The sequence below is a fragment of the Melanerpes formicivorus genome, unplaced genomic scaffold (assembly GCF_026170545.1).
Source record: "Melanerpes formicivorus ecotype bairdi unplaced genomic scaffold, bMelFor1.0.p_v2 SCAF_65, whole genome shotgun sequence".
Classification (NCBI taxonomy): Eukaryota; Metazoa; Chordata; class Aves; order Piciformes; family Picidae; genus Melanerpes; species Melanerpes formicivorus.
This window is the reverse complement of record NW_027142417.1, coordinates 66396-210574: the sequence shown is the minus strand read 5'-3', so window position 1 is coordinate 210574 and position 144179 is coordinate 66396. Positions and strand designations below refer to the sequence as shown.

The window sequence follows — 144179 nt, the reverse complement described above, 5'->3', positions numbered from 1 at the left end:
GAGTTGGAAAGAAAAGCCCTGATTTACCTGAAAACACAGAAGTTAGGAGCCTTCCTGCCCATCCTAGGCAGGTTGTGTGTCACTGTGAGGCCCCAGCTTACAAACTCTCTCTGTGCCAACTCGAAGCTTTGAGTTTCTTTCTGGCTGAATAAGAGTTTAGGTTGTATGTGCATAAAGCAGGCCATGTGGAACAGATAATCTTAAAACCAGAGAGGAGGAAAGTCCTGGGAACAGTGAATGTAAGCTTCTCATGTGAAAACAAATGGCACTTTAGTTTATATTACTATGTTAGGAAGTAATAAAGGAGGGTGAAAACTCAAGGGCTTTGCAAGTAACACAGAAAACAGCAAACCACATCTGCTGGTCTGAGTGCTCCCTCCTTGCAGCTCTTGCTCTCCTCCACACTCTGATATTGGCATCTGTAATTATTTGTGGCCCTCAGCAGTAACAAACATCTCCCAGGCCTACCTTCCTCCCAGGGGTTCCAGTAGCAGTACCCACTTAAGAACCTCAGAGAAGTAATGAAGGACACAGTTATCTTATCACATGGACAGGACCAGTGAGGCACAGAGAGAGGAAGAGAGATCAGAGAAGATTAAAAGGCAAATGCACAACCCTGGAAGAGTAGCCTGGGTCCAGCACCTCCATGAGAAGTGCTGGGAGTACAGAGGGTTGGGTCAAAGACATTCACATAACACCACTGTGCTTCCCATCCAAAGAGCTCCATCCTGTGCTTAATGCCTCATCTCTCCTCATGCAAGATGTGCACTTAATTACCAAGGGGTGAGTAATGAGAACAACTCCCACATGTGCACACCCCCACCCTGGCATGCTTGAAAGGCAGCAGCAGCCCTTCCCCAGAGCTGCCCTGGAGGTGCTGCTCTTTCAAGAGCCTCACCATGGGACATGTGGCAGCTCCAGCTGCTGCTGCACAAGCCCAGGGCCTTTCTAGGAAGAGCTCTTTGAGGAGCAGCTTGTGGCCAAGCATGGACCTGCTCTTAATCCACAGGGATAAGAGGAAATGAAAGGAAGTGATGCCACACAAAAAATGAGTACCTGGAGCTAGGGATTCTTGCTGCATGCTCATCCTGCCTGGCCCAAGCTTTGAGAAGATAGGCATGGGTTAGGGCTGGGCTAGGCATGGCACTAGGAGACTGGTAGATGCTCTCTATGAACCCTCTCCCTTCCCAAAAGGAAGACAAAGGGAATAAGGGAGAGACTGATGGCTTAGGAAAGAAATTAAACCAGCTGGAGTGGAAATAAGAACAATCCAATGACATAGAAACAAAACCCAATATGGAACCCAACCTCTGATGGCAATGATGGCACCACTGGTACCACTAATGCTGGGGAGAGGCACTGTCAAGTCCCAGACTAGGCTTAATGGCAGATGGGATTGGATTCAGGAGCTGGATTCAAGAACACAAATGAGGATAGAAGGGAAAACAATGGTCAGAGTTCTGCTTGGACACCAGCAACTGAACAAGAGGCTTGACCCTGGAGATCCCTCAGCTGGATCACAAAGATGCCCTCCATGGGCTGTAATCCTTTGTTGGGCAGGTTAGGGTCACTTGCCCTGTCCATTTCTCTCCATGGGTACCACCTCTAACTTCCTACACCCCAAGGTGGGGCACAAGATGTGTCTGTGCCCTTGGTGTGCAGAGGAGCAAGTCTCAGGCAGAGCCTTTCTGCAACCCAGCCCTTGGCAGGAACTCTTCCCATCAGCTTCTCCCTGCTAGAAGCAGCCTCTGGCTGAGCAAAGCTGCCCTGAGTTTCAGAAAGTGGCTCACTGAGCTGAGAAGTGACAGCACTGAGTGGAGAATGGGTTCTGTTGTAGATCACACCAGGACAGTCAGACAAAGGCTGAGGGAGCTGCTCTACCTCCACAAATCATCCCCTGACAAAGGCATGGGGAAGGACCTTTGGCAGCCAGCACGTTACCAGCAGCAGTTGCTGGCACAAGCAGCCAGGTCTGCCAGCCTGGGAGACAGAGCTGCTCTGGGAGCTGCCTCTCACTTTGGCAGAGTCACCTGGCACAACTCTCTGGGATATCTGTGGCATCAGACCTTCCCACCTTGCACTCTCCTGGCTTTGGAGAGCACACCAGTGTTCAGAGCTGCCAGGGTTAAAACCACATGGGGTTTAGTGCAATAGACTTGGCTGCTGCCAAACACTAATAGGAAAATAAAACCATACAAACTTCTGGTACTCAGTGAAGAACAGTCTGGGAGTTCCCATTCTAACCAGACAGTAGTCCCTTGGGAATTGTGGCAGATTGGCAGAGGCCTGAGGAGCACTGGGCTCTGCTGCAGCAGCAGATGACTGAGTGCAGTCAGAATCAGCCCCTGCCCCACTTGTGCACAACCATCAGGCAGGCTGGGATGTAATCCTGACCATGCTGTTGTGATCCAGCACCCCCAAAGCAGTGCCATGCACAGGAAAGTGATGGCAGTGAGAGGGAAGTGGGACCATATTTCCTTTGAGGACTCACTCCTTCCCCTAGGAGGGATGTCAGTTTGATGTTACTATTAAGTCCTGTGACTGGTGCACGTCAAAATGTTAGTGCTCACTGTTATCATCTTTGTATTTCCTCAGCAGAAGGCTGCTTATAGAAGTGAGAGTGACTCCAGCTTCTCATATGGGAGACAATCACTGCTGCCTTACTAGAGAGGCTTGCATTTTTTCCATTAGGAGAAAACACAGCAGTGAAAGCAGACCGAGTATTAGAAGGGCATTAGCAGAGCTGTCCCACTCAAGACTGACAGAAAAGCCCTGAGAACACAAAGGACAGCACAAGGCAAACATCTGCTCAAATAAAGGGAGTGAGAGAAGTGCCTTTGCTTGCACTGAAGTAATATTCCACCCATCAAAATTAACCACTCTGTTTCTCCCCACACTTTAGACCCTATTCAGCTCTCCTTAGGATTATGTTTGCTGGGAGGTTGGGCTTGTGTCGTTCCTTTTCATAGCAGGCTAATTTGTGGTTCCATGTAGCTTAATCACATTTTCTTCAGCCCTCTATGGACAATACCAGCCTGGGACAAATCAAAAGGCATCATTCAAAGGAATAACATACCTTCTTAACACAAGCTGACACAGGAAAGCAGGCTGGGGCTCAGACAACCCCAGACCTGCTCCATTAAGAGATGACATCTTTAACAATGGGTCTGTCAGACCCCACTGGCAATAAAGGGTCCCCATCACGGCTGGAATTAGCACACACGACAGGTGATTATGTCCTGGAAACGTTCCAGTGCCAGCTGTGTTGCTGTGCTTTATTTGTAACCTCTGTAATTGCAGCTTTTCAAACCCATGGGTTTTTTTTTCAGTTGGAAAGCCAGTATGGAAGGACAGAAAAGGGAAAAACCCACCGACACAAGAAATCCCAACCCACCCCAGTGCCATTTGTTCAGGGAAGAGGAAAATCAGCATATCAAAGCCTGCACAGTAGTGGCCTGCTTTCTGAATTGCTGGCTTAGATTGCCCGACTCTAACAAACCTCCAAACCCTAACGTCATCATCGTCACATGCTTGCCCCCTTTCCTCGCAGCCCTGCTTCCAAACGGATGGGCCAGCAAGCATCTGCTTGGTGCCTGAGAAGGCAAACCCTGCAATATCAAGATGGGTTCAAACTGGAACACAAAAGGTTTTACTTGCACTCAAGATGAAGATCTTTACTGTGAGGGTGCTGCAGCCCTGGAGCAGGCTGCCCAAGCAGGTTGTGGATTCTCCTTCTCTGGAGAGATTCTAAATCCACCTGGACATTCGAGGCAATCCCAGGCACAAATCCAGGCTGGGCAGGGACTGGCTGGAAAGGAGCCCTGAGGAGAGAGACTTGGGGGTGCTGGTGGACAAAAAGCTCAACATGAGCTCTCAGTGTGCACTTGCAGCCCGCAAAGCCAATCAGATCCTGGGCTGCATCAGGAGAAGTGTGGCCAGCAGGTCGAAGGAGGTGATCCTCCCCCTCTACTCAGCCCTGCTGAGACCCCACCTGGAGTACTGTGTCCAGTTCTGGAGCCCCTATGACAAGAGGGATGTGGAGGTGCTGGAACGTGTCCAGAGAAGGGCCACGAGGATGATCAGAGGGCTGGAGCACCTCTCCTATGAGGACAGACTGAAGGAGTTGGGGCTGTTCAGTCTGCAGAAGAGAAGGCTCCAAGGTGACCTAATTGTGGCCTTCCAGTATCTGAAGGGGGCTACAGGAAGGCTGGGGAGGGACTGCTCAGGATCTCAGGTAGTGATAGGACTAGGGGGAATGGAATGAAGCTGGAGGTGGGGAGATTCAGGCTAGATGTGAGGAGGAGGTTCTTCACCATGAGAGTGGTGAAACCCTGGAATGTGTTGTCCAGGGAGGTGGTTGAGGCCCCGTCCCTGGAGGTGTTTAAGCCCAGGCTGGATGAGGCTCTGTCCAGGCTGATCTAGTGTGGGGTGTCCCTGCCCATGGCAGGGGGGTTGGAACTAGATGATCCTTGTGCTCCCTTCCAACCCTGAATGAAACTATGAAACCATCCTGGGCAACCTGTTGTGGGTGACCCTGCTTCAGCACAGGAGTTGGGCTGGATGGTTTCCAGAGGTCCCTTCCAGCCCAGCCATTAATTTAGTGAAAAGCAGAATTGCTTAAGCAGTACACAGGCAGCCTTCTGTGTCTGGAATCATGAGGTCTGTGGTGACAGGTTGGACTTGATGATCTTTGAGGTCTCTTCCAACCTTAGTGCTACTGAGTACTGAATACTGAACCTGAACCAAGCAGGAGACAGAGACAGCAGCCATCTGAAGTTGCTCCTAGATGAGTTCCATATGTGCTTTCAGCAGCACACTGGCAGCATCAGCCAGGCTGTGCCTAGGACAAGCCTGAGTAACTGCATGAGGCCACTACCACCAGCTCCAGCCCGTGCTGTTCCTCTGGTTAGGTCACTACATTTGTCACCCCTAGTCACCATTTGATCAAAACCACCCATGGAGAAAGGACATTTAATTTCCTTTGCTCTGCACAGAGCAGAGCAAACTTCTGGCTGCTGCATGAATAATAAACTCTTTCACACTGCTCTTCCTGCTTGCCTTGGCACTTCAGGCAAATTCTAGTCCCTGAATTTCATTCCTTAGATCACATCTGAACATAGATTTAGAAAATCAGTGGGAGAGGGTTACTCTGCCCCCCAGCATTACAAAAATGGCCTGCCCATTATGCAAGTGATGGATTAGTAAGGCAGGAATGTGGGTAGTTATATTCCTGGTAGAACAGATAATCTCAGTGTGAATCACCTTTTCCCCACTGCTGTATATTCAGAGCAAGCACTTTTAGATCTGACATCCATGAGTTCTGAAACCACCGGGGGGGGGGAGGGAGGGAGGGGGGGGAAAGAGTATATAAAAAGAAGTCACATGAGGAAGGAAGGAAGTTTTAAGAGCTTTCCTGGGATTTTTTAGTTGCCAGGGTAACCATTTAACTCAGTAATCAATATGTTTGGCATGCTGCTTTTGCTGTGTGGCTACTCCCACAGACAACATTGAAAGGTGTTTGGGGGAAAATACTGGAAGCAAAGACCAGCTACAAACTTTGAAACAAACTGCTTCAGATATGAGAAAAGGAAATAACTTATCTCCCCCCACCCCAAGTAGTCTAAGGCTCTATCAGCTTATCTCAAGAAGTAGTGGAGTAATTTTCTGTAATAGGTTTGCAGGGCTGGAGAGGACCTTTGGAGTAGAAGTCTTGGTGCAAGCTGAGCCAAAACTACAATTTAGTTCTTTCTCTCCCAATAGACACTGCATTGTGTCCATTATTTTGGGGCAATCAGGGGAGTGCTACCTTGAAGTGAACAATAGCTAAGCTTGAAAAGAAACTCAAAGCCCACAGAGCAAGCCCACCACCAACCTACCTTGGTAAAATATCTGAGCAACATCACCTAGTTAGATTTGCTTTTAATGAGAGCTTGGCAGTATCAGGCACTGAGACAAACTACAACTAAGAATCTCTCTATGCAATGCTCATGGAGTGTTCTACACCTGAGCCTTTAAGGGCTCTTTTTCTGGTAACTACAGGAAAGGATTATTCCTAACCAGGAGGTGGTTTAATGGCCATGGTGGTGTGGGGCCAGTGGTTGGACTCCCTCTCAAAGGCCTTTTCAAACAAAAGAATTCCTTGATTATAAGAACAACAACTTTAAAGCAGCCATACACTGGCAAACAGTGACAAAACTCTTTCCTCCAAGCTTTCACAGCAAAGCAGGACACAACTTGTTGCTACAATTATGACTTATACCTCTGTAGACATTTCCATTGTTCCTATGTCTGCAGCTACGCTGAGCACCAGCTCACAACCAAATCCCTCTTACTCATCCTCTCCTACCCTGTCTTTCTTTCTCAGGCTGCTGCATCATGAGAATTGCATCAGACATCTGTGGTGGAGTTGCCCTGGGTTAAGGAGATTGCATGACCCACAGCCCTGTATTTCAGAGGGAAAGCAGCAAGGAAGCTTTAACAGGATCATCATTTTTCCAGCGCCTCATCCTACCCCCGCGTTCGGCACGGCTCTGCTACCCATGAGACATCAAAACATTACAAGAACTATTTATTCAGTTCAGCCTATTTTTTTTCTCCCCCCCTCTTGCAGCCTTTTTTCCAACGAGGGACTCTTCAAAAACTTCACAGCTCCAGATAAAATTAGAAAGCGCTTGAAAAGAGCTCGCTGCAGAGATTGCAAGGGAGGAGACGTGAGGAGAGATGCCAGAGCAGAAAAGGAAGGAGTTCTTATGAAAGGGACTATGGATGGGCATTTCCCAAAGCTGGCTTCTGGAAAAAATGCCAAAGTATTGGCTGCTAATAACTGGAAGAGGCTTTCAATGTTACCTATTGGCATTTACATAGCTCCTAAAGCATCCTCCCAGTGGTTTCTGGGGTAGGAATTGTGCAGATTTTGAGGTGTTTGGACACATCCCACTTGAAAATGTCTCTGTGCAATCAGTTCTTACTGAAGCAATCCAAATATTCTTTCTCTGAAAGAATAATCAGAGGCTTTGGTGGAGAATTTAGTGCTCCTGAAAGGTGACAGAGGCCTCTGCCCTTGCTCTTGCCACTGGTAAGTGGTGGGGTGGTAAAGGCTGTTTCCCTCCTGGGAAGTGCTGCAGGGTGAGATACCCACATGAGGTGTTTGCCTCATCTGTGGCCCTTGGCTTCCTGCATCTTACATTAGCTGTAAATAACAACAACTGTTATTGGCTTTGTTGTCTGTCATAATTAATGACTGCTCCTGTGGCCATACCAGCAGGACTGAGAGCTCAGGTACCACTGCCTGAGGAAGAATAAGCCTGGGGAGCACAAAGCTGTCGTGCAGTATCTGTTCTTTCTGATAAGGGAAGAGGCAAGCATTGTGTGCAGACCAAACTGCAGAAGCTTCTCATCTCTGCCCAGGAAAAAGGACTGTGAAGCCACAGGTGTTCTCCGTTTTCCTCCTCCAGGCATGTCCACACTGCCGCTCCTGGTGCTGCCCTGCATCCAGCACACATCCAGCTACTGAAGTGGTAGCTAATAATGGAGCTTTCACATCTGCTGCTGCAAAATAAGCCACTCAGGACTGCATTGAGACATTGGGCCATTCACCTGGGCTGACCCCTTTGCTGAGGCAGCCAGAGCACCAGCAGTGCAGAGCTAGTTCCAGAGCTGGGCTGTCCACTGCCACCAGCAGTGTAAGGCTTCAAGCCCTCACCAATCTTTCTTTCATTCTGTAGACCTGACACTCGTAATGCCATAACTGTGAGAAGCTCATCTTGCAGAAGGAAAGCAAACCCACTTCTTATCCTCACACCTGCAAACATGAAAAGCTCCTGGCCCTTTCCTCCACTGCAGATCAACCACACAATCCAGCTCCTGATGCAAAGCCTTATCACATTTGTGTCCTTTCAGTGGACAACACAGTGCCAAAGTCTGTTCTACCTGCAGGAAGGAGCCAGAAACGTGGTGGTACCAGTTTTGTGTCAGGTCTTACCCCTCTTGGCCACTCCTACAGGGAAGAGGGGAATGTGAGCAGGGTACATCTTCCCCTCAGAGGCCCTCCTGCTGTCTCATTTCTCTGCTGCACCACATGCTTGTCTATACTGCATATTAATTATTTAAACACACATATTAAACCAAAGTTAGGACTGAGAATGTAGAGCAGTATGTTAAGGTAATAAAACCTTGTGGGGATATCATAATTATCCCATAAAGAAACGTGGCAATCCCAGTGGCTTGAGGCAAAGCCTCAAAGAAATGAAACTGGGTTGGAGAGAGGGGAAAAATGGCTCCATATAACCTTTAGAAGGCTCTCTAGTGAGATCTTGAGAATTAAAAAGAGAGAGAAAGGGGGGAAAAAAAGTCATTTTAAACTAAAATATCTTCTTCATAAGCAAACAGCCACTGCTTGCTGTGCCTGTTTAGCACAGGGTACCTAAACCTGACTAGCTGCTGGTGGGCTGAGCTGAATTAGAATTGCTGATTGCAAAGGCTGGGGCAGCTCTGTCTTGCCTTCCAGTGCTCTTCAGAGCCTGGCTGGAACACACACTGGAAGCTCCAGTGAAGATACAAACACAGCTTTTGTCTGGACAAAGCTTTCCCAGACTTGTTGAGAGTGTGCTGTGCTCACTCTCTTCTCTTAGAGGAGATTTCATTGTTCACACTTGACAGCATCGTGGCTGTCTGCAGATGTTTCTTAATTGGTTTCAGTCCCAATGACACCCATAGGAGAGCTACAAAATCAAGAATAAAATGAAATTTGATTAAATGTTATTAAAAAAAACCCAAACTAAGCATGGAACAGAAAAACTTCCTGAGTAAAGCTAGGAAAACAATAAGTCAGTCACAGTGGGATGTACAATGGCTAAGCTGTTATGGTGCAGCTCCATTTCCATGCTGCTCGTACATTCAGCACTATTGTGATACTGCCCAGCTAACAGCAAACTCCATCAGACTTCATGGCTTCCAACCTGTCCAAAGGCAGCTTGCACAAGTGCCAGATGATGACCTAGTTAGAGCTGGATGTGCACAGAAGGTGTGCAAATATCACCAGGCAGCAGCAGCGAGTGCCTTTGGGTTGGAATTCCAGGCTGGGTGGGCTGCACAAGAACAGCAGCCAGGGAAAGGTGGTGACCAAATGAAAACTTCCTTCTGTGTGTTTCTGCACACAGGTACCTGGGTCTGGCTTAATGAGCAGCAGGCTTGTCTGGAGGAGAAATGGGCTGATGCTAGCCTGGCTTCCACACTGTGTTCAGGTACTGGGTAGCAATGAGCTCAGGCTTAGCTAAGCTCAGAAACCAGCTCAGCTGTAGCCACAGCTCAGGATCCCAAGTGATTTAGTATTAATCCCCCCCTTGTGCACTGATTGCCATCTGTTCTCACTACTCCTTTCCACAGCTATATCCACCCTTTATTACTGCACATTGCACTGCTCTCATTTATTAGTAATGCCAAGATCAGGGTCTTCAGAAGACAAGCAGCAAGCTTCCACCACCACTCTCTGGCAGTGCTCTTCGTCTAGCTCTGCCTCTGCCATGCACACAAGTGCTGGGGAGTGACTTTAGTCATTCTTCAGTTACTTTTGTTCTCAGAAGGATGCATCCAGTGGACTACCTGACTTATGTGACACATCATCTACATTGTTCTTCATGATATGATACTGCAAGATGCAGTACCTTGCAGCAGAAGGGGTGTCACCTTGGGTACCCTTCTGACACTGAGTCCCTGAGTTGGTTTAACTTCCTAGATCAGCTGAAGTGTGGCAAAAGGATGATAGATGTCACTTGTGCTCACCTCTAAGTACTATAAATTTTGCTAGAAGATGAATCTGCTGTATTTAAGGCACACAGAGCCCTGGCAGGGTGGGAGAGGATGTAGAACTCGATAATGATTGCACTTGATGACCTTAAGGGTCTTTTCCAACCAAAACAATTCTATGGTTCTATGAGGTTTTGAGCAAGGCCACTCAGGGGCAGATGCTGCAGCACAGAACCTGCCGTGGCAGTGGAGCTGGAGGCTCCTGAGCAGGGCAGGGAGGGCAGAGATGCAGCCAGCCCTCCGAGGGGAGGGAAAGAAGGGCAGAGACGCAGCCAGCCCTCTGAGGGGAGGGAAAGAAGGGCAGAGACGCAGCCAGCCCTCAGAGGGGAGGGAAAGAAGGGCAGAGACGCAGCCAGCCCTCAGAGGGGAGGGAAAGAAGGGCAGAGACGCAGCCAGCCCTCAGAGGGGAGGGAAAGAAAGAGTTTCCCCCAAGGAAAGATGTTCTGTAGAGTTTCTTGCAGTCAGGAAGCCCCTCAAAAGTGGTGGCTTGTGAACAAGCCTGAGAGGAAGGACCTACCCTGAAGAACAGGGAGCTAAAGGTGTGGGGAGGAAATATTTGTTTACAAGGCTTTTTGTTTCAATCTGTTTCAGATGCAGCTGATTTGGGTTCCCCTGGCTGCAGCAGTAACTTCACCCTAGCTTGTCTCTTGATGAAAAACAGCTGCAGAGTCCAAACCACTTCTCACCTGCTTACCAGAAGGAAAAGGTGCAAGCAAGTCTACCTCAAAGCCTCACATTAGGTCATGTCACAGCAATTTGAGTAGAAATCCTTTTATCCTCTTTTCATACCTAATTCAAAGCCCCTCTATTGTGCTCTGCTTGAGCAAAGCAGATGAAACCCAGGCAAGCTCCCAGCACAAAAGCAACCCACTGCTGCAGAAACCAACATCAGTCCCGACGCTGTCTTCCTCCTTTCTTGGTGGCTCGTGCATGCATGCATGTACTTAAATAACCCTCAGCTCCCTGCTGGGTGCCCTCCAACAGGGAGAAAGTCACTCCAAGAAACCAGTGGTTACTTTATTCTGATGTAGACACAGATGAGCATTCTCTACACATCCAGACTTCTAAGTGCTGTACAGTGCTAGGGATGTCACCCATGAAGTTTGCTTTAGTTGTCGTCAAACCTATTCACTGATCAATAGGCTTCATTTATCCTTACCCCAGAGGCAGCAGCCAGCTCCCACACTACAGCCAGCTGATGATTTCCCTTCCTTCCCTTCACATCAAAGCACTGACTTTGTTTCTTTTCCAGAAGTCCACGTTTAACCCATGCCAGGTCCAAACTACAGCAGTTGCTCTGTCACCTGATGACCCTTCCCCAGCAAAGGAAAGGGGATTGGGAAGAGGAAAGCAGAGCCAGGAGTTGAAGTGAAAGTGGGTTTAACAGAACAGCCAAACTGGTACCAACATCAATACAAAGCACAGAAAGCCATACTCACCCCAACAAAGGAGCAGCAGTCACACTAACCACAAACATAGTCCTCAAGAGCAGAAGCAGGACCAGGAGAAGCCCAAGCAGGAGGCTCTAACAAGCTCCCCTCCCCTCAGCAAACTTCTTTTATACTGGGTGTGATGTTTATGGGATGGGATTCACCTGTAGCCAATTTAGGTCATCTTCTCTGGTTGACTCTAAACCATTAATGGCCTGCGCACCTGGTTTCTGTCTCCCAGCAAACCCAGGACAAAATGGTGGTGTCTCATTCTTTCTCTCTTGCCCCTGCCTGAGGTCGGCTGCAGTCTGGTCAGCAAAACCCACACTGAACCCTCATGGGCTCTGGGCAGCCTGATCTAGTTGAGGATGTCCCTGCTTACTGCAGAGGGGGTTGGACCTTTGGAGGTGCCTTCCAACCCAGCCCATTCCATGATTCTGTGATGGCTTTCAGTCACAAGTGCTAGCATCACAGATGCAGCCTCTCCTCTTGGGCATTTTGGTAATCATCACCTGGAGCAGTAGTTGCATTTTGTTAGGATACCTCTCTCCCCTTCTTGTCACATGTCAATGTCACTGCTGCTTCAGGCATTTGCCTGTCTGTTCTCCTGCTCTTCCCTTGGTTGGTGCTTTTCTTGCTGTGGTGTTTTGGTTGGTTGGTTTGTTTGTGTTTCTTCAATCTGTCTCAGCCTAGCCCAGACTCTTCCTGTTTATGCTCACAGCCACTGTCTTCAGTCTGCTGTGGGCTGTTCCTCAAAGCTCTGATGAAGGCTGAGCTCTAGGTCATGGCTGTTCTTTGCACACCTTCAACTGGGAGGTTATTGGAGCCATCGATCAAAATACACAGTAGATAAAAAGTGTGACTCTCCCTGCTGCTAGATCCAGCAGTCTTGTTCACCACCATCCACTCTGCCCCCAGCCAGCTCCACCTAGCTCCTCGTCTGTGTCCAGCGAGCTGGGGTGGCCCTGTCACATTGACGTGCTAATGAGCTCGGGGCTCAGACAATGCCACATATGTCGCTCATATAAATGCTAAGCACAGGCGTTTGCATGCACAGGAGGGCTTGGAAATCGGGCTGCCTATCCTGGGGAGAATGGGGAGTGTGCAGATGGCAACCCTGTCCCCACCCCACTCTCGGAGGGCTGACCCCTGCTCTGCTGGGCCCCGGGAGCTCATTAGCCCAGCTCCCGGCGCTGATGCAGCCAGAGTCCGTCCGTGCAGATGGAGCATCACGGGGTTTTGCCCTCTGAGTGGATGGATATCCCTGGCTCCTCGCTCTCAGAGCTCAGCCTGGCTCAGATAACAGGATTTTTCTTTACAGGATATGAATGAAATGGGGTGAGTGCTTACCCAGCACCAGCCTCTCGTGGGGCTGAGCGTGGTTTATCTGTGTGTTGCTCCAGAGATCGCCAAGATACTGAGCATGGCATGAGGCTCCTGCCTGCTCACAAGGCACAGCACACCTGAGAGCACACAGACCTCTCTCATTAATGCCACCATGCATTTGCAAGACGTGCCAGTGCTGAACTCTTTCTCCAGCAGAGCTGAGAAGCAGCAAGGCTTGGAGCACCTGATCAAATCCTCAAGTAACAAACGTGGGCTTTTTGATTTCCCACCTTTCCTTCCCACTCTTCTGCAGCTATTGCACCTGCAGCATCCTTGTCTTTCTGGCTGGCCTTTCTGCCACAGGTGGGTACAAGCTCTCTCTCTTTCAGCCCCTCTGCTGTTGCTGGTGTGGCTCAATATCATCAGACAGATGTTTCCATTTTTTTCCTCAAGTTTTTACAGTATTTAAGCCTCACATTCAATTTTTTCCCCCCCATACAATTCTCACCTCTTGTGTCTGTGAGGATGCTAAGTCTGCTTCTCTCACTTGCTGTGTATCATCTTGCTGGAGACACTATCTCAGCTTCCTCTGTCAAAATCCATCTTTCTTCTCATCTTGACAAAGTTACCCTCTCAGGCTCTGAGCCCCCACTTCCTTCAAAGTCCAGTGGCTCCAGTCAGAGATGGAAACAAGAGATGCATCTTCTGCCTCTGGTGTTGCTGCCTTCTCCAGTTAACAGTAGGAGCCAGACAAACACCTCTGTTGCACAGGAGCTTCCCAGGCTGCCCTGCCCTCCTTCAGCCTTCTGTTTAGGCTGGAGGTGAGGAGAAAGTTCTTCACCAAGAGAGAAGAACCATTGGAATGTGCTGCCCGGGGAGGTGGTGGAGTCCCCATCCCTGGAGGTGTTCAAGAGGGGATTGGATGTGGCACTTGGTGCCATGGTCTAGTCATGAGGTCTGTGGTGACAGGTTGGCCTCAATGATCCTCGAGGTCTCTTCCAACCTTGTTGATACTGTGACACTGTGATACTGTGAGCTGAAGCACTCAGGGTACTTGGGCCCCACATCAGAACACTAGGAGACTGCACCATGAGAGCACAGCTCTCATCTTCAAATGCCTTTCTAGGATGCAAGGGCCTGTAGCAGGTAGCCAGATGTACCAGCAGACACTTGGGAAGTTACACTTTGGATGCACTGAAAGAGAGCCACTTCTTTCACCAAGCTTTTATGTTCTGATACCTTGATGTTCTTCTGTCCCAGTAAAACTTCTGAAGCCATGTGGCTTACTGCAGGGGAAGGGTGCTGGCTGGAGAAAGGACTACTTCTGAAGCTCTTAACCCATGCATGCACTCCGAGTTGCTCAGCAGCACTGCCTTGCAGAGCAGAGATGGAAAAAACCCAGAGAACAGACTGACCTGAATTCACAAAGCCTGACAGCAAGCCCAGCTGCTGAAAGACTGCAAGACAGAAAGCTCACAGTGGGATCCCTGAGGCAAGGAGACCTTAGGATCTTGGGAAAGGAGCTTGGACATCCTGACTCATTGTCTGCAGCAATCTCAGGTACTGCTGGGGCTGTAAAACAGTGGTGAGGCCAGCGACTGCCAGCTGCATACAAACCATTTGGAGTTGGATTGAGCAGTTTTGAGTAGTGGCAAAAAAACCCTATCTCTCACCCTTCTAAGCCCTCTGGGAGCTGCTGTGGGGAAACAGCAGAGCTGCTCTTTCAAGGGGTGCTCTCTCCCTGGATTTATGCATTTAATGACCTTGGCAGAGGTACTGAAGAAAGTCTTCACCAGCGCAAGGGATTGTTTTGTGTGTCTCTCCAGGTCAGGCACAAACATACTTGCTCTCATCAGATACACAGATTCTGAAATTCCACTTTCTTCCTCCCTCTTCAATCGAGGTGCAAAGCAAAAAAGCACATACTCCAGCTGTCTGGATTCTGCTGCCCTCCTACAGCATCCCAAGATAGCAGACAGAGAGCTCTTGGTTTGGATCCCCTTTTCTGAGGCCAGTGTTCAAACTGCAGTTGAAGTTGCTGTCTACACTGACATGTTTAGCTCCCTGGTGATGGAAACCAACTGTCCCCAGCTAGACATGTAAAGATGTGGTATGTTTTCCTTCATCTGAGGGTAGGCTGGAACGGTATGAAGACTCAGATGATGGGAATTGGGAGGATTCCCAGCGTAGAGGATCTGCTACGCTGGATCAAACAGGTTTCCTCCCTCGGCCCTCTGCCTCATCCATCACAGTGATGCCTGGGATTCCTGACAAGAGGGAAATGACAAAACCAACCTGCAACTATGTTCCATGCCAAAGGTCATAGAATGCTAGAATGGCTTAGGCTGGAAGGGATCTCAGAGATCATCTACTCCAACCTCCCCACCACAGGCAGGGACACCTCTCAGCTAGACCAGGCTGCTCAAGGCCTCATCCAACCTGGCCTTGAACACCTCCAGGGAGGAGGCATCCACAACCTGCCTGGGCAGCCTATTCCCGAGTCTCACCACCCTCATACTGAAGAACTTCTTCCTCAGCTCCAGTCTAAGCCTGCTCTCCCTCACCTTCAGACCATTCCCCCTTGTCCTGCCTCTAGACACCCGTATGAACATGAGCCAGCAGTGTGCCCAGGTGGCCAAGAAGGCCAGTGGCATCCTGGACTGCATCAGCAATAGTGTGGCCAGCAGGAGCAGGGAAGTCATTCTGCCCCTGTGCTCAGCACTGGTTCAGACACACCTTGAGTCCTGTGTCCAGTTCTGGGCTCCTCTGTTTAAGAAGGACATTGACCCTCTTGAAGGTGTCCAGAGAAGGGCAATGAGGCTGGGGAGGGGTCTGGAGCACAGCCCTGTGAGGAGAGGCTGAGGGAGCTGGGGTTGCTTAGCCTGGAGGAGGCTCAGGGGAGACCTTATTGCTGTCTACAACTACCTGAAGGGAGGTTGTAGCCAGGAGGGGATTGGTCTCTTCTCCCAGGCAACCAGCACCAGAACAAGAGGACACAGTCTCAAGCTGTGCCAGGGGAAGTTTAGGCTGGAGGTGAGGAGGAAGTTCTTCACTGAGAGAGTTGTTAGCCATTGGAATGTGCTGCCCAGGGAGGTGGTGGAGTCAGCATCCCTGGAGGTGTTCAAGAGGGGATTGGATGTGGCACTTGGTGCCATGGTTTAGTTGTGAGGTCTGTGGTGACAGCTTGGACTTGATGATCTTTGAGGTCTCTTCCAACCTTGGTAATTCTGTGAGAAGTCCCTCTGCAGCCTCCCTGTAGGATCCCCTCAGGCGCTGGAAGGCAGCAATGAGGTCTCCCTGGAGTCTTCCCCTCTCCAGGCTGAACACCCCCAGCTCCCTCAGCCTGTCCTCAGAGCAGAAGTGTTCCAGGTCTGGGATCATCTTTGTGGCCTCCTCTGGAGGTACAATCCTGTAGGTGGAGAGCAGGCAGTTTCCTTCTGCCCTTGGAAAAGCACAACCTAAGCAATGAAATTGTCACTGTGCCAGCCAAGAGCTGCTGCAGTTGGGTTTATGAATCCATCTCTTCCAAAGGAGAACAGAAGCTCACACTCCATGTGTAGGCTATAGTACTGTCAGGAGACACAGTATTGGTTCTCAAACAGATTTGGTTTGATTAAATGTTTGGACATTAGCAGCTTGTAGAAGCTTGTGTTATAAAAATGCAGATCTTTTCCAGAGTTGCTTGATCATCATTCCAGCCCACTGCCTCCACACATTTCTGACCAGAATTCCTCCTTCTTGCTGGAAAGCTGCCTGCAGGATGTACCCTTGAGAGCACAATGAGAACCATCTCTGGGTACAAGGAGTCCTTTCTCTAGTAACTTCCACCCTGGAGTTACTCTGAAAAATCCTTGCAGGATTAGCCTGTGGTTATCCAGGAAGAGAGGTTTCAGAGGAGCAGTCATGAGGCTTGCTCTTACCAGGATATTAGTGAAAGCAGGCAGAGTACAAACCATCTGACTCCTGCAGAGGCTGCTGTGGGGAGCAGCCATCTAAATGTAGTCCAGGTAACTGTGTGCCTTCAGCCCCTGAGCCCCACCACTTCTCTCTCTAGTCAAGCACTACCCTTCCACAGCTAGCGATGGGGACACCTGGTGACGCCTTCAGATCAGGAATCAGGTGGCTTGGCCAAGTATTCACTGCCCTGAAAACGATTTAATTCCTTTAGAAAGCTGGAAATACAATTACTGCACTGCCCTGTGAGGGCAAGTTCATCAGCTAGAGAACAAACCAGTGACATTATCCGTTTCATCAGCATCAGTTTTCACTCCTCACCTGCTCTCTTTAGGGACAGTGGCACCAGCAGCCACTTGGAGAAGGTTTGTTGACAGAAACACAAGGCTGATGCCAAATATTTGCCCACTTCCAAAAGATTTCCTTGTTTACCTTGCTGTTAAATGGTGCTAATGTGATTTCCATTAGCCCCTCTTGAAGGGCTAATCAGCACAATTTACCTGTGCAAACATCACACCCAGGGACTTACCAGTGGATTATGGACAGAGCAGAGGTGCCAGAGCTGGCACTACAACACCTCATATTTACAGGGGAGGTCTGGGATGATACACAAACAAGCCAAAGCCTTCCAAATGATTCTACAACTCTCCTGGCTCGCTGGGTTTGCTTCAGGAGGGGTTGCTGTTCCTTGCACAGCAACATGAAGGCACACTTTGCAGAGCATGAAGGTGTTGGATCACAAGACCATCTCATGGTTGGTGAGGGACAGTGAAGCAGCTGGAAGCCCCTGGTGTACCAGTTCACATCTGCTTTGAAGGAAGAGCTTTGTGCTTCCAATGGGCAGGTCTTTGGAGCCTGAAGTATTCATGGTCAGCAAAGCCAGCATGTCCCTTGGTTAGGATGCCTTGGTGGAACATGCTGTGCTCTGAGGCCCTTCAGCACCATGACAGCTGATGGTTTCTGCTCTGTGGCAGCTCTCAGAATTCTTTGGAAACTGAATTTTGAGATCTCAATCTTTTCTGTAGAGGACTCCTTCCTGAGACAGGGTTGCTTTTGTCAGCACAGCTGCCAGCTGTTGCTTCAGGCTAATCTGTAAGCCCAAGCAGGTGTTTACAGCACTTGCAACCCCCCCTTTTTTTCACTTCTCTCCAAGAAAAGATCTGCAAAACCCAGAGACGTGCTCTCTGTACTAAGATGTAAGAATAGAGACACTGGAAAACAATTAGGAAAGGCAACTCTTTACCCTCTCCTTTTCTTGGGCTCTCCAGGAGTGCTCATGCTACCAAAAAATGACTTCATGCTCCTACCATGCAGAACACATCCATTTGTTGGTCACAGGTAAATCACTCTAAACAAAGGGAGGCCATTGGGTTTTTTTCTGTCTCCAGATGAGGTTTTGGACTGCAGAACAGCTCACTGTGTGTTGGCAGCTGCTGGGAGGTGGGGGTGGATGGCTTTGCCTTCTCAAAGAAAGTGCCACCTTGAAATGTGAACGTGAGCAGGGAGATGCTGCAGTTCAGGTTGGCAGCCAGCCCTGGCCAGGATTGGAACAGGAGACTTCTTTGGGGAGCTTGGCTTCTGACTGAAATATCTTTGACAAGCCTGAGATAAGGCAGCCAATGACTCAAGTGCAGCAGCTCTTCTGCTGTTGAGGTCCCAGTAGTTTTCTGCCCACTTCTGCACAGTAAGCAGAGTGTAACTGGGCTATATGGAGACTATTTTGGGCTTTATCCTTTGTCTCTACTTTCTTTTTTGCTATCTCCTCTCTATATATTATTTTATTTAATTTCCTTTCCTCCTTCCTTTTTCCTTTCCTTCCTTCTTTCCTTCCATCCTTTCCTCCTTTCCTTCCATCCTTTCCTCCTTTCCTTCCCTCTCTCCTTCCATCCTTCCCTCCTGCCTTCTTTCCTTCCTTCCCTTCTGCCTTGCATCATTTGCTTGTTCCTTCCTTTCATCCTTTCCTCCTTCTGTCCATCCTTTCATCCTTCTTTCCTTCCCTCTCTCCTTCCATCCTTCTCTCCAACCTTCCTTCCTTCCCTCCTGCCTTGCATCCTTTGCTTGTTCCTTCCTTTCATCCTTTCCTTCTCCTGTCCATCCTTTCCTCCTTCTTTCCTCCCCTCTCTCCTTCCCTCCCTGCATCCTTTCCTTCTTCCTTCCTTCCCTCCTCCTTTCCATCCTTTCCTCCCCTCTCTCCTTTCATCCTTCCCTCCCTGCATCCTTTCCTTCTTCCTTCCTTCCCTCCTTCTTTCCTTCCTTCCCTCCTTCCATCCTTTCTGCCTTCCTTCCTTCCTGTCCTTTCCCCCCCTCTGTTTCTTTCATTTGATTCATCTATTTCTTTCTGGACATTTGCTCCATCCATTTTCTTTCAATGTCTTACCACCTCATGGTATCTCCTTCCACTAGCAGGTAACTTTCTGGGCAGGTAGCAGGGATTCTTTGCATTTTCAATTTGATTTGGAGTCTTTCTCAATTACAGGCTATTAAAAAAAACCCAAACCCAAACCCTAACCAAATTATTCCTGCTGAGGATGCCACCCTGACTGCAGCTGCCACCCTCTGTCGCTGAGAAAATATCACTGACTGTTCCCTGTTCATCTAATCCCTGACTGTGAGGACTCATCAGACCCAAGCCAGCTGCTCAGCCAGTGGCTGCTGGATGTTATTTTATTTTCCCCATTTCCAACAGAAATATCACAACTTGCAAAGCAGAAAATCCCCTGTATCCTTCTGCAAAAGCCTGCAGAATGAGATCTGCTTATGGCTGTGAGAGAAGGGAAAAGCAGATGAAAGTTCTCAGCCCCTCTGCAACAGTGGAGCTCAGGCCATTTCTACCACCAGGGGCTCTGACTTCACTCAAGACCTTACGAGAAACTGCTTCCTTGAAGGAGCTGTTTGCCTTCTTAAAGAGTGGTTTTGAGCACTGTCACCCCAGGTGCACAACTTGCATTGGTGGAAAGTGACATGCCATTGTGAAATGCATCTCAGAAATTAATGCCTCCTGAGTTTTATGTTGGGCATTTTCATTCCACCCCCACCCCCCCCCTGCCCCTTTAAACAGACTCATCGATTTTTAGGCCAGATGAGAGCACTGTAATTGTTTTGTCTGACTTTCTCCATAACATCAATTATAACCAGGCATGAATTAATTCCCCTTCAAATTACAGACTGTTCTTTCAGTCAAGAAATCCTATTTTGATTTGAACAAAGGCAGTGATAGAGAACCCACAACAGCATTTACTAAATCATTTCAGTGCTTAATAACCCCCTGCTTAGACAAATTTTAATCTCCTTTCCAGTCTGAATTGCTTCAGCTCCAAGCAGCGGCCCTGAGGTACTGCTGGATGTTTGTTGGGGAGGCTGAAGAACTTTCTGTCATGGTGTTGCTCACTGTGTAGGTGCAGTGGTCATGCTTGTGTCTGCCCTTAGCTTTTTCTTGGGCAGTCCTCAGATGAAGACTTTTTCAGCCTACCTGCTCCAAGGAGTCCTTGCAGACCTGGTCAGCACAGTCAAAATGAGGAGGTGTATGAGTGCTGTGTCCAGGTCTGGGCTCTCCAGAGCTCTTCACCACAACCTTTCAACTTCTGGGTCTGCTCAGGATTCCTCACCCCCCCCCAGAGCACAGAAATAACATTAACCTTGTCCCCATAAAGCAACAAGACAGCTTTGGGACCCTGCTTGCAAGCCAAACCAGAAAGGCCTCCAGAAACCTCCAGGCTGTGAGTTTAGAGCGAGAAAAGGCTTGGAAATTCACCTCTCACAGGTCCTGCTGCAGTGTCAGCCTTGGGTAAACAGCAAAGAACCTTTGGTTTGCCTTAGTGGGCTTCCTAATGCAGTGGTTTGTGACTTTTTGTTGTTTGGATATTTACTCTGCTGTAACTCAGGAATTGGCTTATGCCTGTAATTACCAGGCAGGCAGGCAGGCAGGCAATGCTTATTAAAAGGCAATTAGGTTGCTCCAAACTCTGGTGAGTTTATGATCATAGAGATCAATATAAATCACAGCTAATTAAGCTCTTTATCACTAAGGGTTTTCCATACAGAGTGTATCACAGCACTGCAGCAGCAAGCAATGCTCCTACCTCTCTGCACCAATTGACCCAGGTTAAACCAGAATTTGGTTCCTAACCACAGAGGCTGAAAAGCAGAACTTGGTTCAGTTGGCCTGCTGCAGTGACAGGATGGTGTAAGGGGACGCTGGTTGGCTGCAGAGGCAACAGAAAATCAGAAGGGTGAGCAGCACCTGGAAAGTGGTTATTAAAAAAATGGCCAAAAAGGGCAGGAAAAGAGGGGGAAAGAAAAGAGGGGGAAAGAAAAGAGGGGGAAAGAAAAGAGGGGGAAAGAAAAGAGGGGGAAAGAAAAGAGGGGGAAAGAAAAGAGGGGGAAAGAAAAGAGGGGGAAAGAAAAGAGGGGGAAAGAAAAGAGGGGGAAAGAAAAGAGGGGGAAAGAAAAGAGGGGGAAAGAAAAGAGGGGGAAAGAAAAGAGGGGGAAAGAAAAGAGGGGGAAAGAAAAGAGGGGGAAAGAAAAGAGGGGGAAAGAAAAGAGGGGGAAAAAAGAAAAAAAGGTTAAAAAAAAAAGTTTTAAAAGGCAGAAAAAAGTCAAACAGAAAGGTAGAAACCCACAATCAAACAAAACCCACACACAAAACCAATAAAAGGCCAGAGAAACCCAAACAAACAAACAAAGTCCAAGAAAGAGACCAAAAAAGGCCAAAAGAGACTAAAACAGGATAAAAAGGATAAAATACCACAATAAATTGAATAAAAAAGGCCAAAATAGTGGGGGGTGGGGGGGTGGGGGGGGTGTGCAAAAAACTAGAGAGAGAAAAAATAAAGAGGGCAACAAACTAGAGAGGAGAAACAAACTAGAGAGGGAAATAAACTAGAGAGGAGAAACAAACTAGAGAGGAGAAACAAACTAGAGAGGGAAATAAACTAGAGAGGAGAAACAAACTAGAGAGGAGAAACAAACTAGAGAGGGAAATAAACTAGAGAGGAGAAACAAACTAGAGAGGAGAAACAAACTAGAGAGGGAAATAAACTAAAGAGGAGAAACAAACTAGAGAGGGAAATAAACTAAAGAGAGAAACAAACTAGAGAGGGAAACAAACTAAAGAGGAGAAAAACTAAAGAGGGAAACAAACTAGCGAGGAGAAAAACTAGCGAGGAGAAAAACTAGCGAGGGAAACAAACTAGCGAGGGAAACAAACTAGAGAGGGAAACAAACTAGAGAGGAGAAACAAACTAGAGAGGGGAAAAACTAAAGAGGAGAAACAAACTAAAGAGGGAAACAAACTAGAGAGGAGAAATAAACTAGAGAGGAGAAACAAACTAGAGAGGAGAAACAAACTAAAGAGGGAAACAAACTAGAGAGGGAAACAAACTAGAGAGGGAAACAAACTAAAGAGAGAAACAAACTAGAGAGGGAAACAATCTAGAGAGAGAAACAAACTAAAGAGGAACAACGAAAGGCCAGCAACCCCACAAGCAACCAACCAAAAAAGGCAATTAAAAAAGCCCCTTTTTTTGCCCTTTTAAAATGCCTGATTCTACTGCAGTGCAGGGTCCCTCAGATCCACCCCAGCTCTTGCTGTGGTCCATTGGGAAGTCATGACTGTTTAGGAAGAGATCAGGAGCTGCGCTCTCTTCTCGTCCATGAACCCAACCTCTTCCTCTTTGCCTTGAGGGAGAGATTAAAGGCAATAGGATGGTGGCTGTTGGACCCAGTTTGCAGAAGTCTTTTGGCAAGCCTTTAATTGAAATGTTACTTCAGCAGGTGGGAGCAGCACACTGACATTGCCCTCCCCCCCCAAAAAAAAGAAGCTAAGAAAGATCATTTAAGAGGGGGAAAAAGTCTTCTCTCAAATGTTACCCAAATGTCAGCTCACATGGCAAGGCTTTTAGAGGGAGAGATGTGTGGTCCTGATGCACCAGTTTCATAATATTGTGACATTTACATTCTGATGATAACTAAACTTTGATCTTTGGGAAATTAGAGAGCAAAGAGCCTGATTTGCTGTGATTCTGCCACCTCCCTGAGAGAAACAGATGCAGCCTGAAAACCTCACAGAAGAGACCTCTCAAATCATCAACTCCAATGCCACCATTGCCCACTAAACCAAGGGACTTGTGGCTAGAAACTCTTGACAGAGAGGGTGGGGAGACGCTGGAACAGGTTGCAGATGCTCCCTCCCCTGGAGGTGTTCAAGGCCAGGCTGGATGAGGCTGTAAGCAACCTGGACTGGTGGAAGGTGTCCCTGCCCACGGCAGGGAGGTTGGAACTGGATGATCTTCAAGATCCCTTCCAGCTCAAACCATTCTATGGATCTGTAAGTCTATTCTATGAGTCCATCACCAGGCAGCCACCATGACCCCTACAACCTGTCTGGGACAGACTTCACAGGGGTTATGGTAATAGAATAAAGACATTAAAATCTTGGGGAAAGTGGCTGTTTGGACAGTAAAATCTTGGGAGAGAAAGAAGGCTGTTTGGGTTATGTGTGCAGAGAGGATTGACCAGGCTGAACCCTGGGATTTGGTTAAGGATAGCCACACAAAACCCATGCAAACACTCTCCTCTGCTGAGGAGGGGAGGGAGCTGAAGACATAAACCTGAACCTATCCATCTTTTACTGACAGGAGGGAAATTGGGAGGCAATAGGCTAAAAGACTTAGTGAGCTTCAGCTCCGTTCCTGCTCCTAGCACAGGGAGGAAAGCCTACAAAACCCTTACTCAGAAGGGAATAAAGGAGCTAATTCTGCACCCAGCTTGGTAGGGCACTGCTGGTGCTGCTGTCTGAGCAAGGTGGAGGATACAGGGTCTGCATACTTCGGCAGGGTGTGCTCTCATGTGTCCCAGTACAAATATCTGCTTTACCAATTACTCTCTGGCTTGACACAAGGTGCAGAAAACATTTGCATTGCTGCTGCAATCCTGGCATTGGGATGCTGCTGGGCAAGCCCTCCTTTACAGCAGAGCAGCTGCTGGTCCTCTCTCCCTTCAGAGCCTAGAAGAAATGACTTCTCCTTCACAATTTTCTCCCTTCAAAAGCCCAGCAGTTCCTGAGTTTTCAAGGATCATTATATTTGCACTGGAGCACTGGGAAACTGGCTGGGCAAGAGGAAACAGCAGCCTCAGAGGAGGTTGTAGTGGGGTGGCTGTTGGTCTCAAGAGTAAATGGCCTCAAGCTGTGCCAGGGGAGGTTGAGGTTGGATGTTAGGAAAAATTTCGTTCCTGCAAGAGTGGTCAGGCATTGGAACAGGCTGCCCATGGAGGTGGTGGAGTCACCATCCCTGGAGGTGTTCAAGAAATGTGTGGCCATGGCACTTCAGGACAAGGTTTAATAGCCCTGGTGGTGTTGGAATGATGGTTGGACTCTTAGAGGTCTTTTCCAACCACATAAATTCTGTGATTCCATGACTGCACCTGGGTTTGTATCTTTGGGTGCTGGATCTGGACAGGCATATCCTATAGCTCAGTGCTGGGTTGCAGTGAACAGCTTCCAGGCAATGGTGGGGACTGAAAGGAAGGGAATAGGTGGTGCACAACAGCATGCACCAAAGATGCTGTTTTGCCTTGATAACCATCTGCTACCAAGAGGCAACTTTGTGCTTCTCCAAGCTGAAGCCCTTAGGTTCAGACAAGCACCTTTGGCCTCAAAGTAATTGTCAGCTGCCCTCCAAAGTGCCATGTGGGACACAAACAATCAACTCTAAAGAAATGAATTCTGAGCAACATTGAACAAACTCCCTCCTGGGTGAAAATGTTGCTGTAAGAAAGAATCTTCTGAGTGGCAAAGTGCTGAGGACGATCATCTCTGGTGTGGCTTTTCAGACCCAGACTGCCAAGTGATGCATTTTCTGTCTGTTCCACGGATTCAATGCTGCTGCTGCTCATCTGCATCATCCTGCTGGAACTGCTGTGTAGAAAAATGTCTGCACTGAGAGGTGGAATTCCTGCAGAGGCTCTTGGTACAGTAATTCTACATGTCAGATAATAAAACAGAAAGGGAAGCAATTCTCTTATCTACACAACTGAAAAACGCCTTTTGTGACAGCCATGGAGCCTTTCAAGGTGAGAAAACAGCTTCCCACAACGCAGGGCAGCTCCTGTGAGAGGAAACAGAAACTTTCCAAACTGCTCTTGGTTTGCTTGGTTAATACCACTCAGTTAATTAATGTTTTATATTTAACTACAATAGCTTGCAATTAATTATTTCAAACCTAACAGGCATCAGACTGCAGAGCAAATACTCCTCCTTTGTGCCCAAACCTGCTTCCAGCTTCTCAACACTGTGTAATGGAAGGGAAGGCAAAAGAAGTGGAAGTGTGTACACAAAGGGAGACACAGCAGAACATTTTGTCTATTCATGGGGTTGGATAGTCAACATGACAAGAAAAATTGAACTGGGGTTTGGAGACATTGGGTTTTTTTTACCTTACAGAATGAAGAGCTTTCAGCATGTTACTTTAATTACCTTCTTGTTCAGGTTTCCCCTTTTGTTGTCTGAAATCATCAAAGAGGCTTTTGTCTTCTATTTTCTGTTGCTATAAATCTCTGGAGTAAAATTGCTGCCTTCAAGTTAAGAGCAGAAGAGAACTGGAGACAACAGCACAGAAGTGTTTAGGCAACAGATTCCATTAAGAAAAGAGAAGATGACAAAGAGGCAAAATTTCTCACTATTGTCATATCTGCCTCCTGCAGCACCTTTCTGGCCTCCTGCAGCACCTTTCTGGCCTCCTGCAGCACCTTTCTGGCCTCCTGCAGCACCTTTCTGGCCTCCTGCATCAAAGCTCCCCAAATGTGCTGTGAAGGCAGCAGGCTAGAAGATGGGCTCAGAGGTTGTGGTTCCAAAGGAGAGAAGATGAAACAGCCAGATGAGACAAGGAAGGAACATGCAGAGAAGAAGAATGGAAGCTAGGAGAGCTCAGAGAAGACAAGGAACCAAGAATCATGGAATCATAGAATTGTTAGGGTTGGAAAGGACCTCAAAGTTCCAACCCTCCTGCCATGGGCAGGGACACCTCACACCACAGCAGGTTGCTCACAGCCACATCCAGCCTGGCCTTAAAAACCCCCAGGGATGAGGCTTCCACCACCTCCCTGGCAACCTGTGCCAGGGCCTCAGCACCCTCAAGAAGCTGGAGAACACTTGCAGTGCCAAAAGCATGAAACAATAATAGCATAGATACCAGCACTCTCTAACTCCTGTCATAAGACCATCATGAAAATGACTTTAAATTTAGAAGAGTGACATTTAAGAGACTCCAGGTTTTGTTACATAAGTGATTGTTTTTCATCAGAACTAACCCAAAAAATAATCTAATGAAGTCATCACTTATTATTCCTGGGGCTTGATGGGCAGCTTCAACCCAAGTCTTAAGTGATACAGACTCAGCTTGAGGGCTCTTCATACCTGCCAGGGCAAGAGAGGTGGTGGGGTGTAGGGATTTCCACTTCAGCTTGGACCAACGCCCCCCTAAACAAGACAACATCTGAGTATGTTAGCAGCAATGTAGCAAACACCAGGGCACAGCTACTGACCACCTCCTGGGCTTCCAGGGAGAACAATAAAGGATGTTTATGAGTGTATGTGCTTATTTAGAGGTTCACCTAAGAGATGCCATCACCAGGAGAGAAAAGTCATTTCTTCCAGACAATTTTAATGGCCTTTTGCATTAAGCTATGGGTGATACATGTCAAAGGGCAGATTGTTGGAGTCTTCCTGCTGACAGCAAGGAACATCAGCTTGGTGTCAGCGAACATCTAAGCCTCGGTGACAAGGCTTTTAACAGAGTTAAATCACAATTAGGGCAAACCACCTTGACCAATTCATCCTCTTGTACAGCACAAAGGGACCTTCCACCACAGCTGCATTTATATTCATTGCCAAAACACGCAGTGGACCCTTACTGTTCACGGGAACAAAGCTCCAGATGTTCTTATATTCCAAGCCTACCCTGCTCAGCTACTGGTGTGCCTCCATTAATCACATAAAACGTGAGATTTATAGCCCTGGAAACCTGGCACCTCCCAGAGTCATTGGTTTGACTACTCTGCTTGATAAAAGTGTTTCTTATGGACAAGTGAGCTCTGAATGTAAGGTACTAAAGATGATCATCTCACAATCAGCAAGTACCAGGAAGGCTGTTTTGAAGGCTTAGCTCCTTCCCCGTTCTCCTGCGGGCTGAAATTGTTCAGCTCTGCTCTGCAGAGCTCCATTAAGCACTTTGTTTTTCGTTGAATGGCTGGAATCAAACGTGGATGGCCTCCATGGCTGACTAGACCGCTGCAAAAAGAGGTAAGTCAGCAATCCTGATTGGCTCTCTTGTCTGAGTGTTGCCTTCTGATTGTTGAACTCCTGCCAAAAGCATCATCCCTCTGTTTACCCTTCAAAAGCCTGCGGTCACTCACTCGCTGCAGACAGAGCTCGCAGCACAGTGCTCTGCCTTGCAGAAAACTGAAGCCATCAACAAGAACCTTTCACTGCTTGCAGTCACTGAATGTAAATTCGTGGCTCAGATCCTGTATCTCATCCTCCACCACATTGTTACAGCACAATACCAAGTGATTAACAGAGCAGCTTTAACTTTGCCGCCCGTCTCTCTCGCCGGCAGAAACGTGTGCCGAGCTGCTCAGAGCTTTCCAAGTGTGCTCTGCCACATGGCTTTCCTCTTCCTTTCCCTCCCTGGCAAGGCACAACAGAACCACCATGAGCTTCTGTGGTGATTTCTTGTCTGCATGGGAACTCACACTGGTTACAGAGAACAGACCTTGGTTTTGCTTCACTTCCAGGGCCAGGACTGTCAGTGCTGAGCTAGAAGAGAACTGACTCTGTTCGGTGCTGTCACTTCTCTGCTCGCTGAGGCACTTCCTGAAGTTCAGGGCAGGTTTGCTCAGCCAGGGGCTGCTTCTAGCATGGAGAAGATGATGGAGAGAGAGTTCCTGCCAAGGGGTGGGCTGAAGAAAGGCTCTGGCCGAGACTTGCTCCTGTGCAGACCAAGGGCACTGATACAGCTGGGAGAGACAGGTGGTGAGAGGTAGCACTTTCAGGGAAGAGCACACAGGGCAGGTAACCCTCCACTGAGCAGCAAGACACTCCATTCCATGGAGATGCAGCATCTTCAGGAGAAAGCTGAGGGACCACCAGGGCTGAGCCTCTTCTTCAATAGCTGATGTCCCATGAGGACTCTGTTCTGCCTTTGATCCTGATTCATGTGTTCCTAAATCCAGCTCCAGAATCCAGCTCCTGGATCTGTTTCCCATCTGCTATTAAGTTCAGTCTGGGACTTTCCCAGTGCCTACCTCCAGCATCAGTGGTGCCAGTGGTGCCATCACTGCCATCAGGGGTTGGGTTCCATATGGGTTTGTGTCTCTCTTTGCCTCCATTTCATAGGATTGTTTTTTCCACCCCAGCTAGGCTAGTTTCTTTCCTAACCTGTCAGTCTTTTTCCCTATTCCCTTTAGGAAGGGAGAAATGGGAGAGCCCCTGGCATTCCTCTAGTGACCAGCCCAGCCCTGACCTATGCCACTTTCAGAGCACACACCGATTTGCATCTCCTCCCAGAGCTGCTGCAGCACCAAGAGCTGTTACCTAACCATGGAAGCTTGCTGTGCACTTTGCACCTGAGCAAACAGCTGCTGGAGGCAGCAGGAACACAAGCAGAACTGGTCCCAGGTGAGGTGTTTGAATTGGTTACAGCTCCCTCCAAAGTCCATGTTCAGCACTCAGGAATCTCCTGAAGCAGACAACAAGAGACCCTCTCAGCAGGATGGACTAGCTGTCTGCAAAGGCAAGAGGGTTACTCCTCTCTGAAAACAAACACAATCAGACAACGACAATCTGGGAATCAATCAATGAACGGTAGCTGCATAAGCTGTAATGCAGTGCCAAGGGGAGGCAGCTCTCACCTGCGTGTTCAAAGCCTTGTGGGTGTTTTGAAGACTCCTTTGCAGTGATTCCTGCTGGTGCAAGCTCACTGGAGCTGCAAGTTCAGCTGCCTGGGAAGGTCCTGGAAAGTCTCATTGCTGCGCACGCCGCGGGAAGCTGGGACGGCAGTCACAGCCTGTGCCGTGTCAAAGGTGCTGCTCAAGACCTCGGGCGAGGAAATGCTCTCTTACAGATAGCTCGCAAGCTTACACCCCTTGGGGCATTAAAAGGAAATGAATTTGATTTCTCAAGAGCCTACAGCTTCCTAAGGAACCTTGGGAAACAAGTTCAGAGCGCTGGCATGTGCTCTGGTCCATTTTTCTCCTTACAAAGGTTTCTTTCTTCCTGCTCTTGGCGGACACCAGACGCGATAGCGTGTTTATCATTGTCCTTCAACCACTTGAGAGAGAACAATGTGAGTGCGCCTCGATTTCGGTTTGAACTTCTTTATTTCATTGCTGTACAGCTGCATTACACTTGGCTTGAATCCCCTCAGCATTATTGTCCTTGGCAAAACCGTCACTGAACTGAGCAGAACTCACTATTGGAGAAAACCATGCTGGAAACCTCAGCGTGATGGCAATGCCAAGGGGAACCCAGGGAGCTGACGATGTCACAGAGGTGCTGGAACACAGCTCCTCACTTGTCTGACCAAACTAGGAGTGGCCTAAGTCTCAGGGTTGTGAAACTCCATGTAAAAGCCATGGAGTAGCCTCCTGGACCTGGATGTGTGCTCCCCGCCCAGCCCCACCTCTGAGCCCATTCAGAAAGCAAGTCTATAAAACTTCATGGAATGGTTTGGGTTGGAAGGGAAATTCAAGATCATCTAGCTCCAACCCCACTGCCTGGGGCAGGGTCACCTTCCACTAGACCAGGTTTCTCCAGGCCTCAAACTTGGTGTAGGATAATTCTACAGGCAATGAGTGACTGCGTGGCTCTGCTCCCAGCCTGCCTGTGTTAACTGTGGCTGTGGGTGAGAATCACAGAATCACCAAGGTTGGAAGAGACCTCAAAGATCATCAAGTCCAACCTGTCACCCAACACCTCATGACTACTAAACCATGGCACCAAGTGCCACGTCCAATCCCCTCTTGAACACCTCCAGGGATGGTGACTCCATCACCTCCCTGGGCAGCACAACCCAATGGCTACCAACTCTCTCAGTGAAGAACTTTCTCCTCACCTCCAGCCTAAACTTCCCCTGGCGCAGCTTGAGTCTGTGTCCTCTTGTTCTGGTGCTGGCTGCCTGGGAGAAGTTGGGCCACAGCCTTCTTAGAGGAAAAAGATAGCACCCAGCTTTGTAAAACATCTTTTAATATTCAAATATATAAATAAGCACTACTGAAGAATAATTCAGAAGACTGTGGTGATTCATTAGGAACAGATGCTATAAATGGGAACAGCAACATTGCTAGGTAAGGAAGGAGCAAGCTATTTTTGAGAGCCTTGAAAAACCTCTTCTAGCTCTTCAGACAGATCATGCTGCTATAGTTACTTCATAAAAAAATTATCTTCTGAAAAGCACTTGAGTAAAAGAAACCTTTTACTGGAACTATTGTTTAACCAAGACCTTCTACAGCACTAAACCACACTGCGATTGAGTTCCTGATAAGAGTTTTAAGAACGGGGGGAGGGGGGTGGGGAAGGGAGAGGCAACAAAAGTAAAAGAAAGGGGGGGAGAAAAAAGAACAATAAACCTACCATACCTGCACCAGGAGCTATTTATTAGCATAACACTCTTCCTTTTAAAGATTTCATAACAACTGAAGTATATACAAAGTCTTACAGCATTTACACAATGATAAAAAAAAGAGAGTTTCCTATCAGCTGATGAAGCAGAAGGCAGTGCTGCAATTCACTTCGAAGCACGGACACAGTAAGAATGAAGCTGTTCTTTTGACTTCTCCCCTAGCACACCCACCACTGTCAGTGGAAATGACAGCTCATGAAGCCACTGGGAAGACACAGATTGTCCAAAGAGCTGTGACAGGTCGAGCTGCAGCACTAACCATCCTATGAGGAGGAGGAGGAAAGAAATAAACAACAATCCCAACAAAACAAAGAAAGGGGGTGGGGGGGGTGGGGGAAAGCTACACACTGCCATGTTTCTACACTTTCCTAGAGCTGGAACAAACTTTCACAGCCTTGGGTATAACATATGCAAGACAACATAATCACAATTTCTCAGATCTAGCTCAGCTACTGAGTGTATTTACCGCTGGAGAGGAGGCGTTCCGTTGGTATGGCTGTGTGCTTCCAGTTCTGTTCCTTAACTGTTCAAATAGGTCTACACAAAAAATAAACCCCAAAAGAAATGTAAAAGACAGCATGGAATTCGTCATCATGATGTGTTGGATTAATAAAGGCATTCAATATCAGCTATAGGATTGAATCATTCCTGTCAAAAGTTTAAGACCAGGAACCTTCTGAGTCACAAACCAACCCCACAGAATCCTGTGCCGCTGACTCCAAACCTCACTGAGCTCTTTCCAGCGGGGGGGGGTGGGGGGTGGGGAAGAACACAGCATCATTACAATGCTTACACTGACCCAAAGACAAGACTTGTTTTGTTGAGGGGGGGTCAAGCAGAGTGACTAGACTGCTTCTGCTGGTAACCTGAGGGAGCTTACCTAGAGAAGAAGGAAACCTTTTACTGAACAGTCCCTTACTAGGAGTAGGGAGGCAGAGTTTACAGCGATACACGACTGCAGGCCGTAGCATCCTTTGCCTTTTGGAAACGGTTTCCATGCCCAATAAAGCACTTTCTAGAAGAGATAAGGCTGCTTTGCCTATCATCAGGTGCCTACACCTCTTATTTTGGCCAGTATCCCTTTGCCACCCCTCAGGGGGATTCTGTTTCAGCTCAGAAACTAGCAATGCCAGTTGACAGTATCGGTATTAAGACACAAAGTGACATTTATAAAATCCACAAGGAACCACATAAATACCAAAGAAGTCAAATAACCTTTTCCATGTAAACAACTTTGATTACACTGAAGCCCTAATTAGATTCTCGTCTTAAACTTTTGGCAGATCATGGGTACGCTCAGCCAGGCTTTTGGAGTTAGTTACTGTTCAAGTGGAAGCCAGGTCAGCTCACATGTTGACAGGCATGCAACTTGGGAACATTGCACAACAAGCAACACAAAGAGATTTGAGAAGTGTACAAGACTTCAAGTAGACTTCACAACCCTTCACAACTGAATATTCACAGACAAAGATACAGTCCTCGCTCTGCTTTGCTTTCTGCTTTTGCCTTCCCTCCACGGTGGGCTCGTTTCCTTCTCACACGTGGGACACTTTCTGTGACTCTCGAGCTTGCTTGATGCTATACAACCACTTGATGATCCTGGCATTCCTCTCGATGGCGGAGATGCCGTATGGCACGCGGTCATTGGCACTGTCATCGTTCCTAAGGTCACTGTTGCTGTCCTGAGACTGTTCACAGTCTGAGCTAATCATGCTTGCGCTGCGAAAGTTGAGGGATATGATATCAGAGTTAGCCCTTGCAAAGTTCTCCATCCCGAGGTTCTCAAGCTCTTCGGGATCCAGTCCGCAGTAGTTAAAGAACCGTTCCACGTCGGCGTCAACGCGGAAGTATCTGTCGCTTAAGTCTGATTTTGAGCGCTGTAGGGAGGGCCTCCTGCTAACTCCACATCCAGACTCCACTGCCTCAATCTCTGGGGACTTCAGGGTGGCGATGGCAGCGATTTTGGGCTTTGGAGGCAGAGGTGGGGCTGAACTGCTGCAGGGTATTGCTTTTAAGGGCTTTGCGCTAGTTACTTTCCTAATGTCTGAGGAGCTGTGAGAGACGTGCAAGAAAGTCTCTGCCGACTGATCTAGGAGCCTTCTGCTGACGTTGGAGCTGCTCTCCTGCGGGCTGCTGCGGCCCTGTGTGGGGTAAACCTTCAGCGACTCGGCAAACGAGTGCCGGTTCAGCTCCGTCGAGTCGGCTCTGTGGGGCGGCCAGTTCCGGGGCCCGTGCTTGTGCCCCGACCCCGAGCTGGAGCCTTCGGAGCTGTTGATGATGTTCTTCAGAATCTCGAGTTTCAGGTTTTCTCTCTGCACGCCGCTCTCGGTCTTGGCATTGTTGCTGAAGACCTTCAAGGTTGGGCTGCCCAGCGCTCGCTTGGCGGCGGGGCAGACCGGCGGCTTGGCCAGCACCGCCGGCTTCACCGGCTCCTGCTTGGCGTTGATGACCTCCTGGCTCTTGACGTACTTGGCCTTGTCGGCTTCCAGCCTCTCCACCGCGCTCAGTCTTTTGGGGTTAGGCTCCGCCTGCCTGCGAAAATAGTCGGGTCCTTTGTTCAGGATGCGGAGAGGAACGGCGGAGGTGAAAGTGACGGCAGGGCTGACCGGCTTCACCATGCTACCTGTCGGTAGTGTTTCTGTAGGCATGTTTGGTGGTCTTTCCCCCGCAGCCGTTTTGGATTCTTCTCTGGGATCTCCCGAATGCACGGTGCAGAAACATGTACATTAAGCACAATGAATAGCCGATGAATCCTGGGATCTGAGCGTTAGCAGCAGCGCCTCATCTCACAGCTCATTAAATAGCACTGCCTTTCTCTTTTAAAGGCAGCCTTTGTAGGGCAAGGCCACCCGACACAAGCCCCTGTTAGTCTGCTCCGCTGACTCCTTTCTTCTCGCTGAGCGATGCGGGAGCCTGGCCGATCCCTTTGTGCTCCGCTGCTGCCGGCAGCGATCTGAAACGCAGCAGAACCAACCACACGTTAGCGAGAGCGCCTGACATCAGAGCGATAGCAACAGCCGCCTCCCGGCCCTCCTCTCCTCTCCTTTCCTCTCCTCTCCCACTCCCAGCCGGCCGGGATGCGGCCGGGATGCAGCCCGGGACGCAGCCGGCAGCGCGGGGGAGGCGGCACTCGGAGCGCCCGGGGCCCTCCTATCGCCCTGCACCCCTCTGTGTCTTACAAGGGAGGTGCCGCTCGTTGCTTACTGCCTGAGCTTGGATTTAACACAATTACACTGGCAAAGAAAAAACAAACCACACAAACCCACCAAGATCCAGCTGTGGATTTCTGGAGGGAGAAAGGGAAGGAAAAGATGTTAGTTCAGGGACTTGGACCCACCTACTACTGAAGATCAATGACAAAGTCCCTGGAATGTTGATAACTGAGTCTTTGATGGGCTGATTTCAGTAAATATTTTATCTCTAAACCCCAAACATGTTTCTTGTTGTAGGCAAAGTACTCTCTCCACCTGAGAAACAAACTGTCATTTCCTTTTCCATGAAGCACTATGTTAAGAGAGGAGATTTAGACTGGAGAGTAGGGAGAAATGGGGAGACACTGGAACAGGTTGCCCAGTGAGGTTGTGGATGCCTCTTCCCTGGAGGCCTTCAGAAAGCTGGTCTAGAGGGAGGTGTCCCTACCCATGGAAGAGGCATTGGAACTGGATGATCTTTAAGTCCCTTCCAGCTCAAACCATTCTGTGATACTCCAGAAAAACAATCAGGTCCGGAAAGCAAACGAGACAAGCAATGTTTCAAGCACAATCATAGAATCACTGAGTCATGGAATGTTTTGGGTTGGAACAGACCTTTAAAAGTCATCTAGTCCATGTCCCCTGCAGTCAGCAGGGACATCTGCAACTAGAGCAGGGTGCTCAGAGCTCCAAACAACCTGACCTGGAATGGTTCCAGGGATGGGGGAGCTACCACCTCTCTGGGCACCCTGGACCAGGGTCTCCCACCCTCAGCACAAAAAAATTCTGTCTGGTCTCAATCTCCCTAGTTGAGTTAAAACCATCACCCCTCCTCCTGTCACAACAGGCCCTGCTTGTAAGTCCATCCCCACCTTTCTTACAAGTCCCCTTTAGATACCCAAAGGCTGCAACCAGGAATTGTTTCTCTAATAGAAAACCAACCATTAAAAAGCAGGAGGACACCCTGCACCCACCAGTCCCAGTTCAAGGTCTGTTTCAACATCAGTCCCCAAAGCGCCGGTGCTCCAGCTCTCCAACTTCTCCTGATCACCCTTATAGGCTTCACAGAAGAACAACAAAAGGCTTTGTTTCCTGATGAAAGGTTTTGGGAGCACACAGAAGCACTTTGCCTGGGTTTGAAAGAAAGGAACTTGTCTTCGCGTTCAGACAGACTCATTCAAGTTTTCTGCCAGTCGCACCAAGTGCAAATGAAGTTTACCTTCATCTAAGCTGTTTTAAGAGCTTATCACTTAGGACTGTCACAACAGCCTAAAATGAAGCTCCGTGGATGATTTTCCAAGTGCTGCAACCATTTTTCCCACACGAGGCACTGAAGGGCACTTATCACAGAATCTACTTTTGAAGCAGTGATTTTGCTAATGGGTCTCATTTGTTTTATTAGTGCCCCATTAATCTACACTGCCCCATTTAATATCCCATTCCTGTTATCACTGTGTTCTTCGGGGAGAGCAAGACAAGCAGCAGCTACATCTTCACTCATCCTGAGGAAGGCAGGGCAGCAGCCATCCCAGGGATGCCTTGCCCTCCTGTGTCCTGCCATCCAACTTACTAACAGAGGGAGTAGCGCCAGTGCATTGTTTAGAGCAAAAACAACCCCCAAAGTTTAAATTCCAGCTATAGATACACTAACACTACAAAGAGAAGAACCTCAAGGACTGATTCATAGAATCACAGAATGTTAAGGTTGGAAGGGACCTCTGGAGATCAAGTCCAAACCCCCTGCCCAAGCAGGATCACCCAGGGATGCATCCTCTAGAGAAGGAGATTCCACAATCTCTCACAGAATCACCAAGGTTGGAAGAGACCTCAAAGATCATCAAGTCCAACCTGTCACCACAGACCTCATGACTAAGCCATGGCTCTCTGGGCAGCCTGCTCCAGGGCTCCATCATCCTCACAGGAAAGAAGCTTTTCCTCACACTGAGGTGGAGCTTCCTGGGTTCCACATTTGTTTTCATTGCCTCTTGTCCTACCACAGGACAGCACTGAAATGAGACTGGCCCCTTCTTGTCAGCCACCCTCCAGATATTTATAAAAATTCATAAGATCTCCTCTCAGACTTCTCTTTTCCACACTAAACAGCCCCAGCACACAACCTCTATACCCATTGAATGCTCTCCCTAAATCATCCAAGGTCAAAGCAAGCAAATATAATACACGAATGCTATAATGAGATTATGGGGAGAAGCTGAGCTTTCTCCTGCAGGCTCAACTGTCAGAAGCATTCTGCAAACACAAACCAACATCTTTAGGTGGGTGATAAAGCAGCCACCCATTCACTGCAGCTGAAAGGGTAGGGACATGTTAATTAAGCTTCCCTTTAAACGCTGCTTGATAAATCCCAGTGCTAACTCCTCAGCACTTTTCCCTTCCTGCATTTCAAACCTGCTGTTCTGAAAGAGGAAAAGCTTGCTTTCCCCATCCACATCAACATATTCATTGGGCCCATTTGGAAATTAAGTGTCAGGTTTCCAAATGTGCTGGAGGCAATTCCAACAGGCATCTGCACACAGCATTTCCCTCCCTCCCTCCCTGCCTCCCGCACAAATCAAAGCCTTCCACGTCACCAGCTCAGAGCCTGATGGCTAAGTGCTTGTAAAAATAACCCCTCGGTGTCTCTGTTTGATACTTGTGTGCAGACACAAAATCTGCAGGAAGAAAAAACCCCCCACAAACAAATACTCTGCACTGAACACTGTGGCCCAAGTTAATACCACTTGAATAAGCGAGACCACAGCTCTCCACAGAATCCCAGTGTGGTAGGGCTTGGAAGAGACCTCTGGAGACCATCTCTGCTAAAGCAGGGACACCCACAGCATGTTGCCCAGGATTGTGTCCAGGCTGGTTTGGAATCTCTCTGGAGAAGGAAACTCCACAACCTCTCTGGGTAGCCTGCTCCAGACCTGTCTCCCTCAAAGCCACTGTCATTAAAGGCCACTATGGTCCTGCCCATAGAGGAGGACAGTTGCCAACTGGAAGTCAGTCTCTCTTTTCTAATATAAGGTAATAGAAGGAGAGGAAATGGCCTCAAGTTGGGCCAGGGGAGGTTTGGGTTGAACATAAGGAAAAGTTTCTTTACTGGAAGAATGGTCAGGCACTGGAACAGGCTGCCTGGAGATGTTCAAGAAACATGTAGACACTTCAGGACATGGTTTAATGGCCATGGTGGTGTGAGGCTGATGGCTGGCCTTGATCATCTTAGAGGTCTTCTCCAACTGAAACAATTCTATTATCCCATTCTCCTCATGGTGAGTAACTCCAAGCACCACTACTGAGCAGAGTTGTGGGAACCAAGTCTCAAGGCTGCTTTTGGAAGTCTTTCCCCAGCACTTAACTTCCTCACTTGGGACAGCGTTGGCCAATGCCAGCAAGCATTGCATAGGAGGCTAAGCATCCAGTTGGCTTCAACATCACATTTAAAAGGGAAAAGAAGAAGAAAAGAATCCCACTGTGCATGCATGTTCATCTGAGAGAACAAGAGCACTTGTTTGCAAGCACATACAGGGTCAAGTGCCCTGCAGTCAATGGAAACAGGCTGAGACTGGCAAGGCACTTCAGGCATGCCTAGAAAGAAAAACAAAGGCCTGGTGAGGAGCCAGGGCAAAAATGTCCACCTGAGCCAGCACTGGGAGCCAGGGGAGAAAGGGCCAGGTGGTTATGTGGCCAGACATGGAGGCTTTGTACTGGTAGGGCTGCTGGCAAGCAGGAAGGCAGTTACAGAGAGAGATCAGCTCTGTTTGTGTGCTGTTTCTCTCTCTCCATTTCACTGAGGTGCTGCATTTAAATATCACCAGAAAGTTTATTCAGCACTCTCACCCCAGAGAGCTCAGATTTATTAACCAGCTACTGCAGGAAAAGCAAGTGGGATGAAAGAGGTGGACAAATGTAACGTGCTAATGAAACAGCTTCTCCTGCCTGCGCTGGTGATGGCTGCAGCTAATCCTGCTGCTGGCTGGGAAAGGCAGAACAATTCCTACCAGGCTCTCTGCTGTCCACAGGCACCTGAAACACAGCAGTGACACCAGAGAGCTTTGCTACTTGCTAATTTAATCAGCAATGGAAAAGGCCATGAAGCAGCAGCAGCAGCATGAGGTAACCTCAGGAAGACAAAACTGTGCCACTTAGTTTCCAGTTGTGAAAATCATCACTGGACCAACAGGAATAGAGGAATGGCTTTCTTCTGGCTCCAACCCCATGCAGAAGCTCACTCCTTAGGTGTCTGAAGTTCCTGTTGTGCACAGCTCTGGCACCAGGTTTGCACTGCAGAAATGCAAAGGCAAATAGGTTTTCCTCCCTCACTCCCAGGAGATGTGTGAAATACACTCAGGGACCTAAGAAATTATTCTTCTACTCTGATTGCATCCAAGTGCCTGCTCTGCAGGTGCAATTCCTCTATGGACTGAACTGTGTTTTTTCAGGGATCTCTCTGGATTTCCATTATTGCTCTTCCATACAAGTGCTAGACTGAAGAGATTATTGAAGGAAAAACAAAGCTAAAAGCTCCTCTGCACATGCAAAGTTCATTTTATCACTGTATGCACAGTATTAAACCCCTTCTTAAAGTTCTTGCCTAACTGAGCTGCTCTAACACCCAGTGACTGCTGCAGAGCTGCTGAGCAGAATCCAAACCAACACAGGGGTAGAGGGTTTGGGGGGGGTTTAAAGCTGTATTTTCAGCCAGACACTTCGACTTAGGATTCCTTTGCAACAGAGGCAGAAGTCCAAACCACTTTCTCATTCTGGGCATCGTGCTCTCATCACTCTAAGGTCTGTAATACAATTGTCAGATATTCACATTTAAATAACAGAAGCACTGTCTGCATGATTTAGGGGGAGAAAACACAGCCTAGAGCAGCAATAGCTCTACAACTAACATTAATGACAGATAAATCCCCTATGAAATATTCTTCCCTTGATTTAAAGCCAAGGCAGCAGGAGAAGATGGACTGCACAGAAACTTTGGAATCACAGTTCCATGTATGCTCAGTTTTTACATTCCAGTGTTTCTTTTTGGGGTTCTATATATTCTACATTTCATTTTAAACTAGAGCAGGGTAGGTTTAGATGAGGCATTGGGAAGAAGTTCTTTACTGTGAGGCTGGTGGGATACTGGTTTGCCCAGAGAAGTTGTGGATGCCTCATCTCTCTGTTTAGGACCAGGCTGGATGAGGCTTCGAGCAGCCTGGTCTAGTGGAAGGTGTCCTTGCCCATGGCAGAGGCACTGGAACCAGATGATCCTTAAGGAATTTATGAACTAGCCCCATTCTGGCAAGTACTTGTTTCTAGTGCTGTTGTTGATGCAATGTTACTGTACAACACTCAAGTTTATTCTTCCCTCTCACACCTAAAGCTGTGTTCTAAACAGAGACCCAATGATGCTACCTGACAGCAAACACCACACTTCCCTCCTCAGTTCCACAGCTCCCACACCACAGCCAGGTTTCAGCCCAGCTCTGCCTAAAACCATCCACAGCAAAGCACCACACTTCTTAAGAACATTTGAGCTGCAACACAGCAGCAAAACCCAACAGTGGTCCAAAGGGAATCAGTGGAACCTGCTGTTGACTTCGGTGAGGACACAGCATCACCTCACAAAGCTACGGTGAAGCTCAGGCTCTTAGTTCCTCCCCCTGGGACAGGAGATGAAAGGCCTGCACAGGAGGTAGGCTGAAGCACAGTGGATAAACCTAATGAAGGCTGACAGCTTTTACTTTGCTTTCCTGGATAGTTAAAGGCCTGTGTCAATTTTATTTTCCAGTTGATCAAATGTAACTGCCACAACCTCAAGATGCACCATAAACATCACATGAATTCCAGCAGAAGCAATCAACAAGTGACCTCAGATGGGACTCAGAGAGTCACAGGTTGCATAAGGTTGGAAGGAACCCTCAAAGGTCATCATCTCCAACATCCTTGCAGTGAGCAGGGACACCTCTGACTAGAAGCTGCCCAGGAAAGCATCAAGTCTGGTCTTGAGGCACCCTGTCTCTATGGATGGGGCCTCAACCACATCCCTGGGCAGCCTGTGCCAGTATTTCACCACTCTCATAGTGCAGAGCTTCCTCCTGATGTCCAGCCTAAATCTGCCCTGCTCCAGCTTTAAACCACTGCCCCTCATCCTCTCACACTAAGCCCTCCTAAACAGTCCCTCCCCAGCCTTCCTACAGGTCTCCTTTAGATATTGAAGTGCAATTATAAGGTCACCCTGGAGCCTTCTCTTCTCCAGGCTGCACAGTCCCAATCCCTTCAGCTGCACAAAACCCAACATCTGCACAGGAACACAGGAAGGACACAGATGGAAAAAGTCAGGCTCTGCTAAGAATGAGGTCCACACAGGTCCCATGATGAAGATGCTGTTTTGCTAACAGTCCCTGCAAAGCCTGTGAATGAGGCTTTCACTGTGAGTGGCTTGCTACAGGTATTCAGTATCACTAAGGTTGGAAGAGACCTCAAAGATCATCGAATCCAACCTGTCACCACAGACCTCATGACTAGGTCTCTTCCAACCTGGTTAATTCTGTTCTATTCTAGAGGCCTGAATTTCAGTGTGGTTTCATTTAACACTAACCACAGAATCACAGAGTAGGAGAGGTTGGAAAGGACCTCCAGAGATCATGGGGGTCCAACCCCTTGGCCAAAGCAGGATCACTAATGTCAACACCAAAATCTGATGCGAGTTCTTCTGTGGCTAATTGTCATTGTAGATAATTGTCATTGGCAACCTCACATATTTATGTTACTGAGTTGAAAAACACAGCCTGAGCAGACTGGGCTGAGAGTGCCATGAGATAAGCCACATCCAGAGTGGCAGCTGCATTTCATTTGTGAAAGCAATTTCAGATAAACATGAATATGGGTTATAGAGTTGGGCTCACGTAATATTAACTGTCAAGATAAAGCATGAGGAGATGGAACAATTTCTGATCTGCTGTGACTCAACACACTAATCAAAGTGCTGATTTCCAACTCCCCTTGAAATGGGAAACAGCAAGGGAGGAGTAATAGCTGATCAAAAGCCTTCAAAAGGTCTTAAAAGTGTGAACCACAGGGACCCAAATCCAGGAATGGCAGAATTAGGCACACATGGGAATTCCTCCAAGGGGGAAGGCATCAACTTTGGCAAAGGCAGCCACTTTTCACTGCTCATGTAGATAAGATAGGATAGGATAGGATAGAATAGGATAGACAAGGTTGTAAAAGACCTTTGAGATCACCAAGTCCAGCCTATCACCCAGCACCATCTAATCCACTAAACCATGGCACCAAGTGCCACATCCAATCCCCTCTTGAACACCTCCAGGGACATTCCAATGGGCAATCACTCTCTCTCTATAGAACTTCTTCCTAACATCCAGCCTAAACCTCTCCTGGCACAGCTTGAGACTGTGTCCTCTTGTTCTGGTGCTGGCTGCCTGGGAGAAGAGACCATCTGGAGTACATCTGGAGTACTGAGCCCAGTTCTGGCCTCCCCAAGTCAGGAGAGGCAGAGAACTACTGGAGAGAGTCCAGTGGAGGCTACAAAAAGTGCTGAGGGGCTGGATCATCTCTGTGAGGAGGGAAGGCTGAGAGGCCTGAGTCTGGAAAAAAGACAACTGAGAGGGGATCCTCTCAGTGCTCATTAACATCTCAAGACAGAGGCCAAGAGGAAGGGGCCAGACTCTTTTCAGTGGTGACCAGTGATGGGACAAGGAACAATGAGCACAAACTGGAGCACAGGAGGTTCCACCTAAACACTGACAAAACACTTTTGTGCTGTGAGAGTCCCACAGCCCTGGAGCAGGCTGCCCAGAGAGGTTGTGGAGTCTCCTTCTCTGAAGAGATTCCAAACCCACCTGGATATTGTGACCCTGTGGGTGCCCTGCTTTAGCAAGGAGGTTTGGAGGGGATGATCTCCAGAGGTCCCTTCCATGCTGGGATTCTGTGATACACAAAAGAGTGTCACCACTTCACACCCTTGATTTCCCTGTGCAGTTAAATGATGAGGGGTGAAGCAGGATGCTGCCATGACCAGGCATGGTATGGGGATACAGCCTCTGGAAATCCATGGATGTACAAATGCCTGGAAAAGCAGCAAAGCCACTTAGCAGCTCCACTGCCCCTGCAATGTATGCTGAGTGCTTGCTGGGAGCTGGGCAGAGATGCTGCCTTGAAAGAAAAATCTTTAGAAAGTATTTTGCTGCTTTTTAGTTGTGAAACCCAGCACTGGTTTACATTTCCTACCCAGCAGCAGCAGCAGCAATCTGCTCTCAGAGATATTTGCTGCTGGCTAAATGCTGCCCTGTGGATGGCTCCCAACCCCGAAACCCTCTGAGCTCTTTCAAAAGGCACAGACAGCAGCCCAAATGCACAAGAAAGCTCAGCACTGAAACCTCCCTTTCTTTTAACTAGATAGTAAGAAAAAAGAATATGAATATATGTTGTCTCACTAGTTGGGAGTGATATTGCATGCTGTGTTTGTACAAGCTGCAATGGAAATCAATTCTGTTTTCTTTGGAGCCCTGTGTTGCTTACACCATACTGCACCCTTTGGAGTAATTTCAGCCTCTTGTTGAAACAAACAAACAAAATACCAGGAAAGGGCCTAGAAAAAAAGGAGTATAGTGAGGAATGTAGCACTCCAGCTTTATGTGGCCCCTTCTACTTCAGAGAGCATTTTATGGGAATGGTTCTCTGAACACTGTGCAGTGCTTTAGGAAACAGCTTTACTGCTCATTCAGCAGCCAGTGGCTGTGGTCCCAAGTTCACAGAAACACAGAAGTGCCAGGGTTGGGAGGGACCTCGAGGATCATCCAGTTCCACCCCTCCTGCCATGGGCAGGGACACCTCACACTAGATCAGGTTGCCCAGAGCCACATCTAGCCTGGCCTTAAAGACTTCCAGGGATGAGGCTTCCACCACCTCTTCAGGCAGAAGTAGGACCCACCTAATATTCTGCTACCCAGCTTCTTCCTCAGGAGGTGGAAAATTCATGGCATGGGGATTTGATCCCATCCCCCAGGTCTCAGAGGAGGGCAGCAATCTCTGATCCGACGGACGTCAATGGATCCCTGCTGCTGCCAGCTTGTTTTTGTGGGAGAGGGAAAAACATTTACCAGAGCCTGCTGTAAGAGGCCAAACAGCCTGAAATCCCCACTTGTCATGTTTAGACTCTCATTTATTGAGAAAGGCTTTCTAAAACTGTTTGCAATGAGAATTATATTAAAGGAACAATGTAGCACAGCTATAAACAGACAAACCCCCAATAAACCCACCCCTTAACCAGCTGCAGTTGGACACTCCCTGGCAGTTTCCAACCCTGCAAAACTCCAGATATACACCCAGAGACCCAAACTAAACAAACACAGCCCAGAAAAGAGAAACAGCCCCAGCTTATGCTGTGGGAAAAAACCAGCCCAGAAACCATAGCAAGCTATTGTAACTGGAAAAGAGAAATCATACTCCAAACTTCCCTTCCTTCAGTCAAGAGATTTAATTAGCCAAAGAAACTGACAAGAAGACTTCTCTTCAAAAGTTGCAGCGGGAAGGGGGAGAAGGGAAGGGGGAGAAGGGAAGGGGGAGAAGGGAAGGGGGAGAAGGGAAGGGGGAGAAGGGAAGGGGGAGAAGGGAAGGGGGAGAAGGGAAGGGGGAGAAGGGAAGGGGGAGAAGGGAAGGGGGAGAAGGGAAGGGGGAGAAGGGAAGGGGGAGAAGGGAAGGGGGAGAAGGGAAGGGGGAGAAGGGAAGGGGGAGAAGGGAAGGGGGAGAAGGGAAGGGGGAGAAGGGAAGGGGGAGAAGGGAAGGGGGAGAAGGGAAGGGGGAGAAGGGAAGGGGGAGAAGGGAAGGGGGAGAAGGGAAGGGGGAGAAGGGAAGGGGGAGAAGGGAAGGGGGAGAAGGGAAGGGGGAGAAGGGAAGGGGGAGAAGGGAAGGGGGAGAAGGGAAGGGGGAGAAGGGAAGGGGGAGAAGGGAAGGGGGAGAAGGGAAGGGGGAGAAGGGAAGGGGGAGAAGGGAAGGGGGAGAAGGGAAAGGAATTAACCAGGTTGAAAAAGACCTTTGAGATCATCAAGTCCAACCTATCACCCAATACCACCTAATCAACTAAACCATGGCACCAAGCACCCCATCCAGTCTCTAAAGCTCAGCAGCATCTTTCTGAGGTCTCTTACCTGGTGTGAAAATAGAAAGAGTGCCCAAGTCTATGGAATATTTCCTATAGTACATGCAAGAAACCAGAAAGCTACACAGTTTATCTATCTTTAAATGTTTCCTATCCTCTCTTATGGCTGAGGGAACTGGGGTCATTCAGCCTGGAGAAAAGGAGGATGAGGGAAAAACTTCTCATTCTCTACAACTCCCTGAAAGGAGGTTGGAGTGAGGTGAGGGTTGGTCTCTTCTACCAACTAACAAGTGATAGAACAAGAGGAAATGGCCTCAAGTTGTACCAATGGAGGCTTAGGTTGGGCATGAGGAACAACTTCTTTACTGAAAGAGTGGTCAGACCCTGAACTGGGCTGCCAGGGGCAGTGGTGGAGTCACCATACCTGGAAGCTGGCACTTGGGGACATGGTTCAGTGGGCATGGTGGTGTTGGGTTGACAGTTGGACTTGATTATCTTAGAGGTCTTCTCCAACTTTACTGACTCTCTGAGCTTGCTCTTCTCTTGCTGTATGGGAAATCATTCTTAATACATTCTATACACAACCATTTCATTTTTGGCAATCAACACTAACAGAGTAAACATAAGGGAAAAACTTTTTCACTGTAAGGGTGCTGGAGCCCTGGAGCAGGCTGCCCAGAGAGGTTGTGCAGTCTCCTTCTCTGGAGACATTCAAAACCCACCTGGATGCATTCCTGTGTGACCTGCCCTAGCTGATCCTGCTCTGGCAGGGGGGTTGGACTGGATGATCTCCAGAGGTCCCTTCCAACCCCTAACACTCTGTGATTCTGTGAAATGGAAACCTTTTAGTGCTATGAAGAACCCACAAGAGCAGCTTTAAGAGGCAGTACAGTAGGCACAACTAAACACTGAGTATACTAAACCCAGTACCATTAGGAGGATGATCACCTTCAGCCAGTGGATTACAACAGAGGAGCCTAATCCTGAGTGCTGCAAACTCTGAGCCCCTCCTGGGGGGTTGTCTTGGTCAAAACTCTTTGTATTCAAGAGCCTTTTCTGTAAGGTCAGTGTGGCTGTTCCATTTCTACACCACAACTGCCTTGAGTTAACCATTTCTAAGCCCTGACACTTCACACACATGAAGTATTGCCCATTTATTTTCTCTTGCCTAAACAGACTAAAAGGTTTCTGACTACGTAAAAACAAATCAGGTCTTTTAAAATGATAGCAGTAATAATAACAAACCAAAAAAACCCCAACAAAAATAAACCTGACAAGATTTACAGCAGTGTTCCAGGGCCCTGCAACCTTCAGAGCAGCTCTGTGAATGATAGCCTTTATTTCTGACTGCTACAGCAATGTTTTTCTCTAGATAAGAGGACATTTTCCCATCCCACAGGATACTCCATTCCCCTTTTCTCCAGCCAAGTCTAAAGACACATGGTGTGAGAAGTCAAGAAAGGAGTGCCTATCTTGAAGACATGTCCATATGTTTAAGACTTCTTCAAGCAGATGGAAAATCCCAGTCTTGGCCCTGGAGCACAGAGCTCTTCCTCATCACCTCTGCAGAACTTCTGTGTCCCATAATGGGAACAGAGTTGGTGGTAAGGGTGCAATGGAGTAGGGTATCACCCAGCAAAGCTCCTCATGAAGCAAAGTTCCCTCCAATCCAGGCCACTTTAGAGTTGCAGCTGAGAGATACATCCTCTCCCATCTCCTGCAGCCTCCCTGCCTGGGGCAGGCTGTACATCCAGCCCAGCAGGCCGGTGGCACAGGAGCTGGCCCTGGGGTGGCTGGCAGCAGATCACAGCAGGATACCAGCCTTGGAACCCTCCACATTGTCAAGAGCAAAACAAGGAGTGGAGGAAAGCCAGTCAACCAGAAACACCAGGCAGTGAACTGAGCAAGTGCCAAGGCTTGCTGCAGACTCCTCAGCAACCCCAGCTCTTCCTTTTGGCACTGCTTCAGCTTCCTTTCATCTGCTGACTGCACGCTGAGACACGTCCCTGGGGAGCCCTGACCTAAGGATGCTCTTGACCTTGTCCTCACAATTGCCTTAGACTACTGCTTAGAAGGACTGTTTGAAATGTTTCTCCACTCCTGCCCTCCCTCATCTACCTCACCACTGCTACACATCTCTTCTGCTCTCCGACCTGTGACACACAGTTGCAGTTGTGACAGGACAAGGGGTGCTGGTTTTAAACTGGAAGAGGTGACATTCAGATGGGAGATAAGGAAGAATTTTTATGCTGAGGGTGGTAAAACACTGGCCCAGGGTGCCCAGAGAGGTGATAAAAACCCATCCTTGGAAACACTCCAGGTCAGGTTGGATGTGGCTCTGAGCAACCTGCTTTAGTTGTCCCCACTCTGTGCAGGAGGGTTGGACAAGATGACCTTTAAAGGTCCCTCCTAAGCCAAGACATTCTATTGTTATGAAAGGTTCCCTTCTCCTGTAAACAAAAGGAAATCTCCAAGCTTGGAATAAATGTGATGGCTCAAATGAACAAAGGAAATCTCCAAAGCCAGAATTGGATAGAAATATCCCAAGCTTGTAGCTAAAGCTTTAACCCCAATAAACTGTCACAGCAAACTTTTTAAGTAGATGGATTTAGAGGAGCTGAACTTGAACACCAGAGGGCCAAGCCACCTAAGTCAGACAAACAGGATGCAGCAACCAAGGTGCTGAGCTTCAAGTGAGAATACAGAATTAACCAGGCTGAAAAAGGCCTTCAAGATCATCGACTCCAACCTATCACCCAACACCATCCAATCAGCTAAACCATGGCACCAAGCACCCCATCCAGTCTCTTCCTAAACACCTCCAGTGATGGTGACTCCACCACCTCCCTGGGCAGCACATTCCAATGGCCAATCTCTCTCTCTGTGAAGAACTTCTTCCCAACATCCAACCTAAACTTCCCCTGGTGCAGCTTGAGACCCTGTCCTCTTGATCTGGCGCTGGCTGCCTGGGAGAAGAGACCAACCCCCACCTGGCTACCACTTCCCTTGCTTGCACTGAAGGTCTCAGTTATAAAGAGCTAACACAATCTCCCAAATAGAAAGGCAAGCAAAGCAGAGGATGGGAATAAAGGATGGGGGAAAGGCTGGAGCTGCTGGACTGCTTCCAGAAAGGCTTCTGCCACGTCAACACAAACATTGATGTGTGAGTGAGGCCAGCAAGAGCCAGCTTCAATCTGTCTTAACCAGTACTGAAGTTCTGTATTTGCAGCTAATGAATCTGCCAACCCAATCGATCAGTGAAGGGCAATGCAGGGAAATTTATTTCCAAAGCACACCTCCCAGGACAGGAAAAGAGGATGTGGTGAAGTCCTCCTAGAACTGCCCTCCTTTTACACAGCCCCAGAGAAAAAAGAAAGAAAGGAAAAAAAAAATAATAGAGGATTTGAATCCCAGAAGGTACCTGGAAAAGCACAATGCCAAACTCTTCTCCACCCTCTGAACGGGGAAATGTGAGGTTCCAGGGGATCCTGAAAAAGAAAGGAAAGAAAAGATGAAGAAAAGGCATTCAACCTCCCAAACCCAGAGCAGCAAGACCTCAGGTGTGTGCACATCAGCGCTGCTGGAGCTCATGGGAACCCAGCCAAGGCTAGTCCACAGCAACAGAAGGAAGGGAAAGACACACAAGGTAGCCACAACCAGGACTACTTCACGTGGAAGAGGAAGTAAGTGATGAAATCAACATGGCTGTGCAATGGGAAAGCTGTGAGCTGGGTCATAATAGCTAATTAAAAAGTCATTAGGGAGGCCTCAGAACACAAGCTCACATATGCCACAGTGTCCTAGGCACAGGAGGGGATGCAGCCACGCTGTGGATCAGTGCAAACAGGGCCAAACTCCACATGACATTTGAAATTCAGTGTTGAAGGACAACAACAAATACCCAGTGCATTTGAAGTTCTCATTCTAGATAAAGTATCCCTTCTGGGTTGGTTTTGGCTACTTTCAGATGAAAAAGAGAGAACATATTGTAAAAATAACCCCAAATAACCCCAATAAACCCAACCAGCTTATTCCCATTATACAGCTCTGGCAGAGGAGGGAAGCAGCACCCTCATGGGGAAAAAGCTCCTCCTAATGCCACCCAGCTTCTTCTAGTTTGAAGCCGCTGCTCCTATCCTGTCACTCCATGCCTTGGTCAAAAGTCTCTCCCCACTTCTCCTTATGGCCCCTTTGAATACTGGAAGGCTGCTCTAAGGTCTTCTTGGAGCCTTCTCTTCTCCAGGCTCAACAGCCCCAACTTTCCCTGCCTGTCTTCACTGGAGAGGTGCTGCAGCCCTCTGATCCCTGTTGTGGTCCTCTGGGCCTGCTCTGACACCACACCAATAGAATGGAATAGAGTAGAAAAGACCAGGTTGGAAGAGACCTTTGAGATCACTGAGTCCAACCTATCATCCAACACCATCCAATCAACTAAACCATGGCACCAAGCACCCCATCCTGATGCAGCTCCCAGAGAGCTTCCAAACAGGCCAAGTGTAGGGAACAGATTTCTGTCCAGCTGTGCTGCAGGTGTATGCTCCAGAGGTACAAGTCATCACTGGCCTTTGCCTGCATGAATCATGGGGAACCTTTGCTGGCTTTGGTACTGCCAGCTAAAGGTGACTTCAGAGGTTTGATGGCTTATGTGACATGCTCACTTCCTTATCTCCCTCCAAACATGTCCCTGCTGTTTTCCAGGATGGAATCCTCCACTTCTCTGCTAGCATGGCTGTGGTGCTTTTTTAAATCACACACACACACACAGAGTCTTACAGTAATTATGCTTACCAAAAAATGGCAAGGAACCTCTCATTTGGAGGGCTCACTTTGCACAGATGTTTCAGCACATCTAATTGTGTTCAGCTTTGCCTAATCTACCACAAAAGAAAACCAATTTTGAAGTGAATAACTCTAGCAGGAGCAGTGTAATTGGAGCTCATCTGAAGCATATCTCCCAGCAGTTAGCATCTACAACATGGGCAGGAAAACATTTTGATAAGCAGATGCATTCTGGCATTATTCATTGCACAAAGCAAATTCAGGCACAGAAAAACTTAGGCCTCTATTTTTCAAGGAAATGGTTAATTAAGCCTAACTTCAGAGACTGTGCATACTTGCAAGTGCTCAGCATCCTCAAGTCAAACTGTGATCATCAAGGTACCTACTGCCTCTGAGGCCCCAAATGTGGATTTATAGAATGGGTTGGGTTGGAAGGGAGCTTACAGATCATCTAGATCCACCTCCCCTGCCATGGGCAGGGACACCTCTCACCAGCCCAGGCTGCTCAAGCCCTCATCCAACCTGTCCCTGAATACCTCCAGGGAGGGGACATCCACAGCCTGTCTGGGCAATCTGTTCCAGCCTCTCACCACCCTCACTGCAAATACATTCTTCCTCATTTCCAGTCTAAGCCTCCCCTCCTCAAGCTTCAATGCATTCCCTCTTGATGCAAGACTTTGCAGAAGCAGGGGTCAGGCACCATGTCACAACTCAAACTGCAAACACAAGTTAAAGGCTACCACTTAAAAATGTGGAACTCACTGCACCTTTGCTACAGGAAGAAGGCACCATGCAAGATGTCAGGAGTACAGTCCTGACATCCCTGGCCCATCACCCTTGGCAGCAGATCACCCACATCTGTTACTAACACCTCTTGGTGAAGAGGAGGAGACAAAAATAGGACTTGGCTACATATGTGCCTCTAGTACCAAAAGGGGATTCTTGCTTCCTCTCTACAAAAAAAAGCCTCCTTGATTTTTATGCAGCTAATTAAATGTCACTGTGCACAGTTAAGTTTTGGGTTGGTTTTTTTTGTGTTTAACTGTTTTATGTGCAGCCCAAAACTCCAAAGACCACACTCTCATAAACAAGTGCAGAGAAATAAAGCATTAAGACAGAGTTTGTCCTGTGTAAAGCTAGCCTCTGCTCCACTTTATCCTCAGCTCAACCCAGCAGAGGAGCTCATGCACAGAACTCTTTAACTAGGCCACAAACTCTACCTTGCCAATATTTTATTCATGCCCCTTTGTAAAGAGATGCACATTATGCCAAGTTCCAAAAGGAGCACCAGCCCATGAGCAGGAAGCTCCTCAAGGATGCATCAATGCTGAGCTGGAATTGCTCTGGTTTAGGCAGGGAGAGAGACAGATCCAATTTCTCCAGTCAGTGAGAAGCAGCAACACAAAATCAAGCCATCAATCTCCTGCAATATCATTTGCTTTAACCCACAGTCAATAGCTCCTTGATGAGTCTGGGGATGATTGAGAGGAATTCTCAGGAATACCTGTAGGAGGAAAATGGTTGGTCCAAGGTCTAAATCAGCCACATGGAATTCACAGAGATCAGACAACACAATGCTCAGCAAAGCAGAAAAATAACAAGAGCTGAAACCTACTGTTTTATGTTAGGGGCTCTGAAAACCAGAATGCCTGTAGGATACCTGAGTGTGAATTTTCAGCTGGGAGAGAATGGAGGTCTCAAAAAATTACAAGAGGATTCAAGAGGTAGCTCTCAGCAAAGTCACCAGTATGTTTGCTGTACCACAGAATAGTTTGGGCTGGAAGGGACCTTTAAAGGTCATCTGCAGTCAGCAGGGACATCTGCACCTACAGCAGGTTGCTCAGAGCCCCATCCAAGCTGATCTGCAATGTTTCCAGGGATGGGGCATCTACCACCTCTCTGGGCAGCCTGGGCCAGACTCTCACCTCCCTTCCTTCTATTGAGTCTGAATCTGCCTCTTTTAGTTTAAAGCCATCACCCAGAGATGCTTTCATCTGGGTGCTTTATGTGGCTCCTTGTCTCTTGTGGTGGTGACTTCTCAAGGCTGTCTGCCCAGGGTGAACTTGGGAGGGGGAGACATTGCTGCTGCCCCTTCCCAAACCACTTGTGGAACAGCTGATTGCAAGAAGTGGTGCACAAAACCTGACAGATCCTGCTTGCCAAGATCTTTACAGACTGATGCCTTCTTTCAGGCCGCTACCTGTAACATGCAATTCACCAAGATGCAGAAATCCTGTCCTGAAGTTTTCTTCTTTTCCCTCCCTGGCTATCTGCACCTCCCTCAGCACTGCTGGGAAAGAGAAGGGCCTTTGCAGAGGTTAAAAGCAAACTCTGGGCACTGAGCCAGCCTCCAACTGTGCTTTGCCCTGCTAAACTGCATTGGATTTGCTGGGAGAACATACAGGAGCTGTGTGCAGGCTCCCCAAATACCAGGGGCATGCTAATTGAAAATAACTAACTATGGAAGCAGCAGCAGCAGCAGCCACTGCTTAAGCACCATTTTACCACTTCAGTCACTAAGAACATGACTTACACCCAGAGCCTGGATCTGGAGCAGCATCCACCTTGGGGGCTGGATGTTTGTGTTTGACTGCAGAATATTTATCTCACTACAAAAAAAAAAAGACATTGAGGTGCTGGAGAGTGTCCAGAGAAGGGCAACAAAGCTGGGGAAGGGTCTGGAGAACAGGGCTGGGGAGGAGCAGCTGAGGGAGCCTGGGGTGTTCACCCTGGAGAAAAAGAGGCTGAGGGGAGAGCTCATTGCTCTGGAGTGAGGTGGGGGTGGGTCTCTTCTCCCTAGTATCAGGTGACAGAACAAGAGGAAATGGCCTGAAATTGTGCCAGGGGAGGGTTAGGTTGGAGACTGGCAACAAAACTTCACTGAAGGAGCTGTCAGGCGTTGGAACAGGCTGCCCAGGGAGGCAGTTGAGTCCCCACCTCTGGAGATGTTGAAGAGATGTGTGGCCATGGCACTTTGGGATAAATAGAATAGAACAAATAGAATAAAAACCAGGTTGGAAGAGACCTTCAAGATCATCGTGTCCAACCCATCATCCAATCCAACCCACCTAAACAACTAAACCATGGCACCAAGCACTCCATCAAGTCTCCTCCTGAACACCTCCAGTGATGGTGACTCCACCACCTCCCCAGGCAGCACATTCCAATGGGCAATCACTCTCTCTGTGTAGAACTTCTTCCTAACATCCAAACTAAACCTCCCCTGGTGCAGCCTGAGACTGTGTCCCCTTGTTCTGGTGCTGGCTGCCTGGGAGAAGAGACCAACCTCTGCCTGTCTGCAACCTCCCTTCAGGTAGTTGTAGACAGCACCTGAGCCTCCTCCTCTCCAGGCTAAGCAACCCCAGCTCCCTCAGCCTCTCCTCACAGGGCTGTGCTCCAAACCCCTCACCAACTTCATTGCCCTTCTCTGGACTCGTTCCAGCAAGTCAACATTGATGTGGTTTACTGGCCATGGTGGACTTAGGGTTGATGGTTGGCCTCTTAGAGGTCAAACTAAAGCAGCTTTTTTTGATGCCACAAAACACATGCAGGGAACTCAGCCAGGGTCCCATGCAAAGCTCTGTGCTGTGCACCACACCGACTGAACCAACCCAACTGCTAGGTGACATGCTCTGCTCCTTGCACCTCAAGGGAGATCACGCTCAGCAGAATTGTGCAATGGTTTTGTCAAAAGAAAATACATCAGGCTTGCTTGCTAACTTCTAAGGTGCTTGGCTGTGCCAGTGTTTCTGCACACAGTGCAGGCAGGAGCACCCAAACACTTCTAGCCATGCAACTCTGAGGCAGCATTCCCAGCTGACATCAAGCACCAGAGATCACCAAACTCATTTTTTCCCTGTGCTGTGGACATAAATCATGGCACTATTAGAAACTGAGAGAGAACAAGCAAGCCAAAGCAACTCAGCAACCCCCTACAGAAAGTGGCTAATTAAACAAACTCCCATTTCTCACAGCAAGGATGCCTGGAATCTCAAGACTGTAAAACATGCAATGCCTCCCCCCATGCCATCTTCCTTTAATCAGCTCTTTTCCCCCCCCCCCCCCCCCCCTCAGTATCCCAGTCAACCACACACTACATTTTAAAGCCATCCACCTCAGAGATGAGCACCATTTAATGATGAAGCTCCTGAATCCAAGCTCAGCCCTCTGGTGCTTAGTCCCACAGCTCCAGCTGGGAGAAGGGAGTCAAGAGGCAAATCCTGCTCGGTTGCTGCACACCTCCAGGATGCTCAGTGCAAGATCTCAGGGTGTGGACTCAGTTATCTTCTCTGCTCATCAGTACCACAAATGAAGTGACCTTAGCAATGTGCCCACCAATGAACCTCCAACTGGCTTTCTGCTGCAGATGGCCATGCTGTATGCAAGCCACGGCACTGCAAAGGTCATTTAAGGTTTGTGAGCTTTCCAACCAGTGTCTCTGCACTGCCAACAACCTCTCCAGTTTATTTCCTCACCATGCTGCCTGTGCTGTCGTTATCCAATGGGATCACTACAACAATATGCCAGGAGCCCATCAAAAAGGAGTGCTGATGAGACAGAACTGCTTTACTTGTAGCATTTCCTAGGCAAGAATAAATGGATATGGCTCCTGCCACTGAAGCTTTGTTTTCAGGCTCCAAGTATTACTACCAATTCTTCTGCTCAGGGAATCACAGAATGGTTTGGGTTGGAAGGGACCTTCAACATCACCTAGTCCCAACTCCCCTTCCATAGGCAGAGATGCCTTCCACTAGACCAGGCTGCTCAGGGCTTCATCCAACCTGGCCTTGGACACCTCCAGAGAGGGAGCATCCATCACCTCCCTGGGCAACCTGTTCAAGTGTCTCACCACTCTCACTGTAAAGAATTTCTTCCTTGATAAGGAAGCTGCTATTGTTTACACAACAACAAGCAATGCTAAAGGTTAATAACATAAATGTAATGTTAATGAATTTCATACTGGCAACTCATTTGCATTTATAAGCTACACCTCAGCTAAAGACAGCACAGCCACCCTGCCTTCATCCTACAACCCCTGCACCAAAGCTCATGGCAAGGAAAAGATGAGTGATGCAAAATGCTTCACTTCTGAGAAGCTGTTCTGTAAGCTATGGAATGCACCCCTGGCACCCACCAGGTACCCACTGCAAAGCACTGCACCTGCACTGAGTTCTCCTTCAGCAAACTGCATCCCTGCTGGGGCCAAGCAGCAGAGCAGCAATAGGTAAGGGGTGGCCAGAAGTGGTCTGTGCCCTCCCTGTGTTTCAGCTGCCCAGAATGCTGGCTGGCTGGCTCACCTGTCAGAGGGCAGCAGGCTGTGATCCCCCTGGGAAGGGGCTGTGATCCAGCAGCTCTCGGAGAGCAGGACGCTGGGGTGCTGGCTGCGCAGAGGCACTTGCTGCTGTGACAAAGCTGCTGCAGCTCCTGGAAAGCAGGAGTGGGGAGAGGCAGCCCAGCCCAAGCAGAGGGCTGCAGGTCAGCTCCTGCTCCCCTGCCTGACAATGGCAAATCTCTTACTCATCTGGCAGCTCTGGGAAGGGAATCTTGCCTGGTGAAATGACAATGCTGCTCTAATGCTGCCATTATTAGCATTGTCTGCAGACAATAAAGTGTTCTGTGGCAGTCGCTGTGGGATGACAGAGTGAATACACTCTGAGTCACCCCACGTTCATTTAAACAGCACGACTGTGTGAACACATGTTCTTCAGCTAAGTACACACACACACTCACAAGTAAAAATAAGCAGATCTCCAAGGAAGAACTCACTTTCTACACAATGTAAAAGCAACCCTCACTGCTCTGCTTCTGTAACCTCAGCAAACATGTGGCAAAGGACTACTCCCATTTTCTGACCTGGCACCAGGCAAGTGCACAGAGCCACTCCCAAATGGTTTGGTCATTGAAAATGTATGTTCACACACCTGGCTTTATGTGGTGACCTCCACAGCACAAGCAGAGATGGTACCCACAGGTGCACACTCAAATCACAGAATCCTTTTGGCTGGAAGAAACCTTTCACAGACTCACAGATACATTCAGGTTGGAAAAGATCCTCAGGATCACCAAGTCCAACCATTAACACAGCACTGCCAGGTTACTGCTAAACCACATCCCTCAGCACCACATCTGCCCAGCTTTTCAGTCCCTCCAGTGATGAGGACTCCACCTCTGCCCTGGGCAGCCTGGTCCAGTGCCTCACAATCCTTTCAGTGAAGAAATGTTTTGTAACATCCAACCTGAAGCTCTCCTGGTAAATGAAAGAGTAAAAGATGTCACACAGAGAAGTTTCAAGTTCCACTCCTCCACCTTCAGATCCCACCAGCACCTCTGAGGAAGAGAAATCCCACAGATGCTTCCTCACCCTATGCAATAACACACTCCTCAGTTACATTCAGCCCCTCTCAGAGCAGGAGACGTCCAGGTTTCAAGCTGGAGCACAGGGAGACTCCACTCCATTCTTGTCACAGGACTTGCTGTGCTGCCAGCTCACTCTGCACTGCTGATACCAACTCACCTCAAAACCAAAGCAAACAACTGCCCTGTGTTCAAACTTGTCTGTGCTCCCACCCCTTAACTAAACTGTCACTAGGAACAGAATCTGCATGAAGTACAACTTCTGCACTTGGGAATGGAACTGCAGAAGGTGCAGAGGGTTCAAGTGAGCATCTCCTGTTTCATACGACACTGGGGAAACCTGTCCTGGTGTGAGCTAGAGCAGGACTGATTCTGCTCAGTGATGTCATTTCTCAGCTCAGTCTCTGCTCAGCCACTTTCTGCAGTTCAAGGCAGGTTTGCTCAGCCAGGGGCAGCTCCTAGCAGGGAGAAGCTGATGGGAGAATTTCTGCCAAGGGCTAGGCTTCAGAAAGTCTCTGCCTGAGACTTGCCCCTGTGCACACCAAGGGCACTGCCACAGCTTGTGCCTCACCTTGGGAGGCAGTGAGTGAGAGGTGACCCTCAAGTGTCCAACAAGGGATTGCATCCCATGGATGGCATCTTCAGGACAGAGAAGAGGGATCACCAGAATCATCAGTAGTGCCATCAGAAGGCTGGGTTTGTGTCTCTGTCTCTATGCCACTGGATTGTTCTTATTTCCACTCCAGCTGGTTCAGTTTCTGTCCCATCCCATCAGTCTCTCTTCCTTCTTCCCATTCTCTTCCCTTTGGGAAGCAAAGAGGTTCAGAGAGAGCCTCTGGCACTTGTCTAGTAGCCAGCCCAGCCCAGCCCTTGACAAAACCATCCTCCACAGTCTTCCTCACAGCAAAGCTGCACAGCTGCCTGCAGGCACAGGATTTCACACTTCCCAAAACAAAGCCTCCTATGTCTAATGCTTCTAACAAGCAGCCAGAGATCACCATTAGGAGCTGGTTTTCCTGTCACTCATCCAGAAAAACCTTTCTGGGACACATCCCTTTGTCCTTTGTAGCTCAGAGAAGATTTGGGCTCTAACCATATCAAAAGATTATCACTTTATACATTTCATGCTAAGTATTTATGCCCTTTTCTCCAGTGCCAACAGCTCACATTGGTACTTCAAACTTCCCTCTGCAGATGCAAGCCTTGCACTTCTGGGTTGTCTTTATTTCTTCCCCCCTCTTATCACTCAGACCTGAAGCTCAGCTTTAAGGTTTATTCCCAAAGTCAAGAACAACGCAGTTTTGGGGGGTGGGGCAGCAACAAACACCCCAACCATCCAAGATGATAGAATGCCCTGAGCATTAAACTGTACTAAACCCACCAAATCTTCTCTTTCACACATTCAATCCTGGAGTGATTTTTTTTAGTAGCCTACAGAACATTAAAGCCTTGTAAAGTCAGATTTACAACACAACTTGAACCAGCCCCAGCCTATGAAGTGCTATTATAATCCAAACTTTAAAAGTGTCAAACTTCAGTGAATTATGGAACTCTGCACTGCTTTTTTTTTCCCCTCCCCCTGCTGTAATCTTAGCTGAAAAGCAGCTCTCTGAAAAACTGCCTGCCCTTGTGCCAGAAGGATTTTTTTATTCTTTTATTTATTTACCTTACAGCTGTTAGGAAATTAAAAGTGAGAAACCAAGCCCTAAATCACTGGTGGGGGGAAATGTTTCTTTTAAAGCTTGAATCTCATCAGGAGGCCTGGATCATGGAATCACAGAATCAGTCAGGGTTGGAAGGGACCACAAGGATCAGCTAGTTCCAGCCCCCCTGCCATGGGCAGGGGCACCCCACACTAGATCAGGCTGGCCAGAGCCTTGTCCAGCCTGCTCTTAAACTCCCCCAGGGATGGGGCCTCAACCACCTCCCTGGACAACCCATTCCAGGGCTTCACCACTCCCATGGGGAAGAACTTCCTCCTCACCTCCAGCTTCATTCCATTCCCCCTAGTCCTATCACTACCTGAGATCCTGAGAAGTCCCTCCCCAGCATTCTTGTAGCCCCCTTCAGATACTGGAAGGCCACAATAAGGTCACCTCTGAGCCTTCTCTTCTCCAGACTGAACAGCCCCAATGCAGATGAAAGCAAAAAGGAGTAAGATCTAACCATAACAAGCAGGTACATCAATAAGTCAGGGATAAGAGCAAAAAAAGAATAAGATAAAACAATAACAAGTAGGTACATCAATAAATCAGGTTTCTAACTTGGGATGGGAGACTAAAGAAAATGAAAGAAATTGGTCAAGCCCCCAGATTTGGGCATTAATGTCAGCACTGAGTGAGAAACCTTCCAGCTTGAAAATAGATCATTGGAAATAGAAACTTCCTTTTTCATACATTACCTGTGCACAGAATGGGTTGGGTTGGAAGGGACCTTAAACATCATCCAGTTCCAACCCCCTGCCATGGGCAGGGACACCTCCCATCAGCCCAGCTTGCTCATCCAGCCTGGCCTTGAACACCTCCAGGGAGGGGGCATCCATCACCTCCTTGGGCAACCTGTTCTGGTGCCTCCCCACCCTTACTGTCAAGAATTTCTTCCTAATCTCCAGTCTAAATCTCCTCTCTTCCAGCTTCAATCCATTCCCTCTTGTCCTATCACTCCCAGCCCTTGTAAAAAGTCCCTCCCTGGCTTTCCTGCAGCCCTTTCAGGCACTGGAGGACTGCTCTAAGGTTTCCCTGGAGCCTTCTCTTCTGCAGGCTGAACAGCTGCAACTCCCTCAGCCTGTCCCCACAGGGGAGGTTCTCCAGCCCTCTGATCATCTTCATGGCCTCCTCTGGACCTGCTCCAGCAGTGCCATGTCCCTCTTCTGCTGTGGTCACCAGAACTGGATGCAGAACATGTGTGTGTCCCCACAGGATTTATTCACATGTATTACCCTGAAATCCAGACACACAACTGCTGGCCTCCCCAGCATACTGCCCAATTCCTTCAAGGGATGAGGAAGATCCTGAAGTAAAATGTCACTGTTGGTAATGCAGGATATCTTATGAAGGGCAAACAGAATTTACCTTGTGACAGGGGCAGATAAGAGAAAGTGACAAATGTCAGAAGCAGTGACAGAAACAGAGTGAACCCATTTATGAAAGATGCTTTTTTAGTTCCCAGATCAAGATACCAAAGAACAGAAATAACAGAGGATCAGCATCCCCACAGATTACCAGAAACAAAACACTTCCAGGCCAACTACAACTACAGGACATCAAATCTAGGCACCAAATGTTGAGAGTCTTTGACATGTTTCCCCTGTAATGCAAATCAAATCTTTCCCTCCCCAAACCCCTTTCTGGATCAGCTCCAGGGGATGGGAGAAGCACAGAGGAGCTAAAACAAGTAACCCAAGTTATTAAACCTACTGCAAGACTGGATGCATATGGAAATGAGAGCTCCTACTCCCAAGCAGACAGACTAGATATGTCAGTATGTTTTTGCCATCCCTGATATAAAAATAGGTGTCAGCAAAACCCAGGATAAATTCCTACAAGCCCCTGCAGGAATGCTGCTGTTTTTCTCTGGACTGTTCAACCAGCACAACCACCCAGAAACTTCTCCTCAGCAAGGAAAAGAAGGGGAAGGAGAGAACCCACCCCAAATCCTCACCTCTCCTGTGCTCAAAAATCAAACCCATAACAAATCCAAACCATTTTGTCTTATTGGTGGACCTTGCAAAAATTATTCCTGGGTCATCACTGCTGATGCAGAGCTTGTCCCTCATCCAAGCTGGTCCCTTCCCTGGGGTACTGGTGCCAGCACTGGGGGTCAGGAAAGAAGTCAGGAATATTTTGTGGCCTGGAAGTAAACCAAAACATGCCTGCAAAACCCAGCAACAGCAAAGCTAGGCATGCTTCTACAAGCTGCACCTTATTATTCCTCCTCAAGAAAGCAAACCTCCCTGGCTTTTGCTGCTCTCTATCTTCTGTGACCAGCATGTCTGGGGTGGGGGGGCAAGTGCTCCTAAAAACTCACACTCCTGCTCCTCAGAGGTGTGTGCCCCTGCTCACACACACAGAGGAAAGACAGTGACAAACTGTGGCAGCCGTGACCTGGAGGGAGCACCCAGCACAGCTGGGCACCTGCTGAATCCATTTATGCAGGCTGCAAAGATGGTCTCCAGCATCAGCAAAGCATGCAACAAAAATAGGAAAGAGGAAGGAGGAATTACAACCCATTTAGAAATGTTTTGCCTTCAGGCTGCTCTTGGGTTCTCCTCCCACCCAAAAAAAGGTAGTGTGTTGCTTTTGTAGCCTTACTATTACTGTCCATACACAGAAATACAGCAATTTCATGCCTGGTCTAAAAAATGAACAAATGAAGCCACCAACCACACCCCAGTGCAGGACCAACACATAATAAGCTCCTGTGTTTCAGTCAAGCTTCCCAAGTGCAACTTCTCTTTTCCTGCATTTTCCCCCTCTTGCTTTCTCTACTTCCCTCCATTTTGCCCCAGATTTCCCACCTCCAAATTTCAGCAGACTAAACTGGCAGAGATCTGGCTCCTCAGCAGAAGCACTTCTTGGCCTGCAGCTGCAGCAGACAGACAGGCTGCAGCCCCAGGACGTTGGCTCAGCCGCGGCGGACAGAGCCTTGCAAGATTTAGGTCACCCGTGCCGCTCCGATCCCAGGCACAGCCTCGGCTTGCCTGCTGCCTGCAGCCCTGCCTCTTGAACGAGGTGACAGCCCCCGTGCAATTCAAACTAAGTCAGAACAGGGGATTTTTAATGCTAAATAAGGCAGGAAAGGGTCAAAAATCAATGGGAGGAGGGAGGAAGAATTAACTTCCCCAAAGTTTGCTGCTGGAGGAGCGAGCACTAAAGCAGCCTGAACCTGCACCCCTCAGCTGCGCTCGCTGCCTGCACGACCAGGGCACAGAGGGGGACTGATGGCAGGCAGAAACGGTCACCATGTGAGGGAAAGTGGAGCTGAGCCAGCAGCACGCATGATAAGAGTTATCTCTGCTGGAGGCTGCTCGCTGCCGTGCTGGCACCTTGGCTCAGCACCGACAAATGCTGGGGGAGCAGCCTCAAGTTGTGCCAGGAGAGCTTTAGGCTGGAGAGCAGGGAAGAATTCTTTACCAAGAGGGCTGTCAAGCCCTGGGAGAGGCTGCCCAGGGAAGGGGTGGTGTCACCATCCCTGGAGGGGTTTAAAAGCCATCTAGATGTGGTGCTGAGGGGCACGGGTTAGCGGTGGACTTGGCAGTGCTGGGTTAATGGTCGGATTCTGTGATATTAAAGGTCGTTTCCAATCTAAATAACTTTATGGCTCTGTGATTTTCAATTTCACAAAAGAGAGTCAGGAGATGTATCAGAGCAGACCCAACCTGGGGAGAGAGGCTCACTCTCAGTTCTGACATGTAAATTATAAATGGAAGAGAAGTCAGGATCACCTCTGTATCATGACAACAGAAGCTAGACCTGTCGTAATGAGTCGAGTTCATCTCCTCAAATTTAGTTAATAGGCTTCCAGAGAAACAGCAAAGTTCACTCAGGGGGTACAATTTTTTTCTCTGATGAGAGATCAGCAGGCAAATCAGAGAGACAGGCAGGCTTATTATAACTTTCACACATATAAAAGGCTAATAAGCAATTAGGAATCACAGACATCAGGAGAAAGAGCTGATCCCTTCTCCAGTCCATTACCCCAGCAACTGAAGATTATTCTCTACCACCTCTTAGCTAATGGCCTGATAGATCCAGTGCTGGGGACCTCAAGTGCTACAGCCTTTCCCCAGCGTCTCTAGGAGACCACCTTCCAGGTGCCTACAAAACAAGCACTACAAGAGATCTTGTTTATGCTTTTCTCTGCTAATCCTTGATTCTGAAAGTTTCTGTGCTTCCATTTCAATCTGTTCCTTGCCTTTATGCTTTTCTTCCCTGAAAGCCTTCAAGCATCTTTGATCTCCAAGGGATATCTGCAACTGACCACCGAGTGAAGAGAAACACAGCTCGTTGCAATGCCAACCAACAGCAGCAGGGAGCCCTCACCAATGTCAGTGGGCTCAGAGCAGGCTGCACAGATGGGCAGAATCCAGCAGCATGAGACTTAACACATCCAAGTGCTGGGTTCTGCACATCGGCCACAACAACCCCATGCAGTGCTACAGGCTGGGGTCAGAGTGGCTGAGAGCAGCCAGACAGAGAGGGACCTGGGGGGACTGGTCTATGGTAGGCGGAACATGAGCCTGCAGTGTGCCCAGGCAGCCAAGAAGGCCAACAGCATCCTGGCTTGTATCAGGAACAGTGTGGCCAGCAGGAGCAGGGAGGTCATTCTGCCCCTGTACACTGCACTGGTTAGGTCATACCTTGAGTCCTGTGTCCAGTTCTGGGCCCCTCAGTTTAGGAAGGAGGTTGACTTGCTGGAAGGTGTCCAGAGAAGGGCAACAAAGCTGGGGAGGGGTCTGGAGCACAGCCCTGTGAGGAGAGGCTGAGGGAGCTGGGGTTGCTTAGTCTTGAGAAGAGGAGGCTCAGGGGAGACCTTCTTGCTCTCTACAACTACCTGAGGGGAGGTTGTAGACAGGCAGAGGTTGGTCTCCTCTCCCAGGCAGCCAGCACCAGAACAAGAGGACACAGTCTCAGGCTGCGCCAGGGGAGGTTTAGGTTGGATGTTAGGAAGAAATTCTACACAGAGAGAGTGATTGCCCATTGGAATGGGCTGCCCAGGGAGGTGGTGGAGTCACCATCATTGGAGGTGTTTAAGAGGAGACTTGATGGGGTGCTTGGTGCCATGGGTTAGTTGTTTAGGTGGTGGATGATAGGTTGGACGCAATGATCTCGAAGGTCTCTTCCAACCTTGGTCTATTCTATTCTACTCTATTCTATTCCCTGCAATATCATAGTAGCATCATAGCATCAGTCAGGGTTGGAAGGGTCCACAAGGATCATCTAGTTCCACCCCTTGGGCATCTTTACACAGCCAGTACCTGTAAGGTTCCCTTCCATCCTAATTCTAGACCCATGCCAGCATTATTCTCCTTTTTTATTTTGGGGCATTGGCCTTTTTGAAGTCTCTCCACAAACCTGCAGTGGTTCTATTTGGGATTAACTTTTGTGAAGTTAATTACAGTTTTGCATTTTGTTTTATGTTCCTGACCTCTTTAGATTCTTTTGAACTTTAAATGTTTGCCCTGACTTGTATTTTTCAGCTCTTTCCAAGAGGAATGTGGCTCATACAGCACCTGAATTCCCTTCACACCACCAGTCTAGTTTAGAGAGGGCAAAACTTGAAGTCTTTTGGAGGCACAAAGCAGGGTGAAGGGTCTGAAGGAAGGTGCCACAGTTCAATCCTGTTTTAGCCCTCTCCCCATGAGATTACTTCTACTGGAAACAATGCCGAAGTCATAGTATCACAGTATCAGTCAGGGTTGGAAGGGACCACAAGGATCAGCTAGTCCCAACCCCCCTGCCATGGGCAGGGACACCCCACACTAGATCAGGCTGGCCAGAGCCTCATCCAGCCTGGGCTTAAACACCTCCAGGGACGGGGCCTCGACCACCTCCCTGGACAACCCATTCCAGGGCTTCACCACTCTCATGGGGAAGAACTTCCTCCTCACATCCAGCCTGAATCTCCCCACCTCCAGCTTCATTCCATTCCCCCTAGTCCTGTCACTACCTGAGATCCTGAGAAGTCCTTCCCCAGCCTTCCTGTAGCCCCCTTCAGATACTGGAAGGCCACAATTAGGTCACCTCGGAGCCTTCTCTTCTGCAGACTGAACAGCCCCAACTCCTTCAGTCTGCCCTCACAGGAGAGGTGCTCCAGCCCTCTGCTCATCCTCCTGGCCCTTCTCTGGACACCTTCCAGCACCTCCACATCCCTCTTGTAATAGGGGCTCCAGAACTGCACACAGTACTCCAGGTGGGGTCTCACCAGGGCTGAGCAGAGGGGGAGGATCACCTCCCTCGACCTGCTGGCCACACTTCTCCTGATGCAGCCCAGGATCTGATTGGCTTTGCGGGCTGCAAGTGCACACTGAGAGCTCATGTTGAGCTTTTTGTCCACCAGCACCCCCAAGTCTCTCTCCTCAGGGCTGCTTTCCAGCCAGTCCCTGCCCAGCCTGCATTTGTGTCTGGGGTTGCCTCGACCCAGATGCAGGACCCTGCCCTTGCTGTTGTTGAACCTCATGAGGTTGGCTTGTGCCCACCTCTCCAGCCTGTCCAGGTCCCTCTGGATGGCCTCCCTTCCCTCCAGCTGTCTGCTGCACCACACAGCTTGGTGTCATCAGCAAACTTGCTGAGGGTGCACTCAATGCCACTGTCCATGGCACCCACAAAGATGTTGAACAAGACAGGTCCCAGGACTGATCCCTGAGGGACTCTGCTTGTCCCTGGCCTCCCCTGGGACATGGAGCCATTGACAGCCACTCTTTGGGTGCAGCCCTCAAGCCAGTTCCTTATCCATCTAGTGGTCACCCATCACACCCATGTGTCACCAGCCTGGAGACCAGGATGTGGTGCGGGACAGTGTGGAAGGCTTTGCTCAGCTCCAGGTAAATGACATCAGTTGCTCGCCCCTCAGCTATTAATTTTGTCACCTGCTCATAGAAGGCAACCAGGTTGGTCAGGCAGTCCTAAAATACTGGGACAAATGCAATATATAACCTGTCTGGAACAACAGAAAATAAAACCCACCACCAAACCAGCCCTCCAACAGCCCACAATTAAAGTTATATAAGCTGAGACTGGCTTCTTCAATGAGGCAGCAAGCTCAGGAGAAAACATCAGCAACAGAGCCACGGATCAGAGATTATATTGCCATATTAAAGAGATCCTTCAAGAGATAGCAACCCACTGGGAACACTAAATAACTTTGCTGCTTAAAAAGTCAGAAATGGTGGAAAAGAATTCTTGCTGGAGCTACAGTTGGGTTATTTTTAGCAGGTGGGGAGTTGTTTGCTAGCCTAAGAGCCCTGTCTCTGCATGCAGTGTGCGGGAACCTGGGGAAGAAAACACAAACTATTTGCTCTTGCAGATTCGAGTTTGGAAACAAAAAAAGACAGTTTCCAGCGTTTTTCTTCTGCAGTAGTGAAGATACAAGACAAAGGTGATGTAGGCACCATATGGTATGTTAATTCTAGTCATGACAACAGCTCTGTTCTCCACCTATTCCTTCGCTAGACTGTGAGAAAACATCTAACTCGTGTCACCGACACCAACGGCAGTACCCAGACTCAGCAGGCATGGTAAATATTGATCTGCAGGCAAACAAAAGCTTGGGACACTGGGAACAAACACTGCGAATGTGCAGCCCTGCAAATCCAGTGCTGGGTGGATAAAGCACCGCTGCAACTTCTTAGATGTTCAGGCAAGCTAGGAAAGCCAGGATAAAGCAGCCATAAAACCACCCTGGAGCACAGAGGATGCCTGCTGCCTTTGCAGACAAACAAGCAACCAAAAGCATACCCAAATCTGCTTGGAAAAGGAGCCACAGTCATTCTTCTCTAAATCCAACCAGTCTGTGCTGCACTGGCTCTGAAACCCAAACCTTCAATGCCAGACTGGCACAGGGGCTGTGGGTAGCAGCACCCTGCCGCTGCAGGAAGGGACAACTCCATCACCTTGGTGGTGATGCGCTGGGGATGATGAAAGGATGGGGAGAGGACAAGGCTGAGCTGGCTGTACTCAGTCACCATCACTGAAGGTGTTTAGGAAGAGACTGGATGGGGTGCTTGGTGCCATGGTTTAGTTGATTAGAAGGTGCTGGGTGATAGATTGGACTTGATGATCTCAAAGGTCTTTTCCAACCTGGTTTGTTCTACTCTACCCTACTCTGTTCTAATTCTATTCACAAACAGCCTGCCTCAGGAGGCTTCCAGCAGGCATGTGGATTTGGGGTGTGGAAAGAAACACCCCAGCCTCTGCTCTCACATTCTGCCCCTCCAGGATGGCAGGAGGGGTTGCTTTTGTTTGTCTGTTCAGCTGGTGCAGGCAAAAGTCTAAAGAAAACAAACAACCCCCCAAACAAACACCACAGAAACAAAAGTTAAAAGAAGGGCACCATCTCCACCCCCCAGATCCTCTGTAATCAATTAGATGATGGGTCCCTGGCTCCCAGAATCACTCTAATGCTGTTTCAAGCTTGGGAAGTCTTGGGATACTGCAGTCCTGTAGCAACCACAGATGAGAAAAGCCTCTCAGACAGCCCAAAAGAAAAATAGTAATAGTAAAGGGAGATGGCACTGGGGAAACTAAACAGGGTGCTCAGGCAGGACAGGAGTTCTCCACTTAAATCACTGTTGGCAGAACATGTTTTAGGGAGGTAAATCCAGATAGACTTACAATTCCTTCCTAGCTCTAGCTAATTCCCAAATGCCAGTGCTGCTGCTACTGGGTTATAGGGAGTGAAGCATGGGGAAAGAGGAAATTGTTCTTGCTGGGTGATGCAGCTCCAACTCCAAGTATTCATTGTGCACTCGACCTGCAGAGGAGCACTGAGTGCAGGCAGACTGACTGCCTGCTCAGATGAGAAGAGAGAGCAGCCTTCAGACATGGGCTGCAGTTGTTCTGCTTCAGAGTCTACACTCTCTAAAGCTGGGACAGGAGATGAAACATCTCTGGCCTCTGGCTAGTGCAGAGACACAGGAGAAAACTGCTTCAGCTGCATTCTGCTCACAGGTTGAACAGAAATCCTCCTGGCCAGAAGAGCTGGAAATGTCTTCTTTCCCACCCCCCTCTTTTGTATTTAGCAGCCTAGATTTTGGCCAGGCTGCAGTTGAGATGTAATCCTAGCTGTTGATTCCCCAAACTGTCAATTGAGTAGCCCTTACAAATAAAAAAGTCAGATTCAAATCTACCTCTGCCCCTCAAAAAAGGATTTAAGTAGTGATCACAAAACAAGGAGCACAAGAAGTCACCACAAAGCAGATTTGGATAAATATACTTCCACAAAGGAGGTTACTGCTCAGTCAACTCTGCTTTAACTGCATCCCTTGATATCCCAATCTTCTTGTCACTTCTTTTCTGGCAAAAGTCTCCTTTAGTTAGGCTGCAGAATCTATTCAACTGAGACCTAATAAATGCTGCTTATTTCTCATGCTAAGATTGGCTTTGCTTAACATAACAGAGAGAGATAAAGAAGTGACAAATCCAGTTGTGTGCACACACACTGAGATGCAACCAAAGAACCATGTGGTGTTCTCTGTGGTCAGGGAGGAATTGCTGCTAAAAGTCCCCTGTGGTGAGGTCTAGGGACAAGGACAGAACTTAGCAGCACCCTACATGCATTGCTAGGCCCACACAGACACAGCTCCCACCAACCTCAGCCACAAAGAAAGGCTCACAGCAGCCTTAGAAGGTCTCATGAGAACAGGTTCAAGGTTTTCACTGCCATTCAGTTAGAGCTGGACAGGCTGGAGAACTGGGGGGAAGGGAACCTCAAGAAGTTCAACAAGGAAAGTGTAGGGTCCTGTACCTGGGGAGAAGTAAGCCCCTGCAGCAGTACAGGTGAGGGGCTGACATGCTGAGAAGCAGCTCTGTGGAGAACCTGGAGACCTGGTGGACAAGTTCACAATGAGGCATCAATATGCCCTCTTGGCTAAGATGAGCAGTGGTATCCTGGGATACACTAAGAAGAGTATGACCAGCAGGACAAGGGAGGTGCTCTTCCCCTCTACCCTGCCCTAGTGAGGTCTCCCTGTAACCTCCTTTTCTCCAGGCTGAACAGCCCCAACTCTCCCAGCCTGTTCCAATAGGAGAGGTGCTCCAGCCCTCTGATCATCTTTGCAGCCTTTCTCTGGACCTGCTCCAGCAATTCCACATCCCTGCCCCTACCAGTTGCACCTACCATGGCTTCCACAACAGGACCCCACAGGTCTGACTCTCAGAACAAAGTCATAACAAAGCCAGTGAAACCATTAAGATGAATTAATATTTCTTTGTTTCTGCTCATGACCTTTTTTCCACACCACCAAAAAATGCCAAGCCTAACAGAAAGGTTGGACTGGATGATCTTTGAGGTCTCTTCCTACCTTATTGATTCTCTGCTTTTAAATTGGTGGGGAGTCAGAATCAATAAGGTTGGAAAAGACCTCAGAGATCATCAAGTCCAACCTATCACCCAACACTTCATGACTAACTAAAACATAGCCTCAAGTGCCACATCCAATCCCTTCTTGAACACCTCCAGGGACAGTGACTCCACCACCTCCCTGGGCAGCACATTCCAGTGGCTAACAACTCTCTCTGGAAAGAACTTTCTTCTTACCTGGAGCCTAAATTTCCCCTGGCACAGCTTGAGACTGAGGCCTCTTTTTCTGGTGCTGAGTGCCTGGGAGAAGAGATCAACCCTCATCTGGCTACAACCTCCCTTCAGGTAGTTGGAGAGAGCAGTAAGGTCTCCCCTGAGCCTCCTCTTCTCCAGGCTAAGCAACCCCAGCTCCCTCAGCCTCTCCTCACAGGGCTGTGCTCCAGACCTCTCCCCAGCCTCATTGCCCTTCTCTGGACACATTCAAGTATCTCAATGTCCTTCTTAAATTGAGGGGCTCAGAACTGGGCACAGAGGCCACAGGTATCTCCAGGCCTCATCCTAACCACTCAGCAGCTCCTTTGACAAGAAGGCTTTCCAAGCTCTGGTGAACTGGTGCAACGTTAAGTGCTCTCCAAACTGGCCTGAAGGGTTTCTGAATTAGTAAGTCAACGTAACCATGGTAACATAAAGCACCACCACTTCTTACACATCCACTATAATCAAGTCAGTGACCATGCCATTCTGTTGAGACCTTTTTTCCCAGTTTGGGTTTGTTGGGGGTTGTTTTGTTGTTGTGTGGTGGTAGGTTTGGGTTGGGTTTGGGCTTGGGCTTGGGTTTGGGCTTGGGTTTTGTGGGGCTTTGTCTGGTTGTTGCTGGTGTTGCTCTCTGCTTGTTTTCTCAAAACTACTCCTCCAGCTTTCAAAAATGACTATTATTAAGCTCCACACTGAATTTATCATGTGTAAGCAGAAAAAAAAATCACCATTATCAGCAATGGAAAAAAGAAACGAAGCACCAAAGGCTGCTTTTAGGGCTTGCTAAGAGTCTCTGTAGCTTCATTTCCCAGAACACAAAGTTTTAACACCCATCTCTGGCTGGTTTTACTGCTGCAGACTGCTCCCAAGCAGAAGACTCTTCCCTTGTCACAATATTAGTTAAAACACAGTGACACCTCAGTCTCAAGAGCTTCTTCCACAGAAGGATGGGATCCTGCCCATCCTGCTGCCTCACATACCCTGGGGCCACTAGATGCCCTAAAAGTCAACCTGCCATCCTTGATCAGACAAGCCTCAAACTGAGAATACTCCAGTTAGAAACACTCTCATGTAAAGTTCAGTGTTCAAAAGGCATCATCTTCACACTCATCACATCCACACAGACCAGAGGATCTGTCCTACATTCACATGAATCTGATTAAAAGAGTAAATACACAGGAGTTCAGCTCTTGAAGCCCTGAGTTTGGATATTTGCTGCTAGAAGATGGATTCTCCTTGCCTACAAACAGCTGTTGTCATGAGCTTGCTGTAAACAATCTCTGCAGGGTATTCCTGGGGTCCTACCAATGTCTGGAACAAGACTGGGATTATATCAACTTCTTGCTGTGTTGAAATAAAAGAGAAATAAAGGCATGAAAGAGGGGAAAAAAAAGCTCTGGAGCCCTCAACACAGGAAGGACCTGGATCTGATGGAGTGGGTCCAGAAGAGGGCCATGAAAATGATCAGGGGGCTGGAACAACCCTGCTATGGGGACAGACTGAGGGAGCTGAGGGTGTTCAGCCTTCAGGAGAGAAGGCTCCAGAAGACCTAAGAGCAGCCTTCCAGGACCTGAAGAGGGCTACAAGAAAGCTGCAGAGGGACTGTTTGCAAAGGCCTGCAGGGACAGGATGAGGGGCAATGGTTTGAAAGGAGAGCAGAGGAGATTTAGGCTGGATGTGAGGAACAAGTTCTGCACCATGAGGGTGCTGGAACACTGCAACAGGTTGCCCAGGGAGGTCACTGAGGCATATTCAAGGTCAGGCTTGACAAGGCTCTAACAACCTGACCTAGTGGAGGATGTCCCTGCTCACTGCAGGGAGGTTGGACTGGATGACCTCTGGGGGTGCCTCCCAACCCAAACCCTTCTATGATTTGTTTATGGTCGTGCCAACAAGAGGCAGATGCATTGGTTTATATCACTTACCAACAGCACTGATGTTCTGAGCACTGAGGTCAATGATTTGTGAAATTAGAAGGGGTTTTATTATGAAAACAAACAGGAATTTTTACTCACTTTTATTAGTGGGAGAATATGTCAAATGCTCAACTTCTCTGTTCTTGACCTGGTTGACTAGCTTTTATGCTTTTAGATGATGCTATCAGTGAGAGTTGAGGGGAAATGCCAAAGCAGTTTTGATTCATTTGCTGGAACAACAAGCTATCATTTATGATCCTTCCAGAAAGCTGGAGGGAAAGGAGGAAACAGTGTCCAAAGGCACTACACGAATCCCTCTGTGAAGACTTACACAAGCATAGGAGTGCTCCTTACCTGTTTTGGGGCTGCCACTGTAAGAAGGACACTGAGGTGCTGGAGTGTGCCCAAAGAATTGCAACCAAGCTGCTGAAGGGCCTAGAGCAAGGTCTGGTGAGGAGCAGCTAAGAGAATTTGGGTTATTCAGTCTGGAGAACAGGAGGCTGAGGAGAGACCTTCTGGCTCTCTACAACTCCCTGAAAGGAGGCTGGAATGAGGTGGCTGTTGGTCTCTCCCTACTTTCAACTGACAGAACGAGAGGAAATGGCCTCAAGTTGCACTGAGGAGGTTTAGGTTGGATGTTAGGACAAATTTCTTTACTGAAAGAGTGGCCAGGGGTTGGAACAGCCTGCCCAGAGCAGTGGAGTCTCCATCCCTGGAGAGATTTAAAAGCTGTGTCGATGTGGTGAGGAGGGACCTGGAATGGAATGGAATAGACCAGACCAGGTTGGAAAAGACCTTTGAGATCATCAAGTCCAACCTATCATCCAACACCATCTAACCAACTAAACCATGGCACCAAGTGCCCCTTTAGTGGAGATCTGGCAGTTAATGATTGGATTTGATGACCTTAAAGATCTCTTCCAACCAAAACAGTTCTATGATTCCCTATTTGTGTGTAGCTAAGGCACTACTATTTCACTTGGGTGATTTCCAAGGTGGATGCACTTACACTTCAGGTACACTTCAGGTACAAGTGACTTGCTGCTCTCTGGGTGGACTTTGGGAGAGCAGTACTTGAGATTCTTTTCAGACCCCATTAATGGGCCAAAGAAAGGTCAAATCTAGCACTGACCATCTTCAGCCTGCTTAAATCCCTAACTAAATGGCTGGCTCAGCACAGCTGCCCATTCTGCAACACACTGCAATGATCTGTGAGTTTCCCTCCTGCTGGTTGCTGCTTTTAGGCTACAACTGAAGAAAAACATAGCTCAGGGATATTTTCACATGCAGCACTGAACAAACCTGAGCAAAAGAAAAAGCTAACCCCTCCCAAACTTTACTATTCACCAAGTTCTGTATCTGTGAGTGCTCCAAATGTCACCAGCAGAGCCTAAGTTCAAAGGCATTAGCAAATGTGCATTCCCCTATTATGTCACAAAAGATGCAGTGTGAAAAATCCTTTAGGATAATCTTCTGGGAGTCATTAATTCTCCTCCATTTGCATGAGAAAAGAAACACTGGTTCCTTTTCTGTAGGATTGTCACCAAAATCACAGCCCAGGGGACTCCTCACTCAACCTTAAGGCCTCACAACCTGCTCTTTTCCTCCCAGCTGCTTTGAAGGACAGAGCCTTGCTTTAGAATCACCCCATTTATGTCATTAGGTAAAACAATCCCACACACACACTCCAGAGCTCCTAACAGCTGCATCTTCATTGGGGAAGAAAAAAAGAGCTGATAAACACAAGAACCAACAGTTGTTACTGCAAACTGGTGCCTCTGGATCCCAAGCAGCTGCCAAACAACAACACAGAAGTTGTAAAACGAAGGTGCCTGAAAATAAATCACAGACACCAAAGCTAAATTAGCACCACCGAGGACACTGCATGGGAACAACAACAACAACACTGCTCTGAGCAGCAGCCAACTCAGGCTGCACCAATCTGAAAGTAATCTTTGCATGGAAAGTCAGCATTTGTGGGAAAGAGTTTGAAGTACTGACTGCAGAACTTAGAAAGCCATAGGAGGTAGTTTCACTGATGTCCATGCATCCTCTGAGGGTAAAGGGAGGAGGACCCCAACTCCAGAGGGACATTTCCAGGCCCTTGGCTGCACATCTGCCTGCCTTCAAACACCAAAGTTCTACTGGAGGGTTTCCACTCCTAGACAGAGGGATGTTTTAAATACAGCCATCTGCTCTTGGAGAGGGAAATATTTATGGACATGGAAAAAATAAAACTAAACATGGCTGTGACAGCATAGAAGAGCTGTGAACTGCCAAGGGGAGTGCAGCAGAGTCTGGGCCCTCCTCCATCACCCTGGCAGTGACACAGGGAAGGGTGGACACCAGCTGCTGGGCAGCCACCCCAGCACACCATCCCACCATGCTCCTCACGCCCCTACCCCCACTTCTCTCCCTGCTGCAAGGACAGTCCCAGGGTAAGGAAGAGAAATACCATTTTGAAGTGGTTCCCACTTCTCTCCCTGCTGCAAGGACAGTCCCAGGGTAAGGAAGAGAAATACCATTTTGAAGTGGTTTGCAGTTGCTTAGCAACAGCTACAAAAGCCCAGGAGATTTCAGTCAATGAACTGGCACATACACCTCCAAATGTGTTGATGGTGACACGAGGAGTGCCACCACGCTGCTAGACATCTCAGTCCTTTGTTGCCCCCAGCCCCAACACCAGCAGGTTCCTCCTCACCTTTCCAGCCTCCTCTTACTCATCCACTCCAAACTCCCATTTCCACAGAGGGGCACAAAGTGCCTGTGAGCTGGGAAAGAGATTAGTTTTGATTGCAAAGAGGCCACCTACACCCTTCCCTTGGCTACCACACACCTACAAACCACCACTGCTTTAAAAACCAATCAAGACTGAAAAGCCTTCCTGTGGCAAAGACCAGGTTTCCTCCCAAGCCAGGCAACAGACAGGCAGTGACCTTCACCAGCAATTCCCATGCCTCTTGCCAGTTTCAGTGGGAAGTGATGGTCAAATTGCACAAACCTTTTTGGCCTCTGTCATTACACATCACCATCATCATGCCAACCAAGTGTTTTCAGATCTCAAACCTGAAATACAGCTGTTGTATGTGCAGATTCTGATGAGGAACAAAGATTCTTCCACCACTCTTCTGCAAACTGCTACTAGGCCCATGTATTTTACACCAACCTGAAGAGATGATGCAAGGAAGCTCTGCTTAAACAAAATCTTTTCTGTTTTACAGATGCTTGAGTCCACAGAAGGGACATGGAAGGAAAAACCTCACAGCCCACTGCAGCGCAACAAGTATTCCACAACCACTATAGAATATCATGCTAAGTAAAAGTTTGTGCTGGACATTAAACTGTTCTTAACCACTGCAGCAGTTAGGTTCAGAAACAGCTTTCCAAGTGCAGCAATACAGCCAAGAAACTGCAGCCACACCACAGCCCTCTGTCTCATCCCTTCTACAGCTGGCAGCCCCCAAGATGGCCAGAGAAGTCATACCCACGCCTGCCTGTTTCTGAACTCCACCATGCACCAGAGCAATGGGATCAGCACTGCCCAGCTAAAGGGGTTGTTCAGCCTGGAGAAAAGAAGGCTAAAGGGAGAACTTCACACACTCTGCAACTTCTTGGAAAGAGGCTGGAGTCAGGTGGGGGTCAGACTCTTCTCCCAAGGAACAAGGGATGGGACAAGGGGAAATGGCCTCAAGTTGTGCCACAGGAGGTTTAGTTTGGACATGAGGAAAAATTTCTTCGCCTTGAGGGTTGTCAAGCCCTGGACCAGGCTGTGCAGGGAAGGGAAGGAGTCACCATCCATGGAAAGGTTTACAGGCTGTGTAGATGTGACGCTGAGGGACATGGCAGTGCTGTGTTAATGAACAGAATTAACCAGGTTGGAAAAGACCTTTGAGATCATCGAGTCCAAATGGTTGGACTTGACGATCTGAAAGGACTCCTCCACCCAAAAGAGTCATCCTTTACGTCACATTGAGACTATTCTTTCTCTACCTCCCCAGGAAAGTTTGCTTTTCTAGCTGATTGTAATTCCCATTGCACACACATCCATTCATCCAGAAACACCACTGGGCCAGACTTGTTCCCTGCAACCACTGAAGACACCTCAGCAAGTTTCTGGGGGGTTACAAAAGCTTTTGCCTCCCACCTGCACAGAAAAGTCTTCCCAGCAGGTTAAGGTTTTCCAGATGCACTGCTACAAGATGCAGCTCCTTCTGAGAAGGCCTTTTTCTAGGTCTTAATTGAAAAGTTACTAATTGACTAAGTTCCTGAGACCGCCTGGTGGCACAAGGTAAATTAAAAGCCCGTAACACAGCGGAGCACTCCAGATTGATTTAATAGTATTAGCTGCTCCCAGGTGGAAAGGATGTCAAACAAAGCAAAAAGATAACTGCAAGCCTAATGACAAGGTGACTTAGGTTGGCATTATGGGGACAGGAAAGCAACATGTTGATAACAAATGAGAGATGATAGATAATGTTCGGAGATCTTACCAAGAGTTTCAGCAGTGGGGACAACAGGGAAGAAAACAACCAACACAAAGATGTGAAGGGGGATGATATGATCAAAGCCACAAGCTTGGGAAATGCTCTTTCAAGCAATACTCAGAGCTGATGTAAGTAGGACAAGGCTGCTTTCATCCAGGCTGGAAAAGTGATGGCACAGTACTTGAGCAGTAGGGTGAGCGACACAGATGGAAGATTTCTCAGCACAGGCAGATAGGGAAGGCTGCATCTCAGATACCCTCTCCTCCAGACATGGGTTATTCCCTGCTTGTGAGGAGCTCGAGAGAGACACAAAGCAGGGGTAGGATGGACTGGTCAGTTTTCATTCCACTGAGGCTGTATTTGATGACTGCTTCTTTTATCCATCCATTCTTCATTATTATTTTAACAGATTAACAGGTTTAAGGCAGGAAGAGAAAGATCTCTTCTGATTCAAGTGGACTGCAGAAATTTTACCTCAGGGAGAAATTATGAAACTGGTGTAAGTGCTGCTTTGTCTGGAAAGATCATCATAAAGGCTCTGTAAGACACAAGGCTCTCAGCAGGCTGTAACTTAAGAGCTTGTGTGGCTAGTGCAGCTGCAAGTGACCCTTATTGATAAGGGATATTGGGACACTTCAGAGGTTTACAAGTCCTGAATGTACATTCAGGAATCCAGATAACCAGAGGACAACTTAGAACAGAGACTAATGTTAACCCTGGTCCTAAGTGCTTCATTAAACAACTTAAAATCACATCCACACAGAAGTCAGGGGTTGCACTCCAACAGCAGCAGAGGCAACACAAGCATTCAAAACTTATGCAGACTATTTAAGGACAGAGTTTCCAGGGAGAGCACATTTAAAGAAGTACAAATCACCTCAGGTGACAGCTCAAGTGAAATAAGGATCTTAAAGGAAATCCTCCTGGACTCCAAAACTATGCTAAAATCATGCTGGGTACGACTGGGACTGAAACAGAATTACTCTGAGTATGGTTTTGCTCTTCAAGAAGGAAAAATGCAATTATTTTTTGTGAGGCTGGATCAGCCCTGCACTGGGAACTGGGCCACCTGACTTCTCCCACAGGTACAAAGAAATGGTAATGAACCAGGAGTAAAGATTAACCTCAGCAGCCTGCTTGTCAGTGTTAGCAACTGATTTTCTGAACTTGGTAACTCCATTCTGAAGACAAAATACAAACAGGGCCCCCATAAGCAGCACTGGAGTTAGGTTTCTGTCCTCTGCAAACACACACAGAGCTTCCACATTCAGGAGATGGCCTTTGAGGGTCCCTTCCAACCTGATGAATTCTATCAGCCTGTGGTATTTTTCCAAGCACAGCACAAGTGTTGGAGTGGCACAAGGTCCAGGGTTGGTACTTTCCCAGCTGAAAGAAACCAGACACTGGATGATGTCAAACTATTTTAGCCATCTCAAGAGGTCACACTTCTGCCCCAGAGTCCTGCACAAAAGCTCCTGCTGCAGATCTGCCCTTGAGCAACCTGGGATGGCTGTTCCAACACCACCAGGCTCAGTGTTACAGGAGCCTTCTGCCATCACTTCTTCCCTGTGGAGTTTGGAAGGGTAAGACCATGGAAGAAAGTGACAAGTCATGCTGATGACAGCCTGCTGCTCAGGACCATGTCCCAGCTGGGTTTTGAATAGCTCCTAGCATGAAGACTCCACAACCTCTTTGGGCAACCTGTGCCAGTGTTTGGCCATCCTCAAAGTAAGAGAAGTGTTTTCTTCTGTTTCAGTGGAATTCCAGTATTTCACTTTGTGCCTGTTGCCTCTTGTCCTCTCCTGGGATACCTCTGAGATAAGTCTAGCTCCATCTTCTCTGCTCCTCTTCATCAAATTTTCATATGCACCGATAACTCCATACTTCATTTTAGTGAGAAGCAGAGGGGGAGGAAAAAAAAAGCTCTCTGTAGACTCTTAATGCATCCAGTACTATGTTTTGGAGAATCCAGAAGTAAGAGTGACTGTAAATGGCAAATGTACATATTTCTTGGAGACGAGGGAAGCATCAATCCAGTTTCAGCAAGCTTGCAAAAAAACCCAGCCCCAGCTTGCAAAAAACCCAGTCCAAACCTGGATGGAAATTCAGCACCAGATGGGTTTAGTATTTGCAGAAGTCTTCTAAGAATGGATGTGCTTTAAGAGTTGGTTTACAGGCGTGTTTTTGATGCAAATATAGGCTTCAGAACCATGCTGAAGTAAAATAAGAAAGTCTGAGTTGCTGTGTGGCATAAGGAAAAAGAACATACCTGCAAAAGCTCTGTCTCTTCAGGCAGCTAAAAGTCACACAGCAGCAAAGCAGCATCCCAGCTTCTCTGCACACGCCACAGGAAACTCCTCAAGCCACAGTACAGATGAACCCAAGCCCTGTATGCTTTAGCACAGGATGGGGGCACAATCTCCCTGGCTGCTGCTCAGAGAGGATTTAAGCACTCTGCAAAGCCTCTTCCCAGTGGAGAGCCTCTCATGGGATCCTTTAGGCACCCCACCCCACAAAGAAAGAGCAAGATAAACGTGACTTTAAGGCAGTAACCACCCACACAGCTCAGAACCCTGCAAGCAGCAGGGAAGCTGTCAAGACTCAGGTCAGGAATGTGCCAACACTGCCTGAGAGAGCTAGGAAGAACAGGAAGGACAGAAGCAGCTCCTCAGGTCAGGCTCTTCCAGAGGCACGGCTGGTGCGGGTACCTGCGTGGAGGCATGACGGAAAGGAGCTTTGTCTGCAGCAAGTCAGCAAAGCTCATTAATCACTTCAGAACAGCCTGATCTAGAGATGACAGGAAGATGAACAGAGATGCTTGCTTTCAGTAAAGAGGTAGCAGGCTCAGAGAAAGAAAGCAGCTCTGTCACAGACTTGGAAAGGTCAAGGGTAAGATTTGTGCTTGTCAGACAGAGCTTTCCAAGCAGCAGCCAAGGACATCTTGCTCCAAAGAAATAAGGAATAACCTAAAAAAATATCAAGCACCTTTGGTAAGAGAACTTCAATTCTTCATCACCTGAACACCACCCCTGAGCACCTCTGCCTACAAGGTCTCTTTGGATACCCAACCCCCCAGAAAGGGAGCGGTGGCTGTGGAGGTATCAGAGCACACGGCTGAATGGCAGATAGAAGCTGAGAGAGAGACTGGAAAAAGTGTGGGGAGGGAAGAGTAGATCTGAATGGGAAAATGGGGCAGTCAAATTTAGAAAGGAGGTGGCAGCAAGGTAACAAGAAGAGAACTGAAGGGAAGAGAGAAACAAAAGGCACCAGAACACTGCAGGCCAGTGACACCATCTATTTTGAGGCCCTGTTCTGCTGCACTGACCACAGTACCTGCCTCCCGTGCAGCTGCACTGACTCTGCCCAGCTTCACCCCGTCCCTGGGGAGGCAGGGGCCAAACCAGCAGTCTCTGCACCCCACAATAGCCCACAGGAAAATGGGAGGGGGGTGGCTGGGAGCAGAGCATGGATGGCAGTAGGGTTGATGCAGCAGTGATGGAAGAAGAGCAGCTGTAATCTCCCAGCTGCCTCACACTTCTTCTGGCCAGGCTGCTGTGGCGAGGTCAGGGCAGAAACACAAAGCTGCATGCACATTTCCAGATGACTGCAATGCCCAAAATATCCAATGCCAATTAAGACTTTGAGAGAGAAGGAAATCATCCCTACCCTGGGAAGTTTGTGTTTGAAGTGCTTATGCAGCCAGGAATAGTTACACTGATCTTAGAATACTTCTCACTCTTTTTAAAGGCATTTGCAGGGATGTTTTATAATCCTAAAGGACAGGCTGTTCAGACTCCTTTGCAAACCCACAGTTTGTGGTCACACAAAGGATGCTTCATGGTTATTGTCTCTGTCTGTCCCTTGCTCTCCAGCCCTTTTTCTGCCTAGATTATGCAGGCAGGAAACATTCTGGAAGAGGAACTGCACGACACTATGCAGTTGCACCACAGGCCAACACACCTCATTGCATCAACATCTCTCCTTCAGCATCATTACCTACAAAACCAGTATCCAGACCTTAAAGACCCAATTATAACCATGGACCACATAGAGATGCAAGAGCCAAATACTGCCACGTTAATGAAAATATGTATACTACTGCAAACCTGGATGTTCACATTGCTCTCCAGGCAGATCAGGGCCAATAAGGCAAAGAACAAGGGCCTGCACCTAGGCTGGGGCAATCAATACAGGCTGGGGGTTGATGAGAGCAACCCTGCAGAAAAGGACTTGGGGGTGCTGGTGGATGAGAAGCTGGACATGAGCCAGCAATGGGCACTTGCAGCCCAAAGGCCAATGGCAGGCTGGGCTGCATTAAAAGCAGTGTGACCCAGCAGGTTGAATGAAGTGATTCTGTTCTGCTCTGGTGAGACCCCATCTGCAGTACTGTGTCCAGCTATAGGGCCCCCAACACAAGAGAGACATAGGTCTGCTGGAGTGGGTCCAGAGGAGGGCCACCAAGATGATCAGAAGGCTGGAGAACCTCTCCTCTGAGTACAGGCTTGGAGAATTGGGTCTGTTTAGCCTGGAAAAGAGAAGGCTCTGGGGACACCTTAGAGCTGCATTTCAGTATCTGAAGGGGACCTGTAGGAAGGCTGTGGAGGGACAGTTTGGAAGGACTTGTGGTGATGGGATGAGGGGCAATGGTTTGAAGCTGAAGCAGGGTAGATTTAGGTTAGACATCAGGAGGAAGTTCTTTACAACAAGAGTGGTAAAATACTGGCACAGGTTGCCCAGGGATGTGGTTGAGGCCCTGTCCCTGAAGACATTCAAGATCAGACTCGAAGTGGACCTGGACAGCCTGATCTAGTTGGAGGTGTTCCTGCTCATTGCAGGGGAAGCTGGACCAGATGACCTTTGAGGGTCCCTTCCAACCCAGTGCTGTCTGTGAGCCTATAAATAACCCATAAATTGTATTGTGCATGGCACAACTTTGCTGGGGAATGTGTTTCCACAGACTTCCTCGTCAGGGAGCAGCACAGACTCATCCTTGGGCTAGTCTATCAGCTTCCAAAAGGCTGGGCTCCCTTAAAAGAGAAGCAAGAACTTAGTATCCTTTATTGGACCACTAGATGGATAAGGAACTGGCTTGATGGCTGCACCCACAGAGTGGCTGTCCATGGCTCCATGTCCTAGTGGAGGCCAGGGACAAGCAGAGTCCCTCAGGGATCAGTCCTAGGACCAGGCTTGTTCAACATTTTTGTGGGTGCCATGGACAGTGGCACTGAGTGCACCCTCAGCAAGTTTGCTGATGACACCAAGCTGTGTGGTGCAGCAGACACGCCAGAGGGAAGGATCCATCCAGAGGGAGCTGGACAGGCTGGAGAGGTGGGCACAAGCCAACCTCATGAGGTTCAACAACAGCAAGGGCAGGGTCCTGCATCTGGGTCGAGGCAACCCCAGGCACAAATGCAGGCTGGGCAGGGACTGGCTGGAAAGCAGCCCTGAGGAGAGAGACTTGGGGGTGCTGGGGGAGGAGAAGCTCACCAGGAGCTCTCAGTGTGCACTTGCAGCCCAGAAAGCCAATCAGCTCCTGGGCTGCAGCAGGAGAAGTGTGGCCAGCAGGTCAAGGGAGGTGATTCCTCTGTGGATTCCTATTAGGAAGGCATGAATGGACACAGTAAAATCATTCTACAAGACCCAACAGATATGCAGCCAGAAAAAACCCAAAGAGCTGGCTACATAATCCCCAGCAGTATAAAGAATATAACGCTGCAATTAATAAACCAATGTATCACAGGAGCACGAGGCAACTGCAGGACAGGGCATAAAACCAAATGATGACTGTTATGAAAGGGCCTGGACAACTCAGGCTTTCAAATGACAGATTTACAAGGGAGGAGCTGGGCTGGAAGCTTCAGGTGCTTCAGGGGAAGGCCACAGCAGAACAGTTGTGCCTACAGGTGGCTGCAGCACATCCCTGAAAGACAACGTGAAACTGAGAGAGGAATCCAGTTACCAGGATTATGGAGATAATAGCAGCCAGGATTGCTGTTTTCTGGCTGTGTTCTGCATTAAATCTATCAAGCCACACTTGATACTGCAGGTAATGCATTTAGGAATAATTAAAATTAATCATAACAGGAGATTAAAAAGGGGGTGGGGGGAATAAATTAAAGAATGAATCATATCCATTTTGTTTTCAATTCACCACACCACTGCAGCTGTGAGAGCTGCAAGGGAAGGACATTGCTGCTTTCATCTCTCGATAAAGGACGACCTTCTCCTAAACATTGCGAACGTTTGGCACGCAAATGCCTACAGCCAGGCTTATTTCATCCACTCTGCATGATTCCACACAGCCCCCAGAATAACTTCTGCCAGATGAGGGTGAGCCCTGCAGGAGATGGGCAGACCACACCTCCTCCACCACAAGTCCCTGCCTGTGCCCAGTCCCCAAGCCTGGAAGCACCCAAAGTGGGGCAGCAGCTGCCTGCGTCCAGAGAACACAGTCCCATTTCTGACCCCACTAATTAGTGCTGCTGCATCACTGAGGGAAGAGCATCATGGTAATGCAGCCTGCTCAACTTAAGCCAGAAGGTATTGTAGAACAGGATAGGAGTAGAACAGGATAGGAGTAGAACAGGATAGGAGTAGAACAGGATAGGAGTAGAACAGGATAGGAGTAGAACAGGATAGGAGTAGAACAGGATAGGAGTAGAACAGGATAGGAGTAGAACAGGATAGGAGTAGAACAGGATAGGAGTAGAACAGGATAGGAGTAGAACAGGATAGGAGTAGAACAGGATAGGAGTAGAACAGACCAGACCAGGTTGGAAGAGACCTTTGAGATCATCAAGTCCAGCCTATCACCCAACACCATCTAATCAACTATACCATGGCACCAAGTGCCTCATCCAGTCTCCTCTTAAACACCTCCAGTGGTGGTGACTCCACCACCTCCCTGGGCCGCCCCTTCCAATGGCCAATCACTCTGTCTGTGAAGAACTTCTTCCTACCACCAGCTCATCCAGCACCTCTCCACCACCCAGCCCCAAAGTTACCACATTTAAAAGCATACAGAAAGATACAGAAAAGAGACTATTGATTTCCCATGAGGACTCAAAGGATGGCAATAAGCATTTATAGATGAGCTACTGAGTGTCTCAGACCACGTGAACAGACATTTCATCAGCAAAGCCCTAGCTGGAGCTGGTTCCAGAAAGAGAACCAAAAAAAATGGGAGCTTTAAGGCACAGTGGCACTTCCCTCACCCTGATGGAAACCTCTGTCACTAAATATCACTGACTGCTACTGAACTTAAAAACTGTAAGGCACACAAGTACAAATCCTGCAGAAATAAACACTGTGGTAATACTTTAAACCCCTGTGCCTGCTTTTCAGGAGTATCTGTTTCATAGCAGACAGACTACAAAAGAAAAAGAAATTAATAAGGAGGAAAAAAAAAAGCATTAACCTTAAGTATCATCTTTCCCCTTTAGACTTGGTTTAAGCAATGCAAAATCCACGCAGCAGTAAGAAGACTTAGAGTCTTAATAAGCCAGAGCTCGTGGAGCAGTGTTTATCACAGGCACTCAGTTTACTGCATATATCCACCTCTAGCTAACAGCCAAGCTAGTTTTAGTTTCTAAAAGCATCTCTCTTCAAGGGGTATTTCTATTGCTATTGGCTTTTAATGAGTGCTGATATGGCATTCTAAGTGCTAACATCACATTCATTTCCACACACACAGAGATTGGTGGGAGAGAGCTTAAGGGATTCTGCCCCATTGCTACATAAAACCCACCTGAAACTTTGAGTTTTGTAACATCCTCTTATGCCCTTATACACACACACACTGCATTCCTGGTTAGAAAGAATAGAATAGAATAGAATAGAATAGACCAGGTTGGAAGACTTGAGACCATCAAGTGCAACCTATCATCCAACACTATCTAATCAACTAAACCATGGCACCAAGCACCCCATCAAGTCTCTTCCTAAACACCTCCAGGGATGGTGACTCCACCACCTCCCTGGGCAGCACAATCCAATGGCCAATCTCTCATTCTGGGAAGAACTTCTTCCTAACCTCCAGCCTAAACCTCCCCTGGTGCAGCTTGAGACTGTGTCCTCTTGTTCTGGTGCTGGCCGCCCAGGAAAAGAGACCAACCCCCACTTCGCTACAACCTCCCTTCAGGTAGTTGTAGACAGCAAGGTCTCCCCTGAGCCTCCTCTTCTCCAGGCTAACAGATACAGATGAGGGTTGCATTTTGTTCTAGTTTCTTCCAGACAAGGAACATCTGTGATTCAGTGATCTAGAGTGAGATATTCCAGAGTAGGAGATCGATAGAGTACTTTATTCAGGAACAATCTTTGCCCTTTCATGTAACAACGCAGCTGGAGATTTATCTAGAGGACAACCTGAGAAATAAGAGGAGTTCACAGAGGTGCAGCTCTTAGGAGCAACTATAAACTTGTACACCAAGAAACTCACTGGCAAAACTTGACTGCCAAGCGTCATGGAGAATAACCTGCAGTGTGGTCCCTTTCCCATAGCAATAGGCTGGTTGGCATTAAAATACACTGAGAGCCACAAAGCTGGCAACTGTTTCAGTAAGTAACCCACCCAAACTGCGGCTTCCATTCGTTTTCTTTGTTTACCCTGAAGAAAAAAAAGATGAGGTTGCAACAGAAGAGAAGCAACAGCAAAGTGGCTGTTAGGGCACTGCAAGTTGAAATGACAGTGTCACCAGTTCTAGCTTCACATCTGTCATTTTTTAATGGTGATGCCTGCATAGATCATCACAGCTGCCTCTGGAGGCAGAGGTACTCAGAGCGGAATAGCTGCTGGTGCAGCCTTCCAGTTCCAGTGGGTGGGGAGGGGATTACCTGTGCCCCCTCCCCCCCAATACATGAACTTTCACAGCATTTTTCCAACTGAGCTTTATGTTGCTTGCACATAATGATAGCTCAACATAAGAAACAGAAAATATCAGCCTCTCATCTCTTCAAAACAAACTCTCTGGATGTGACAGATTTATCACCCAGCTGGGGATATGACTTCCTACATTGCTTTATTACTAACATCACTTTTATTTACCACTTTGTGCAATGCTGTAGCAAGGTCATAAAGATGTAAATCAATCGCTTCAGGTAAGCTTCTGGCTCAAAAGGCAAAAGGCAGAGATGAACTTAAAACCTCTTTAGGAGACTTTTGGTTGGTAATTTAGGAGCAGCAAGGGAGTATGGAACAGCTTGAAGACAACACGCCTTCACAGCTCGACTCCTCCTCCCTGCCCTGCCTTCACTGTTACTGTGCAAAACACAGCCACTTCCCAAGTCTGCTCTGAGAAAAACAACCTGGAAAATAAACGCCAGGTGAAAGTAAACACCAAGGTAACTATTTTAGTCAACATGAAAAAGAACAAGAAAACACACACACACACACAAAGACCCCACACAAACCAACCAACCAACCCAAAACCAACCACAAAAGCAAAACCAAAGCAGCTGGGAGCAGCTGTGATTAACCCTCCCAAACACTTTCCCTTTTGAGTATGTTAGCAGAAAGACTAAAGCCTGTGCATCTGCTGTGCCCACAGCCATGCAAAGCTAGCAGCTGAAGAGATGCCTACCTTTAAGGGCTTCTACTCAGGAGGTAACAGAATCATAGAATCATTAGGCTTGGAAGGGGTCTCAAGGATCATCCAGTTCTAACCTCCCTGCCACGGGCAGGGACACCTCACACTACAGCAGGTTTCTCACAGCCACAACCAGCCTGGCCTTAAAACCCTCCAGGGATGAGGCTTCCACCACCTCCCTGGGCAACCTGTGCCAGTCTCTCAGCACCCTCATGGGGAACAACTTCTTCCTAACATCCAATCTGAATCTACCCATTTCTAGTTTTTTTTTCCCATTCCCCTTAGCCCTATCACTCCCTGAGACCCTAAGAGAGTTTCACACCACACAGTTTAAGAGCAAATAAACTCAGATTTTGCTTTGGTTTATACAGCAGGAAAAACCCCATCTTCCTGGGTAGGTGCAGAGGGAAAGGTGAAGACTGCTACAAAAATAGCTCTCGCTCCTAACACCTTTCTGATCCTGGCTGAGACAATCTATTCGTACCTCAGACGCATGGTGGCAGCCAGCCAGCCAGATGACTGGTGACTTAATATCCAAGTTCATGTGGGCTCTGGAGTCTGACACACACAAGGACATTAACTTTGAAGTCTCAACAGTCAGCTTCAATAGCCAAGAGCCATCAAATGAGGCATGACTGTATGGAGAGACTTTTCTATATCGATATAGATATATACATACATACACTCCGGTGCTTGCTGCCTCGTGCCCTGAACAGCTCTCCCTGTGCAATGTGCTCATAAAATATGCATGGTTTTAATAGGAAAAGTTGTGATCAATTGATGTGCAGGTCAGGTATGAAAAGAACTTAAATGGGTATGATGCTATGATAAAGCACTGTGATATCCTCGACCACCGAGGGGAAGATTGGCACAGAGATCTTGTTTCATTTCAGAGCTGAAGGCGGTCCTGACAATAAACAAGGCTTTGGGCCAAAAATTCAGCCTTTGACAACAATACATTTAGATATGAAACACAGGCATGTGCAAGCAAAGGGTACACTGCAATCTACCAGGCAGGGTGGCTTTAGTTTCATTTTGAAAGCCACTTAAAATAAAACCCAGTGGATGAAACAAAGAATCCACCCAAAGATGAAGGCTCCAGCATCTTTGTTGAAAGAACAATAGCATATTACTCCTCGTCTCTCTATCTTCTTGCAAGAGAACCATCAAGATAGTTATTGCTGTGATCAAATTAAAGCACACTTCACAGAATTATTCTCTCAGCTAATCACTATTTATAGAGATTTAGCCTCCTATGCCAACAGTTAGAAATGCTCCGATTCAATTTGTCTGCAGAAAACATCCCAATAAAAGAAATATTTTCCATTAGCATAACAAAAGGCAGCCAGTAAAAATCACTCACATGCACAGGCTCTCTTTTTCTTCCCTCCCTCCCCCTAATGGAACAATATTCCTCTATAAATACCCTGCATTTTTGAACTAAATCCACTCTAATAATGTTTTGCAATCTGATGGCTCTCCCACCGGAGTACACACGACATTAATGCAAGCAAGATCAAATTAAACAGATGACATGATTAACAGTATTCATTTCATGCATGGCTGTCTTACCGGAGAGATAAAGACCTGAAAGTAATTACCACCAAGTCAAACTCCTTCCTGACCTCTCCGCTCCCAGCCAGCAGTCCTTTAAGTGCTGATGTTTTGCAACAAAGCCCCAGCGCCTTTCATCCCGGGCTTCTCCTTTAGGCTGGGAGCTGCTCAGCACCTCTCTCTCGCTCTCTGTCTCTCTCCCGTGGCAGGCACACACAGGGTACCTCTGTATCTATGTCTGTAATGCAGCATAAAGGTTCCTGGGCAAACCTATCAAACCGGCAGGCAGCAACGGCGGCCGCCAATAAGCGGCAGGCACATGCGGAATCCAGCACATGCTCGCTGGGGCTCGCCGCCTGCCAGCGCTGCTTAGAGGGCTGCCGGCTAATTATAGCCCTTGGCCACCGCACCGGGCAGCGCACGGCTGAAGGGATTACACCTTCCAGCCCGCAGCAGCCACCCTCGGCGCTGCTCTTTGGGGGCGCAAAGGCAAAATGCTCGTCTAGGGTTTTCTTTCTTCTTGTTGTTGTCGCTGTGAGTCACCCACGAGGGGGTTTTTGCCTGCGGCTCTCAGGAAGAAGGATGGGTTTGGTGTTAGGGATGCTCACAAGTATCTGGGGGGGGGAAGGGAGGGGACAGGGAGATGGGGCCAGACTCTTCTCACAGAATCACACAGAATCAACGAGGTTGGAAGAGACCTCCAAGATCATCAAGTCCAACCAATCGCCCAACCCTATCTGATCAACTAGACCATGGCACCAAGTGCCTAATCCAGTTCTCAGTGGTCCCCAGTGAGAGGACAAGGGGCAAAGGGCATAAACTTGAACAAAAGAAGTTCCATCTAAACATGAGAAGGAACAACTGTACTCTCAGGATGGCAGAGCACTGGAACAGGCTGCCCAGAAAGGTGGTGGAGCCTCTGTCTCTGGAGACTTTCAAGGCTCGCCTGGATGCGCTCTATGCGATCTGCTTTAGATGATCTTGCCTTGGCTGGGGGGTTGGAGTCAATCTCCAGAGGCCCTTCCTAGCCCCTGCCATTTTCTTATTCTGTTAGAGGAGTGCTCCTTCAGCCACAATACTACATCCAGTCATAGTGCTCTCAACACAAGAAGGGCATCTAACTGCTGGAGCAGGTCCAAAGGAGGGCCAGGAAGATGATCAGAAGGCTGGAGCACCCTCCCTGTGGGAACAGGCTGAGAGTTGGGGCTGTTCAGCCTGGAGAAGAGAAGAACATACAGCAGCCTTCCAGCACCTGAAGGTGGCTTACAAGAAAGCTGGGGAGGGACTTTATGCAACAGCTTGCAGTGATAGGGTATGGGGGAATGGCTTTAAGCTGGAAGAGAGGAAGAAACTTTTTACAGGGAGGGTGGTGAGACATTGGAGCAGGTTGCCCAGGGAGGTTGTGGATGCCTCCTCCCTGCAGGTGGTCAAGGCCAGGATGGATGGGGCCTTGAGCAACCTGGTCTAGTGGGAGGTGTCCCTGCCCATGGCATGGAGTATTTTGAAGGTCCTTTCTATGATTCCACAATAAACTGACCAGTGTTGTATTTTGCCATGTGTACAGCAGCTTATCCTCCCAGCAGGAGCTGCTGGTTTGAATGCACACGTGCCCAGCACACACACACAGACAGAACAGTTCTCAGACTGGTTTACACACAGCACTTCACAATCCACAGCACAGCCCCCAGAGCAGCAGGGCACCACACACTTGCTTTCAGCACACAGTAGCCCTACTCAAGCCAACAGGACCTCCTCTGTCCTTTACTTTGACACGTGGGCAGATGACCCAAGGGATTCTGTGTGCATTGGCACTTAAAGTCCCAACTAAGCTTTCATGAGGCTATGGTGGAAATGCCAAGGAAATTTTTGCCATTATGCAAAACAACTCAACTCATTTAGGAAACCCTTGGCATGAGCAAATACTCTTTAGAATTATGTGGAATTAACTCAAGTAAGCCTTGCACACATCTTAGAAATACATAAATCCACACAGCTAAGGAATCTTATGGTCTAAGATGCTGAGAGCTTCTACAATAATCATGGAGGGGGAAAAAAAAAGATACTTTACCTGAAATGTACTACCAAGGAAGACTAATCTCTGCTCTGATTAGCACAAACTGGAAAACCATCTTCTGCTCTTTCCTTTTTTCACAGAAGCACAGAAGGGACCTCTGGAGATTGAGACCAACCCCCCTGCCACAGCAGGTTCACCTGGAGAAGGTCACACAGGAACAAGTCCACATGGGTTTGGAATGTCTCCTGAGATGCAGACTCCACCACCTCTCTGGGCAGCCTGTTCCAGCACTCCATCACCTTCCACACGGTTCACAGAATCACTTGAACTGACCCAAAGGTTTTCAAAGAGCAGTGGCAAGGCAGAAGCACACAGCCTGCTTCTCAGAAGTGCCAGCTGTGTCTCAAGAGAGAACAGCTTTCCTGATCACTACTGCCACAGCATCGTGCATACACAAACTCTACAACACATTTGAAGATCACAGAATCATAGAAGAGACCTCAAGGATCATCTCAAAGGTCTTTTCCAATCTGGTCTGGTATATTCTCTTCTAGATTCTATTCTCTTCTCTATTCTCTTCTCTTCTCTGCTCTAGTCTCTCTTCTCTGCTCTAGTCTCTCTTCTCCTCTATCTTACCTAGCTCCAACCCCACTGCCATGGGCAGGGACACTTCACACTACAGCAGGTTGCTAACAGCCACATCCAAGCCTGACCTTCAAAACCTACCAAGCTTCTACCACCAAGTTACACATGAAACACACCCATTAACACTACACTTCCAAGACCCTGAATCCCACTGCAACAACGAGCTCCTATGTGCCCATGATGGCATTTTCCCCCAATTCCTCCCTCTTATCACCAGCACCACACAGTACCAGGCACAGGCTGAGTGCATGACATTGAGAGTTGTTTATAAACATTTTTATCTCTCATGCTTGCTTCAGTACAAGAATTCTATTTGCTACTACATAAAATGTTCCCAATGGAACAAGCCTTCCATGTGGTAGCAGCACAAGACCATATTTATTGTCAATATGTAAATAGCTGCATCACAGCTTTCTTCATCTGCCAGGGAAAATTGCTCATAAAGAGCCTTTCTGTGCTGGGAGCAGACTTCATCTCTCTAGGAGAAATATCCTTAAAGCTAAATATGGCCAGAAATAAAACTGAAATGCAGGAATGGTGGCATTTGGCTCCTTGATTCAATGTTCAGTCAACATTTAAGGTTTGTGGTGCAATAAACAAAGGAGGCTGCTTTATGAAGTCTTCTTTCTCTTCCCCCCCCCTAGATTACATCAGCCAAGGAGCTGATCAGATTTCCTGAACTGTGCTGCTGGGAAAATCCTCTCCAATATTCCAAGCTTCTCAGCATTACTGCTTGAAGCCTGAAAATGATCTGTTTCATGAATAAAGGCAGGAGGGATGGTTAGTGAAGTAGAATTTAAGTAGAGTTCAAGAGACCTGTGAAGAAGAGATGGGCAATTAGTTGGTGATCAGAGCCAGTTTTCTAACAACATTCTGCCAAAGGCAGCTGCAAGGGAACAAGACCAATACTCTTGACCCTGGTCCTCTAATAGAATAGAATTAACCAGGTTGGAAGAGACCTGTGAGATCAAGTCCAACCTATCATCCAACACCATCTAATCAACTAAACCATGGCACCTAGCACCCCATCCAGTGTCTTACCAAACACCTCCAGTGATGGTGACTCCACCACCTCCCTGGGCAGCACATTCCAATGGCCAGTCTCTCTTTCTGTGAAGAACTTCCTAACATCCAGCCTAAAAATCCAGCTGGTGGGAATGTTCATGTTTGTAAAGCAAAGGAAGACAGACACACCCAAAAGAAAGAAAAGGAGAGAGACTTAAGTCATTCCTTTAATCTAGTCCATGTTCACTGACTGCCAAGGTGCCTCTGACAGGTGACAAAGGGACCAAGAATCCAACAAGTCCCTGGAGGTGTTCAAGAGGGGACTGAACATGGCACTTGGTGCCATGGTTTAGTAGTCATGAGGTTTTGGGTGACAGGTTGGACTTGATGATCTTTGAGGTCTCTTCCAACATTATTGATCCTATGAACAGAAATTAAAGAGACTTCAGGTGCCTACAGGACTCTGACCCTGCTCCAGCAGCTCAATGTCCCTCTTGTGGTGTGGGGCCCACAACTGAACACAGTTGGGTCCCAGTGTCTGTCTCAGTTCTAACCATCACTTCTAACCATCATGACAACGTGTAGGAAAGGAATCCGTGGGGAACAGCACTGCAGGTGTGATGTCTGGAGCCAGTGGTGGTTTGTGGGGGCCCACCTTTGGCAAAGGCAGGTGGCTAAAACTCCAGCTGAGAACAACAGAATTCCACCAGCCTGCCCCACCACCCATGGTGACTGCACACAAGAACTTGGATAACGCAGCAGACCTGTGACAGGATATGGCCATGTACAGGCTTGCCAGCAAGAGAGGCCAAGAGAGGTTTCCTAAGGACATAGCCACAAGAGACTCCTCAGCTCCAGCAAGACTCAGTTGGAAGGGAACAAATTGTGAAAGGTAGGCAAATTGGCCAATACTGGGCAGGATTTCATCGAAAGCAAAAGCCTGTCCCTGGCACAAGTCACCTGCCTGAGCTAGGCTGCAAGTTCCTACTCCTCCACATCGCAACAGAAGGTCTCTGCAATGTTTTTAGACACTGAAAGCCACCTAGGTTTTCTCCCTATTCCCTGAGAGAACACTTTCAGTTGAGGTTTTCCAAAAGCATATGGTCTGAGGCAGATGCCCATCACAGAGGGGAGGAGAGAGGAAAGCCTATGGGGGTATGATGAATTCATCATACGCCACTGAAGCCAGCATCTTACAGTGAGAGCTGCCTAGCCAGCACATTAATGAATTTTTACACTTCATTTAGGCATATCTAAGTGAATTAACTGACAGATGACTATTTTGGGATCAAGCAGTAACTTTTCACTATGTTCTGATCAGGTGTGGAAGTGCTGATACAGCTAGGATTGCAGGACAAAGATATTCACAACCAAACATTTCTGGCGTGTCTTGCAACCGAAAGGGGTTTCACTCTGGATACCACTGCAACTTTGACTTAAAAACATCACCAAATACTGCTTGGAAACTGCTACCTCAGTTAGTTCATTAGATTTTGCAAAGTATAGTAAACATATGGAATGAAAATGAGTGGAGCAAAACAAAACAAAAGCTGGTGAATCAACACGCTGCGTTTCTGAAGGCAATAGCGTGGCTGTTTCCAAGCCTTGAGAGGCTGAACCAAACCAATTACTCTAATGAATATCTTACTTGGCTTGATGAATTCATTAGACTTCTAGATGTAAGCTAAACCATCCCATGGATACATAAACATAACAACAACACAACCTGGAGACTTCTGCCTGATCCTTTTCACATGGACCCAGGTTAAGGACAATTTTCCCTTCCACAGTTTTCCCTACGTTTCAGTTTTCCTTCCTGAAGAAGCCTACCTAGCATTACTTTGGTTGTCTTTCAAAACCTGCTTTTGACTTCACAATAATTATTTGCTGGGCTCCTTCCTGCCCTAGGAAGTACTTGGTGGAGTTTGCCTAGTCTGCAAATTGGTGGCAAACTCATCACAAGACTCACCATCATTTATGGAGGAAAATAAAACACAGGCCAAGTACTTGTCACATAAATTTCACTCAGGAAGTCAGAAAAGCCAGGAGCCAAGGCTGGCACTTGGCATGGAAACATCTATCCTCATTTTATGGAGCACAGGGACATTTCTTGGATTGATCCTGGTTTCAATTTTAAGACAGCAGTTACCTCCACAGAACCGACATGTTGGCAGTATCCTCACTCAAGACCTGGCAGAAATGAAAACTCCAGTCCATCACTGCCGTCTTGGAGAAGCAGAGGAGGGTGCATCTGACAGTTAAGCTGTCAGGGAGGTGTGTTTCATCCTACCACTGCTAGGTGCAGTGAAGAAGAATCTAAAAACCAAACCTGCAGGAGTTTACCATGCTGAGCACTTGCACTTTGGCCACACAATCTGTGGAAGAATACAGAGTTATTCTGTTGGTTCCTTCAGAACAAAGGAATCCCAGCATCAAGCACTGGCCATTTTACAGGCTTTGCATCACCCTTCCTGTCACATGTTACTCCAAACATTTCCATCCCAATGTCAACCATCCATTTCTCCTCAAATTTCTTCCATCTCTCCTTCAGAGCAATGTTTCCTTTCACCTCTCTACCATACTTCAGCTACCACCTCAAGCCATACAAACATCCCTCATGCTCTCCTGTCTTCCTACTCTTATTTTTCCCCTCCGCATCCTTTCCTCCTTCCAGCAGCAGAGATGCAGCATGAACTGTCCATTTCAGAAGGCAACACCACCTGTCAGCACAACTGAGAACTCAGCAAGACCAAATCCTGTGCCTCCTAACCACCATTTCCTGACCTTTAGCTGACCATAGATGGCCATAACGTTGGTGAACCACAGAGCAGGACCACACAGGCTGTCAGTGTCTGACTTGTATCAAATCAATGAAGGCACCTGAGGAGAAATGGAAGGTTGACTTCAGGATAGAGATGTGTTGGAGTGGTTTGTGATGAGCATGGATCAAAGATTGCAAAATACATTAGAGAAAAAGCACTCCCTGATTCCAAACAGCCAAGTGAGGAAGACATCAGCAGGAGGGAATGACCAGGTTTCAAGAGAGAAAGAGAGCAATTCAAACTGATGGAGGATGCTGAAGCCCTAACAGAAAGTATAGGAGCAGTAAAAGTCAACTGCTCACAAGGACACTGGAGGTTAAAACTACACTGGCAGAAGCTACAAAAGGGCTTGATAAGTGGAGATACATTTTGTGTACTCGATGTGCTGCAAGATAGGGATCTTGAGAGCATCAAGCCAGAACGCTGACAGGTAGATTTTCCTCTGTGGAAGAGGAGAAAAAGGAGCCTGCCATGTAACAACTGTACTTCCAGTACCTCCACATTATTAATCTTCATTGCCACTGTCAACACTGCCTTCTCCTTTTCCATGTAGTCTCATTTTCACTATGACCACCTTATTGCATCGGGTGACATAATCTGATGCTCGGTATCTCTAAGTGAGGTATCTGCAGACCAGCCTGGGAAAACTCTTTAACTGCAAGTCTTCCATTAGAGGACAGGTGTAATTTTTCAACAATGCCAAGAGCACAGAAGCTGAAGGATGCAGTGCAACATTCCTCCCTTTGAAGGAAAAAACTGTCAGACTTGCTCACTTCTGTAATTAAGAGTGTTATTTCCAGCTCTGAGCAGAAAGCACAACTCTGAGGCTTTCTTTGATCTTGTGTGATGACAATGAAAACCCAACAAGCTCTCTGAGGCCCATTGGGCTTTTTCATTCTTCAAAGATTGTTTTCTGCTCTCTTAACAGAAGGTGTTTACGTTGAGCTGCAAGATGCAACTAGAAAAGCAGCCAAGGTGCAACTGTTGGAACATGAAGTGGTTCCTCACAGGAGCTGATGCATCCCGGCACTCGCTCCAAACCTGCCCTGCTGCCAGCCAGCTCACTGGGAGCTCAGACTGCAAACCTTGGAGACTTCAAGTCTCCAGTCCCCACCCATAATTGAGAGCTTCAGAGCAACTCTTAGATCTTATTACTTTACAGAGGAATTGAAGATATTCAGCAAATGAACCAGCTCTGAATGCAGCGGCTCTGGTCATCATTTCAAGGCTAAGTTTGAAGGCAGCCTACTAACCTGCAAGCCTTTCTAGTCAAATAGATTCTAATCTTAGAAAGATTGCTAATTTAGTGACTATAAATTGTGTCCACATAAAACCAGCAACTGGGACTTGCCATACCAGAACCCAGACACATGGTCTTCTTACAAGAAACCAGAAGCATTTTACTGGCACAGATCCAGGAAGAGAGGCTTAATTATTTAATAGAGCAAGCCAAAAGCCTTTTTATGAGGGAGCCTTTAGGACTCTCATTCCATATAATGCTCCTGAGGAAGAGCATTCTTGCAGCTTGTAGGCCTAGCAGTTCAAAGTCTGCGAGTCTGATAAGATCCCAGACCCTTCTTCCCAGAACTGTTTGTGGCTTTTATCCAATCCTCTAATGCAAAATGAGGACACAGGTCCTGCAACCAGGGCTAGGGAAAAATCAGTGTAAAAGGGGACAGACAACTGCTCTCCACTCAAGCCTAGAGACTTCCCTCCACAGCTTGTTCTCCATCCTCTTCCTGCCATTTGATCAGGCACTGCTCTCCCTGCAGAGTGGTCCAACTAAAGTGGCAGAGTGATGATCCTACCAAAACTGTCACAGGAGCTAGGGAGTGCTCTGAGGAAGATGGGAAACGTGCACATGGGGAACTCTGTCACATCCTGGGGACACAACTTTCTGCTCTGCCTTCTCAAACCCTTCTTGGGCAACACAGCAGGCATTTTCTTCACCTTCCTTTCTTAAGCCTGGAGAAGAAAAAAAACCAACAACACTGGCCATTTTTTCCACAGGACAAGTCTGCATAGCCTCACATAAGTCACCACCTTCAATACTACTGCTTTCAACACCAGAATTTCTTCAGGTGGCCATCCTCATGAAGTGCTGACTGCTCAGAGGATCAATCTCAATTTAAATGGAGCCTTTCATTCCTTAGACCCAGCTGCAAATCCCCAGAACAGGTTTCTGAAAGGAGAGGCTTCAGGATCTTCACTTTTACATTAAAGAAAAGAGGAGCACACAACAACCTTTGTCTCCCCAGCACTGTAATTAAGCCCTGCTGACACACACCATTTTAGTGGGCATTTATGTGGAGATAAATTCTTGCCAAAACAACAAGATTAGGAATTAAGGAGGCTAATGGCTATGGGTCTGAACCTAGTCTTCAGTGTGAACTCCTGTATTTGGTGTATGCCTCCTCTTTCCTAATACCCTGTGAAGGACAGCACATTTTGGAGCTCACTGGGTTCCCACCACATTAAGCAGATGATGCCTCAGTGATGAGTCTCAAAGTCCCAACCATGTCAGAGGTTGAAAGGGAAATCAGCAATCCCATAACAATATAACCTTAAGAGCATAACAATAATCCCCATGTGTCCCTATCGAAATCAGATGCAAACATGGGAAACTGAGGTCAGGAGGTGGGCACTCAGAATTAAGTGAAGCCAGAGCCAGTTTTCAGCCTCTCTCAAATGTCCCTCCTTGCATACTCTACAATAATGCAGTCTTTAAAGATGTGAAGGAGAAAGTTTCTCCATGCTGCCCATAATTCTGCCTTAGGATCTAAAGCAGCAGCTACTCCAAAAGCTAATTGGTAAATAAAACAGACACTAATATTTTCAAAGCAAATTCCAAGAGCCTGTAGTCAAAACAAGCAGCACAACCACAGCAAAGGGGCTGCAGGAGAAGGGAAACATCAGCAGATTTCCAAGCTGCACAAGTGTTGAACACTGACTTCACTGTACACATTATGCATGTTTTACAACAGAAAAGGCACAGCTATGAAAAAGCTCTGCATAGCTTAAGAGCCAGCATCATTTCGATGCTCAGAGCTGGACTGCTGCATGCAATCCCCCACCCATACCTCACCCACCAGCATAAATATTCATATTTGGAAGGACCAAGGAGAAGCAATGCAAAAAATGAAAGAAAGCCCTACGAGGAGAGGCTGAGGGAGCTGGGGTTGTTCAGCCTGGAGAAGAGGAGGCTCAGGTCAGACCTTATTGCTCTCTACAACCTACTTGAAGGGAGGTTGTAGTCAGGAGGGGGTTGGTCTCTTCTCTTAAGCAACCAGCACCAGAACAAGAGGACACAGTCTCAAGCTGCACCAAGGAAGGTTTAGGCTGGAGGTGAGGAGAAAGTTCTTCACAGAGAGTTGTCAGCCATTGGAATGTGCTGCTTTGAGAGGTGGCAGAGTCACCATCCCTGGAGGTGTTCAAGGGGGGATTGGATGTGGCACTTGGTGCCATGGTTTAGTTAGTCATGAGGTGTTGGGTGACAGGTTGGACTTGATGATCTTTGAAGTCTTTTCCAACCTTATTGATTCTAGGATTGTATACCTTTCATGTTTTGCAGTAGTCTCAAACTTTTTTTTAGGTCTCTATACACAGATCTTTTCAGCTCTCAAAACTAGTGAAAGAATGGATTTGGAGTACAACCAGAGGTTCCTTAAAGTCAGCAGGGACACCTTCCACTAGATCAGGTTGCTCAAAGCCTTGTCAAGCCTGACCTTGGGTATCTCCAGGGATGGGGCCTCAACTATCTCCCTAGGCAACAACAACAAAATTCTCTCAGTTATCAATAGACAGAGAACTCCAGAAAACCAAAGGATCACCTGCAGGTGGTGGTACCTCTTCACCCACCTCAGCAGCCTTCAAAGCCTGCTGGAGGCAGATCTCCAAAACTTAAGAGGGAAAGGGTGAAAACTGCTGTTGTAGTATAGATTATTTGCATCCCACTATGACAGATCTCAGGGGAACTTACCTGGAACTACTTTAAAACCAAAACTATCCAGACAAGATCCTTCCCAGAAGCAACACAAGCAGCAGCTCGTACTTGCCAACTGTATTTCTTGCCATGGGGACGTAGCATTACAGATAAATAGATTTAATTTACATAGTCTTCAAGGCAGCCAGATGGAAAACCAGCATTGATTTCTTGTCTGAAGCCCTGCAATTCAGCACTTCAATCCAGGGAGCTAAAACGGCAGACACTTGGGCTGGTGCTTAAAAACTGCAGGCTGCAGCACACAGCATTGCCTCAAGGGAGGAGGAAAGCAGCTAAGGCCAGGGTCATGTGCTGGCAGAGACCAACCACCAAACTGAAGGCACCACTGGAGGTGATGACTATCAGGCACACCTCCACCACAGCAGACCCCACAGCAAGTAGACACCTCCCCTTGCAAATGGTCTCACCTCCAAGGGAAAAGTGCAGCCTGCTGGCAGCTGGGGTTAAGTACTTTGTGTTTGAAGGTACTGTGAAAGCCAGCAGAGGACTTACCCTCCACATGCCCCAACCAGCAGAAGAAAGCCTGTGAAGCTGTACTCATGAGAACATTTGGGAACATGTCCCACATTGTTTTGGGCTTTTTGTTTTCCTAAACATTAATGAAACTCACTGTAGCTTACAGCTGAGAAAATGAAGATAGAAACAAGGATAAGGAGATAGAACAAAGCTAAATATAGGTATAGTTACCTGATGCTTTAGATAACTGGTGAGTCACTTCAGTACCTGCACTAGTAGAGAATTAAAGGCGGCTGGTGTGCAATCTATGAAAGAATGGAAGACTCCACTACCTCCATATCCAGGCTACATCTCCAAGGATCCTTTTTCCCCTCCATCCTTCCCCAAGATTGCCTGTGGTTTTGGTTACAAGCTGAATCCATTGCTTTACACAGTGACCTTTAACTTGAGGAGTTCCATTAACTGAAAGAGACTCAGCAAGATGTGAAGCTCTCATCAGTCAGGACTACATAAACACCTTCTGCTTCGCCTCAAAGCTGAGATTCAAACCGTTGGCTGCAACTGCAATAGGTGAGGGAGCGCAGTAACTTGGCAGAACCACAAGCAATCGCTCAAGAAAAGGTGATCTAATACTTGTAATTTAAAATTATCTTGCAATCTGACTTACAAAGTAAAGAAAACAAAAGATATCATTCAGGTGAGTCAACATTTTCATTACAGGCTGCCTATCACCAGCGAAAACCCGAGTGAATGAGCGCTGCAGAAGAACATGTCCGTGTAGGAATGGGTTATCAAGATGGAACTCGAAGCAGGCACAAAGCAAGTGTGGGGTATATAGGTTTATTCATCTCTTGGAACCTGTTCTTATTAGTAGAACACAGAAAGAAGGCAGATGACAAAGAGAAAGCTCTGCAGAAGACAAAACCCTGCTGAAATAATCTGCAGGTAAGAGAAAGCTTCATTTAGAATTGATGCAAACACCTCGAGCCCGGATATCAATGATTACATTTTAATGCCAAGCAGTTCTGGCTAGAGAGAACTCAAATCACACTGAAACAACTGACTAAGTTCTGGCTGAGGTCACGTATCTCAGGCTTGCTTTATTTAAGCAGTCCACCACAGAGCTCTTCTGCCCAAACATTGTTTATACGACACATGGGAAAACTCTTCCCTCCTGTGCAAGCTCACAGCACCTAGTGTAATACAAAGCACAAATGGTGCCTGCAACAGGCTGCAGCAATAAAAGAGACCAAGTGAGTCCTTGGATGTTCAGGGGGTTTAATCATATTAAAACAGATCTACATGCAAACATGTCTCCTTCTGCAAAAAACTTAGGATCCATGGAATCTCAAAGCCTCATCCAACCTGGCCTTGAACACCTCCAGAGAGGGGACACCCATGACCTCTCTGGGCAACCTGTTCCAGTGTCTCACCACCCTCACCATAAAGAATTGCTTCCTAATATCCTGTCTAAATCTGCCCTCCTCAAGCTTCAATCCATTCCCTTTTGTCCTATCACTACAACCCCTTGTAAAACGTCCCTCCACAGCTTTCTTGGAGGCTCTCTTCAGGTGCCAGAAGGCTAGTCTAAGGTCTCCCCAAAGCCTTCTCTTCTGCAGACTGAACAGCCCCAACTCTCTCAGCCTGTCCCCATAGAGGAGGTTCTCCAGCCCTCTGATCATCTTTGTGGCCTCCTCTGGACCCTCTCCATCAGTTCTATGTCCCTCTTATGCTGGGGGCACCAGAACTGGAGGCAGTGCTCCAGGTGAGGTCTCAGCAGAGCAGAGGGGCAGAATCCCCTCCCTGTGCTGCTGCTCTCACTGCTTTGGAGGCAGCCCAGCAATTGGCTGCCTTCTGGGCTGCAAGTGACCATTGCCAGCTCATGCTGAGTTTTTCCATCAACTGAGACTGCCAAGACCTTCCCCTTCAGACTGCTCTCAAGCCACTCCTTGCCCAGCCTGTATTTCTGCTTGGGAGCCATCTGACCCAGGTGTAGCACCTTGCACTTGGCCCAAACCATCCTGAAAGTCCTGGCACAGACAAATCAGGGAAGGCTGATTTAGGTTACAGATTGTGCATTTATCTAGCACAATAGACTGAAGTGTAAATACTGAAGAACCTTACTATTAAGAAGCTTCTTAATTGCTGGGTATAAAGCTGTTCTCATGCCATGGTGCCATCACAGGACTCAGGGATGATGGTGAAAAAATAAACTCAGCTATGAATGAGTTCACTGAAAAATGCCTTTTTATCCTTTGTACCCTTGGGGATCTCAATAAATCAGAAAGCTCAGTAGCAGTTCCTTGGGAAAAAATTCAACAGGGATCCTTTTCATTCAACACACACAAGGCAGGTAATTCTGGATCACCTACCATGATAACCACCATGGCATGAGCTACCCTTTTGGAAGGCTAAGGGCTACCTTGGAAAGCTGCAGTTAGTGGAATGATGCAGCTTCTGGGAAGATGAAAGACAGCCCCAGAACTGGCACCCACAGTGGCAGAACTTCCCTAGGACTAAAGTTCTCTAGGGGAAGTCACACAGAATCACAGCACAGTAGAGGTTGGAAGGGACCTGGAAAGACCACCCAGTCCAACCCCCTCCTGCCAGGGCAGGATCACCTAGAGTAGGTCACACAGGAACTCATCCAGGTGGGTTCTGAATGTGTCCAGAGAAGGAGACTTAAGTCTACTTCAGGCTCAGCACATTGCATGTAAAGACTCAGCACACTGCATGTAAAGAGAGCAGCTTCCATCCACCCAGAGGTCTTTTCAGAGCAGAAAACACACAGCTTGTGCCTGCTGAGCAGCTCAGTGCCCCATATTGCTGCTGCTCAGCACTAACCAGGGAAACATCCACAGGAGGCATTTAATGATTGAAATTAGCAGCCAATTGATTCATGTGACCTACTGGCCCCATTTCCCACACCAAGTCCCTCATGCAACTGTAGCTGGTAGAAGCAAAAGGAGGGTTTATTCCACTTGAATTCTGCAAAGTTTCCTCCTCAGACAGGCCCCCCCCCAAAAATGTGTTAAAAAATAGATTCACTGCAGGAGTTAAACACCCTTACAACAGAGAGATGATTCAATGTGATCAGAACAGAGAATCTCTGTCCCATATTCTATGTTTTAGAAAACCCCTTCTTCATAAACTTAAGTTGGTCTTCCTTGGAGATTTTTTTCCCCTTTTTCAGGTAGTCTTATTTTACAAAATCCCATGAAGTCCAGAATGTGATTGTTGGTAGCTATTATGGCTGGGTCAGGGAGGCAATGAAACCACACAGCCAGGCAGGGCAATGGCAACTAACATAGCTGAAAATGCCATTGCCTCTGAAAGTGTGTCCACTAAAGAGAGGAGGAATCCCTAGCTTGTTTAATGATTAGGAGGTGGGGGTGGAAGATCTGTGCATCTCTTAAACTTGACGATTGTCACAGCTGAAAGAAAAGCTTCCAAAAGCACAAAGCCTGCAACTGATCCTGAGTCATTTCTGCGTTACCAACGCTGCCAAAGAGCTGGGAGCCTCTCAAACTGCTGCTGCTTGTGCTGTGGCCTTTCTTGGGTGGTTTTTGAGGGTTTAACTGTAACATGAAAAACAGTCAGGAGAAAAAGTAATGGCAATCCACACACCTCTGTCTCTCAGGACATCTTGTTGATTGCAGAAACTCAGGTTGACATCAGACAGCTCAGAGAGCCTCCTCTCCCTCAACTGCTTTATGTCACAGAATCATAGAATCAATAAGGTTGGAAAAGACCTCAAAGATCATCAAGTCCAACCTCTCAGCCAACACCTCATGACTACTAAACCATGGCACCAAGTGCCTCATCCAGTCTCTTCCTAAACACCTCCAGGGATGGTGACTCCACCACCTCCCTGGGCAGCACATTCCAATGGCTAACAACTCTCTCTGGGAAGAACTTTCTCCTCACCTCCACCCTAAACTTCCCCTGGCACAGTCTCAGGCTGTGTCCTCTTGTTCTGGTGCTGACCGCCTGGGAGAAGAGACCAACCCTCTCCTGTCCACACTTTGTCTCAGCCTAGTTTTGCATCTCCACCAGTGCATCTGCAATTCTCTCTCCTGAGCAAGCTTTGGTGTCCCTCCTTCCTTTCCATGACCCCACTTACCCTCACAGGGATCTGCTCACTCCCTTCTCATAGCTCCTTCCCCAAGTTCTCTGAGTCTTTCCTCACAGGAAGAACGTCTTTGCAGAGCTCACAGAAAGCAGCCCCAAGCCTGTAGCAGGCAATGCAGCGCCATCAGCCCATGACCCTACAGCAGTGAATGAATGCATGCCCCAGGACCCTGTAGGAGCACAGTCACGGCTTCGTCCCGCGCAGCGGAGCCGCAGCAGAGTGCAAGAGGAGCTGATGCCAGCAGAGGGAGGCAGCCGCTCTCCAGGATACGCATCCTCCCCTTCCCCGATGCGCAGTAGGAAGCCAACGAGTTTGTTTTTGTGGAAGTGAACTCACCCCTCGGCCATTGTGTAAATGTGGCTTTAAATCAAGCTGTAATTAGATTTTGCTGTATTGCACAAACCCCCTCTTGTTGCGCCTCTTTTCCAGCTCTAGACAGGAAATCAAATGTATTTGTGAAAGAAGAATGAAAAACAAAAAGGAGGGGGGGGAGGGAAATAAGTTTATGGCTCTTCCTAGAGCATGTCCTGGCACAAGCCAAAGTAAGCACAAAACAAGAAAGCTTCCAGGACACTCCATCTTCACTTGCATAGGAACACAAAGATCTCTCAGCTGGGCTGACTGGGGAGCCAGCACCACACTTGTATCAGTGTTCTGCTTTACCACACTGCCCTTGCTGCAAGACAGCCACAGTCCAAGGCTTGGAGTCGAGCTGCTCTTCAGAAATTTAACTCCCTTGGCAGAAAAACACAAGTGGAAATCTTCTGCTGAAGACTTGGGCAAACTGAGACTGCCACGTATTCACTCCAGGACAGATCTTTTGCTTTCCCTCTTGGTTCAGCTATTATGGTTGGAGCATTCCAATTTTTAACCGAACAGTTTGGTCTCCCTCACAGTCTTTGTGCAGGCTGGTACCCCCAAAATAAAACCCTCTGTGTTTTATTCACATCCACTTCAATACACGTGGCAGGGGGTGGCTTTATTTTGTTGGGAGTTCTTCATGGACCAACCTACCTGTTTCCACTGCACTTCAGATTCCCACATGAGGAACTGCATAGCAAATGGAGTGAAGTCCACTCAGAATAAACAGTTCTGACTGTATTTCATAGAATTGCTTAGGTTGGAAGGGACCTTAGAGATCATCTACTCCAACCTCCCAGCCATGGGAGGGACACCTCTCAACCAGACTTCACTGCTCATCCAGCCTAGCCTTGAACACACTTGAGCATCCACCATCCACAACCTCTTCAGGTAACCTATTCCAGAGTCTCCCCACCCTTGTACTGAAGAAGTTCTTCCTAAGACCTAGACAAAACCTACTCTATCTCAGCTTCGAACCCCCAAAAGCTGACAAAGAGCTTTATGGTGGTGCTGACCTCAGTGGATACAATGAGAAACTGGAGCAAGGAAGTCGAGGAGACATGCCCAAGGCCACATGGCAAATTAGGTGCTGATCTAAGAACAAAAAGCTTCTCCTCTTAATCTAGATCTTCTTCCCAGCCAGTCAAAACCTACTGATAGCTATCAGGGCTTAGAAAAGTTTAGGAGCCTCTGCAAAGTGTGCCTTTCCAAACAAACTAAGCTCACCACCACACAGCCTAATACCCTAATTCTCTTCAAATCTTCCAATTATGCTGCAAGCTTAAAAGAAACCTAAGGGTGCTTTAGATGACTCAAAAGATAACCTCCTTCTGAAGCTGGTTTGTAGTTTAATCTGCAGATGGAGAGAGATGAAGGTAAAAGCCCATAGGAGGAGTAGATGATCCTGGCAGCTGCAGGAGAATTCTTCCATTTGGGTTTTTAAACAGCCAATGGCAACTCTTCAGTACTGATCCAAAGTGACCAAAACCAAAATCCAACCATCTTAGTCTGTGCACAGAGTTTCTGCTTCTGCAACTGGAAATCACCTGAGGAAAAGCTCACAGGCATTCACAGACTACATTGGGTTGGGAAGGACCTCAAAGGTATTTAGCACCCTTATTCTCACTTCATCTCTACTGACAGGAGAAGTAATGAAATAAAAGACCCTGCATAAATGAAAGCTAAGCTTGCTATAACCAGAGAGACTCTAGGTACACTTATTTTTTGCTCACCTTCTTTGACCCAGAGAAAACAACAGGTTTGGGTTTTTTTTCCTGGCAGACTGGAAACTGGTACAGTACAGTGCCATGATCCACAACTGAGTATTAACAGGGGGAGAAATCCCACAAAATATGTAGCCACTGGTGCTGTGCCATCACTGGGAAGTTTCTACACTAGCTCCTGAAGTGGAAGTACACAACAGGATTAGCCTTATCTTATTTAAGTTTCCTAAGAGCAAGATTGCATGCAGCCTCCTGACACCATGCTGCTTCCAGCAGGACTCAAACTCCAAGTAAGAGTCATTCTTACTATCAAGTAGCAATAGCTATGCTTGGCAGAGCTGGAACTATGGGGACAACAACAACTGCCAAAACAGTTTATTCAGGTTTGACTCAGGAGGAAAAACTCAATTTCAGACCAGACAAAAATAAGGCACAGACCAGACAAAAATAAGGTAAGGAAGCTTCCAGGCTACCATTTTTAGGTCATGCCCTGTATTTTTCCCTGCTTTTCAATGCATACATAGGAACATCAGATCATGAAGTGGCTTTCACTGAGGCATTCTGAGTCAGATTATCCTCTACATTCTAATTAGTGCCTTTCTTCTCATCACTTGCAAACTGTTTTTGCCAGTCTGTGAATGTTATTTGTATTTATTTTTGAGCAGCTTTTTTTAATCCCTTCAAAGCAGCAGCATCCCAAACACAGCTATCTCATGCTCCATGAACCTCAGTTTAAATGCTATAAGCAGTTCTTCTCAGCAACTTCATTACAGTATTTACACAGGACTACAGTGCCAGTACTGTAACCATGCAATGCAAATATGCTGTAGTAAATGTAAGCTTTATTCTAAGTGCAGCTTGAAACGGCGTAATGGCATCCTCCAGCCTGGGCTGCCAGGGCTAGCAGCACAGAGAAAAAGGCAAAAGGAAAACTTTGTGACACAGCTCTCATCCTACCTAGAGTTTTGGAACACTCAGACTGAGAACCTTTGGGCTAAATGTTGCCAGAAATGTACCAGTTTGCCTGTTGGAGTCATCTGCATTTCAGTTTTGCACAGGCAGTCTGAGTAGAAATTCATAGAATGGTTTTGGGTTGGAAGGGACCTTGAAGATCATCCAGTTCCAACCCCCTGCCATGGGTAGGGACACCTCCCACCAGCCCAGGTTGCTCAAAGCTTCATCCAACCTGGCCTTGAACACCACCGGGGAGGAGGCATCCATGACCTCCCTGGGCAACCTGTTCCAGTGTCTCACCACCCTCACTCTATAGAATTTCTTCCTAGTCTCCAGTCTAAATCTGCCCTCCTCAAGCTTCAATCCATTCCCTCTTGTGCTGTCACTACAAGCCCTCATCAAAAGCCTCCCCCCAGCTTTGTTGTAGCTCCCTTCAGGTCTCCCCAAAGCTTTCTCTTCTGCAGGCTGAACATCCCCAACTCTCTCAGCCTGTCCCCATAGGGGAGGTTCTCCAGCCCCTCTCATCTTCATGGCCTCCTCTGGACCTTCTCCAGCAGCTCCACATCCCTCTTATGCTGGAGGTACCAGAACTGGAGGCAGTGCTCCAGGTGGGGTCTCACAACTCGTAATGTTTTCCCAATATTAAAACAAGAGGCAAAACAAATCCAAAACTCAAGCAAACAAACCCCAAACACACACACAAAAAGGGCAGAGGGCAAAATCTGCCTGGTCTCTTCTAATGATTTGTGTGCTGTTCCTTGTGACACCCATCCTGTGAGAGGTGCTGAGGGGCAGTACCTCTGGCAATTTGATATCCAGCAACACAAGAGGGAAGTTTGCAAAACAGCAGCCAGGCAGAAATTTATGACTGTGGGAACAGCAGAGATCCACATTTGTCACTGTGATTAAGTGATGCTCATGCTGAGGCACTCTGTCCATCCTGAAGAAGCATTTCACAAAGTAAATTTAAGCTGGTCAAGACTTTCCTGGCAGTATCCAATATCCAGAATACTATGACCAAGTTAGCAGCTACTGGATATAAACTGTCCTTGGGGCCACAGGAAATCTTATCTCCCTCTCGCTGGATGCTCTCCCACACGGCCATCAAGAAATTACTTTGCACCAGAATATACATTCAATGCATCTTAAACACTCAGAAGTTATACTGGGAGTAAAATTATTCAGTAGTAGAAAATTTAGTAGTAGAAAATTGGTTTTAAAGGCTGTTTGAAACCACACTGAAATTCAGGCCTCTGGAATAGAAGAGAATTAACCAGGTTGGAAGAAACCTTTGAGATCATTGAGTCCAACCTCTTATCCAACACCATCTAATCAACTAAACCATGGCACCAAGTAGCTCATCCAGGCTCTTCTTAAACACCTCCAGTGATGGTGACTCCACCACCTCCCTGGGCAGCACATTCCAATGGCCAGTAATACTTTCTGGGAAGAACTTCTTCCTAACATCCAGCCTAAACCTCCCCTGGCACAGCTTGAGACTGTGTCCTCTTGTTCTGGTTGCCTGGGAGAAGAGACCAACCCTCTCCTGGCTACAACCTCCCTTCAGGTAGTTGTAGAGAGCAAGAAGGTCACCCCTGAGCCTCCTCTTCTCCAGGCTAAGCAACCCCAGCTCCCTCAGCCTCTCCTCACAGGGCTTTAGCTCCAATCCCCTCCCCAGCTTTGTTGCCTTATTTTCACTGTTTTCCCCCAGAACAGCAAAATCATTAATATTTGTACTTTGGATTTCCTCACTCCTCCAAGTCTCACCTGGCAGCCTTTTCCAAGTAAACAATGCTGCTATCAGAGCACAGATTCCCCTCTTAACTGTATTATCACCTTCTCCATCCTTTTCAGAAAAAAATAGTCCAAAAGCCCCTCCAGACCTGCAGACTCAGAAATCAAATCCCCATCCTCCCCTTTGCTAACCCACAGCACCCTGAGCTACCTGTGCAAGGACCTCCATTCCTCTACAGCATCTTCCCAAGCTATATTCAGCATGAGGTTGTTAAATACATGGGAGAGGAAACTGCTTAGAGAATAAAGCAAGTTGGATCAGAAGTTATTTGAGAAATGGAAATAGGAATTGTCTTTTTGTTCCTGAAGTGTACTTCTGGCAAGCTGGCAGCCAAGCATCAAGTTGCAATTTTCCTTCTGGCAGAAGTTTGCACAACCAGCACAGACCACCAGTGAGGGACTGACTTCCAAAGGGAATAAAAGCACCTGGAGAGAAAAAAGCAGTATCAGGGATCCCCCATCCTAAGGGATAGTTTAGAAAATACTTTCTGCTACAACTAAAGCACTTAAGTAAGACTGAACTGGGAGACTTTGGGGCTGTTCAGTCTGGAGAAGGCTCCAAGGTGACCTAATTGTGGCCTTCCAGTGTCTGAAGGGGGCTACAAGAGGCTGGGGAGGGACTGCTCAGGATCTCAGGTAGTGATAGGACTAGGGGGAATGGAATGAAACTGGAGGTGGGGAGATTCAGGCTGGAGGTGAGGAGGAAGTTCTTCCCCATGAGAGTGGTGAAGCCCTGGAATGGGTTGTCCAGGGAGGCGATTGAGGCTCTGTCCCTGGAGGTGTTTAAGACCAGGCTGGATGAGGCTCTGGCCAGCCTGATCTAGTGTGGGCTGTCCCTGCCCATGGCAGGGGGGTTGGAACTAGCTGATCCTTGTGGTCCCTTCCAGCCCTGACTGATACTATGAAATCCCCTTAAAGAATAGAGAGAGAAACACCAACAGCCTCCTGCAGTAGAGAATTTAAATGAAGTCCAAGCTATTAATGTGGGCAGAGTGGAACAGAACAGGAACAAACCCATAAAAGTTGGTGTACTATGAAATAAAATCTGCCCTGTTGGTTTCATGCCTTCAGAAAAAAATAAATGGTTCTATATTTTAAGAACTTTTCTGGACTGAGTCTAAACAACACTGCTGCACTTTACCCCCTCTAGCAGGAGAAAATAGAAAATTTCGTGTTCAGAGCTTCTCCTACACAAGTGGAAAATTATTCTGCTAGCCCTTAACACTCCCATTAAATGAAGGCCTGGTTTTTGGTTTTGCCCTTTTTTCTGCTTGTTTTTGAAGGGGGGGGTTGGAGGAGGGGAAAAGGCCTCCAGTGAAAGGCACACATGGCATGTACACAGAGCTGCTTTTGGAGTACCGAGGGGAAAATCCTGTCACTCGGGAACTGAACGATTTGAGGGGGGGGAAAAAGCCTGAACTGTTTGAGGAAAAAAATAACTGAGGAAAAAAAAAATGAGGGGAAAACAAAATAAAATCCATGAGCAGACTGAGCTGGCTGTTTTAAAATTGTGACCTAGCAATAAGGGCAATAAAGCAGAGCAAAGCCACGACCAAAATCCAGCAGCACAACCTCTCCGAGATACAGCGAAGCCTGAATAAAGCAGAACCATCAGGATTGGTTTTTCCTTTGGCTTGTGGTCCAGAAGTTTACATTTGAAAGCAGCTGGATGGCAGTCAAGCAGGCAGCTCCCACAGCAGCAGCAGCAGCAGCAGCACCTTCTTCAAGCTGTATTGATTTCTAGGGAAGAAAAGGCTCTGCAAATCTGCTCGGGCAGCATTGCGTCATTCTTTTGGTTGGCTTGAAGAAGTAAATTAAATGTTTTCCATTAGCATGGGCAAAGAAGCTGTACAATTTTGCTTTTCTTTCACATGCAGGCTCGAGTTACAGAAGGCTTTAGCTAGCTCTGTGGCAAGGACTTACACGGTTCACGTCTGTAAAGGCAGCAATTCATGCTTATGTGAAACCAGATGTGTGCGCCGCTCGGTTCCCAGGGCTGGGGAGGCTTTGCAAATCTGCTGCTGTCGATTAAGAAGGATCCCACTTCTCAGGGAAATGGTGGAATACACTGAAGCAGAAACAACATGCTCTTGAGGGGAAAGGGGAAGAGAGGGAGAGCGGAAGCAAACTTTAAGGGAATGCAAACCACACACAGAGAGCAGCGTAAGAGCAACGCTGGAGTACAAGGAAGAGCAGCGAAGCAATAAGCATAACATTACTTGAGGTAACAAGAACTCCTTGATCAATTATTCATCTCATTTACAGCAACAGTTACAGCTGCATCAGTGAGGGGGAAAAAAAGAGAATCTAGGGCAAATATATAAAAGTCTTCACAGCAACAAAGTGCCCTTGATTTCCACCAGAACATTTAGCTGTCTCCTATCATGTGTTTCTGGTTAACAACACATCCCTCCAACAAAGGCAGACAAGACAGAACAGCACAGAACAAACTGGCTGGAAGCAGTGACAATGTTCAAGGCTGCAGTTCAGTCCTCCTGGACACTCTGCACCACCAAAACCTCACAGCACCCTACACTGCTGCACAGGAACCCTGAACACCACCCACTTAGATACACCCTCCACCACCCCACTTAGACATACCCACACACCCCACGGGGTTATGCAGATACCTTCTAAGAAGCCTTCACTTTCTCTGTGTAAAACTGCACTTTTTAAGTAACACTCAGAAGAAACACTCCTTTTCTTTTTTCCCCTCTCCCCTTTCAGTGCATAGTTGCCTCAGCTTGTATTGTTTCATGTACTCCCAAGGCAAATGTAATAAAGAGAAACATTTCCCCTGTGAGGAGAGGCTGAGGGAGCTGGGTCCCCTTAGCTTGGAGAAGAGCAGCCTGAGGGGTGACCGTATTCATGTTTACAAATGTGAAGGGCAGTGTCAGGAGGCTGGAATCAGGCTCTGCTCAGGGATGTCCAGTGATAGGACAAGGGGCAAGGGGTGCAAGGTGGAGCAGAGGAGGTTCCATGTGAACATAAGGAAAAACTTTTTCACTTTGAGGGTGGCAGAGCACTGGAACAGCCTGCCCAGAGAGGCTATGGAGTCTCCTCTGGGGACATTCAAAACCCACCTGGATGCATTCCAGTGTGACCTACTCTAGGTGATACTGCTCTGGCAGAGGGGTTGGGCTGGATGACTTTATGAGGTCCCTTCCAGCCCCTAACATTCTGTGATTAAGGAGGCTTACAAAAAAACCCCAATATATCTGGACTGTATTTTTTAACCTCCAGTTTGAAACCCCTGTATAACCATCATTGCTTTTTCTGCTCTGCTAAGGTTTCATTACAGCATCCTCATTTGTTCAAGAGGACCTTGTTAGTGGTCTGGAGAAACACAGTTGAAATTCAATAAAAATGAATAGAATAGAATCAACCAGGTTGGAAAAGGTCTTTGAGATCATTGAGTCCAACTTATCACCCAACACCATCTAATCAACTAAACCATGGCACCAAGTGCCTCATCCAGGCTCTTCTTAAACACTTCCAGTGATGGTGACTCCACCACCTCCCTGGGCAGCACATTCCAATGGCCAATCTCTCTTGCTGGGAAGAATTTCTTCCTAACATCCAGCCTAAACCTCCCCTGGTGCAGCTTGAGACTGTGTCCTCTTGTTCTGGTGCTGGTTGTGTGGGAGAAGAGACCAACCCCCACCTGGCTACAACCTCCCTTTGGGTAGTTGTAGAGAGCAAGAAGGTCTCCCCTGAGCCTCCTCTTCTCCAGGCTAAGCAATCCCAGCTCTCTCAGCCTTTCCTCATAGGGCTGTGCTCCAGACCCCTCCCCAGCTCTGTTGCCCTTCTCTGGACACCTTCCAGCATCTCAACATCTTTCCTAAACTGAGGGGCCCAGAACTGGACACAGGACTCGAGGTGTGGCCTAACCAGTGCTGAGTCCAGGGGCAGAAGGATTTCCCTGCTCCTGCTGGCCACACTGTTCATGTGAGGAGCAGAGAGAAAGGGAATGGTGTAAGAAAGGACTGAGTGGGTCTAACCATGCTTGGTGGTCTTACTCCCAGGTGTGTCCAGTAGATCACAAGGGAAGGTTACCTGGTTCAGAGCTCTAATTCCAGTCTAAATTAGACAGATCAATAAAGGATTAACCAGAAGAATCCCCAGCTCTTCTCAGATGAATCAAGGCATATTTAAGGAACCTTGCAACACTGGAGTTAACACCTTGCAAATGTTACTTTCAAAAATGCAGGAGTTGGCAGACCTTCAGAAGGACCCAGATTTAATCTTAAAGAAATCTGTAGAAAATGTTTCCCCTACTACTCACTTTTCCTTCAGCCAATTTTCTACACAAAGTTCAATTAATCTTGTCAGCATGAAGCAAAGATTCTGCATGTATCATCACTACATTCAAAGTCCTGGCTGGCTAACAAAACCATACTCCAGTCAAATCTCCCAAAGTGCCTGGCAGTGAAAGGCTGATAGGTTCAACAAAGTCCTTGGGGTCACATTTCTTCTTTTTCCATCAGCATTTGTCCTTTACAAGCAAGAACCAGTTCTGGATGACCATGCTAAGAAATCATTACAGTGCTGGTAAACAGAACTACACCACTGATGTTTACAAATGTGAAGGGCAAGCGTGGGGAGGCTGGAGCCTGGTTCTGCTCAGAGATGTGCAGTGATAGGACAAGGGGCAATAGGTGTATGCTGGGGCAGAGGAGGTTCCATCTGAATATAAGGTAAAAATTTTTCACTGTGAGGGTGACAGAGCCTGCAGCAGGCTGCCCAGAGAGGTTGTAGAGTCTCAATTCACTGGAGACATTCAAAACCCACCTGAATGTGCTCCTGTGTGACCTACTCTAGGTGATCCTGTTCTGGCAATGGGCACTGGATGATCTTTTGAGGTCTCTTCCAACTCCTAACATGCTGTGATTGTGCTATGCAGCCCTCATTCCTCTCCCATTGCTGAAGACATCAGAAAGTGTTTGTTATTTCTGTGACCACTCAAATCAAGCTCAGAATGCAGCAGGACAGTGGGATGTGTTTCCAAAACCAGGGCATGCTGTAGAGCTCCAAGCCAGCCCGTTCCCTTGTCAAAGAGCTGCTTTCTCTACTAATACTGTAAGGAATTACTTCTGCCTGTAAGATACACTGCACTGTGATGGTTTTTTCCCCCCCTCCCCCAGCATTTGCTATGGCAACATTTGTACCAGGTAGAAGCAGTAACATGCAAAAGGAGAAAGCTCAGAGAGGCATCTGTGTGTTTATTTACTAAGAAATCCTTTGAAAATTTTATCAGCTGCTCCAATTCCCTTGAAAAATTAATCTCCTTACCTTGATTTAAGATTTCTGAGCTCCTGCTAAGGCTGCCTGGCCTGTTAGGAAGTCTTCACCTTCAGCAGAGGTCTCTAGACAGAAGGCAGGTCTCTTCACCCTGGAACTCCCAGAGGCTCCTCGCAGCAGTGCCTGCAGACACAGCAACAGAGAGAGCATTTAGCTTCATCATCCTGCATCAAAGGCACAGTTTTAGAACAGGCAAAAAAGCATCCTTTCAGGTTGAATCTTTTAAACAACATAACTTGGAGAGATCAGAAATGCATGTCTTCTTTTGGAGACTGAAAGGCTACAAAGAGGTGGTTAGTGGTACTGATCAGGCAGGCAGCTGCAGATGTTCTCTCGTGTTCACACTCCTAACAGCACAATCTCCTGACTAGGAAATGTAATAAATGACCTACAGGTTATCAATTCTGAGCTTCTAGAAGGTGATTATTTTCCCCATAGTGAAAGTGCTCAGAGACATGCTCTGGGAATGCCTCAGAGCAAAGAGCACAAGTGGCAAGACAACATCTTCTCAAGGGGGGGAGTCACAGAATGTTGTGCCACCTGCAAGCAAAAACCCCAGCCTGCAAACCACCTTAACTCCCTGTGCACAATCTCCACCCAGCTGACAAAGCAGCCCTCGTTAAATAGGCACTCCAGAACACTACCCTCTGCTCAGAACAGTTCAAAACACAAATCCTTAGCCCCCACCCTTGGAAAAGAAGTAGAAGAGCACAACTGCCTGCCTGAAATGAATCTGATTCACCACTGCTTCCTTACATGCCAAACAGCCAAACACAATTTAGTAGGTTGCAAGATGTGACCTAAATCCCTGTTCAGGTTGATGTTCTCTCTCAACAAGCCACCTGAGGTAAGATCAGCACTGATCAGAAGACTCTCAAAAGAGAGGTGCTCAGGTATGTGAGATTTCCAGAGTTGGGTTTTAATTGACAGTGTGAGCTCAAGCACCCTGGCATGAGCAGATGGCACAGCAGCTTCTTTTAAGCAAACACTGCTGAGCAGCTTCAAATGATTTTAATTTTCTAATCAGTTATTCCCTCTAGAAACAGGACTGCAATCAGGTTTCAGTCCATGTGATGAAACACAGGGCTCCTTTAACAACTAAATCTCACCAATTTACAAGGGTTTGCTGCTATAGGACAAGAGGGAATGGAATGAAGCTTGGGGTGGGCAGATTTGGACTGGAAATTAGGAAGAAATTCTTTCCAGTGAGGGTGGTGAGACACTGGAACAGGTTGCCCAGGGAGGCTGTGGATGCGCCCTCCCTGAAGGTGTTCAAGGCCAGGCTGGATGAGGCCTTGAGCAACCTGGGCTGGTGGAAATCCAAACTATTCTGTGATTCTGTGTTTGAAAATATACCTCAGAGACAAAAAGCAGAGCTTTATTTTATCCTCATTAGGGTTCTGCCCACATTCCCCCTCTTTTCTACCCTTCAAGACTGAGGGTTTCATTTAAGGCTTGTATCAGGTATGGATTAAGCACTCTGTGTCCATGGAAATACACACAGTGGGTACAGACAAGCTGTCATTTTGCCATCCACATGCCCTGCTGCACCATTTGTCAGCAAAACAACACAGAGTCCTTAATGCAATCATAATGATGACTTACAAAAAAAATCACAGCTTCTGTCCTCCCAACCTTCTTCACTGTAAGTTTATATAGGTAAATGATAAAGCATGCATCTATTCCAGGAATCCTCTAATGGCAGTCTAGCACTCTGCTGGAACAAAGCACATTCATGAAAGTATAATAGGGGGGAGGAAATAAAAGCAGCACAGAAAAGCAGGTTTTCTGGCCAGTGTGCTACCTGGTTCTGCAGGATGAGGTTTTTGTGAAGTGAAACAATAAATGAAAACAAGTATAGATATTATGATGGAGATAATTAGAGCTCTGAAGCATCACTGAGCAACCCAGTAAAACAGGACTCCAAAGATGAGTAAAAAGAGAGAGTGTCTCTCTTGAAGAAGACATTGTGGAAGGCAAGAGAATGCAGGGAAATGACAGTGCTTGAACAAAGCAGCAGCACGGATGGATCTGATGGGATTCCATCCTGCACCCTTTGTGTACCTGAGGAAGAACAGTCAGAAGCCAAGCAAATTAATAACACAAAGGCAGTTAGACTTAAGAAGTTTGCTAAGACACACGGCTAAGTAGTTACTGAGAAGGATGGAGAGAACTGTCAGGGGCAATCATTCCTTAAAGCAGCTCCACTGAAAAGCAGCAGATGATTCAAGGTAATCCCCAGCTGAAAGCACACAGCTCCAGAGGTACCAACTAAGAACTGCAACTGGAAACTGATGAACAGAGTGTATGTGGTAATGTACAGTCCCATGTCATCTTCAGTCTCTGACTATGCAGCTCTGGCCAGGACCTGAAAGAACAAAGCCTGTGTACCTGTGAATGTTCCTGGCTTTGGTGACATCAGCTGAGCTAAGAATTGAAAGGCTGTGAAACAGTAAGGAAAAGCAGGCATACAGAATGACAGACTGGTTTGGGTTGTAAGGGACCTTTAAAGCTCATCCAGTCCAACCTCCCTGGAATAAGCAGTGGCATCTTCAGCTGGATTAGACTGCTCAGAGCATCATCCAACCTGACCTGCGATGTTGCTAGGGATGGGGCATCTCCCACCTCTCTGGGCAACCTAGTCCAGTCGTGTCTGACCGCCCGTAGTGTACAACATTCCTTCCTTCTATCCAGTCTAAATCTCCCCACTTTTAGTTTAAATCCATCACTCCTTGTCTTGTCACAACAGGCCCTGATAATAAGTCTGTCCCCATTTTTATCAGCCCCTTTAAGTACTGAAAGGCCACAGGGTCTCCCTAGAGCCTCCTCTTCTCCAGGCTGAACAACCCCAGGTCTCTCAGCCATGCTATGGTGAAAAGCAAGACTAATGACTCCAGTGACCAGAGAAGATAGGCTTAAGAAGGGGCCATGATTTATTTTAAGTAACTAGGCCTAGGAAATTAAATCAGAACAATTAAGTTTAAGGTTTCCCTGTGAAAGGGAATAGCAAAATACCACATTGCCTTATGACTATGAACATTACAGAGAATCATAAAACAGGGAAGTCAAAATTGAGGCAAAAGAAGAGACACTTTGTAAGAGTTTCTAGTGATCTCTACCAGTCAAAAAGTCAATGAAGCTCCTAAAAAGGGCATTATTAAAGGAATTAAGAATCACTGATTCAGGGATAGCAATGAACCTCATGACATCAAGGTCTTGAAAATGGTTTAAGAGCTGGATACAGCCCTGGAAAATTCCATGTATAAAAAGCAGTGCACTCTGAGTCTTTGCTGATGAGCCAGGGAGTGTCACTGTACTCTATCTTGAAGAGCCACATCCACAACACAAAGATTTCTGAAGGACAGCCTGGGTGCAACACCTGAAACAAACCAAATTCTGAACTGTCCTTTTTGGTGGTTCTTTATTTTTGAGTCTGCAGTTTGGCTTGATTCATTTTTCATAGTCCCCAGGAAAGCAGAACCACTTTGTAGCTCATGAAATGCAAGCTAAGTAATTGGTTTGACTTTGGGACAGACATTAGAGGCAACCATATGCTATTACCATCTTTGCCTGCTATTTGGGAGAACTCTTAAGGCAGTCATGAAAATATACATGAGAGCAGTTATCTGCAGCTAAAGAAGGAGTCACAAGTTACACTACCCTCTCTGTGCTCTCACAGCCAACTGCCCAAAAGCTAGCAGCACTGAAGGGGCAGAGCTGTCTACAACTACCTGAAGGGAGGTTGTAGCCAGGTGGGGGTTGGTCTCTTCTCCCAGGCAATCAACACCAGAACAAGAGGACACAGTCTCAAGCTGCGCCAGGGGAGGTTTAGGTTGGATGTTAGGAAGAAATTCTTCCCAGAGAGACTGGCCATTGGAATGTGCTGCCCAGGGAGGTGGTGGAGTCGCCATCCCTGGAAGTGTTTAAGAAGAGCCTGGATGAGGCACTTGGTGCCATGGTTTAGTTGATCAGATGGTGCTGGGTGATAGGTTGGACTTGATGATCTCAGAGGTTTTTTCCAACCTGGTTTATTCTATTCTGTTCTAACTCTAAGCAAAGCATGGAACTAAAAGCATGAACTACACCTGAGAGAGATTTTAGACCTGACAAGAGTCACGCCTCCCTCTGGTTGTACTGATGACACCATTACCCTTTCAAGAAAGATACTCTGGAATGCATGGACACTCTCAAAAGTCATTGCTACATCAAAGCTAGACAAATGGTACTTAATGCCTTCAGCAGATCTGGATTCATGATTGTTTTTGTTGCAAAACCAGCCACACTTGGGAGAAGTTGGATTTTTATTCAAATCACAAAACAAATTTGCTGCAGCCTCTAATCTTCCTCTCCTCTTGCCACGGCCAGGTAAAACAAGCTGTGCAAGAGCCATGGGAGTCCTAAGCCTTCTATCCTGGTACCCAACCACCACGGGAGGAGCGTTACTTCTCCCTCAGGTCTGACCACAGGACAATGACCCACATTCAAACCAATCAAAGTGACATCCCATCCCATTAAATGGGCAGAGGAAGACAGCTCTTGGGTGTTCAGGACACAGTTAGATGCTGAGGTAAAACCTGCCCAAGCAATTCTGCCAGGGAACCACGCCAAGGAACTGCAAGAGTGGCTCTCCAAAAGTACCTGAATGACTTGAGGTAGTACAGCATTTCCATCAGATCTATGGGCAGGCTGGGAAGTATGAAAGTGGCCAGATGGCTCCTGAATACTCAGCCAAGAGTTTTGGAGAGTTTCAGCTGACCTCCATGTGCTCGCCAGCCAAAGTAATAAGAGCTGAATTTACAATATCAGCCTGAGGTAGAACAAGCACAAATTATTAATAATAAAACATTTGCAAATGCAGAGGACAAAAAAAAAAAGTTATGCACTTCAGAAGAAGTAAGAAACAAGTGGCAGAAGGAATCAGCTGAGGGGAACAGTCATCAATTTATCGTTTCATTAGGCACGGCTGAAATCCAGATGGACGTTACAGCCTGCGCAGGCAAATTTTCCTCTGGCCTGAAAGACCCTCCAGCCCACACTCCTACATGCAAGTTTCCAGGTTAAAAACACTTTCATCAGCAAGTTATGAAAACCCCAAAATGGCAAGAGTTTAGTTTAATCTGTGTTCACTTGAGGACAGCCACTCGCACTGCAAACAACCACCAGCAGTTTAATGCCTCCCTTTGGGGTCTGCTGCAGCACTTCACTACTGTTGACAGGAGCAGCAAAACAGTACCATCCTTGCAGGAAAAAGAACAGTGATGCCAATTTCAACCACACTACCACCTAGAAAGGTTGGACCAGATGATCCTTGGGATCCCCTCCCAACCTGGCATTCTGTGAATACGGTATCAATGTCTTCGATTCAGATGAGGCTGCAAAAGGAGACCTTGCATCATACCCAGTGACACATGGGAGAGGTCGTACCAAAAACCTTCCTCCCTGGACAACCAGAAGCTAGGTCATGGGCTCAACGCTTAGGACAGCTCAGAAGAGGTTTACAAAAGCAGGAATTAGGCACAATATGCCAGCTCTGAAGTGAAGGTAGCATCACCAGAGGCATAATAACACCACAGGATCGCACACAGGATGTCAGGGTTTGGAATTGACCCAAAAAAGAGATCGAGTCCAACCCCCCTGCCAGAGCAGGACCATACAATCTAGCTCAGATCACAGAGGAGTGCATCCAGACAGGCCTTGAAAGTCTCCAGAGGAGGAGATTCTGTGGGGAGCCTGTTCTGGTGCTGTGACCCTTACAGTAAAGAAGTTCCCCCTTGTGTTGAGGCACAACCTCCTGTGCTGCAGCTTCCATCCATTGCTCCTTGTCCTATCACACCACAATTTTGAGAAGCAGAGAAGGAAACAGCTTCATGTACTGATGTAACTGTAGCTCAGAAATGGGCCATTTGAGGCAAGTCTGTACAGCAGGGGAAAAAAAACCCACCAGAAACAAAACTAAGGTCTTATGACTGTTTCCTTTTCTTGGTTCAAAGCTAGCTATCAACAGCTGGTTATTGGCTAAAAGATGAGAATGCAAAGACAAAATTGTTACTACCCAGCATTTCAGTGCAGTGCTACAGCACTTCCACACCCCAGAGGAAGTGAATCCAGGCAACTGCTCTGCTCCAAGTAATGGGAAGCTGGCAAACGCAGGCAAGGGGCAAGCAGCCAAACCAACCACTAAGGCTAAGAGCAGTATAAATCAATGGTTTGAATCAGAAGGTTTTACACTTCCTTTCTGAGGTCTTAGCCACTTATTGCTGCTTTAATAAACACTTATCAACCTTGGATCAAGTTGCTAGGGAAAGGCATGAAAGTGGCAGTAGTTGCAGAGTACCTCCATCAGCCTGACCTTGATTTGAGCCAATTCTTTGTCAGATGTCAAACCAGGAGCGAAGCTTAAAAGACTCTATTCTCACATTGTTCTAACAACTCAAACATCAGCTCCTGACACTTCTCTTGCAGCTTTCAACTGACAACAAAACCAAACCAAACCATCAAGCAGGACATCAAGTAGTTGCATCACATCACTAGATGCAGGGCAAAAAAAGCCAGACAGCTGACAGGGCTTTGCCAGGAGTTGCCACCTGCATAAAGAAATAATTTTTCTTTGACAACTCTTATCTTCATTCAGCAGCAGTGAGGTCAGGGAAGGAGGAGAGAACACACAGTAATATTTTTCTCTTAAAGCTTTAAAAATATGAAGAGAATCCATACAGGAGCTTGCTGTTGTGAACTAACTGTTGGGAAGGAAGAGAAAGGACTCGTGGAGGTTTCAGCTTGTCAGTTGTACGTTATTAGACCATCAGGCAAGGTCTCTCTTCCACCCTGAAGCCAAAGAGTAATTGGGAGATCATCCTACCCTGTCACTCATTGTGAAATTACCTGGCAATTCTTATTTAAATAACAGGGATGGACCACTAACACTTGAACTGGTTAATCGTTGGAATTGCAAATGATAACGCTGTGATTCTGTGAAATGGTTTCAAGCTGCACCAGGGGATGTTCAGGCTGGAAAACAGGAAATATTTCTTTACTGAAAGGGGTCTCAAACATTGGAATGGTCTTGCCCAGGGCAGAGCTGGAGTCACCATCCCTGGGGCTTTTCAAGTAGCCTGGAGACCTGGTGCTTAGGGACATGGTTCAGTGTTGACCCTGCAGTGCTGCATCAATGGTTGGACTGGATGAGCTTGGAGGTCTCTCCCAACCAGACAGATTCTGTAATCCTGTAACCCCACAGCTAAGAAAATAACATTGGTCATTAAGGTCATAAAAACACCTCCAAAACCAGATGCAACATCTTTGTATATCAAAACATGCATCCTTCACTGGAGGCACTCACATATCCCTAATGCTGTGCATTTTGATGGGTCCACCAGGCTAATAAGATGTCAATATGGCATTCTCCCTTGGAAAGGTCTCTTCCAACCTGGTCCATCCTATCCTATCCTATCCTATCCTATCCTATCCTATCCTATCCTATCCTATCCTATCCTATCCTATCCTATCCTATCCTACTCTAACATTTGCTGCCTCAGATACACTGATGCTCCTGCCAGAAAACTCTCTGCAAGCTATCTACAAAGACAAGCACCCAAACAAGCATTAAAACTCAGACATGGAATTTGAACATTCTGGATTGTAAGCTCAAACACATGAGGCATCTAAGAAGGTGCTTTGTAACAGAGAAAGTAAGTATCAAAAGCACTAAAGATGAAAGGAACAAACTTTAAAATGAAGCCCAACATCTGAAGAGATTTCTACCTTAATCTTGACTGCAGTGCTATCATTTCTACCGCTACATTTCCATACTGTGCAAACAACATATTAAAGCTCCCAGTTATCCTGTTTCTGGGCTAAATAAAAGAGGGAGGGGACAAGTTTTCAGACGCATTCCTCCCTCCTCAGACCCTGCTGAAGGCTTCCATGCCAAGCAATTTAAGCAGGACACGTTTCTTTGCCTGCCACGAAACAGGCACCGATCACTTCATCAGCACTTAAAGCAATACAGCACAAGCCACCATTTGGCCACCAGCTATAAAAGTCACACTAAAATATGTGGGATGTGAACAGAATTTGGTAGGCACACTTAAAATAGACTTGACATTTTTTTTTCCTCTCTCAAGTTTTAGCTCCCTAATGCTCCTGATGATGGTTGCTTATTTCACATGCAAATAACCCTGGCTACGCACGCTAACTTTTCCATCCAGCGAATTTCCAGTGATTTTTCAACACGGGGAGAATTGTTGGGAGCAAACTTTCCTTGTATTGACAACACTTTAGCACTTAACTCCGCACAGCAATTTATTCAGGATGGTATAATTTCGTCCTGTGTGGGTGTCAACTGACTGCCTTCAAAGTCTGCTTCGCATCTACAGGAGTTAGTCAAAAAAGAAGAGGCAATTACATTAGTCACACGGGCTGACTGCAACGTCTGAGGCTTCTCCACATCTCCCTCTGGGAAGTTAGGACCTGCAGCTCCATACCTCTGGAAGACACCCCCTGAAAGCAATAAATGCCATCCTCTTGCCTGTTGTCAGCACAAAGTTATGCATTCTGCCAGCACAGAAGCATGGGATCACCATTCTGTGAACGCCAAGGCCTGCAGGGCAGGTCCCGCAGCAGCAGACGGGCAGCACTCCTGACCTCTCCTGCACCCACAGGGTTTGGGGCAGGAACAGGGGAAAATGCAAGTGTCAATACAAGAGTCTTGAACACAAACTTTTTGACCTAAAATGACCTTTTCTCCCTCAAGTTTGCACTCCTTGATACAGTGTTAGACACGGAAATATAGAGTAATTCCCTAAACCTTCACGTTTGAAGGAACAACTCCAGAAACAACTCCAAGATGCCAACACAGATGGCATCTAACTTACTTAACCTATTTTTTTCTGTCAAGTACAGCAGCCATAGCTTCCAGACAGCATATTTTAGAGAAGCCTCTTATCCTGATTTACAGAACTTGTAAATTGATGGAAAAATTCATTGCATCCCTTGTGTAAGATGTTCCATGATTAACTGCCCTATATTGACTACCTTTGCTTTGGTTCTAGGGTGACACAGGAACTTAAGAGACAATTAAGGGTGGCATAACAACTATTTTTCCCAAGTTTGTTTAAACCTTTAATACCATGGATTACCTCAGCTGAGAGAGCCCAAACTTCTCCTATTCTTCCAGTTTCCACATTGAACAGCACTTTCCCCAATTTGTCCAGTCTACATATTCAACATTGGGTGCATAATGAACACAGGGCAGTGATTGATGAAGAAGAGGAACAGGAAACTGAGAGAAGGTTAAGGGAAAGAGTCCAAGCTTAGTAACTCCCAATGAATTAAAACAAGAATTGATACCCTTCCATATTTATTCATTTTGCTGACAGGGATGTTTTGCCAAAAAGAAATTCACTCCAGAATTTGTTACAGCAGCAGCAGGCCTGTTTCAGATGGAATGTGACAATCTGTGGTGAGGCAGCTGAAGCAGTGCTGAAGGCTGGGACCATGGTGTGGAGCACATCAAGGGCCCCTGGTCTCAAGTGTGACTCCACAAAGAGCATACTCCTGTGAGCTTGTAGGGTGGCATTAAACACACATAGGGGAAAGTGAGGGTTTAAGACCCTGATGGAAAGGGAATTGCTCCCATCTGTGTCTGAGGGCAGGAGGTTCCCTCCCCACCAGCACTTCCCCAATCAGCTTTCTAGCCAGGGAGGATAATTTTTTTGTGGAATAAAGCCTTAAGTTATTAATAAGAATGAAATCTCTTGACCTAGTTTTTCCTCCAGCTTAAAAAAAACAACAAACAAACACAACAAACCAAACACAAAACACACAACCCAATTCCCACACACAGACACAACACAGCCTTCCCCAGCAAACACTCCCATATTGCACTCCTCCTGCACCAGAGCACTTCAAAAAGAGCTATTTCACAAGGTAAATGCCAAAAAGAGGCAGCTTTTTTGCTCCCCTCCCTTACCCCAGCTTTGTGTAGGAACATGAATACAGATGATGTTTGATTAAAACAGAGACCTGAACTCCGGGCTGCATTTATTTACTCTGTCAAAAGCATTTCACAATTTGATGTTCTTCTTACCTGCTGTGCTAATTGATGAAAGCTACACAGAGAGTATTAAAATGAGCACAGGTGCATGTCTACATGGTTCAAAGAGACTGGATCCCAAATGGAAAGAATAAAAAGCAGCAACAGCAACAAAAATGCTTGAGCATCTTTTAGGAATGGCTTTAACATACCACAGGCTAACCAAATAAGTTAAGATTAAAAGCAGGATTTTGCAATCCAGACACCATGTTACTGATGTTTGAAATTCCTATTTCATTGTGCATCAGAAAGTTTTGGGAGCAGTACCTGGTTTAAGGTGGTGGAAGCCCCATCTTCTGTTGTTTACCAGATTCTTGTCATAATGTGGAAGATCTTTGCAATCTTAGGAACAAGTTCTTCACCATGAGGGTGGTGAGACACTGGCACAGGTTGCCCAGGGAGGTGGTGGAAGCTTCGTCCCTGGAGGTTTTTAAGCCCAGGCTGCATGTGGCTCTGGGCAACCTGATCTAGTGTGAGGTGTCCCTGCCCATGGCAGGGGGGTTGGAACTGGATGATTCTTGAGATCCCTTCCAACCCTGACAATTCTATGATTAACAGCCTCCTGTATTGTAAGTGTCAGGGCAGATCCAGATAAATAAAAAAGGCCCTAGAAGCACTAAAACCACACTAAAATATAAACAGGCACATGGAACAATAACCACCTACAACAGTTCTGAGTGGTAAGAGGGAAGTCCATGAGCTGAGAATACTTTACTTCCAATAGACAAATATGCACAAAACCTGTGCTGGGTGTTAGGAAGAAATTCTTCCCAGAAAGAGAGATTGGCCATTGGAATATCCTGCCCAGGGAGGTGGAGTTGCCATCACTGGAGGTGTTTAGGAAGAGACTTGAGATGGGATATTTGGTGCCATGGTTTAGTTGATTAGATGGTGTTGGGTGATAGGTTGGACTCGATGATCTCCAAGGTCTCTTCCAACCTGGTTAATTCTATTCTATTCTAACTTCCTTGCACCCATGAGGTCAGAAACTGAAAAGAAACACATGACACATGTAATCTTAGTGCCAGCTAATCATACCTAATGCAAAAAACCATGAATTCCCCCATTTTTCCTTCTCCCAGCCTCCTTCAGCAAGCCTAACTTCCATGGCGGTAAGCCCAAATTTGTTGCACTACTTAAACAGATTTAAAACGATGAAATAGACACAAACCAGACAGGATAAAGAACTTATTCTCTGCTCAAGGCTTATTGCTGAGCTTCTATGAGAAATAAAATTAAGGAAATAAATAAATAAAAAGGGTAACACAGGATTGTATAGGAAACAAATTGATTTGTCTCCGAGGCTTGCCAACGGCAGACTTTATGTAGGCATTTTTATTCAACAGCTATTCTCCTGCCTAAAGTACCCAAAACATTGTTCCTACAGTGAAATATAGTCCATCTTCTTTTTAAAATGGAATCCAGTATATTTTTAGGCCTCTGAACAGCAGCAGCAGATCACAAATAGATGGATCAGAGATGGAAGAATTCCCTTCCCTCCCATGCATAGGGGAAGCTCACAGCTCCTTCAGTGTGGGACACCTCCCCTATGAGGACAGGCTGAGGGAGCTGGGGCTGTTCAGCCTGGAGAAGGGAAGGCTCCAGGGAAACCTTCTTGTGGCCTTTCAGTACTTCAAGGGGCTGATGAGAAAAAAAACAGGGACAGATTTTGTAATGGGGCCTGTTACAACAGGACAAGGGGTAATGGTTTCAAAGTAATAGAGGAGAGATTTAGACCTCTGCAAAAAAAATTCCCTGTATCTGAGCATGGTGAAACACTGGCTCAGGTTGCCCAGAGAGGTGGCAAACACCCCACCCCTGGAAACCTTCCAAGTCAGGTTGAACAGGGCCCTGAGCAACCTACTCTAGTTGAAGATGTCCTTGCTGACTGCAGGGGCGTTGGTCTAGATGACCTTTACAGATCCCTCCCAACCCAAACCATTCCATGATGCTGCTTTAAACAGCTCCCTAAATACAACTATTTTGATGATAAACAGGAGGAACTGCACAAGGAGAAAAGAATCTTTTACCAACATTTAAACCCTAGTCAACTTTAACAACTTTTAAAGCCAGTCACAGCCTTTTGGCCAGCATTAAATTTGAGATGCAGTTCAATTTGTGCAAAGCACACAGAGATTATATAAACTCAAAAGGTGAGGCCATTATCCAAAAAAAGTGATCAAATGATTCTTTTCCCCCCCCACACACACTTCAAAAATTCTGAAGGTCAGTTCAAGCCCCTGAGGCAGTCAAAAGCTGCAGGTTTTTTATTGTAGGGTGTCATTCTGCACCTAAGAAAAAAAACCCACATATTTACTGTGGCATTTAAAAGCAACACAAAAAGCAGACTAAGGCATTCACTGAAAACCAACCCAAAAAAATAAGACCACAGATCTTAAATGGTTTAGATACTTAGCAATTCCAGACTCAGGTTGTTTCAATCATTTAGTTTTAATTAACAGGCAACCAATTGTTTTTACTGCGAGAATTTGCGTAGCAGATCACTAATTACCACCCTGTGAGGAGTAGGGGTGGGGGGAAAGGGCAGAAATCATGGTATCATAATATCAGTCAGGGTTGGAAGGGACCACAAGGATCATCTTCAAGCCTGCAGTGCACAGTGGTGTCCTCCCTACTCTAGTCATGAGGTCTGTGGTGACAGGTTGGACTCGATGATCTTTGAGGTCTCTTCCAACCTTAGTGATACTGATACTGATCTAGTTCCAACCCCCCTGCCATGGGCAGGGACACCCCACACTAGATCAGGCTGCCCAGAGCCTCATCCAGCCTGCTCTTAAACACCTCCAGGGACAGGGCCTCAACCACCTCCCTGGACAACCCATTCCAGGGCTTCACCACTCTCATGGGGAAGAACTTCCTCCTCACATCCAGTCTGAATCTTTACATAGTTCATCATCATCATAGTTCATCAATACAATTAAAAAAGCAACAAAACAAAAGGCTCTTAGTGTCTGGTGGGGTGGGGAGAGGTTGTTTGGTTTGGGCTTTTTGGCTTGGTTTGGTTTTGGTTGGGTTTTTTGTGTTTGTGGTGGTGGTGGTGATGGTTTTGTTTGGTTGGTTTTGGGGTTTTAGGGCTTTTTTTGTTTGGTTGGGTTTGGGTTTTGTTGGCTTGGGGTCTTTTGTTTGTTTTATTTGGTGGGGTTTTTTTGAGCAATACAAATAGAAACATGCTCTTTAATACACATGCAACTAAAGAGGAATAAAACTGTAATGTGAATCTGCACAGGAAACCCAGGATTAAGGCTGAAACTCTACTCTAATCCTTCTGTCCACAGAAGTAGTGGTAACCAGGCAGCATGTGGTCTGGGCATGCACCTGCAATACACAGGCAGGGTTTTAAAATGCTTACAAAGAGATCAAGTTTTGTCTGAGAAATGTTTCTTTTGGGCTTAGGGAGTGGAGTATCTGCCTTCCTCAAAACCAAGCAATAATCACTTGCCAGAAGGATACCTGGATGTGACACATGTACACTCCAACCCAGCATTCCTGGGAAGGGACTGGATAGTGTGGGAAAAAAAAAGAGCTCAAGAAAACAGGAAAAAATACATCTCTGGTGGGAAACATACAAAACCCAGTTCAAACTGACACAGCTCTGCCACCCCACCCCTCCATGAACTCTGCATTACCTTTCTGTAAATTCCTGCATTATCTGATGAGGTCTAAGCGCTTGGTAAAGACCTTCATAAAGCAAGGAGGAATCCTTCAAGCACAACAGTGTGCCCCTAATAATGGAATAACCTTAAAAGCCAGCATAATTTATCTGCTGCTAAATGGCTAGTAAAAGTTAATTTTTAAATACCATTTCCTTCTGCCTCATTCAATCTTTTCTGATGCTTTTACACCGCAACACATTACATGAGGTGCTACAGCAGGAAACTTCCAGCTGGGCTCAGGACCTCAGGAATTCCTGGTATCTAACCAGGAGCTCTGCTAGTGCACCTGGGAGCTAAAGGAACATCAGCTATTCAGGAGTCCATGGACACACTTAGCTTCATGGAAAATCTGGGTCACTATTAAAAAGTGCATGGGGAGAGGCTCCTAAATCCTGCGATTATAGAGTGCAATAAACAAGGAGAACCACCAAGAACAAGATAACCTTCCAGGGCAGCAGCTTGGAGAAGTCTCCATTTCCCATTGAGGCTGAAACTACTGATTCCAGTCCTAAACCATTCTGTCATAGAAGTTGAAATACCAAAGCAGCAAGAGCCATTTTCCTTTTGCTTTTTGGTGCTGCTTCTCTTTTTAAGCAGAGGACAAATTAACTTGGGAAGATTTACCCATAAACAGGGTTCAACTCCTACCCCACTTGTAGCCAACACTGACAGTAATTAAAGCCCAGTCTCACACTGGGAAGTGGATATGTTTGCAGGCTATTTTCTTTCCCCTCAAGCATACATGAGAAGCTGATTGCTATCAGCACTGTTTAATGTCACTGCATATTCTACCACTGGGTACTTCTCCTGCCTGAAGTCACCGGCAGTCCACCAACAGGAGCAAGGGAGAACTTGCTTGTCTCCATCCACCATATGCACTCTTGCTTGTCAGAAATGAAGCCACAGGATAGTTTTACTAAGTCTACAAAGAATTTTATCGTGTTCATTACTATTTTAAAGCCATCAGACTGCAGCTGCCATATTTGAGCTATGACGAAACTGTCACAGGCAAGATAACGAGCTCCTAAAAGCTGGCACCCAGTTGATATTAAAAGACACTTGGAGATATAAAACAGCACTTCAGCTTCTAAACTGAAGACTTTTACATAATTGAGATATGGGAAGAGTGGTAAACAAGAACAGCAAACAGAAATCTTCAAAAGACCTGACTGTATCTGCAACCATTTCCCTCCTTACAAAGCCACATCTTTGATTCTCAGCTTGCTAAGAGGAGAGGCTCAGAAAGTTATTTCGTATCTGCTAATTTCTGGATGTTATTATAGTGTGCTGCTGCTGACAATCCAGCACTCACAGTAATGGTTATTTAAAAGTTCATGGTAATTATAGAACTTATCCTTTCAAACAGTTTAGTGTATTAAATGCTAAACAGCTTTATCCTGCATAAAATCGAGTCAGAACCGCAACAGAGCGGCTTCAATTGCAATCCTCGGGTTTGCCTTTGAAAAGCAAAGTCATTACAGCCTATAAAGAGAATCAAGTCTCTAAAAAGAAGACTAAATTCCTTCCTTCTCAAAGGCAGGCTCTGAAATGATTGCATTTAAAAAGCATTTTATTCTTAGCTCAACTAGGAACATTTGATTTGGGAATCACTACTGTGGAAGAAGGATTCCCCCCACTTGAAGGCAGAAGAGTTTAGTTTGAGAAGTGGTGTGATTTTTTTGGAGGGGGAAGAAAGAATCCACAGCTATTTTGCACTTCCCAGCTCTTGGTAGCCCTCCAGATAAGCCAAATATCTCAAAATAACCTCTTCCCTGTGTAACTCTTTTCTCATAGGTGTTACTCATCCCATCAGTAAGAGCTTCTACAAGTAAATACTTCCAGACAAAGCATCCTGGAGGACAGAGAGCAAGTGAAAAGCAAAAGCATTTGATGTAATTTAGGAGAGATACCCCAGAGAGAGACCTAGGGAATGTATTTCACTGGGTGCCCACCTCACACTGCATGGTCAGCCTGTTCAGCCTGTTCAGCATCTTTCACAAGACATGGGGGAGCAACACCACAGCCCAGGGTTCATAGACAACTTCTCTGAAGCCCAGGGCAGGACATGAATTTGAGCCCAGCCCCACCACTAAGGGCTACGTTCCTACCATAGCTAACAGTCCTCAGAGGAGCAATACTTCTCCTTCGGACTCAGCTCATGTACAGTAACTGTTTCCCCAGATCCATGCCAAACCAGCTGCAGAAAGGGAAAGTTCATCTAGAAGATTAGATCAGATCCCTACAGAAATATTTAGGACTTTTAAACAAAGAACATTATTTCTGGGTGTGTACATGTGGACACCATCATGTTAGGACAAATATGTCAGGGGATGAGGAGGAGGATTCAGCCCTTTGTCTCCAAGATGACTCCATCTACATAATGTTTCTTGAATGCTGAGGAACACTGCAGGTCCCAGTCAGTGGTGTAATTGACAGACCTTGTCCAACTCCTTTTCCTGGTCTCAGGCATGCACATTTTCCTGGGAACCTTGTGTGGTGCAGTCTCACAGTGGTTTATGTGATTGCTACTTTCTCTCTACCTACAATAGAAAACCTTAACTACAACCTGTGAGTGCTGTGCACAGCTGGGCTCCTGGCACATCAGCTCTTGAAGTCAGCTCTGGCTCTCCACTGAGCACCTCTCACAGAACCATTAAGTAGGGGACACCAAAGGATCCAGAAGGGATGGCTAGGTAGACCCTGTGGTCTAACTCCAAGACCCAGCCCAAGGGGGTTGCCAGGCCGGGCCATGTACCGTGGGCTACCACAGGAAGCCTGGACCTGGGGTGCAGCAAGGAGCTGAGGCACTTCCCGGGGGCACACCCTGCTGCAAGGACAAGCCCAACACACATCCTGCCATCAAGACCAAATGGATGACTGTGGAAAGCCTGCCCAGGGTGGGCACTGCCTCTGCCTTGCTGCAGATGTGTCTCCATGAGCTTTTTTTAGAGCAGGGAACAGGAAAAGCATCATCAGATGGTGGCTATTTTGACAACTGCACTCCTTTCACAGGCACCAGTCTCCAGCTACAGTTACTGCACCAGGCACCAGCTCATCTCCTTTTTTCCCCCTCTTATTTAAACACCCACACCCTGGAATGTACACAGGAGTAAATTAAGGCATTTTTATTATATAGGTCGAGTCCTGACCTGTTCATCTGCATACATTAGCATAAAGGTGAAAGCACTGCAGCCATCAGAACTGGAGCATTAATGGCTTCTTTAAACACACCTACTAGGGATTGCTAGAAGATAATTCTAAATGAAAAAGAAAACCACTTAGAGCAACAGAAAAGTAACAACAGAGCCAGCAAGGCAGTACTTAATGTCAATCTTTTCCCCTTGTGACTAGTTGGTAGCATTTTATAAGCAAACACAATAAACCAGACATCTGCATTTCCCACCCTTTTGCCTTTCATACACATTCAGGCTGAAGACCAATGATATAGAGCTCAAGATAACTTTAATTGGGTTTGAAATCTGCTTTTAAATCATCTGAAATAAAATGTATTTTACATTTTCATTGTATGTTTTATCCATGTGAAATATTGCTCTCATGAAGAACCCTTTTCTTCCCAAGTCAGGCAAGATCTGGTTAAAACAAAAGCCACCATGTAACTGAGAACAATTAAGGAGGTTTGCTCTGCAGTTTCTCAGTAAGGGAAGGGAGTGCTCCTACACTTTAAGCTGCCAAAGGCTGTGAAGCTCTGATCAAAGCCAATATTAAACCCAGAAAGAGATGCTGGACAGCAACCCAATGGCACACTCGCTTCTTTCTCAGCAACCTTCAGATGTACAAAGCACAGTAGCCAGGACTAACCCAGCCATACTCCAGCACTGTAATTCCCTCCTCCATAGCCTCCTCACCAGCCTCTTATCCTCAGAGAATACTCCCTAGAGGTGCCAGTGAAGTTTATAGGGTGGCAACCACAGAATCTCTTACATTCTCATTTATATTTTTATTAACTGTCATGTCAATGAGGTAGCTGATCATGGATAATAAATGCAAGAGCTGTTGGACTTGATGAACAAGATAAACAGAACTGAAGGGAGGCATATCTCAGTCAGAGACTGCAATCTTTCCAGGGGAGCTCTGACACTGACTTCAGAAAAGTCCCTGTCTGGGAAGGTCTGCATAGCTCCCTGTAACTCTGCAAAACAGCTTCAAACAAGGGAAAACAACAACAAAAAAAGTTGTATCCACATGACTGTTCCACAGAAGAAGATAAGGATATCTTCTCAGCTCCAATATATCAATTATTCTAAGTACACTTAGAGTGGATTTTAGAATCATAGAATCAATAAGGTTGGAAAAGACCTCAAGGATCATCAAGTCCAACCTCAAGTCAAGACCTCATGACTACTAAACCATGGCTTCAAGTGCCACATCCAATCCCCTCTTGAACGCCTCCAGGGATGGTGACTCCACCACCTCCCTTGGGCAGTACATTCCAATGGCCAACAACTCTCTCTGGGAAGAACTTTCTCCTCACCTCCAGCTTAAACTTCCCCTGGTGCAGCTTGAGACTGTGTCCTCCTGTTCTGGTGCTGGATGCCTGGGAGAAGAGACCAACCCCCTCTCCAGGCTACAATCTCCCTTCAGGTAGTTGTAGACAGCAAGAAGGTCTCCCCTGAGCCTCCTCTTCTCCAGGTTAAACAATCCCAGCTCCCCCAGCCTCTCCTCACAGGGCTGTGCTCCAGACCACTCTCCAGCCTCGCTGACCTTCTCTGGACACGTTCAAGTGTCTCAAAGTCCTTCTTAAACTGAGGGGCCCAGAACTGGACACAGGACTCAAGGTGTAGCCTAGCCAGTGCTGAGTCCAGGGGCACAATGACTTCCCTGCTCCTGCTGGCCACACTATTCCTGATGCAGGCCAGGACGAAGCTCAGCATTCTATATATTGCCTAAAAGAAGAGGAGAAAGGCATTAAGGAAAGAGGAGTAAATCCAGTGCTGCAGCTCCAGGACTAAGTGGAGAACTATTTTATTGCTCCTTTCAGCTCAGTATATTATGGCACTAAATTAGACTGCTTTGAAGGAGGACTTCACAGGGCTTGCTAGCACTCTACAGTCTGGTTCAGCATTAAGGACAGCTGACTTCATTTTCAGACTGCTTTCATAATTTGCAGTAAGTTGAATGAAGTGCTCCATGAAAGCAAATCACACTGATTAAGGAACAGGTTTTGTTTCTCATTAGAAATTCAGCTTCAAATTAGTGGAAGTTCTAGGCATGGGAAAAGACATAGCAGAAAGACTGGAACATCACAGCAGCTAACTTTGCATTAGACAGTATCTGTATCACAAGTGCCGTAACACAAAGAGTCTCCCTGCCTTCCTGTCTGATTCACACTGCAATTCATAGAAAAGTTTGGGTTGAAAGGGATCCTTAAAGCTCATCTTGCAGTAAGCAGGGACATCTTGAGCTAGAGTAGATTGTTCAGAGCCCCAACCAACCTGACAACCTGGAATGCTTCCAGGGATGGGGCATCGCTCTGGGCAGCCCGGGCCAGGGTTTCAGCAGCCTCAGTAAAAAAGCATTCTACCTTCTACCCACTGAGTCTAAATCTACCTCTATTTCCTCAAACTTAGCCCACAGCAATGGGTGACATGCTACCAGGCTGCAGCACTCTAAGACTAACCACGTCCACTCCTAAGCCACAGCACAACTATTAGGTGCAAACACTGCCAAGACTTTCCTGACGTCTGTCCCTTCAGTCTCCACTTTGTCCCACCCCGGCTGTAACACCCACAGGAAAGAGGTTTCAAGGAGAATGTTTTGGCCCTGCAGCAAAAAGGGGACACCAAAGGTTCTGGGAGAGCAAGCACAGGTCTGTAGGGTGGCAGCTCTTCCACTCTACAGCTCAGTCTCCTCTGATCAGACTATGCCATCATTCAGCAGTAAAGCAAGCCCAGTCATTAGCAGCATTAGATTGGTATTAACGAGAGCACAGGAGGCAAACATCCCTCTCTACTCCCTGGCTGTGCAGTGCAGCCCACACCATGCAGTAAAGCATTTGGAGGAGGAGGAAGAGTGCAAGGTCCTGATTTCATACTGGGGGCAGAGCACCTTATAAAAAGCCTTTTCAGTACCAGCCATCCAGAAGCAATATGGAAATCAAATCAGTTGATTGCAACAATCTCGACAGCATCATTTGATACCCCCACAGTAATTCTTAGATAATGAGAGTTTAGAAAGAGAAATCCTTTCTTTTATTAAACCAACCATAGCTGGAGGACAGGGCCTCTCCCTACAGCTTCTGCCTATTCCATTTTAGGCCAAGTAATGAAAACTTTAATACCGCTTAGCCAGCAAAGCACAACTTAATTCAGCTTCTGTCTCTCCAAAGCCTGTAATTCTTTGGTCTAGTCTTCATGAAGAGCACTTTAAGAATGTTTTAGCTATAAGGTGAACATTCCATACAATCATCTCTGTGCATGCCTCTCTATGGGTGGTAAGGACACTACTCCAGAAGGCATGGCGGAGTGCACAGTTCCCCTCCTGGGCGCCAGAAGGCCAAGCAAAGTGTACCTACAAGGTTAGGGTAGAAAAGTAAAGCCACAGAGAGATAAATGTGCTCACCCTCATGCTGTGGACAAGCCAGGTGTGAGGACACAGCCATGTCACAGCAAAATGTGCTAGAGGCTGCACAGGTTGTGAACATATCAAAGCCCAGTGCTTGCTATAAACGTTCATGGGCCTTGGGGACAGCAACAATGCAAGGCACAGAGGCACTGTCAACCAAGCAAAGTCCCAGAGCTGCCCAAAGCATCAGGAGATACCATGCAAGGCACCACTGGATCCCAGGGAAGCCACAACTCCAAATTCTCCATGTAACACTTAAAAAGCTTTCCTGGAGGACAGTCCTATACCCCTGCTTCAGTTCAGTGTCTGATTTCCCACTCTGCAGAAAATAAATCCTTACATTCTGGCATTAAGGGAGGCCTCTAGGTTTTCATTCACATTCAGCATTTACTTGGGAAAATTCTCCTTCATCCTTGATCACTCCAGCCCACATAATAACACAAACCATGGAGAACAGTAGGCCACTGACTCAATTTTGCATTTGCAGTACATCTGGGGGAAAGTCTGCTGCAATAATTTTGTTCTACCTCATCAGCACTCCTGCTCTTTAATAGGCTTTCTGCATAAAACCCATGCAGACAAATTAACAGGGTGAGGTATTTCAAGTAGTTCTTGGTCTTTATGGTTCATTCACTCATTTAAGCCGTATTTGCTGTCAGGTGAAAGGTTCCTAGATCAGAGGAGGGTAATTCACAATCTGCCTAGTGCACCAGGCTTCACAGCTGGAGCCATAGGATCAGAACACAGTTTAAAAGTATGTAAAAGATGTAAAACCAAGAGATTTTTAGGACTAAATATTTTCAACAGTTAAAAAATCAGAACTGCAGAGAGCAGTTGTTTTTCCCCTCATCTTTCAGAGCCTTGAAAGATCCCATTTAAAATTCCACTCCCAGCAGCAACAGCCCAAAGAAGCCCTATGAAAGGTGTATAGCAAATCTGTACCCTGAATGTTCCCCATCTTACACGTGCTGAGTGAAAACCATATGCCTATTTGTGTGCACTTCTGCAATTGCACTTTTCATTCATTAAGATGAGAAATGGCTTCTTTTATGCAATCTGCTACTAGCCAGATAGCAAAACATTGTGATGCCTGGTAGCTGACTTGCTGGGTTTGGCTTTAGGAGGGTGGGTTGGTGGTGGTTGGGTTTTTTTCCCCCCCTCTCTTCCTGTGAGAGGAAAGCTTTTCCCAAAGGATTTAAGCAATTTCATAGAACAAATGTTAAAACAAAGACACTTTTCTTTCAGGGCTGAAGGGTTTGTTTTGTTTTAAGGGGGATGGAGAGGGAAGGAAGAGAGAGATGACAGTGATCATCTTTCAAATTAAAACAGGAAAAAAGGAGATATCTCAGCCCTAAAATAGAAACTGTGATAGCACTAATTTGCTATAATAAGCAGGCCATCAGGGGAGGGGAAAAAAGGGGGGAAAACACAGAAACTTTTTTTCTCCTAAATAAACAAATTTGTCTATTGCAATCACAAGTGAGCACCTCAAATTCCTACAGTGAAGATTAGAGAAAAACAACATTTTCTCTCCAAATTGAAGTGCTTACACTGTGCATTCCTATATGCTGGGCTTCACTGGAGTCAACTTCTTCTTTTTCTCACAGTTCAGCAAATAGGGAAAAAGGGGGGGGAAAAAAATACCTGAAATGTGTGGCTTTCAATGCAGAAAGATCTTGAGGTTTCCCTTCAGCTAGAGCTTCTGAAACTCAGCCCAATAAATAATTTCAGGTACTGAAACAGGACCCAAAACTACAAAAGGAGCAACCTCATGAGCCTGCACAGCACATGTTGCAACATGTGGACAGCACAGTAACAATAAATAAAGTAAAAGCTACTCAAACCATCTGAAATCCTTCACCACAGCGTGTCTGAAGGTCTTTCAGGCACTCTTGAGTGAGCAGAACGTCACATCTGCAAACACCTCCCAAGGATCTATACAAAAACATCACAGAAGTCTCACATGCTGTGGAACTGGGATTCAAGTTTTTGACTGGCAACATTAATGAATGGCATCACTAGATTTATCAGGAAGTTGTGTCCATTTTTGTGTCAAGAAGTCCAACAAGTCATCTTCAGTGAAAAAGCATCCAATCCGAACAGAGCAAAAGCAATCCAAGCCCCACTCACACTGCCTAGCATTTAAAGCCATTCAAGATTGTCACTCCCTGCAATTCTCATTCAATATCCCAAACCACAGAACCACGCAGAATATACCTGGCTGAAAGAGAGCTTCAAGATCCAGTCCAACTTTTGACCTAGCACTGAAGGGTCAACACTAAACCATGTTCCTAAGCACCAGGACCACGGGCTGCTTGAACGCCCCCAGGGCTGGGGACTACCACTGCCCTGAGCAGACCATTCCAATGTTTGAGAACCCTTTCAGTGGAGAAATATTTCATAGAATCAATAAGGTTGGAAAAGACCTCAAAGATCATCAAGTCCAGCCTGTCACCCAACACCTCATAACTACTGAACCATAGCACCAAGTACCACATCCAGTCCCCTCTTGAACGCCTCCAGGGATGGTGACTCCACCACCTCCCTGGGCAGCACATTCCAATGCCTAACAACTCTCTCAGTGAAGAACTTTCTCCTCTCCTCCAGCCTAAACCTGCCCCTGCTGCAGCTTGAGATTGTGTCCTCTTGTTCTGGTGCTGGTTGCCTGGGAGAAGAGACCAACCCCCACCTGGCTACAACCTCCCTTCAGGTAGTTGTAGAGAGCAATGAGGTCTCCCCTCAGCCTTCTCTCCTCCAGACTGAACAACCCCAGCTCCCTCAGACCCACTGGGAGAACTCCAGAGCCACACACTTCAGTAACATCACAGCTCAGAAAGGCAAAACACCAGAGATAACAACAATCTTGCCATTAAAAACAACCTGCAAGTGAAATCTCTCACATTTTCGCTACTTGTACTTACATGACTAATTTGCAAAGCTTACTATTATATTTGAATTCTCTCTAAATGTAGTCTTGATGTGCACACATGGGGAATAACAAAATGTTCTTAATTAAGGTATTTTTTAAGAAGCCAGTGGGGGTGGACAGGAGAAATAAGTCTGTCAAATAGATGACAACAGCAACATTGTTTTTTAGATAGATATAGATATATATATGAAGTACAAATAAAATTCATATTATCATCACCATCTCAAAAGTGCTTCACCCAACTACTAACTGATTCTCCTCCATCCCAGTTCAAGCTGAATATATCCATAGAGAGACCCAAGAAACTGTTTGGTTGCTAGTGGCCCCCTGACCTCCCCCAAATGGTAACGTGCACTTGTCAAATAGAGAAGGACAACATGGCAAAGGTCATCACAAATCCAAAGGTCAGGGTCCACTCATGAATTTGGGTAGTTATTTAAAACAGAGCTGTCTAATACCACGGAGAGGCACTGGGCAGTGGAGGAAGACTGTTACCAAAGGTCCTTACACAGCACAGGGACACTCCTTCAGCTCCTATGTGCACAAACCCATGTGGATACCTGAAAGTTAAACCACTGGGAAAGGCGTAGAACATCCTTTCTCTCCTCCTCCTGTCCACAATTCTTTTCTTGTGCTTGGTTTTGAAATTATGCAAGACACCATGCAATTTACAGATTCTCACATCTAAAAGGTTCTCCTGCAGTTTGCTCTGAGGTTCTGCTTTGTTCCTTCCCCCGCTGTAACCTCTCTCTTCATGCAAAATGTGCTTTTCCAAACAGTTCAACCCCAAGGAGCTAATAGATATCCCACAGTTACATCACAGCCATGAATAAAACATGAGCTTTCCAATCCAATTTGGACACCAGTTAATGTGCACACTGAGTTCATGTGTAATATGTAAGCATTTCTCCCTCATTTCCCTCGTCACCAGTTTGTTCATTCAAGCTTTCCACAACTCTCACTTTCTCAATCACATTTGCTTTCAGGTATGCACGTTCCAGGTTCCACCTCCATCTCTTTAACCACCAGCTCCTTGCTTCAGTCCATTTCTCTGCTTCCCAGTCTGACCATGCTCACCACAAACAGACAGTTCCTTGCCTTATTAACAAGATGAAGGCTATTCCTTCCCATTTGCTTCAGCTGCAGACAATACTGGCTGCTGCTGTTATCTTCCCTGCCCAATAAAGTATTAAAACATTTCCTCCCATTTCTTCAGGCAGACTTTTCCAAGACCTCCAATTGTAACAGGAAATTATTTGAGCGATTTTCTTTCTAAAGAACACAGCAAAGCACCAGGAGAACAAGCACTCTGCTCCCTGATTTGCTAGGCACTTGTTTGAATACGGGCTGAATCTCTCCCATTGTGAATCTGAAATCACTTTTCCACCTCATCCATTAACATCTGGAACCTGAAGGCCGCCCAGCAAAAGCCGCTGCACAAACGCAGAGCAGAGCCCTGCTCTCATCTTTTTCAGTGATACACCCAACAATCATAGAAAGGGGCAAGAAGAGCCAATGAAAAATCACAATAAGCTAGCCTAGTAACACATGCTAAAAGCTACCAAGACAATAAATTCAATTTTCCCTGGGATTGTTCAATTATTCTTTTGATGGCTCAACACAATCTCTTTCCGTTTATTTCCTGTGGGGGGATGCTGAGACACTGAGCTGATTACACAGCTCCCCTCTGAAGCAAAAACATACAGGCAAAGTAAACACCTAAAATTTAATACTTCAGATTTTTAATTAAACTGTGCTGGAAAGGAGTTTGCAACTGGATTGCTTCTGAGGAAGGAAGACACCTGCTTTATAAATTCAAACCAAAGGGACATCAGGCAACATGAAGACGCTGGTCTTGCTTTGATGGAAAACACTCTCCAAGCACCTCATTGTCTTTTTAAGGATTCTTCCCAAGATTCAGTCACAGAGATGACACACCTCCTTCCTCCTTTCTGAAGTCACCTTGACACCTCCAGAAGTTTGAGCCGGCACACAAAGCCCAGCTACAGGAGAGCTTGCAAATGGACAGACCCTGATGCTTTAGCAACAATCAAATCACGTCTGAGCCTCAACAGGGCCCTGGGCAACCTGATCCGGTTGAGTATGCCCCTGCTTACAGCAGAGGGGGTTGGACTAGATGGCCTTTGGAGGTCCCTTCCATACCAGACCAGTCTATGATTCTATGAAGTCAGCATAGTGTAGCCTTCAAACCACACGCACCAGGCTAGGTACTACACCTGCAAAACAACTCCATTGAGCCTGGAACATGAGGATGCAGCCAGTGCCACAAGCACTTCTAAGATCAGAGAGCATGAAATCAGGCAGACAGATACAAGCACACACAAAAGGAGAGCATAATCCTTTTATTTATTTATGGGTTCAAGTCACCCATCCTGACCTCCAGCCTGCATGTCCATTTATGCATTTTCTGTCCCACATATATTAATTTGCGGTTATCTTTAATATTTGATGGGTTAGACTTGATTCCATTATGCACTGAGAAGAAAAAGCAGCAGCTACTAATGCCATGAATGTGGTTTTTCAATTGTCATCTATTGCAGGCACCATCAAGTGGCTGGACAACACACACCACCCAAAAATAACTTTTTCTGCTCATTACACCTCTTTTGCTGAAGCATTTTCTATTTCTCTTGACTAGCAGTGAAGATTGAAGTATAAAAAGTTGATAAAGCTATGGTAGCTTGAGTCACCTGAGCTGCCCATTTCCCTAACAGCCACATGCAAACAAACACCAACTACAGCTCGAAAATCTGACACTTAGGGAACCCGTTTTGAATTCCCCATGTACACACATTCAACAAGCCACCAAACCACCCCTCCTGGATGCCATGTTTTTAAATCCAGAACTACAGATGAGCTTTCAGTTTATGACCCTTCCTCCTCCCCAAGAATTTGCCCCAGGGGATTTATAAGCAGCTGCTATCTCCCCTCTCTGCCATTACTAAGCCACAAAGCCCAGCGCAGGTTAAGTTTTGGTCTCTCATCTAACTCCATCACACTCCATCCTCTCTGCAGCCTGCATGTCCCTGTCCACATTCCACTCAGTATTTTCTATACCCAGGTGACCAGACCTCTGTGCAGTGTTTGACATGAAGTCTCCCAAATGCCTTGCAGAATAGGTTGCCCGTCTCTGCTGAAGAGCTCTTCCTGAGAGCTTTCATTTCATGCTCACCATCAGTCAGATCATGCCATTCAGGCCTTTTCCTCCAGGCCTGTTTTAAAGGATGACTTGCCAGCTGATAGCAGATGTGTTGTTAATAATCACTCAGTAGATAACTTCACTTTTAGAGCTATTTAACTTCCTCTCATTCCTGTTGCTTCAGTCATCACAGGCATTCAGCTCTTCCTGTGCAATAATCCAACCCCACTCGCTGCTGACTGAGTTCCTATCTTTGCCTCATCAGCAATCATCCTCAGCGCAGAGTGAGCCTGTACAGGGCAGTGAGAAAACCAGCCCTCCACTATTGCCAACTCAGAGCAGTGATTCCTTCATTCACATGCTGACAGTCACAATTTCTCCTTCAAGAGACACCTCACCATTCTTCAGTCAAGCCCCATACTTCCAGTTTAGTCATTTTCAGTGTCATGCCTGCCATGGTGTATATCAAACTGAACCCTTCTGCTCCTTTTGTCTAGGATATTCAGTACTTAACCAGTAATAATGCGACTTTAGTCTTCCATGACCTAATTGTGGCAAAGCCATGATGCATTTTATCCTGTTTTCCACTTATCTTTGTATACTTAATTACTTTTTCCATTCCAAATTTGCTCTAAATCCTTGAATAGTATTGAGATCAGAGGAAAATGCATGAAGATTTTCTTCTCTTCTGCCTTTAAAATAAATGCAAGTACACTTCTTTTCCTATGTTGCTATCACAACCATTACATTCCATAACAACCAATCCTTTCATTTTTTAACCTGGCTCCACTGTCCTGTGCAAACTCCTTTCAGACCCTTTGATTCCACAGCCTGTCTTAGATCTGGAAGCAGGCATAAGACATTTATTCTGGCCATTCCTCTTTGGCACCCTTTCTCCCACCTTCAAACCCTCACCTCTATCTAAAACTGGTCACAACTGCTGACTTTGGAAGTATTAGACACATTTTTCAACTACACTCTGGTCCCCACAACATCATAGCCAAGTTCTCTTCTCCTTTACTTCTTTTTTCCCCCTCTTCATCTTAAATTTCTTCATGCATTGCTTTTGCCAATTCATGTGCTACCCCTGCAGTTCCTCCTCTGATGATCAATCCCCTCCTTCACCTCATTCCTTATAGGTTTTCTGGTAACTTGCAGTATCTTATTCTTGCAGCAAGGTCTAAAGCCCCACTTGGCAAGCTTTTCCTCCTCCTTAACATGCAGTTTCCAAGCAGCTGTTGTACCTTTCACTTAAGGCAGACCAAGCCTTTTCCTTTTTTTTTTAAAGCCTCTAACTCCACATCCCTTCAGCCCTGTGGACTTCACAAACTAGCTCTTCTTGCCCTGCTAAAACAAAGTATTCTTGAAATCGAACCGCTTTGTAGCTGACATACACATGCCTCAGTTTAATTTAAAGTAACGAACTTGTGGTTAATCAACACATGTGCTTAAGGCTGTGTGGAATGGAGCCAGATTCTGGCAGTGGAAAGCAAGACCCAGTGTCAGCCATGGAGAGACCAGAGACATTACTCACCCAGAGTTCAATCACAAACCTTTATTTACCCTGCATTCCTCTCCAATTAATGGATAAAATTGACCCTCTGATATTTCATGGACTGATTTCCAATCAACTGTCTCCACTGGAAAACATCCCTACAAAAGCACACTTGAGGAACACATTCCTCCTAGTACCTCAAAGGTGCTCTTGAGCTCTGAGCAACCAGAACACGTTTGCAAGGCTACACCTCGCAAGTTGACTCAGTTTTGCCTCACTAAATCAATATTAACCCTCCAGACTTTGGAGGATAACGCTAACCTTTAACACAAAACCATCTCCCATCCCCTGGAAGACTGAACCCGTATTAAGTGCCTGCAGCAACAATTTGAGATCTGACATCTACAGTGTGTTCACCACAAGCCCGTGAGGTGGAAGGAAGGATGGTGCTGATGGTCAGGTGCTACAGTAGGACACAGAGAGAGCTGCTGTGGCAAAGTGACAGTGAATGACCTCCACACGAATCTGCAGAACGCCATTTCTCTCAACTTGAGTTTGTGATACCATTTTCTTCACATGGCTGCACTGGCATGAGGGCGGTCCAGGCCTTCTGTGCAACAGCAAGAACATGCTACGTAGGCTATCAGCTCCATCGAGGCAGTAAATCACACTAACCACCACATTCCTGGTATACCTCTACCTACACTGTGGTGCACAAGCACCTGCCTGCTACCTCCTGCTCAGAGGCTGCAACCCGCAGAAGGGAAACTGGAAACTGACACTACGTTTCCAAAGCACCTACAAAAGAAGCCTGGCAGGGCGTACAGCTCAGTCAGCTCCAGTTGCCCCACATCATGTCAAGGGCTGCCTGCTGTCTCTGAAGGACTGCTGGTGGTCTCTGCACTCACCTCCCTTTGGCCACTGTCACCAACAAGTACATCTCCCCAAGGAGCACATTCATGCTGCTGGTGCCTTCTGTTCCCAGGACTGGTCTAGCAGGTTCAATTCATAGAGTCACAGAATGGTTTAGGTTGGAAGGGACCTTAAAGGTCACTTAGTTCCACCCCCCCTTGCCAGGGACAGGGACACTTCCCACTAGACCAGCTTGCTCAAAGCCTCATCCACCCTGGCTTTGAACTCCTCCACAACTTCTCTTAGCAACCTGTTTCAGTGTCTTAGCACCCTCACTGTAAAGAATTTTGTCCTAATCTCTAGTCTAATTTTACCCCCCTCAAGCTTCAAACCATTCCCTCTCAATGCAAGACTTTGGGTTCAGCCACCCTCTGAACTCTGGAGCACGGCACTGGCCACATAAAAAGACAATTAACTCTGTTAGTCACACATGAGGAACTAATGTGCCACCTTTAACTCCAGAATGACTTTAAAGTGTTTTATCTTGTTAATTCTAGGTCAGTTGAGCGCACGTGTGGTATGGATTACACTGACCCTTTTAGAGCTCTCAACATTTTTAACTAAGTAGGACACTTAACATCAGACACAAGCCAGGCTGTGCACCTCCTGCACACCACCACCAGCCAGCTGGGCTTTGTGGGCAGAACCAGGGACAAGCTGCTTTAGAAAGCATGGCTCTTATGGCACAGAAGTATGCATGTGAAATAGATGATACACGGCAAACCTGACCCCGGCATCACATCAAAACCATACAGGCATCTTACAGAAAAAAAAGCATCTGAACTCAAGTGACCTTTGCAAACACACCCAACAAATCAGTGGCAGATTTACCAACACAGCAAGTACAAGCTAAGCGATAAAAAGGCCTACATTAAAGAAAAAAGTTGCCTTGCTGCTTGCAAAACACAAGAGCATTGTCATTTTAAACACAAAGGAGATGTTTCATCCCCACATATCTGGAGACAGTAACTGCAGACTTTAAAGACAAGCAAGGATCAACATTGCAAATGACCATGAAGTTCAGAAAACTCAATGCTCCGATTCAGTGGAGATGTTAATTTGCCAGTGCCAGGTCTCTGAAAGTTTTAACCTTCTTCACTGCCCTGTGAGCTGCCATATTCGTATCGGACCCTAAGCCATGAATAAGTCCTTTGCTCTCCCTTCCTTGCAGAGATGCCTTGTCCGAGTAAGGGAACAAGAAGGGGGGGAAATGCATTTTTAAGTAAACTTCGTCTTGGATAAGCCTCTCCCGCCTCCCACCTGAAGTTTGCTTTAGGTCAGAGCGCACTGTGCCCCGAAAGCAAGCGCGGGCAGGCCCGATCCCAGCCGCTGCTGTGACAGATGCGGAGCGGACCCGGAGCCGGGCGAGGGCGGTCCCCGGGGAGGCGACCATGTGCTCGGCCCCGCGTCCTCCCCGACAGGGCACCCCGGGGAGCAAGCTCACACTTCACACCGGCTCGGGGGCAACGGCTCAGAGCAGTTAGTCCAGCAGCTATCATTTCCAGCCGCTTTCTCCTGAGCCATATGTTTTCCCCTGACATTAGTGAGGAATTTCATAGGAGCCAAACCGCTCTGCCCGCCCCGCTGCCGACCTGCTCGCAGGCTGGGAGCTGTAGAATCGCCGCCCCCAAAGGCAGGAGCACTAAGCCCGACCAGCCCCAGGCACCCACCCGCGGTGTCCACCCCATGGGAGCCGCTCTCTATCACCGGAGGGAGCCGCCCGCCCCACCGACCCTCGGCGCAGGGCAGGGCAGAACTAGGCAGGGCGGCTCCTGCCGCAGCGCCCGGCGGGGGCGAGCCCCCCACCCGTCCCCGGGGCACCGACAGCCCCGCACCCGCGCCCACGCCGCCGGCCGCTCGCCAGGTGCCCTCCGGGGCCGGCTGTGGGGGTTCCTGCCAGGGGCCGCCGGCAGCAAGCCGGGGATCGGCTGCGGGACGGCGCCGCGTTCAACGCCGGGGCCCGCCATGCACCGGAGCAGCGGCCGGCCCGGCCCAGCATCCAGCTGCCGCCCTTACCGTCCTCGCCAGCGCGGCGCTGGAGCCTCCCGGAGAGGAGCGAGGAGAAGCCGCGGGGAAGAGCCGGGGCCGAGAAAGCAGCCGCCACCGCCGCGAGGAGGAGGACGAGGAGGGGGCGGAGGATCGGGCGGAGGATCGGCGGCGGAGGGGAGGAGACGGAGGGGCGGGGGGAGCCGAGCGCCTGGCAGCTGCCTGCCCGCCCGCCCTCCGCGCAGCCGGCGCTTCCTCCCGACACGCTGCCGAGCCGGGCGCGGGGGCCGGAGCTGCGGGGTCCGCCCAGCGCCAACGGGCCCGGCTGGTGGGGCGGGGAGCCCCGGGCGGGCGGGTTCGCCCCTCGCCCTTTCCCGCGCTGCACAAAAGGGATCCGCTGCTGCCGCCTTTGTTCGGCCGAGAGGCGCCCAGGGAGGGAGGGGAGGGAGAGCGAGCAGCGCGGGGGGCGCAATGCTGGACGCTGTTCCCACCCCAGGGTTGTGCCTCCGGCGCTGGCAGACGCGGGGCAACTTCACTGGGGTTAATTTGGGTCTGTGATGAAACCCCCACGCACCTCCGCCAGTGCCAAACGCTGCTGGGCATCCAGCGCTACGCTCAGCCTGCAGCTGCCTGGCCGTGCCTCAGGAGCTGCCTGGTGACTCCTGTTAAATTAAGGTGTTTGAGGTTTTTTATTGCAGAAGGTAGAAGGGATCATGAAGATCAGTTTCTCTGTATTCTGCACTTGGCAGCCACCAAGCACCATCAAGGAATTAATTTCAGATACACCTTTATCGCATTGCCTGTGGTGGTGCACGGATTTTCTTCCAAAGGTTGCTCCTCATGTGCATAGTGATCTACAAATCTAGTTTGCTGATCACTGAGGTACCTTCCCAAAGTGCAGGTTTTGCCACAGTACTCCATTGCTCATCCTATAAATCTCCATCTTACTGACTCCAGTCCTTCAGTTCAGGTACTCAATCGTTTTGGTTGAAAGAGACCTTTTGGATCATCAAGTCCAACCATTAACCGAGCACTGCCTGGTCACCACTGATCCTTGCCCCTCAGTACCACACCTATACAGCTTTTAAACTCTTCCAGGGATAGCAACTCCACCCCTGCCTTGGGTAGCCTGTTCCAGGGCTTGACAACCTTTTTGGGGAAGACATTTTTCCTAATGTCCAAGTGAGCTTCACCTACTGCAACTTGAACCCATGTTCTCTTGGTCCTTTAGAAGAAGAGACTGCCCCCCACGTGGCTCCAACCTCCTTTCAGGGAGCTACAGAGAGCAATGAGGTCTCCCCTCAGCCTTCTTTTCTCCAGGCTGAACAACCCCAGATCACTCAGCTGTTCCTTCCTCCCAAGACCTGTACACATGTCATCATGTCACACCAGTTAAAACAGCAGAGTGGAGAGAGTTTCCCTTCATTCACATCTCAGCAGAAATTGACATACATACAAAAGAACTTGTACAAAGTCTTCTCTGATGAGTAGTTGGACTTCAGTCATTTGTATAGAGATGAGATGAACAAAATAATTCAGCCTAGGGGACCATGTGTCTACAAGTGACCCTTTAAGAAAGCAGGAACTAAAGTAGCCTATGCTAGAGTTATCAAGACCAGGCACAAACTGAGAAGCTCCTTGCCAAAGCAGCCTCCCTCCAAAGCTCATTCTCCTAATTCATTAAGCCTCAGCAGTTCAAAGATCCCATCTGGGAGTCCTCACTTTGCCCACAGCTCTGCTTCCCAGGCTGTAAGGGACAGGGTAGTAGAAGGTGCTTTGGTGCTAAGCCAGCTCCTTGAGGTTGGTGCTAGACCAAGTTGCTTTGGCATGCTCTTGAGAAACAGGTGCTTTATCAGCTCCTCTAGTTATTACCTGGAAGTTATCTGTGCAGAAGGTGCCTGTTGCAAGGCATAGGTGTGTGAGGAAGGAGGAGAACCTGCAGTGCTCGGGCTCTTCCACGTTATTAACATGGACCTTCTGCTTCCTGCAAGCATTCCTGGGAATGGGAAAGAAAAGTCGGTGATTTGAAGCTTAACTCATGGAGCCATGGTAGGGCTTGCAGATAAATTTTTGTTTTCATTTTTAAGTTTAAAAAATAAAGTGGAATTGATGTCCTCCTGAGTGCTGTGGAGGGGGAGAAAGTCTGAAGATATAAAGCAAGGTAATAAATGTGGAGGAGCCTGCCTATCCATCAGGCAGCCTTAAGTAAAGCCCATGTGCTACAGAGATAAGCTGCATCATATATCCTTGGTACTGCCAAGACCTGCTCTCTGCATCATTCCTTGTGGACAGAAGCCAACCACCAGCTCCTGCCACATGGTGGGGTGCTCCTTTGTGCTGTGGTCAGTGCACAGGCACCCCACCTTGTGTGGCCACCTTTCACAGGAGGTGCATTTTGCCCTTCGTTCTTTACGCTAGAAGTCTGTGGAAGAGGGAGGAATAGGCAAATGCTGCTCACCGCCTTCTATGTGAAACATTAGATGACCAGTTTGGGCCAGAAGATTTTCTTATTCCTGGTCAAAAAAAGGAATATTTTAATTCCAGATGAATATGCAAGCAGCTGTTAAAGCCTGGGCATGTGGATAGCTTTTCTGTTTGGCCCTTTCTATGGAGTTGTTCCTTATACTACTAACTGGTAAGTTATTCTCACCCAGGCATCACCTGCTGGATCACTCTATTAAATTATGCCACACTGTCCAGCTGGTGCCTCTGGGAAGAAGCATAGAGCAATCCAATTAATGTCTCACCTTTTTCATTTAGCTACTAAAGTATGATCTTTTCTTTCTCACCATCAAGACCAGTGACAGCCTAGCCTCTGCCTCAGATAAATAACCAACACACTGAAGCAGTGGCTAGAGATCCCTCAGCTGCAAGACAAGCTGCAGACCTGAGCTGATCAGGAACACCCAGGGACTTCTTCACATTCCAGATCCCTTTCACAAAACCAGCACCCTGGCCCCAGGATGATGTTTAAGGGCACATTAAGTGATTATCCTTGAACACAACTCTTTACATTTTGAGGCACCATAACCCCTGATTTATAAATAACATCTAAGGCAGGACAAACACGTGATTAAGATTATCTAATTCAACAAGACTGCTCAATAGGAGTAGAATAAAGCATGCATAAGAAATTGTGTTGTCTGGAAGTAAGCCAAGAACCTCTGGAAATGAACATCAAATTACCCCATTCCAGACATGTCTTTTCTGTGCTCTGCTAGGAGCAGGTTATTATGAAGTGCATTGATCTTGTCAGTCCATTAAAATATTTTCCCAGCTTTCAAAAGGTTTTTGGGACACAAAAGTTTTAAACCCCACTTATTGATCACAACTCTTCCTAAATCCACATCCATACAATAAGTAGAATAAAGCTTTCATTGCTCTGATCTGTAGCAGTACTCAGAATCAGCTGACACTACTTAAAGTTCTGTTAATTAACACAGGTTCCCAAGGTCCCGTTACAGTGCAGCACAACACGAGGGTGAAGCTCTGTCCACCTTAAACAATCTGTTGTTATTGTTCATGCAACTTGAAGCTGCCATTAACTGTGAGTCTCCGTCTCACAGCTGCTTCTAAACCCAAGGTCTGCTTGAATTCAGAGTTTCAGCTGTATTTGGGCACAGTACGTGCTATTCACAACATCACCTCTAACTGTGAGCAAGAACAGCTGAGAGCAAAGCAGCTCATCTCCCTCTGTCTTGC

General features: G+C 47.2%; 1 protein-coding gene across 4 annotated transcripts; it reads right to left on the bottom strand.

Moving 5' to 3' along the window:
* Positions 1–30143: 30143 nt before the first annotated feature.
* On the bottom strand, positions 30144–140593 carry FAM110B (family with sequence similarity 110 member B). 4 transcript variants are annotated; one of them, XM_068162439.1, is made up of 5 exons: positions 140508–140593; positions 109638–109769; positions 106269–106413; positions 46914–46980; positions 30144–33143 (listed from the first exon to the last, which is right to left on the bottom strand). In XM_068162439.1, the coding sequence occupies exon 5, from the start codon at positions 32836–32838 to the stop codon at positions 31726–31728; it is 1113 nt and encodes a 370-aa protein (XP_068018540.1). In that variant the 5' UTR covers positions 32839–33143; positions 46914–46980; positions 106269–106413; positions 109638–109769; positions 140508–140593; the 3' UTR covers positions 30144–31725. The 4 variants fall into 4 exon arrangements, with proteins under 4 accessions (XP_068018540.1, XP_068018539.1, XP_068018541.1 ...); XM_068162438.1 differs by lacking the exon at positions 106269–106413; XM_068162440.1 differs by lacking the exons at positions 106269–106413; positions 109638–109769; positions 140508–140593 and adding an exon at positions 84455–84678.
* Between the last annotated feature and the right edge of the window lie 3586 nt (positions 140594–144179).

Excerpts from the sequence above, each read along its gene's own strand:
- FAM110B (XM_068162439.1), bottom strand. The coding sequence starts at position 32,838 with ATGCCTACAGAAACACTACCGACAGGTAGCATGGTGAAGCCGGTCAGC.